This window comes from Hydractinia symbiolongicarpus, chromosome 2 (genome assembly GCF_029227915.1).
Source record: "Hydractinia symbiolongicarpus strain clone_291-10 chromosome 2, HSymV2.1, whole genome shotgun sequence".
NCBI lineage: Eukaryota > Metazoa > Cnidaria > Hydrozoa > Anthoathecata > Hydractiniidae > Hydractinia > Hydractinia symbiolongicarpus.
Window position 1 is genome coordinate 10,516,477 of NC_079876.1, and position 121,896 is coordinate 10,638,372.

Here is a 121,896-nt window from a genome sequence, read left to right on the forward strand (position 1 = left end):
TTAAGTCCCACAGTCAATCGTTTCACTGCTAAAAGCGATGCAACCTAGTAATATCAGATAAATATCGCTAAACAGATGTTGGTACGAATATGTGACCCAACCATTGAAACTTAAACGGACTGACACCGTTAGAAAGTGCATGAAATGTAGTTTTTGAAACTGTCGCTATTTCTTCAGCGCGCGATAACGGCTAGGATTGGTCCCAAAGTAAAAATTGACTTATTTATCTAAATTTTTAAATGAAGCGCTACCACAGCGCCCAGTGTAATCGCTGAGTTTCGGCAATCATGTCAAATTAAGAAGAATGTTATTTCTTGGAGTCCAATTGTCTCATTTATCATATTTATCAGGTCGCAGTCCAAAGTTAGTTCAATTAAGTCCCACAGTTAATCGTTTCATTGTCAAAAGCGATGCAACCTAGCAATCTCAGAAAAATATCGCTAAAACATGTTGGTACGAATAGGTGACCCAACTGTTGTAACTCAAACGGACCGACATCGTTAGAAAGTCAATGAAATGTAGTTTTTGAAACTGTCACTAATTCTTCAGTGCGCGATAACGGCTAGGATTGGTCCCACAGTAAAAAATGACTTATTAATCTAAATTTTTAAATGAAGCACTACCAAAGGGCCCAGTGTAATCGCTGAGTTCCGGCAATCATGTCAAATTAAGTAGAATGTTATTTCTTGGAGTCCAATTTTTTTCATTTATCACATTTATCAGGTCACAGTCCAAAGTTAGTTCCATTAATTCCCACAGTCAATCGTTTCACTGCTGAAAGCGATGCAACCTAGCAATATCAGATAAATATCGCTAAATACATGTTCGTACGAATATGTTACCCAACCGTTGAAACTCAAACGGACTGACACGGTTAGAAAGTCAGTGAAATGTAGTATTTGAAACTGTCTCTATTTCTTCAGCGCGCGCTAACGGCTAGGATTGGTCCCACAGTAAAAAATGACTTTTTATCTTAATTTTTAATTAAAGCGCTACCACAGCGCCCAGTGTAAGCGCCTAGTTTCGGCAATCATGTCAAATTAAGAAGAATGTTATTTCTTGGAGTCCAATTGTCTCACTTATAACATTTATAAGGTCACAGTCCAAATCAGTTCAATTATGTGCCACAGTCATTCGTTTCACTGTTTAAAGCAATGCATCCTAGTAATATGAGAAAATTATCGCTAAATACATGTTGGTACGAATATGTGACCCAACCGTTATAACTCAAACGGACTGACACCGTTAGAAAGTCAATGAAATGTAGTTTTTGAAACTGTCGCTATTTCTTCAGCGTGCGATAACGGCTAGGATTGGTCCCACAGTAAAAATTGACTTATTTATCTAAATTTTTAAATGAAGCGCTACCACAGCGCCCAGTATAATCGCTGAGTTCCGGCAATCACGTCAAATTAAGAAGAATGTTATTTCTTGGAGTCCAATTCTCTCATTTATCATATTTATCAGGTCGCAGTCCAAATTTAGTTCAATTGAGTCCCACAGTCAATCGTTTCACTGCTAAAAGCGATGCAACCTAGTAATATCAGATAAATATCGCTAAACAGATGTTGGTACGAATATGTGACCCAACCATTGAAACTTAAACGGACTGACACCGTTAGAAAGTGCATGAAATGTAGTTTTTGAAACTGTCGCTATTTCTTCAGCGCGCGATAACGGCTAGGATTGGTCCCAAAGTAAAAATTGACTTATTTATCTAAATTTTTAAATGAAGCGCTACCACAGCGCCCAGTGTAATCGCTGAGTTTCGGCAATCATGTCAAATTAAGAAGAATGTTATTTCTTGGAGTCTAATTGTCTCACTTATAACATTTATAAGGTTACAGTCCAAATCAGTTCAATTAAGTCCCACAGTCAATCGTTTCACTGTTAAAAACGATGCAACCTAGTAATATCAGATAAATATCGCTAAATACATGTTGGTACGAATAGGTGACCCAACCGTTGTAACTCAAACGAACTGACACCGCTACAAAGTCAATGAAATGTAGTTTTTGAAACTATCGTTATTTCTTCAGCGCGCAATAACGGCTAGGATTGGTCCCACAGTAAAGAATGACTTATTTATCTAAATTTTTAAATGAAGCGCTACCACAGCGCCCAGTATAATCGCTGAGTTCCGGCAATCACGTCAAATTAAGAAGAATGTTATTTCTTGGAGTCCAATTGTCTCATTTATCATATTTATCAGGTCACAGTCCAAATTTAGTTCAATTAAGTCCCACAGTCAATCGTTTCACTGCTAAAAGCGATGCAACCTAGTAATATCAGATAAATATCGCTAAACAGATAGTGGTACGAATATGTGACCCAACCATTGAAACTTAAACGGACTGACACCGTTAGAACGTCAGTGAAATGTAATATTTGAAACTGTCTCCATTACTTCAGTGCGCGCTAACGGCTAGGATTGGTCCCACAGTAAAAAATGACTTTTTTATCTTAATTTTTAATTGAAGCGCTACCACAGCACCTAGTGTAATCGCTGAGTTTTGGCAGTCATGTCAAATTAAGAAGAATGTTATTTCTTGGAGTCCAATTGTCTCACTTTCACAATTTTAAGGTCACAGTCCATAATCAGTTCAATTAAGTCCCACAGTCAATCGTTTCATTGTTAAAAGCGATGCAACCTAGTAATATCAGAAAAATATCGCTAAATACATGTTGGTACGAATATGTGACCCAACCGTTATAACTCAAACGGACTGAACCGTTAGAAAGTGCATGAAATGTAGTTTTTGAAACTGTCGCTATTTCTTCAGCGCGCGATAACGGCTAGGATTGGTCCCACAGCAAAAATTGACTTATTTATCTAAATTTTTAAATGAAGCGCTACCACAGCGCCCAGTGTAATCGCTGCGTTTCGGCAATCATGTCAAATTAAGGAGAATGTTACTTCTTGGAGTCCAATTGTCTCACTTATAACATTTATAAGGCCACAGTCCAAAATCAGTTCAATTTTGTGCCACAGTCAATCGTTTCACTGTTAAAACCAATGCAACCTAGTAATATGAGAAAAATATCGCTAAATACATGTTGGTACGAATAGGTGACCCAATCGATGTAACTCAAACGGACTGACATCGTTAGAAAGTCAATAAAATGTAGTTTTTGAAACTGTCGCTATTTCTTCAGCACGCGATAACGGCTAGGATTGGTCCCACAGTAAGAAATGACTCATTAGTCTAAATTTTTAAAAGAAGCGCTACCACAGCGCCCAGTGTAATCGCTGAGTTCCGGCAATCATGTCAAATTAAGTAGAATGTTATTTCTTGGAGTCCAATTGTCTCATTTATCATATTTATCAGGTCGCAGTCCAAAGTTAGTTCAATTAAGTCCCACAGTTAATCGTTTCATTGTCAAAAGCGATGCAACCTAGCAATATCAGAAAAATATCGCTAAAACATGTTGGTACGAATAGGTGACCCAACTGTTGTAACTCAAACGGACTGACATCGTTAGAAAGTCAATGAAATGTAGTTTTTGAAACTGTCGCTAATTCTTCAGTGCGCGATAACGGCTAGGATTGGTCCCACAGTAAAAAATGACTTATTAATCTAAATTTTTAAATGAAGCACTACCAAAGGGCCCAGTGTAATCGCTGAGTTCCGGCAATCATGTCAAATTAAGAAGAATGTTATTTCTTGGAGTCCAATTGTCTCACTTATAACATTTATAAGGTCACAGTCCAAATCAGTTCAATTATTTGCCACAGTCAATCGTGTCACTGTTAAAAGCAATGCATCCTAGTAATATGAGAAAATTATCGCTAAATACATGTTGGTACGAATAGGTGACCCAACCGTTGTAACTCAAACGGACTGACACTGTTAGAAAGTCAATGAAATGTAGTTTTTGAGACTGTCGCTATTTCTTCAGCGCGCGATAACGGCTAGGATTGGTCCCACAGTAAAAAATGACTTATTAATCTAAATATTTAAATGAAGCGCTACCACAGCGCACAGTGTAATCGCTGAGTTCCGGCAATCATGTCAAATTAAGAAGAATGTTATTTCTTGGAGTCCAAGTTTTTTCATTTATCACATTTATCAATTCACAGTCCAAAGTTAGTTCAATTAAGTCCCAGAGTTAATCGTTTCATTGTCAAAAGCGATGCAACCTAGTAATATCAGAAAAATATCGCTAAATACATGTTGGTACAAATAGGTGACCCAACTGTTGTAACTCAAACGGACTGACATCGTTAGAAAGTCAATGAAATGTAGTTTTTTAAACTGTCGCTAATTCTTCAGTGCGCGATAACGGCTAGGATTGGTCCCACAGTAAAAAATGACTTATTAATCTAAATTTTTAAATGAAGCACTACCAAAGGGCCCAGTGTAATCGCTGAGTTCCGGCAATCATGTCAAATTAAGTAGAGTGTTATTTCTTGGAGTCCAATTTTTTTCATTTATCACATTTATCAGGTCACAGTCCAAAGTTAGTTCCATTAATTCCCACAGTCAATCGTTTCACTGCTGAAAGCGTTGCAACCTAGCAATATCAGATAAATATCGCTAAATACATGTTCGTACGAATAGGTGACCCAACCGTTGAAACTCAAACGGACTGACACGGTTAGAAAGTCAGTGAAATGTAGTATTTGAAACTGTCTCTATTTCTTCAGCGCGCTAACGGCTAGGATTGGTCCCACAGTAAAAAATGACTTTTTATCTTAATTTTTAAATAAAGCGCTACCACAGCGCCCAGTGTAAGCGCTGAGTTTCGGCAATCATGTCAAATTAAGAAGAATGTTATTTCTTGGAGTCCAATTGTCTCACTTATAACATTTATAAGGTCACAGTCCAAATCAGTTCAATTATGTGCCACAGTCAATCGTTTCACTGTTTAAAGCAATGCATCCTAGTAATATGAGAAAATTATCGCTAAATACATGTTGGTACGAATATGTGACCCAACCGTTATAACTCAAACGGACTGACACCGTTAGAAAGTCAATGAAATGTAGTTTTTGAAACTGTCGCTATTTCTTCAGCACGCGATAACGGCTAGGATTGGTCCCACAGTAAGAAATGACTCATTAGTCTAAATTTTTAAAAGAAGCGCTACCACAGCGCCCAGTGTAATCGCTGAGTTCCGGCAATCATGTCAAATTAAGTAGAATGTTATTTCTTGGAGTCCAATTGTCTCATTTATCATATTTATCAGGTCGCAGTCCAAAGTTAGTTCAATTAAGTCCCACAGTTAATCGTTTCATTGTCAAAAGCGATGCAACCTAGCAATATCAGAAAAATATCGCTAAAACATGTTGGTACGAATAGGTGACCCAACTGTTGTAACTCAAACGGACTGACATCGTTAGAAAGTCAATGAAATGTAGTTTTTGAAACTGTCGCTAATTCTTCAGTGCGCGATAACGGCTAGGATTGGTCCCACAGTAAAAAATGACTTATTAATCTAAATTTTTAAATGAAGCACTACCAAAGGGCCCAGTGTAATCGCTGAGTTCCGGAAATCATGTCAAATTAAGGAGAATGTTATTTCTTGGAGTCCAATTGTCTCACTTATAACATTTATAAGGCCACAGTCCAAAATCAGTTCAATTTTGTACCACAGTCAATCGTTTCACTGTTCAAACCAATGCAACCTAGTAATATCAGATAAATATCGCTAAATACATGTTGGTACAAATAGGTGACCCAACCGTTGTAACTCAAACGAACTGACACCGCTACAAAGTCAATGAAATGTAATTTTTGAAACTATCGTTATTTCTTCAGCGCACAATAACGGGTAGGATTGGTCCCACAGTAAAAAATGACTTATTAAGCTAAGTTTTTAAATGAAGCGCTACCACAGCGCACAGTATAATCGCTGAGTTCCGGCAATCATGTCAAATTAAGAAGAATGTTATTTCTTGGAGTCCAAGTTTTTTCATTTATCACATTTATCAGTTCACAGTCCAAAGTTAGTTCAATTAAGTCTCACAGTCAATCGTTTCACTGTTAAAAGCGAAGCAACCTAGTAATATCAGAAAAATATCGCTAAATACATGTTGGTACAAATAGGTGACCCAACCGTTGTAACTCAAACGGACTGACACCGTTAGAAAGTCAATGAAATGTAGTTTTTGAAACTGTCGCTATTTCTTCAGCATGCGATAACGGCTAGGATTGGTCCCACAGTAAGAAATGACTCATTAGTCTAAATTTTTAAAAGAAGCGCTACCACAGCGCCCAGTGTAATCGCTGAGTTCCGGCAATCATGTCAAATTAAGTAGAATGTTATTTCTAGGAGTCCAATTGTCTCATTTATCATATTTATCAGGTCGCAGTCCAAAGTTAGTTCAATTAAGTCCCACAGTTAATCGTTTCATTGTCAAAAGCGATGCAACCTAGCAATATCAGAAAAATATCGCTAAAACATGTTGGTACGAATAGGTGACCCAACTGTTGTAACTCAAACGGACTGACATCGTTAGAAAGTCAATGAAATGTAGTTTTTGAAACTGTCGCTAATTCTTCAGTGCGCGATAACGGCTAGGATTGGTCCCACAGTAAAAAATGACTTATTAATCTAAATTTTTAAATGAAGCACTACCAAAGGGCCCAGTGTAATCGCTGAGTTCCGGAAATCATGTCAAATTAAGGAGAATGTTATTTCTTGGAGTCCAATTGTCTCACTTATAACATTTATAAGGCCACAGTCCAAAATCAGTTCAATTTTGTGCCACAGTCAATCGTTTCACTGTTAAAACCAATGCAACCTAGTAATATGAGAAAAATATCGCTAAATACATGTTGGTACAAATAGGTGACCCAACCGTTGTAACTCAAACGGACTGACACCGTTAGAAAGTCAATGAAATGTAGTTTTTGAAACTGTCGCTATTTCTTCAGCACGCGATAACGGCTAGGATTGGTCCCACAGTAAGAAATGACTCATTAATCTAAATTTTTAAAAGAAGCGCTACCACAGCGCCCAGTGTAATCGCTGAGTTCCGGCAATCATGTCAAATTAAGTAGAATGTTATTTCTTGGAGTCCAATTGTCTCATTTATCATATTTATCACGTCGCAGTCCAAAGTTAGTTCAATTAAGTCCCACAGTTAATCGTTTCATTGTCAAAAGCGATGCAACCTAGCAATATCAGAAAAATATCGCTAAAACATGTTGGTACGAATAGGTCACCCAACTGTTGTAACTCAAACGGACTGACATCGTTAGAAAGTCAATGAAATGTAGTTTTTGAAACTGTCGCTAATTCTTCAGTGCGCGATAACGGCTAGGATTGGTCCCACAGTAAAAAATGACTTAGTAATCTAAATTTTTAAATGAAGCACTACCAAAGGGCCCAGTGTAATCGCTGAGTTCCGGCAATCATGTCATATTAAGAAGAATGTTATTTCTTGGAGTCCAATTTTTTTCATTTATCACATTTATCAGGTCACAGTCCAAAGTTAGTTCCATTAATTCCCACAGTCAATCGTTTCACTGCTGAAAGCGATGCAACCTAGCAATATCAGATAAATATCGCTAAATACATGTTCGTACGAATATGTGACCCAACCGTTGAAACTCAAACGGACTGACACGGTTAGAAAGTCAGTGAAATGTAGTATTTGAAACTGTCTCTATTTCTTCAGCGCGCGCTAACGGCTAGGATTGGTCCCACAGTAAAAAATGACTTTTTATCTTAATTTTTAATTAAAGCGCTACCACAGCGCCCAGTGTAAGCGCTGAGTTTCGGCAATCATGTCAAATTAAGAAGAATGTTATTTCTTGGAGTCCAATTGTCTCACTTATAAAATTTATAAGGTCACAGTCCAAATCAGTTCAATTATGTGCCACAGTCAATCGTTTCACTGTTTAAAGCAATGCATCCTAGTAATATGAGAAAATTATCGCTAAATACATGTTGGTACGAATATGTGACCCAACCGTTATAACTCAAACGGACTGACACCGTTAGAAAGTCAATGAAATGTAGTTTTTGAAACTGTCGCTATTTCTTCAGCGTGCGATAACGGCTAGGATTGGTCCCACAGTAAAAATTGACTTATTTATCTAAATTTTTAAATAAAGCGCTACCACAGCGCCCAGTGTAAGCGCTGAGTTTCGGCAATCATGTCAAATTAAGAAGAATGTTATTTCTTGGAGTCCAATTTTCTCATTTATCACATTTATCAGGTCACAGTCCAAAGTTAGTTCAGTTAAGCCCACAGTCAATCGTTTCACTGTTAAAAACGATGCAACCTAGTAATATCAGATAAATATCGCTAAATACATGTTGGTACGAATAGGTGACCCAACCGTTGTAACTCAAACGAACTGACACCGCTGCAAAGTCAATGAAATGTAGTTTTTGAAACTATCGTTATTTCTTCAGCGCGCAATAACGGGTAGGATTGGTCCCACAGTAAAAAATGACTTATTTATCTAAATTTTTAAATGAAGCGCTACCACAGCGCCCAGTATAATCGCTGAGTTCCGGCAATCACGTCAAATTAAGAAGAATGTTATTTCTTGGAGTCCAATTCTCTCATTTATCATATTTATCAGGTCGCAGTCCAAATTTAGTTCAATTAAGTTTCCACAGTCAATCGTTTCACTGCTAAAAGCGATGCAACCTAGTAATATCAGATAAATATCGCTAAACAGATGTTGGTACGAATATGTGACCCAACCATTGAAACTTAAACGGACTGACACCGTTAGAAAGTGCATGAAATGTAGTTTTTGAAACTGTCGCTATTTCTTCAGCGCGCGATAACGGCTAGGATTGGTCCCACAGTAAAAATTGACTTATTTATCTAAATTTTTAAATGAAGCGCTACCACAGCGCCCAGTGTAATCGCTGAGTTTCGGCAATCATGTCAAATTAAGAAGAATGTTATTTCTTGGAGTCTAATTGTCTCACTTATAACATTTATAAGGTTACAGTCCAAATCAGTTCAATTAAGTCCCACACCACAGTCAATCGTTTCACTGTTAAAAACGATGCAACCTAGTAATATCAGATAAATATCGCTAAATACATGTTGGTACGAATAGGTGACCCAACCTTTGTAACTCAAACGAACTGACACCGCTACAAAGTCAATGAAATGTAGTTTTTGAAACTATCGTTATTTCTTCAGCGCACAATAACGGGTAGGATTGGTCCCACAGTAAAAAATGACTTATTAAGCTAAGTTTTTAAATGAAGCGCTACCACAGCGCACAGTATAATCGCTGAGTTCCGGCAATCATGTCAAATTAAGAAGAATGTTATTTCTTGGAGTCCAAGTTTTTTCATTTATCACATTTATCAGTTCACAGTCCAAAGTTAGTTCAATTAAGTCTCACAGTCAATCGTTTCACTGTTAAAAGCGAAGCAACTTAGTAATATCAGATAAATATCGCTAAATACATGTTCGTACGAATAGTTGACCCAACCGTTGTAACTCAAACGGACTGACATCGTTAGAAAGTCAATGAAATGTAGTTTTTGAAACTGTCGCTATTTCTTCAGTGCGTGATAACGGCTAGGATTGGTCCCACAGTAAAAAATGACTTATTAATCTAAGTTTTTAAATGAAGCGCTACCACAGCGCACAGTATAATCGCTGAGTTCCGGCAATCATGTCAAATTAAGAAGAATGTTATTTCTTGGAGTCCAAGTTCTTTCATTTATCACATTTATCAGTTCACAGTCCAAAGTTAGTTCAATTAAGTCTCACAGTCAATCGTTTCACTGTTAAAAGCGAAGCAACCTAGTAATATCAGATAAATATCGCTAAATACATGTTCGTACGAATATGTGACCCAACCGTTGAAACTCAAACGGACTGACACCGTTAGAAAGTCAGTGAGATGTAGTATTTGAAACTGTCTCTATTACTTCAACGCGCTAACGGCTAGGATTGGTCCCACAGTAAGAACTGACTCATTAATCTAAATTTTCAAAAGAAGCGCTACCACAGCGCCCATTGTAATCGCTGAGTTTCGGCTTTCATGTCAAATTAAGAAGAATGTTATTTCTTGGAGTCCAATTGTCTCATTTATCACATTTATCAGGTCACAGTCCAAAGTTAGTTCAATTAAGTCCCACAGTTAATCGTTTCATTGTTAAAAGCGATGCAACCTAGTAATATCAGAAAAATATCGCTAAATACATGTTGGTACGAATAGGTGACGCAACCGTTGTAACTCAAACGGACTGACATCGTTAGAAAGTCAATGAAATGTAGTTTTTGAAACTGTCGCTATTTCTTCAGCACGCGATAACGGCTAGGATTGGTCCCACAGTAAGAAATGACTCATTAATCTAAATTTTTAAAAGAAGCGCTACCACAGCGCCCAGTGTAATCGCTGAGTTCCGGCAATCATGTCAAATTAAGTAGAATGTTATTTCTTGGAGTCCAATTTTCTCATTTATCACATTTATCAGGTCACAGTCCAAAGTTAGTTCAGTTAAGCCCACAGTCAATCGTTTCACTGTTAAAAACGATGCAACCTAGTAATATCAGATAAATATCGCTAAATACATGTTGGTACGAATAGGTGACCCAACCGTTGTAACTCAAACGAACTGACACCGCTGCAAAGTCAATGAAATGTAGTTTTTGAAACTATCGTTATTTCTTCAGCGCGCAATAACGGGTAGGATTGGTCCCACAGTAAAAAATGACTTATTTATCTAAATTTTTAAATGAAGCGCTACAACAGCGCCCAGTATAATCGCTGAGTTCCGGCAATCACGTCAAATTAAGAAGAATGTTATTTCTTGGAGTCCAATTCTCTCATTTATCATATTTATCAGGTCGCAGTCCAATATTAGTTCAATTAAGTCCCACAGTCAATCGTTTCACTGCTAAAAGCGATGCAACCTAGTAATATCAGATAAATATCGCTCAACAGATGTTGGTACGAATATGTGACCCAACCATTGAAACTTAAACGGACTGACACCGTTAGAAAGTGCATGAAATGTAGTTTTTGAAACTGTCGCTATTTCTTCAGCGCGCGATAACGGCTAGGATTGGTCCCACAGTAAAAATTGACTTATTTATCTAAATTTTTAAATGAAGCGCTACCACAGCGCCCAGTGTAATCGCTGAGTTTCGGCAATCATGTCAAATTAAGAAGAATGTTATTTCTTGGAGTCTAATTGTCTCACTTATAACATTTATAAGGTTACAGTCCAAATCAGTTCAATTATGTCCCACAGTCAATCGTTTCACTGTTAAAAACGATGCAACCTAGTAATATCAGATAAATATCGCTAAATACATGTTGGTACGAATAGGTGACCCAACCGTTGTAACTCAAACGAACTGACACCGCTACAAAGTCAATGAAATGTAGTTTTTGAAACTATCGTTATTTCTTCAGCGCACAATAACGGGTAGGATTGGTCCCACAGTAAGAAATAACTCATTAATCTAAATTTTCAAAAGAAGCGCTACCACAGCGCCCAGTGTAATCGCTGAGTTTCGGCTTTCATGTCAAATTAAGAAGAATGTTATTTCTTGGAGTCCAATTGTCTTATTTATCACATTTATCAGGTCACAGTCCAAAGTTAGTTCAATTAAGTCCCACAGTTAATCGTTTCATTGTTAAAAGCGATGCAACCTAGTAATATCAGAAAAATATCGCTAAATACATGTTCGTACGAATATGTGACCCAACCGTTGAAACTCAAACGGACTGACACCGTTAGAAAGTCAGTGAGATGTAGTATTTGAAACTGTCTCTATTACTTCAACGCGCTAACGGCTAGGATTGGTCCCACAGTAAGAAATGACTCATTAATCTAAATTTTCAAAAGAAGCGCTACCACAGCGCCCATTGTAATCGCTGAGTTTCGGCTTTCATGTCAAATTAAGAAGAATGTTATTTCTTGGAGTCCAATTGTCTCATTTATCACATTTATCAGGTCACAGTCCAAAGTTAGTTCAATTAAGTCCCACAGTTAATCGTTTCATTGTTAAAAGCGATGCAACCTAGTAATATCAGAAAAATATCGCTAAATACATGTTGGTACGAATAGGTGACGCAACCGTTGTAACTCAAACGGACTGACATCGTTAGAAAGTCAATGAAATGTAGTTTTTGAAACTGTCGCTATTTCTTCAGTGCGCGATAACGGCTAGGATTGGTCCCACAGTAAAAAATGACTTATTAAGCTAAGTTTTTAAATGAAGCGCTACCACAGCGCACAGTATAATCGCTGAGTTCCGGCAATCATGTCAAATTAAGAAGAATGTTATTTCTTGGAGTCCAAGTGTTTTCATTTATCACATTTATCAGTTCACAGTCCAAAGTTAGTTCAATTAAGTCTCACAGTCAATCGTTTCACTGTTAAAAGCGAAGCAACCTAGTAATATCAGATAAATATCGCTAAATACATGTTCGTACGAATATGTGACCCAACCGTTGAAACTCAAACGGACTGACACCGTTAGAAAGTCAGTGAGATGTAGTATTTAAAACTGTCTCTATTACTTCAACGCGCTAACGGCTAGGATTGGTCCCACAGTAAGAAATGACTCATTAATCTAAATTTTCAAAAGAAGCGCTACCACAGCGCCCAGTGTAATCGCTGAGTTTCGGCTTTCATGTCAAATTAAGAAGAATGTTATTTCTTGGAGTCCAATTGTCTTATTTATCACATTTATCAGGTCACAGTCCAAAGTTAGTTCAATTAAGTCCCACAGTTAATCGTTTCATTGTTAAAAGCGATGCAACCTAGTAATATCAGAAAAATATTGCTATATACATGTTGGTACGAATAGGTGACCCAACCGTTGTAACTCAAACGGACTGACATCGTTAGAAAGTCAATGAAATGTAGTTTTTGAAACTGTCGCTATTTCTTCAGTGCGTGATAACGGCTAGGATTGGTCCCACAGTAAAAAATGACTTATTAATCTAAGTTTTTAAATGAAGCGCTACCACAGCGCACAGTATAATCGCTGAGTTCCGGCAATCATGTCAAATTAAGAAGAATGTTATTTCTTGGAGTCCAAGTTCTTTCATTTATCACATTTATCAGTTCACAGTCCAAAGTTAGTTCAATTAAGTCTCACAGTCAATCGTTTCACTGTTAAAAGCGAAGCAACCTAGTAATATCAGATAAATATCGCTAAATACATGTTCGTACGAATATGTGACCCAACCGTTGAAACTCAAACGGACTGACACCGTTAGAAAGTCAGTGAGATGTAGTATTTGAAACTGTCTCTATTACTTCAACGCGCTAACGGCTAGGATTGGTCCCACAGTAAGAACTGACTCATTAATCTAAATTTTCAAAAGAAGCGCTACCACAGCGCCCATTGTAATCGCTGAGTTTCGGCTTTCATGTCAAATTAAGAAGAATGTTATTTCTTGGAGTCCAATTGTCTCATTTATCACATTTATCAGGTCACAGTCCAAAGTTAGTTCAATTAAGTCCCACAGTTAATCGTTTCATTGTTAAAAGCGATGCAACCTAGTAATATCAGAAAAATATCGCTAAATACATGTTGGTACGAATAGGTGACGCAACCGTTGTAACTCAAACGGACTGACATCGTTAGAAAGTCAATGAAATGTAGTTTTTGAAACTGTCGCTATTTCTTCAGCACGCGATAACGGCTAGGATTGGTCCCACAGTAAGAAATGACTCATTAATCTAAATTTTTAAAAGAAGCGCTACCACAGCGCCCAGTGTAATCGCTGAGTTCCGGCAATCATGTCAAATTAAGTAGAATGTTATTTCTTGGAGTCCAATTTTCTCATTTATCACATTTATCAGGTCACAGTCCAAAGTTAGTTCAGTTAAGCCCACAGTCAATCGTTTCACTGTTAAAAACGATGCAACCTAGTAATATCAGATAAATATCGCTAAATACATGTTGGTACGAATAGGTGACCCAACCGTTGTAACTCAAACGAACTGACACCGCTGCAAAGTCAATGAAATGTAGTTTTTGAAACTATCGTTATTTCTTCAGCGCGCAATAACGGGTAGGATTGGTCCCACAGTAAAAAATGACTTATTTATCTAAATTTTTAAATGAAGCGCTACAACAGCGCCCAGTATAATCGCTGAGTTCCGGCAATCACGTCAAATTAAGAAGAATGTTATTTCTTGGAGTCCAATTCTCTCATTTATCATATTTATCAGGTCGCAGTCCAATATTAGTTCAATTAAGTCCCACAGTCAATCGTTTCACTGCTAAAAGCGATGCAACCTAGTAATATCAGATAAATATCGCTCAACAGATGTTGGTACGAATATGTGACCCAACCATTGAAACTTAAACGGACTGACACCGTTAGAAAGTGCATGAAATGTAGTTTTTGAAACTGTCGCTATTTCTTCAGCGCGCGATAACGGCTAGGATTGGTCCCACAGTAAAAATTGACTTATTTATCTAAATTTTTAAATGAAGCGCTACCACAGCGCCCAGTGTAATCGCTGAGTTTCGGCAATCATGTCAAATTAAGAAGAATGTTATTTCTTGGAGTCTAATTGTCTCACTTATAACATTTATAAGGTTACAGTCCAAATCAGTTCAATTATGTCCCACAGTCAATCGTTTCACTGTTAAAAACGATGCAACCTAGTAATATCAGATAAATATCGCTAAATACATGTTGGTACGAATAGGTGACCCAACCGTTGTAACTCAAACGAACTGACACCGCTACAAAGTCAATGAAATGTAGTTTTTGAAACTATCGTTATTTCTTCAGCGCACAATAACGGGTAGGATTGGTCCCACAGTAAGAAATAACTCATTAATCTAAATTTTCAAAAGAAGCGCTACCACAGCGCCCAGTGTAATCGCTGAGTTTCGGCTTTCATGTCAAATTAAGAAGAATGTTATTTCTTGGAGTCCAATTGTCTTATTTATCACATTTATCAGGTCACAGTCCAAAGTTAGTTCAATTAAGTCCCACAGTTAATCGTTTCATTGTTAAAAGCGATGCAACCTAGTAATATCAGAAAAATATCGCTAAATACATGTTCGTACGAATATGTGACCCAACCGTTGAAACTCAAACGGACTGACACCGTTAGAAAGTCAGTGAGATGTAGTATTTGAAACTGTCTCTATTACTTCAACGCGCTAACGGCTAGGATTGGTCCCACAGTAAGAAATGACTCATTAATCTAAATTTTCAAAAGAAGCGCTACCACAGCGCCCATTGTAATCGCTGAGTTTCGGCTTTCATGTCAAATTAAGAAGAATGTTATTTCTTGGAGTCCAATTGTCTCATTTATCACATTTATCAGGTCACAGTCCAAAGTTAGTTCAATTAAGTCCCACAGTTAATCGTTTCATTGTTAAAAGCGATGCAACCTAGTAATATCAGAAAAATATCGCTAAATACATGTTGGTACGAATAGGTGACGCAACCGTTGTAACTCAAACGGACTGACATCGTTAGAAAGTCAATGAAATGTAGTTTTTGAAACTGTCGCTATTTCTTCAGTGCGCGATAACGGCTAGGATTGGTCCCACAGTAAAAAATGACTTATTAAGCTAAGTTTTTAAATGAAGCGCTACCACAGCGCACAGTATAATCGCTGAGTTCCGGCAATCATGTCAAATTAAGAAGAATGTTATTTCTTGGAGTCCAAGTGTTTTCATTTATCACATTTATCAGTTCACAGTCCAAAGTTAGTTCAATTAAGTCTCACAGTCAATCGTTTCACTGTTAAAAGCGAAGCAACCTAGTAATATCAGATAAATATCGCTAAATACATGTTCGTACGAATATGTGACCCAACCGTTGAAACTCAAACGGACTGACACCGTTAGAAAGTCAGTGAGATGTAGTATTTAAAACTGTCTCTATTACTTCAACGCGCTAACGGCTAGGATTGGTCCCACAGTAAGAAATGACTCATTAATCTAAATTTTCAAAAGAAGCGCTACCACAGCGCCCAGTGTAATCGCTGAGTTTCGGCTTTCATGTCAAATTAAGAAGAATGTTATTTCTTGGAGTCCAATTGTCTTATTTATCACATTTATCAGGTCACAGTCCAAAGTTAGTTCAATTAAGTCCCACAGTTAATCGTTTCATTGTTAAAAGCGATGCAACCTAGTAATATCAGAAAAATATTGCTATATACATGTTGGTACGAATAGGTGACCCAACCGTTGTAACTCAAACGGACTGACATCGTTAGAAAGTCAATGAAATGTAGTTTTTGAAACTGTCGCTATTTCTTCAGTGCGTGATAACGGCTAGGATTGGTCCCACAGTAAAAAATGACTTATTAATCTAAGTTTTTAAATGAAGCGCTACCACAGCGCACAGTATAATCGCTGAGTTCCGGCAATCATGTCAAATTAAGAAGAATGTTATTTCTTGGAGTCCAAGTTCTTTCATTTATCACATTTATCAGTTCACAGTCCAAAGTTAGTTCAATTAAGTCTCACAGTCAATCATTTCACTGTTAAAAGCGAAGCAACCTAGTAATATCAGATAAATATCGCTAAATACATGTTCGTACGAATATGTGACCCAACCGTTGAAACTCAAACGGACTGACACCGTTAGAAAGTCAGTGAGATGTAGTATTTGAAACTGTCTCTATTACTTCAACGCGCTAACGGCTAGGATTGGTCCCACAGTAAGAAATGACTCATTAATCTAAATTTTCAAAAGAAGCGCTACCACAGCGCCCATTGTAATCGCTGAGTTTCGGCTTTCATGTCAAATTAAGAAGAATGTTATTTCTTGGAGTCCAATTGTCTTATTTATCACATTTATCAGGTCACAGTCCAAAGTTAGTTCAATTAAGTCCCACAGTTAATCGTTTCATTGTTAAAAGCGATGCAACCTAGTAATATCAGAAAAATATTGCTATATACATGTTGGTACGAATAGGTGACCCAACCGTTGTAACTCAAACGGACTGACATCGTTAGAAAGTCAATGAAATGTAGTTTTTGAAACTGTCGCTATTTCTTCAGTGCGTGATAACGGCTAGGATTGGTCCCACAGTAAAAAATGACTTATTAATCTAAGTTTTTAAATGAAGCGCTACCACAGCGCACAGTATAATCGCTGAGTTCCGGCAATCATGTCAAATTAAGAAGAATGTTATTTCTTGGAGTCCAAGTTCTTTCATTTATCACATTTATCAGTTCACAGTCCAAAGTTAGTTCAATTAAGTCTCACAGTCAATCATTTCACTGTTAAAAGCGAAGCAACCTAGTAATATCAGATAAATATCGCTAAATACATGTTCGTACGAATATGTGACCCAACCGTTGAAACTCAAACGGACTGACACCGTTAGAAAGTCAGTGAGATGTAGTATTTGAAACTGTCTCTATTACTTCAACGCGCTAACGGCTAGGATTGGTCCCACAGTAAGAAATGACTCATTAATCTAAATTTTCAAAAGAAGCGCTACCACAGCGCCCATTGTAATCGCTGAGTTTCGGCTTTCATGTCAAATTAAGAAGAATGTTATTTCTTGGAGTCCAATTGTCTCATTTATCACATTTATCTGGTCACAGTCCAAAGTTAGTTCAATTAAGTCCCACAGTTAATAGTCTCATTGTTAAAAGCGATGCAACCTAGTAATATCAGATAAATATCGCTAAATACATGTTGGTACGAATATGTGACCCAACCGTTGTAACTCAAACAGACTGACATCGTTAGAAAGTGAATGAAATGTAGTTTTTGAAACTGTCGCTATTTCTTCAGTGCGTGATAACGGCTAGGATTGGTCCCACAGTAAAAAATGACTTATTAATCTAAGTTTTTAAATGAAGCGCTACCACAGCGCACAGTATAATCGCGAAGTCCGGCAATCATGTCAAATTAAGAAGAATGTTATTTCTTGGAGTCCAAGTTCTTTCATTTATCACATTTATCAGTTCACAGTCCAAAGTTAGTTCAATTAAGTCTCACAGTCAATCGTTTCACTGTTAAAAGCGAAGCAACCTAGTAATATCAGATAAATATCGCTAAATACATGTTCGTACGAATATGTGACCCAACTGTTGAAACTCAAACGGACTGACACCGTTAGAAAGTCAGTGAGATGTAGTATTTGAAACCGTCTCTATTACTTCAACGCGCTAACGGCTAGGATTGGTCCCACAGTAAGAAATGACTCATTAATCTAAATTTTCAAAAGAAGCGCTACCACAGCGCCCATTGTAATCGCTGAGTTTCGGCTTTCATGTCAAATTAAGAAGAATGTTATTTCTTGGAGTCCAATTGTCTCATTTATCACATTTATCAGGTCACAGTCCAAAGTTAGTTCAATTAAGTCTCACAGTCAATCGTTTCACTGTTAAAAGCGAAGCAACCTAGTAATATCAGATAAATATCGCTAAATACATGTTCGTACGAATATGTGACCCAACCGTTGAAACTCAAACGGACTGACATCGTTAGAAAGTCAATGAAATGTAGTTTTTGAAACTGTCTCTATTACTTCAGCGCGCAATAACGACTAGGATTGGTCCCACAGTAAAAAATGACTTATTTATCTAAATTTTTAAATGAAGCAGTACCACAGGGCCCAGTGTAATCGCTGAGTTTCGGCAATCATGTCCAATTAAAAAGAATGTTATTTCTTGGAGTCCAATTGTCTCACTTATAACATTTATAAGGCCACAGTCCAAAATCAGTTCAATTTTGTGCCACTGTCAATCGTTTCACTGTTAAAACCAATGCAACCTAGTAATATGAGAAAAATATGGCTAAATACACGTTGGTACAAATAGGTGACCCAACCGTTGTAACTCAAACGGACTGACACCGTTAGAAAGTCAATGAAATGTAGTTTTTGAAACTGTCGCTATTTCTTCAGCGCGCGATAACGGCTAGGATTGGTCCCACAGTAAGAAATGACTCATTAATCTAAATTTTCAAAAAAAGCGCTACCACAGCGCCCAGTGTAATCGCTGAGTTTCGGCTTTCATGTCAAATTAAGAAGAATGTTATTTCTTGGAGTCCAATTGTCTCATTTATCATATTTATCAGGTCGCAGTCCAAAGTTAGTTCAATTAAGTCCCACAGTTAATCGTTTCATTGTTAAAAGCGATGCAACCTAGTAATATCAGAAAAATATCGCTAAATACATGTTGGTACGAATAGGTGACCCAACCGTTGTAACTCAAACGGACTGACATCGTTAGAAAGTCAATGAAATGTAGTTTTTGAAACTGTCTCTATTACTTCAGCGCGCGATAAAGGCTAGGATTGGTCCCACAGTAAAAAATGACTTATTTATCTAAATTTTTAAATGAAGCGCTACCACAGCGCCCAGTGTAATCGCTGAGTTTCGGCAATCATGTCCAATTAAGAAGAATGTTATTTCTTGGAGTCCAATTGTCTCACTTATAACAATTATAAGGCCACAGTCCAAAATCAGTTCAATTTTGTGCCACTGTCCATCGTTTCACTGTTAAAACCAATGCAACCTAGTAATATGAGAAAAATATGGCTAAATACACGTTGGTACAAATAGGTGACCCAACCGTTGTAACTCAAACGGACTGACACCGTTAGAAAGTCAATGAAATGTAGTTTTTGAAACTGTCGCTATTTCTTTAGCGCGCGATAACGGCTAGGATTGGTCCCACAGTAAGAAATGACTCATTAATCTAAATTTTTAAAAAGAAGCGCTACCACAGCGCCCAGTGTAATCGCTGAGTTCCGGCAATCATGTCAATTTAAGTAGAATGTTGTTTCTTGGAGTCCAATTTTCTCATTTATCACATTTATCAGGTCACAGTCCAAAGTTAGTTCAGTTAAGTCCCACAGTCAATCGTTTTACTGTTAAAAACGATGCAACCTAGTAATATCAGATAAATATCGCTAAATACATGTTCGTACGAATATGTGACCCAACCGTTGAAACTCAAACGGACTGACATCGTTAGAAAGTCAATGAAATGTAGTTTTTGAAACTGTCTCTATTACTTCAGCGCGCGATAACGGCTAGGATTGGTCCCACAGTAAAAAATGACTTATTTATCTAAATTTTTAAATAAAGCGCTACCACAGCGCCCAGTGTAATCGCTGAGTTTCGGCAATCATGTCCAATTAAGAAGAATGTTATTTCTTGGAGTCCAATTGTCTCACTTATAACATTTATAAGGCCACAGTCCAAAATCAGTTCAATTTTGTGCCACTGTCAATCGTTTCACTGTTAAAACCAATGCAACCTAGTAATATGAGAAAAATATGGCTAAATACACGTTGGTACAAATAGGTGACCCAACCGTTGTAACTCAAACGGACTGACACCGTTAGAAAGTCAATGAAATGTAGTTTTTGAAACTGTCGCTATTTCTTCAGCGCGCGATAACGGCTAGGATTGGTCCCACAGTAAGAAATGACTCATTAATCTAAATTTTCAAAAAAAGCGCTACCACAGCGCCCAGTGTAATCGCTGAGTTTCGGCTTTCATGTCAAATTAAGAAGAATGTTATTTCTTGGAGTCCAATTGTCTCATTTATCATATTTATCAGGTCGCAGTCCAAAGTTAGTTCAATTAAGTCCCACAGTTAATCGTTTCATTGTTAAAAGCGATGCAACGTAGTAATATCAGAAAAATATCGCTAAATACATGTAGGTACGAATAGGTGACCCAACCGTTGTAACTCAAACGGACTGACATCGTTAGAAAGTCAATGAAATGTAGTTTTTGAAACTGTCTCTATTACTTCAGCGCGCGATAACGGCCAGGATTGGTCCCACAGTAAAAAATGACTTATTTATCTAAATTTTTAAATGAAGCGCTACCACAGCGCCCAGTGTAATCGCTGAGTTTCGGCAATCATGTCCAATTAAGAAGAATGTTATTTCTTGGAGTCCAATTGTCTCACTTATAACATTTATAAGGCCACAGTCCAAAATCAGTTCAATTTTGTGCCACTGTCAATCGTTTCACTGTTAAAACCAATGCAACCTAGTAATATGAGAAAAATATGGCTAAATACACGTTGGTACAAATAGGTGACCCAACCGTTGTAACTCAAACGAACTGACACCGTTAGAAAGTCAATGAAATGTAGTTTTTGAAACTGTCGCTATTTCTTCAGCACGCGATAACGGCTAGGATTGGTCCCACAGTAAAAAATGACATATTAATCTAAATTTTTAAATGAAGCGCTACCACAGCCCCAGTGTAATCGCACGCAGTCAAAACAAAGTCGGTAAAAATATATCGCAATTAGTATTGGTGCGCATTTTAAAAATTTCGTGATTCCGTTACGTGACGCGGCTCTTGCGGACACACAGACAAAATACGGCTATTATTATAGAGATTTAAAATTATCACATAAAAACACATATAAAGAAACTTTTTTCATCGTAGTTGTTGTTAAAGCATGGCTTCGTCTTGTTGCTGCAAATGCGCGCAAAACGGCCTGGGTTAAAAATTTAATATGCGTAATTATGCATGTGACGTAGAACAGTGGTGAAAAGCAAACTATGTAGCGAAAGCGTGTAGCGTATTCAATACAAAATATGAACCCCCTAGAAGTTAACTGTCTAGAAATTTATTTTAAAAAACTTTTAATTTTAATTTCTTCTCTACAAATTATGAAATACGATTATTAATATGTCTTCGTCGTACAAAAAACTTACTGTATTAGGTTTTCAGTATGAACCAGAAAGATCAGATTCAGAAATAGCTTTACAGTCTAGGCAGGTTTTTAATGATGCTTTTGATGATCAGGTAGACTTTAATCCGCAGCAAAATTCTAGATTGTGGAAGCATTTTAATGATTAGTGTCGTTGTGGTAAATGTGAGTGGATGCTGACATAGAAAGAGTGTGTTTGCTGTGTTGAAATCGATGCGATAAAATACTTCAGTCTTAATGGTGGCAATTTATTCTTATATATTTTCAAAAATAATGAGGGAGTGTATTATTTATATATTAGCATTTAACGATAGCAATTTTCTTACGATATAACCTTGTGTATATCATTTTAACATTTAATAAAACTTTTTTACACAATTACCACAATTTAGCAAACCTGCACAACTTAGCAAACCTGCCTTCTTTTTGGTTATATTTATTTATCAAATATATCCAATGCTTGGTCGTTTTTTTTCTTGTTTTGTTGTCTATTTTTAATATGTAAAAGTTACGTGTAATAATTTTAAAGATTTCGCATCTTTAAACAATTTTTACAACTTGTTTATTTGCTCTAAATATTAAAAATATTAGGAATAAATGATTCTGAGATAACAAGACAGCAAGCTGTGATGGTGGAACTGGTCTAACGACCCTTGAAGTTAAAATTGTAGAGGTTACACCCTCTAAAGATCAAAACGCAATGCAAGATCTCCCTTTTTGCAAGGATAATCTGTAGATTAAAGGTAATTGAACCAAAAAACCCTCTCTACACAATACAATACGTACAACTAACGGTCGGTACACAAAAACTGACAACATGAAAACAGAAGACAGACATAACGACAACAATACAGCAAAGAATTTACTATAAAAATAAATAAATAATTATAAAACTATAAATATGAGTAGACAACCACCCGAGCGCCAGGACTTGTGAACCTGGCAGTAGCTTTCCACATGTGTTACGGGATCCCAACACTCAGCCTTACACGGGTAGTTGTCGCTTTGGACCAGCCATTTGCTTCGGACCAGCCGTAAGTCAGGACCAGCCAGAAGACAGTGGAGTAATGAACATGGACGTAAAGTCACGGAAACAAGAAAGATAGAAATGAAAACCCCTTATATAGCTTCTTCGTAACATCAGGTATAGCAGGATCGTTAACCCTGTAGACTAAGTGAGCCAACTTAGCCTCCTTACAGAACTGGGGTTATAAGTGGGGTCGTTACACCCAAAGACAAGGCAATTGCCAAGCCCCCTTGCTAAGCTTCTTATAATTGCTTTCTAGGAAAGCGGCGAGTGAGCGAACTCGTGAATACCGGTAACCTGTATGTAAAACACACAGCAGGGGTAATTTCAAACCGCTAGGAAAAAGAGATCCCTCCCCCTTTTGATATAATGTACTCCCGTTTTAGTGCGAATTCACACTATTTAAATTTTGACAAAAAATAACACATACACTGTGGAGTTATCTAGATCAGATGGCTTGACACTAATCACTGCCCTATCATCACATTTTAACCATGTTTTAACACCCTGATCTCTTATGAAAGCCCAGTAGTGACCAGCCGCCAGTGTGCCTGAATGATTATTAGTGGCGGTTAATTTATATTGGTTTGTGAATGATATATCCTCCGCAGGATGGGAATAAACTTTTAGGGTTTCGTGACCTTGGGCGAGGCAAGAAACAAATTTATTATTTTTCACAGATCTTCCTTGGATACAGTTAAACCTTTTCAGTTGGATGATCAGTATATCTCCACACTGGGTGAAGACAGTTTCCCGGGTACTGTCTTGAAGGGAAGAGCACTGTGGGCACATCCATCTGTCATTTCCAGGCATATATTCTGGTTGCAAAAAAGCTTTAATGAAGCCTGTTATTTTGTTTGAAACAGGGAGTGGCAGAATGGACATACTTTCCTCCCTACTGGAAGACAAGAGGCATGAATTACAAGATATTGTTGTAGTTACTTTGTTGGTAATAATATTGTTAGCGATAACTGATGGCCCTGTCGTTTAATACATGAGGTAGAATCTCAGGAACATCCTGCTGTGTGTTAATATTGAATGGGTTGTTCCTAGCATTGGACATCTTACGTTGTAACGTTCGGAGAAAGGCGGAAGGGTCCACAACTGAGGTGGATTTAGACAACAGAGACATAGTCAGCAAGACGGACTTGGCCAGGGGAGAAACAAAAGAGGACTCCGATGCACTTTGTGACCAAAGTGCAGGAGTTACAGATAATGCTTGCAGGATAGAATTAGCATAGCATGTATTCCCTTTATTAATCAGACCAGCATGAGTTGGTTTTGCTGGAGTGCTGTTGGTAGGCGGTTCTGGGTCCGGGTGTGAGTGACTTTTATCCACAATTGGCCTTCGTTGTTGATGCTGTTGTTGTTGCTACGGGCTTGTAACCTTTAGCAGTAGAGGGGTAGGCACAGATGTTGAGCCTGGCACAAGATTGCAGCTGCCTTGGTTCCACGTAATTGAGTTCCTGGCTAGCCAAATGCAGAAGGATGCTTTCATACAAATGTCGCCTAATTTCCGGACGGCTTGGAAAGCTTCTTTGTTTGGGAAACCCAATCTTTTTAAACAAATTGCAACTGACCGAGAGCAATATCCACGTGCACCCAATTCGATCGCGAACAGATTTACGTGCCATCCATTATGCTCGATGATATTTATCAAAGGGATGTATTTAGAGAGCTTTTTGGAGTGCCAGGTTTCCATGTTTTCCTCACAAGGGCATGTAAGTTCAATTAAAATAACACGTTTGCTGTTGTTGGAATACAGGACAAGATCTGGTCTAAGTGATGTTATGGCAATATGACCAGGAAAAATAAGTTCACCATTTAAATCTGAAAGAAATAACCACTCAGTGGCAAGATGCAAAAGGCCTACCGGTTTTGATTTTTTGCTAGATGAGTGACTACCTGCTTTAACAAATTTTACATTATTTAGGTGCTTTACAGGAGAGGAAATAGATTTGGAAAACGTGGTGATCAACTGTGAAAGTTCGCGCAAGACAGAGTCGTGACGGAACGTAAATCTACCCTGTGTTAAAGTCGTTTTGCAGGCCCCTAAAATGTGAGCTGTAGTGCAGACTTGTTTTCCACACAAGAAACAGAAGGATTCGGTACATATACACCAACGCCTTAAATTACTCGGAGAAGGAAGAACATCATAGGTGGAGTTTAAACAGAACAACAACAGGTTTGGTGGCATGGCAAGCAAGGACTTCCAGGAGAGGTCGTTCTTAATGTAGTTGTCCCATCTGGTCCAACTTCCTTGTACCTGTAGTTGCAAAGCTCTGCTTATATCCTTTTCACCATCAATTTCTTTTGCAGTCACCGATACTAATTTCCAGTAAGAATGAGACTGTCTAAGAGAAGTTCCCTTATGTTTAGGACAGAGACCTAAACCGCCCTTACCGAAATGGGGTGAACCCATAATTTCTTTAATCTTTAATTCTGCTTCAGCAATTCTGACTGAATTGGACACGCTCCATCTACCGGCCTTTAATGTTGGTACAGCTGCCGAAACCAATGGATCTTTAGAATTCCTTAGCATCAAGTGTCAACTGATCTTAGCGGACTTGAGTATGGAAAATAGGCTTTTTATCGGTAGAGAGCAAGGTGAGCTGGAAGCATAAATACATAAATAAGTGGTAGAATGGTGAAGATTGAGCCATTTCCTTATAAATACTGACACCTTCCGTTCAAGGGTGCCGACACAAGACATTGAGACTTCGTATATCAGCAGTGGCCACTGAATGCGCGGGATTAATAGATGTTGTAAAATCCACAGATTCTGAGGGCCTTTATAAAACGACTTGTCAATAGTAGAGACCCCTGCAGATAACTTCTCATCAAGTTCGTCAATAGCATTCCTATCGGAGATAGAACCATCCATAATAAGGCCTAGAAAACGCACAGGCATGGAATGGAAAGAAAGAATGTAGGAAGAGAAGTCTGTGGGGTCAGCAGGCTTTTGGAGAGCAAAAGGAGTTGAATTGAGGTACTTACCTTTTATGATCACGATGCTGCGTGATTTGTTGGCACGAAAATCCATGCCAGCCCATTTTAGTGCTGCAGTACACCTGGACAAAAGCGTTTGGGTACCAGACACTGATGAAGAATCGGGTTGATATCGTCCATAAAGGCTCTAATCAAGGGGAGTGACACTTTGCTTGATGTGATAAACCTGGGAGCGGAACCCAGTAATGTATACTTAAGAATCTAATTGCTATATATATATCCGTCGTAAAGATTGATATATACCAAGAACGGATATTGCTTGGGGCGTTTATTAAAGAAACGAATTTTCTAAATAATCTGAACGGGTTTTATCTCTACGGGCGTGGCGTTTTTACTTAAAATTTAGGTTTCATCCTTGCCGTCTTACGATATACATTGTTTACTTTAAAACGTCCTTAAAAGAAACCCTTTCAGCGTTTAAAATTCCCCAAACAGTTTAAAAAATCAACGATTTTATTCTATCAAATAAGCAGTGATCTGTCCTATTATTTACTTTAACAAGTCGATAAGGCCCGTGGAAAAATCTACTTAGGCAAATAGCCAATGAGAAATAGGTTGCTTTAGAAGTTTTGCTGACGTCAGTACTGCATATACAAAAAAATGTTCTTAAAATCTTACACTAAATGTCAAATGTCAAATCACATTAAATCCTCCACACAAATCTTACGCAAAATAAAAAAGAACAGCTTGCAAGGTGTAAAATCTAGTTGATAAAAAGTTACAACAACGACACTCATAACATCGACACTCACAACACCAACAGTCACAACACGGATAATAACAATGTCAGAAATAACGCATCTAAAATATGTACATCTTATAAGTGATTATGTTGAAAACCCCCGGTACTTTATTCTGAAATGTCAAAAAAGAGAGCCTGCAAGAGTTAGCACAAATATAGGTTCTTTAAACATTTTTAATATTGTCTTTCCCAAAAAAGCTTATACAAAAATATGAAAAAGACATGGTTTCGAAAACATAAAATTTAAACTTGGAAAAATCAGTCATTTCGGTTGGATACCATCCTCTCCCACAAAAATTCTCACAAAATGTAAAAATCAACCAGTTAAGAACACAAAAATTTTCCTTTTTAGTTCCGTACTGCCCTTTTTCCAACAATTTTAAATCAATGAGCAAAGAATAAACTTGAATCAACAAAGATCATTATTTTGGAAACATTGTATACGTCTCGTAAATCAGATCGGTTTGTTAGAAACACATCCAAATCAACAAAAACAAGAAACCTTGACGGTTTGAAACACTCGTCGTTTCTGTATATGTGCATGTTCATGAGTATTCTATTACTTATATTTTGATAGATGGGATTGCTTAAGCCATAACCGCTTCCATCGATACCGGTTACCGTCTGTGTTGCTTCTACTGTTCTAGCCAGTCGCGAAGTTCCAGAAGGGAAGTACGAAAGTTGCTTCAACAAACAAGATGACAATTCCTGTTGCATGACGAACCAATTAGATTACTGATTTTTTCGCGGTGAGCGAATTGCATTTATTTCTTCATTTAAAACTCTGGATAAAATGGCAGCATGGCGTATGAATGTTCTCTTTGGTGAAAGTGTGGTGGTGATTAAGCAACGTAGAATGGCGCAATCCAGAAAGCAACCTAGAACCCCAGGTAAAATAGAACAGACTTTACTTTCACCTACGCATACAAAGAAGTGTTTTGTGCTGCTGTTGTATAGATAATAAGGCCTTCATGAGTGTTAAACTTTAGGTAGTTTTTAAGTTAATAAAACGAGTGACTACTACACTACTTCTACCACTACTACTTGCATAGATAGTTACCTAGGTATAGCTAGGTATAATTTTTTGTATGTATGTAGTTAGCTATAATTTTTCCAGGATGATGTATATCTTTTATTTTATTTTTTAGAGAAAGGAACTGGTCAAAATTTGGAAGGATATGTGGTGCAACTGTCTCCAATACAGACAGCCAAAAGTAATTCAAGTACCAAATTTTTCGACATGACGTTCAAAACCGAGGATGAAAAGTTTCGTGCTGTCTGTTTTTCGCCAGAGAAACGACGGAGACTTGAAAAATACTTCGAAAGTGATACCAGCTGCCAGGTCACCAATGTTATGACTGGCAACAACAAGATGAAAGTAAAACTCACAAACTTTTCATCCATCAAACCAAAAACAGTCCCTTTCAAGAATGAAAAAATGGAGTGGCAGTATCACACAATTGATGATATCATCAATTGATTCAGCAACCTATGTCAACATCAAATTCAGAGTCGTATCACGAGGGGAGATAAACAACAAGGGCACCTATAAGTTACGAGAACATGTCATCACAGATGATGGTGTCAATACAATTATCTTGGCAATGTTTGGTGACCTAGTCGATAAACTTGAAGAAAAACACGTTTATTCGCTGGTTAACTGCCAAGTCACGACTTTCATGAATAAAAAAAGGCTGAAAAGTCCATACCTTTCTGTTGCGGAGGAAGTAGAAGGATCAATTCCTGATTCAAGCTCTACCGAGGTGGAAGAAGAGTTAGCTTCAACATTGGATTCCACGACAGGGAGTGCAGAAGTCAAGATACGTTCAATTGATGATGGAAGTTTGTGTTCAGTGTTGTCGTGCAATGAATGTGCTGAACAACTGATAGAGAGTGGGGACAAAAAGTTGCACAAATGTGAATCTTGTGGTGCTGTGCAGTTGGTAAGCATGTGCAAATCAAAGATAATGGTGTCATTCACTTCATCGACAAACGAGAAATTCCAGTGCGAGGGTCCCTTAATTCGAGATACCGAGTGACATTGAAATTGGTGACAATGAGGACTTTTTAATTTTCATGCTTTCGAAAACTTTCGCAATTGAACATATGAATGGAAAAATTACCAACATAAGTGTCAAGTAGTTCAGTTTGAGATTTTATGTTTTTTTTGTATTCATGTTGTGCCCACTTCGCTTTTATGAAGTCTTCTGTTTAGAAACGTTTTTGGCTATAAATATGTTTATATATGGAAAAAGTTATGTTTGTTTGCAGTATGCAAAAAAATCTTTTGTACAAGCCTTTTGGTGTGGTTGAAGGACTTTGATTCTGAAGTAAGCAGGTTGACACTGAGATATTACCTTGCGCAAGAAACTGCTCCTTTGAAAGGGCAATTATCAAGTAATTATGCCTAAGAAGAAAGGCAGAAACAGTACTTTGTAAACGTTTCGGAGTTTCTTGCATATGTAAAAAAATTATAACATTTGTTCGTTTCGAGCGCGCGCTGCTGTGAAGGTTGCCCTTTAAGCCGGGTTTCCACTAGGCGACGTTTTTCGCGCGAAGCGAAAAATAATTTTTTCCCTCCATATTATTCTCTTCAATTTATTGCGCAATATACACGACATTTTTCAGACACAATGGAAGAGAACAATAGAGACTGAAATTTTTCGTTTCGCGCGAAAAAAGTAGTCTAGTAGAAATCCGTTTTTAAGCTATATCTCTATTCAGCGCTTTTATCGCTGAAGCGCAAAAAGCGACGGAAGGTGGTTGCGATTTTGTCGCGCGCTCGCCATTAAATTCAATTTCCATTATGCGCACCAAACTTTCGAAACTTCGAACATGAACGAAACGCGAAAAGATATGCAATGGCTGCTGTGATGCGTGGGGGTAAAAAATAGCCTGTGTCATGGTAAAAAATATGCTGCTTGCGAAACAAAAGTCAATATCTGCTGTTGTTTGAGTACTTAGTGTTGTTAGTGCTGGTGTTGTTTGTGCTGGTTATTGATTCCAAGTAACGATAACCTTCTTTCGCAAGTTGATCGCCCTCTCAAATTTATTATCAACGAAACCTTGACTCACATCCTCATCTTGAACTTCTAGTTCTACTTGCTGGTTTATTTGCTCTTGGCGGTTATAAAAGCTAAAAAATGAAGTCGGTTGGTTTTTCCTATTATTATTCTGAAAACGGAATAAACATAAACATCAAGAAAAATGAAGAATGGAGAATATATATTTGAAAGTGGGGACATTTCTATAAAGGACAATAAGTGCTGTATTATTATCATTCAATGGACAAATTTTGTATTTTGTTCAGTAAACTGTAAAAAAGTTTGTTTATGTGCGAATACCATCCACGAAGAAGTGCTGTGTTCAGCGGTACCGTGAGGGAGTTTCATTTTTAATTGATTCTGATTGGTTGAGAAAAGTAGAGTGCGAAGATCTCGGCGATAAAGTAGGATAAATTCAACTTTTTCTCTTCAGCGCTTTTGTCGCTCTTTCGCATGACACGTCGGTGCCCCAGCGGTAATTCGTCATCATTGTGCATGCTCCGATCAGAAGTCACGGCGCTTTTTGCGAAATAGCGACAAAATCGCAGAATGGACATATAGCTTTACGGCCGTAGTTGAGCGGGCGCGGGTTCAACTACCAAGTGAAAAGTTTTGTTCATCGGACGGACGATCATATATATTGCGCAATATCCTCAGATTGCTCAGAGCGCGCGTTCAACTGGAAACGGGTCTTAAATACCCATGAACCGGCTTCGCAGCTGTGCGGTTCGTTAAGCAAGTCCGCTTTCTCATATATTCTGCAACATCAATTATTGCGGTTTAAGGCTGTGCAAAATTTTGTGCAGTATTTTTAATTAAACTAGCTTTAAATCTTTATATATCAGAACAAACAAAAAACACTTAGAAACACTTAGAAAATTTGAAATGATTGAAATGATTGTGGCTTTACTGATTTTTTGCACCTTTTGAACATGAGGAAACATTAAAATCAGGTGTTCTAACAACTTTAAAAATAATATCTGCGTTTATTTCAGGGCGTTAAACGGTAGTAAAAACTCGATCTTGAAATTGAATTTTAAACTCAATTTTATAAAATGAAAAATATGAGGTAAAAAAATCCTTATTTGATTAAATTTTTAAAGTAAGAAGTCTGTAAAAAAAGAAAAAAAACATTCAGATACGAAAAAGGTTGAATGATGGATAAACAGAATAGGGTTAAGTCAAACTTTAACTATACGTCCGGGTTTAATTCAACTGAAATTCATGAATAGGGTTAAGTCAAGCTTTAACTATTCGTCTGGGTTTAATTCAACTGAAATTCATTAACAAAAAACCCGATTGAAGTTTTCAGGATGCTCTTTTCGTTATGCGAATAAAAGGTTTTTGCCAGAAAAATTGAGCTTAAAAAGCATTTTTACTAATTCAACCAATACTATAACTCACACAAAAACTTTATGTAGAAAAATAGCTGCGTTACATATGCTAATCATGAAATGAAAGCCATGACACATTTTCAAATGAATTCACATTGCTCTTATTTTTACATTATTCTTCCTATTCAGCCATATATGTATTGTCACAACAATTACCACTGAACCATTACTGTCGCAAAATGTACATTTTATTCTTAACATTCTCTTTTAGTCTTATAATAATATAATGGAAATAGTGATGGAGGAAAAATTGTTAAAAACTCCAGAGAAGGATAAATCAGGTATTTGGCATAGCCTTATTTAACCAAACTTAATTTTGTTATCGCCCTTATTTTTATACACATCATTATTATTTAGAGCATAATAACAGCCAGTACAAACATTTCATATACTTACACATCCATGATCACACAAACACAAAGGAAGTATCCATTTTTTATTGTGATTAGTAATAGTTTTTCCTTTTTTTTAAAAGGTGGACAAGTTGAAAACAGACAGGGTATTCTTACTTTTTTACATCTTAATATTTTCTTCGTACAGCATGAGGAAAACATTGTGATTAATAGTTCTTATTGTCGTAAATTTTTGTTTTTTAGAGAGTAGTGGACGAGTTGCAGAAATGCAGGGTATTCTTATATTTTACATTTTAATATTTTCTTAAACTCCAGGCTACAGCATAAGTGAAATAATGGGATTAATATTTTTTATTGTTCTTAAATTTTTTAGAAGGTGAAGTTGAAAGTGTACACGGTATATTTTGTTGTCCTATTTTGTCACCTCCGCCTTCAATTTTTTAATATATTTTTTCCTTCCAGATTATTATAACAGAAATATTTTAGATAACACAGAAAAACAAGTAGAAAAAAAGAAAGAAGGTACGGATATGTTCATAATAAATAGTGTCTATTTTTATTATTTTTATAACATATTCCATTTTGTTTTATCTTTTTTTAGTTTTGACGTATACAGCTTACGTGGCTTATAGAAAGCAAAATCCTGGCCCCCTGTCCAATAAATCATTTAAGTGGTGGAGAGCACATGGGGGTCAGGATTTACCCAATTTTTCGTGGAAAAACAAACACCTAAGACGAAAGCACAAACATCAACACACATACACTGTTCAAACTCAGTACAACAACTGCACCATTACAAACAACAAATGAGTGTATTAAATTTTTAAATTATTAGATTTTATGTTCGTGTATTTGTTTAGTTTTTTTACACTGAGGTATCTAATAATACCACAACGGCAATTAGTTATTCTATTTGGCATTATTATTTATATCTAAGCAATGTTTACAAACACTGACTTTGTAAAAAAATGTTTATTCAATTATTCCATTATTTCACCCTGTACGATAATTATTGATCATTGTATACACTCTACTTTTATCAATTTCATGCATGTGCTATTATTCAGTTTTTTTGTAATCGATACCTCAGAGGTTCGTTTGTTTGTCTGTTGAGTGGTTTATTTTAATGATAATTTATTTTTAATATAGTAATTATAATAGTTATTTATAATAGTTATTTTGATAACAAAAAAAATTAATTCAACCAATGTTTTATGGTACATCTTTTTTTATAAGAACACTCAAAGAAGGCCTTTCAACTTTTCAAATTGTTCTTAAATTGGTCGTAATTTTCCTCTGATTTCGTCATTTTTTGTGTAAGTGTAAAGGAGCATTTCCGTACTTCGTGATATTGTCAAAGACTTAAATGTTCTTAACATGTTCTAAACTTTTGGGCCTCTGAAGCCATATGTTCAAACATTTTGTTCTTATAAAAACTGTTAATGTTATCTATATTATGTAGTCAAACATTGAAATACATATAGTTCACTTCAACATTCACTGGTATTGGGGGCTCACAAGCTACTGGAATTGGTCATATTACCCAAAACTTACCTTATTAACTCTCTTTAGTACAAAATCACACTACGTACTTTTCTTTTTCTTTTTTAGGTTGAAGCGCAAAGCCCCATGACTTGCCTTCCCGTGGCGCGCTTCGTTAAGTGGATTATTTTCTTTTTAAGGAGATAATTCATGAACTAAAAGTCGGGGCATGCCATGTTAAAATTGCATCACATATTTTTGGTATTGAAAAGACTCAAGAAGCATCAACTGCAGGTAACTTACTTATCAATATATTAATATTATACGGTCTGTATGTAACCATTGAATTATCTTTTTACAGGAAACAAAAATAGGAAAGTATTATCATCATAATTTATTATTTTTTAGGTTTATGGAGGTTTATGAAAAACAAAATCCCAAGTTTCCTTTTTCGTAACATTATCGTTTTCGTAAGTTATCCTTATTTTTACTGTTTTTTTGTCATTTTTCCACAGGCCTTTACAACTATCAAAAACGCATTCAATTTTTACGTAGATAAACAGGACACTGCTGACGTCATCAAAATTCCTAAAATCTTCTAATTTTTCATTGTTCTTCTGCCTGAGTGGATTTTTCCACGGGCTTAATCGACTAGTGATTAATAATAAAAAAGACCATAAAACAATAAGGTAATAAAAAGGTCATAAAACAATAAGGCTCATTAAATCTGAACAAGAGAACTAAAAACATTCGATATAGAAAAAAAAAATTTTTTTAAAGCGGGAGAATAGAAGTTTAGAGAAGAAAAGAGAGAAAAATGAAGCGGTTTGTGATCTCAAATGAGGAAGAAAGAAAAACATTAGAAAGTTCGAGTAAATGTAAAAACACGCAAAATTCAACAAAAGGATGGTTCAAAGTATTTTCACAATGGGCTGAGACTCGGGGACTTGAAACAAAGATTAAACTAACTTTCCTAAACAAAACACTAGAACAATTTTATACAGAAGTGCGAAAAGTAATGCTAACAGCTCTCGACCGCCATTTGACAGACAATGGATTTTTAGTTTCCATTATCTCTGGAAGGGTATTTGTTACATCGGAAGGTATTCTCGAAGGAAAAGCAAGATTGTTACGACAAAGTGGAAAAGGAAAGAAACCAAATCGTGCTTAAAGTCTCACGGATCAAAAGGAGATAACATTATGGGATTGTGGTTTTGGGACAGTAATTCTCAGTCTTTGTTAAATGCTAAATGGAGGTGTATTATTCAACAATTTGGGTTGCGAGGTCGAAACAACCATTATAACTTAAAAATTGAGGAGTTTTCAATCAAAATAGACAACAGTGGAAGAAGGTATGTGCAGTTTATCGAAGGTTCCTCAAAAACAAGACAGGGTGGACTTAACTATAAACCAAGAAACATAAACCCACGAATGTATGGAAACGGCGGTGATAGGTGTCCAGTGAGATTATTTGAATTGTACAAGACAAAACGCCGACAGTGGACCTCTCTTCTTAGCCGTTTTTGATAACCCTAAAAGTCCTGATGTTTGGTACAAAAATGCACGTCTTAGTATTAATAAGTGGGCCACAATTATGAAATCGATGATTCAAAATTCACCATAAAAGAATCATCTGGTAAAAAACATATTACAAATCATTCCGCAAGGAAAACGTGCGTTCAAAATCTTAAGTCAGCTGGATTTCAAAAGTGTGATATCAAAAACGTATCAAAAAATGCTTATGATTCAGGGAATGAACATGATTTATTTAAGATGTCGAATGCACTTGTAGAGCAGAAAAACATGGAAATAAAAGCGGATAAAAAGGAAAGTTCACAACAACGTACCTTTTTTTTGGAATTGATTGGGACAAACATTCTTCAAATAAGCAACAAATTCAAGGAAAAATTATATTTAATAACTGCACAAATGTTTCATTGACAACCACTTCCCACGAAACAAAAAAAGAAAGAAAAAAAGACTGATCATTTATTCTTCCTCAGAGGAGGAATGAAGTAAAAATATTTCATAGTTTTAATATTGTGTTGTGATAAGATTATATTTTTACTGTTGTATATGTTTACTTGTCGTTTAAAATAATTACTGTTGCTTTTGGATTCATACCCATAAATATTTATTTCCTCGCGTTTTATGAGAAGTGAAAAAAAATCTTTACAATAAACCGAACTAATTATAAATCGAGTAATAATAAAATCAAAACATTGAAATTGACATCCTGTGCTATTCTTACAAAAATAGTTCATTGTGTGATTAGCTCATAATCGAACGTTTTACTCGTGCAATTGGAAATAATCGAACTTGTATTTTTTTTGCTTTTTAAATTTATCCTCGTCCTAACAGACTCGGAAAATTAAAAGCAAAAAATACTAGTTCAATTATTTCCTAATTGCACTCGTAAACGTGCGGTTACATATACTAATTTAATATGCTATGCTCCACAAGCAATAATTTCTCTTATAGTAACTGGACCTCTCTGAAGCTAATCAATTAGGGTATTATTGAGAATTATATGAATACAAGAAACACAAACAGTCTGTGTAGTTTCTTTTTTTATTTATTTTTTAATTTTTTTTTATGTTATATATCTGTATTTTGCCTACAACTATATTAAAGTTCATTTTCAATAATTTTTAGTTTATGAAGATTTACACCTGAAAGTTTATGTTTATTTAGTAAAAGAAAAAGTTTAGGTTTGCCCATTTACAAGATTTCATTCAGATTATATCCCAATTTCAACATAATATTTATTAGAATATGTCATATAATATTATTCATTTGACATTTGCTATGTAGGTTACTTTGCTTGTTGTCAACATGGCCACTAATTTTTCTAAAGAGAATATATTCAGTGAGAATGGTAACCATATTTAGGAAATAGTGTTTACATATACATGCTTTTAAATTTTTTAAAAGACTATGGTGAAGCAAAGGATAATCAAGATATATCCTCCACAATAAAGTCCATTGCCGATGATGAATTAAGACTATTCTCATCTGAAGAATTGCCATTATCAATTAACACAGAAATTATCTATGCCATTTGCAAAATTTTATTGGAAATAGCTGAAAATAGTTTCTCTAATAGGAAAAGTGCATTAATATATATACTCAAAAATTCAAACTACAAAATAGAAAAAAAAGAAACTCAATTGGATAATGTTGTCCGAGCATTTTATTATTCATAGTATGAACAAAAAAGAGAACGAAGTCAGTGAAAATTGGTTTGTAAATTTTTATTTTGGTGAAAATGGTCAAAAATGGCATATTGTTTAGCTGTATTCAGCAATGAAAAGTTATTGCAGGGTGAAATTAATTAACTATGCGAGTCTGAATTAACAAATAAAATTTTTCTTGAACTTTGCCGCTTAAAGTACAAAACTAAATTACAAGCGTGGAATGAAATATGCTGTTTCATTGCATCTGACCTAAATTTTAATGTACCACTGAGTGAAACAATAATTTCCAAATTTCAACGATTGGACAGCAAAGTTAAATGGCTCATGACTAGAAAGGACAACCTTTCTCGCAAAAAATTACTGAAAGAACAGCTTTCTTTTAAACGTGATTGACAGCAGGAAATCTATAAAGCATCTTCTGAAATAAACATTGACACCTCTAAGGTTGACATGATTGACACATAATTTTACAATAAATCAATTGAACATGAGTTTATTGAACTTGTCAACATTGTTTGATTTGATAGGTTGACTGAGGAGAACCAGAGACACAGTTCAAGTCTTAACCCTATTCGGTCCGGGGTTTTTCGAACATACTATGACCGGGGGGGGGGGGGGATTCCGCCCCCCCCCTCAATAACTTTTCATAGGGTTAATCATATTGAATCAAACTTGGCACACTTATAGTACGACATAAAAGGAACAAAATGGCGCCAAAAAAAATTTGCTTGCGTCAGCACATTTTCTGTGACGTCATCAAAAGCTTAAAAATTATTAAAAATGCCACAATCTGCTTAAAATATAATTACTTTTGCTCTAGAGCGAATTTTTACATTCTGTTTGAAGTTTCTGAAGGCTAAATAAAAGTTATTTAACATATCTTCCGGTTTTTACATGGATCGGATAAAAAATTGCCAAAAATTGCCCGAAAATCCGTTTTTTTCCGATTTTCGGGTAAAATCCGACAAAATCGGGAAATCGGATTAGTCACGTGTTCAAATTATTCAAAATGATTTTTCTTAATGAAATAAAGGTGTGTTGCAAGTTTCAAGTTCTAAGGATAATCCTAACAGGAGTTATTATATTTTCTCCATTATAAGGATTTCATAGAGATTTTTAGGGGTAGTTTCGAGTAATGGCCAATATCAAAACCTCTGAAAGGTATGGGACCTAAAAAATTTACATGCAGGTGTCTAATAGATAAATGTTAAAACTCAGTAAGTATCATAGCCATATAACAAAGCAATTAGGAGTTATTAAAAAAAACCGTCAGGCGTCAGGCGGAATCCGCCCCCCCCCCCCCCGGACCGAATAGGGTTAAGGACAAGAAAAGTACTATTGTACAATTGCAGTCAAAATGAATTGTATCCAAGTTCCAATGTAAAAGGCTTAAAAATCAATTAAAAGAAAAACCATTGAAATTAAATAGTTTTTGTAGTTAGGCATGTCAACAAGGGAGAGAGAGGCGGAAGGAGGAGAAAATTAAAAAAAATAAACAACGAAAACAGGGAACTACTAAATAAGGAAGATGTATTGTTGCTCCGTATGCTTAGACATACGGACTTTAAAATGGCGTTTTGTTTTGCCATAATAAGTGGTGTTGCAGCTTATAACAGTTAGCGAGTCCGGAGCGAAACGATTCGGGCATTCTGTCCTTACAGACGAAGCAGCTACGTAGCTTCCTCTTGGAAAAACATATTAATTTAACATCACACGGTGCCAATTTCTGCTTAAACACACAGTGCAAACGTGTTCTAATTTGCAAAGAAATCTTTCCTAAAAAGGCAAAACAAAGTCTAACTCTTTCTTAGAAGCAAGAGACATTGCTTCCTTTGGTTCTTAATTTCTGCTATTATGCACAAGAAACTTTGCAAGGAGGATTGGACCCACTGGGACAAAGTTTCTTGTACGTAGTTTCATTGATATAATTGTTATTTAACAAAGATCTATAAGAATTCCTTAATCTATTTTCATAAGAATGAAAATTACAAAGTAATGTCCTTACTATCTAAGTATTTCTGCACTTCAGGTAAACATTTGATGTTTTGTAATCGCTCTCCAGCATCGTTTCACGATTTCTCAGTACTTGCGGAAGAGTCCAATGATTTTAAACTTATGGAGAGTTTATTTTATTAATTGAGCGTCACCGTTCTATTTGGAATAACACGGTAAAATGTATGTCTTTAGAGTTATTATAATAGTTCTATTTTCTTCCTATTAAGCCATCAGAAAAAAATTATTTAGTTGCCGTAACCCGACGGATAGGGTGAAAATGATCACCGATCCCGAGTCGATTTTACGTAAATCGACGACTGAATTTTTTTGGCTGTTGTTTTTATGCTTATTATGCTTTATTATCATTCAAAACTACGTAAGCATATTCGGTGGTAAAGCGACAGATTTTTCTGGTAGTCACACACTTTTTTTAAAAACTTTTTTTGCGATGATAAGCGGCAAACGAGTCTGAAAACCGTCAACGGAAAAAAATTCCGGGCACAAGGTTGAAGATTTCATTTTTAGTTTTTTCACCGCCTATTCACCTGTATTAACGATGGTGCAAAATAAACATAATAAATGAATGCGCTTGTACAAGAATGTAGAACCTGTTAAGCACAACGCAGTAAAAATCATGAAGCTTTTTTAAGTGAAATACTGCAATTGTTTGTCTAATTGAAAATTTTATAGCTATTAAAAAACACAAACAAATAAAAGCGCGTGGTGAATTGATGAATCGTGCAACTTTTGTTATTTAATTATTTTCATTGTTGTAGTCTATGGGACAACTTTTCCTTTTGGCAAAATTTAATATTCGAAAAACGAAAGTTTTTATACGCTTTTCGAAAAAAAACACACATAGCAAACTTTGCATAATTTTATTATACACGGTATTAAATCATGACGACTACAATAATGGAGGACTTTTCTGCAACACTCACGATTATTCACGGTTCCAAGAAGACTTTACTGGTAAATAGGAAATTGTGTAAATTAAACATTGATTCTACGTGACGAGAAGTTGCTCCCGACATGGTAATTGAAGATGATGATAACGTTAGTACTAGTAAAGGAATCATGTGATTAACTTGAAGAAACGATCACCATTTCACTGGGTGACACAGTCAGGAAAGCAGTGGACTTCGTACCAAAACTAAAATTTAGCATCAATACAATAATTAAGCAAAAGGATCACATAGATTTTTCAAATTCAACCCAGAGAAGAAAATCAATTAAATATTTTATTAGGTGGCAATAAAAACTGTTTTGCACAAATGAAAAAAGTTGTGACAGGTACAAAGTTTTTAAAATTTATTTTAAATATTTGCTGAGTATCCTCTTCTTATTCAAATATGAAAATGAATTTTGATGAACATTTTTAAAAGCGAATATGTATTGATATTTTTAACGTTTCATGTATTATTCGTGTATGCTAAGGATCGATTATAAAAAGATATCCTTTTCAAGATGAAAAGAAATAATGCTGGGTTTTCGCGTGCGATCGAACCAAACAAATATTATTACAACTGTCTGTGGTATCTTGACGGTAACAGGGGAAAAATAAACACCTAAACGAAAATTACTTCAAAAGTTCATACGATCCCGCAGAGGTATGTTTCATTTATATGTTGACAACCTCGTACCCCGGTGTTTCTGAAAGCGAGGCTGCATTTTATTTTTTCAACCCATGGGTTGATATTATCATAGTATTATATATCTTTAGTTTTGTTCATAAATTCAATAACTATACTAAGTTATTGGATATTAAGGTCCTGAAAGGATCTATTAATTTAAAAATCACACAAAGGAAACTGTGAGGTAATTATTAGCAAAAATATCTACTTAGAGAGAATGAAATCAATACTAATGGATACTGACAAATTTCAAAAGGTTTTTATTACACTAGGAAAAAAATTAAACCGGTAATTAACCAGGAGAAGAAAATTGCTGATACTCTAAAAGTTTTGTTAAAGAAATAAAGAGTCTATTGATAATATAATGTAGAATAGGTTATCACCATCGGGTTCTCGACCTTGTATTTTATATGGATTAGCTAAAGTACATAAGCCTTCTTCTAACGGCGCTCCACCTTTTTGTCCCATTTGGTCAGCGATAGGTACTACTACATATAAATTAGCTAAGATTTTGGTGTTCACGTTATCTCCTCAAAAGTTAATTTTTGAAAAATTTATTACAACAGAAATATCATAAACTGTGTGGGCTTCACTTGATTTACCACATACTATATACCTGTACTAAAGCACTTTAGCTGAATGTGTGGCACAGTTGACAGTTCTTAGTAATCACACCTTCTGTTGTTCAACGCCGGGTAACACAGTTACTTGTTGCTTAATCCAGCGTTTTACGAGAGTGAATCCTGTGTTTTTTAATCAAAAGCTGGAATACAGTTTTTTTAAAAGTGTATTAAGCCTAAACGCATGTGTGATACAGTTTCCTGTACTAAGTGATCAGTCCACTGTCACAATTAATTTTTTAAGGTTTACTGAAACTCATTCCGCAAAATAAAATAATATTAACAAATTGTTTTTGTCATGACGCGATAACAGCAGGTTATAAACTGTGTTTTTATTTCGGCCAAAGTTGCACTAAAGTGTATTTTAAAAAATACATTGCAACGGAAATACTATATTGTTGTGAGATTTACTCGACTTACGACATATTCTGCATACCTGTGCTAGAGCGCTCAATTATGGAGTTTTTTTAGCCAATCAGGGTAACGACTGCATTTATCCTGTGTTTTAACTTAAAGCAAAGTTGCAGTAAAGTTTTTTTGAAAAGGGTTTTATGCGTTCTCGACCAGCTGTCATGATTAAGTTTTGAACTTTTACGGAAACTGCCTGATTCCTTTTGCTATGACGGAGTAACAACAGTTTGTAAAGTTTGTTTTTATTTCAGCTTTTGTTAAGGGAAAGTTATTTTTTTGAAAAATACGTTACAGTCGCAACACTACAATGGTGCAAGCGCATCACTTAATTTCCAACATACTGTATACTTGTACTACAGCGCTCTACCTGACCGGTCTGACCAGATCGCACAGTTTGCGATTCTTACTAAGGGATTCTTAGGGCGTTCAACAACAATTACTTGTGCCTTGACCCGGCGTTTCGACGCCGGATGTCCTGGCTAGTCTATATGATAGTGAGGTGACAAAACAACAAGCTGTAATTATAATACTTGTCTAAAGACAGGTTGTTATGGCTATGTAGAGGTTAATACCCGAATACATCTGTCTGTCACGCAAAATAGTAGCTTAGCTGCGCAATACTGTATAAAAATGATGGGGCAACCGTGAATTTTTCCATCGACTAGTGTAAAAAAAGTAGAATTAGTGTGAACATGCCGACCTGGGTGTTGGCGAAAGCTTACTGGCAAAAGATATATTTGGATATCTCATAGATTTTTTGTTTTCCCAACCATAGAAATACGAAGATAACTACCCAAAAATTTCTTGATAACTTTCATGAAATAATACAAGTTGCCAAAGTTGTAGCTTGAAATGCTTCATCGCATAAATTAAATAACAAAGGCCTTGTTTATTCAATCATTGGCGAGATTATGTACACAAAAGGAGAAGAAGTGTGCACATGCAACAACAATGGTTTAACAAATCACACTCGAATGTGTAAAGTTTCGTTCAGTGGTGGCAGTCGAACATTAAAAATAACAGTTTGGCCACATTTCCTCGACCTAATCAAAGAAAATCAGTTGTTGCACTTTCGCCTGTATTACATTAACATTTTGTTTCTATAATATGTTTAAAGTCAGTTACAAATATTGTGTGTGTGTCACTGAGAACTCTTTTGTTCCATTAACCCTCAAGTGCCTGATGCCCTAATATTTCAGGCAGGCAATAACATTTCAGCGCAATTAATATGCTTTGTAACGTTTCACATCATTTACTTTTACCGACTTTAAACATTAGTTTGCGTAATTTTCTCAACTTTTTTCTATAGCATAGTTAACATATTAGGGTTAGGCTTAAAGAATTGAAGGTTGAAATAATTGAACTTATAAATTCTTTGCGCGAGAGGGATACTTGTGTCATAAATCAAGATAGCTTAGACGATTGGTGTACAGATCAACAAATCACAAGTAGAAGCATGTCATTGACTCAAAAAGGGAAGCCTGATCGTTTTGGTCGTATGATAGTAAGATTTACTAATGGTAAAAACCTAAAAAACGCTAAAAACAGTCGAAATTTCTTTAGGGATAATGTAAAATACCGATAAAGGGAAGATTATCAATTGTTGTGTATAATGGAGCTGTGTTCATTTCGTCTTCTGACTCTAAATAGGACAAAGGAACGAAGATTGATCATTAAAATGACCTCGAAAGAATCCTTCTTTGGTACGATTTTACATCAAAGTTTTAATTAGCTTTATTAACTCTGTAGTGAAATCTCATTCTATACTTTCTATATATTTGATTGCCAACCCAACTCGCTCTTGTGTGTTTATATCTTTTTTGATAATGGTAGACGAGTGGTTACAGCGTTTGTGTTTTTGTATTTTTTGGTGGTTTTTGTGTTACTTTCTTATCGTTTGTCTTCTCAAACATAAAGTACGCGTTATGCCCTCAAGTAGATATTCATGTCCAGTATGCTCAAAGCCACTTAATGATGTCAATTCTATTTTTTGTGATCTGTGTGATCTCTGGACTCACCAGAATATATGCTCAGGTCTTTCTTTAGCTGAATTCTCTGCACTTTCTAACAGTCCGGAAAACTGAAACTGTCCAAAATGCATTTTAAATGCCTTTTATGCCTGAGCCTCAGTTTCGAACCTCAGAGACCTTAAGTTCTAATTCAATTAAACTTACTCAATATCTGAATGTGATTTCAAACTAATGTGATTATGAGATAACAAGCCAGCAAGCTGTGATGATGGAACTCCGGATAACACCTTTGACAATAAGAGAACAGGAGTTACCACATCACAATGCAGATATAACTAGCCTTTTAAGACAGAGATGTTATAATGAAAAAAGGGAGGTTTCTCTCCAAAGAATAAGAAGCCACTGGAGAACTCCTGTATTCTCCCCTTTACAGGGATGACCGTAAAGCTAATGGATTTCGGCTGAACTGAAACAAATACCCATGAATGTGGTAACATGAGGATTGGTAAAATTCACTCATGCTTGGGATCTGATGCTGCCCCTTGAGTAAGCATCCCCTGCCTCCTGCGAGACACCAGCCGCATTCATTGACACCATTCGCCAAAACTAATAACTTTTGTTAAACGTTGGAAACAGAAGAGTCGACAACTACAACTATAAATCATATCGTTGTTGATTTCACTTAATGACACAGCCCAGGGCTAAGAAAAGTAGACCTGAACCCAGCCCTTAGAAAGGTTGTGGCAAAGAATAAAAAGCAGCAAACCTGGAAACAGAAAAGCTTTCTGACCTTAGACATGAACACTTGAAAAATCGTATCGTAATGCTTGGGCCGAACAAGCAAATGTTAAAGCTGCAGATTGTTAATGTTATGAAATTCAAATTTTTTAAAAATTGGTCAAAGACAATGAGCCCTTTTTCTTCTCTTCACTTCATCTTCATATAGCCTCTTTTTCTCTGCATTTTGATGGGGGGGGAGTGAGGGGGGGGCACTATTATATATATATGAAAACCTCATATATGATCCTCGTTCTGACCTTGATTGTATTCTATATTGTCCTTCTCTTCTTGAGTTTATCTTTGTTGAAAATGTACTTCTAAACTCTCCTAACATCATAGGTGGTTCTATTTCAAACACCCTTTACCAACTCTGCATGACTTTAACTCTATCTTTTTTACTCTATATCTGATCTACCTCAATTCCATCTCTTATGCAAACCATCTCCAGTGAAATTAGACCTGAATTTTTTAGGAAAGATTGGAAAAGCTTTGATAAAAAAAATTTCATTCTTGTTTTCTTGAGATAAACTGGGAAGCCGAGTTTTACCATCCCCCAAAGTGGACTAAGCCTTTGAGATCTTTGAATCCAATATCCAGAACTTGCTTAATCTTCATGTACCCTAGTGTTAGTCACTAAACGCCAACTTGAAACAAGTCTTCATTGTGAAATCTATATCTAAGCGTAACTTCTTTTTCAGGAAGTTTTCCAATGCGAAAAACTCGGTCCAAAAGGCCAGAAAATCTGGAAAGGCATCAAAGAAATCATCGTAGATCCGGTCCATCTGTGCGAATTAATGGCTTTCTGACATCTGACCCAACACTTGGTCCAACTTGCTCTCACTACTCACGCTACCTCAAGCAATCCAATCCTATCTTTTTTGATCCTGTCAGTCATTCTGAAGTTCTTAAAGACATTAATTCTCCTTCTCGCAATAAATCTTCAGGTCCACATAGCATTCTTTTCCAAATTCTTGAACTCATCAAACATGACATATCCAGACCTTTACATTGTCTCTTCAATCTTACATTCCTAACAGATCCTTTCTTTCGTTGCTTAAATCTTCCAGGGTTACACCTGTTTGCAAAAATAAAGGGTCTCCTCTTGACGTCTCAAATTACACACCCATCTTGCTTTTTTCCAACATCGAGAAAATCCTTGAAAAACTTATGCACATCCGTGTTAAGAATTTTCTCAACGCTCATGATATTCTCTTTGATTGACGTTCCGCTTTCGTAAAGCTCATTCAACTTTTAATGCCCTTTTTAACATAACAGACAGCATTCCGCAAGCTTTTGATGATGGCAACCTTGCTTGTGCAGTTTTTGCTGACTTCCGATACTGTTGACCACATTATCCTGATTTTAAAATGGAATCAGAGGAGTAACATTAAATTGGCCTAAATCTTATTTATTTGGAAGAACACAATGTGTTACCATCTTTTAAATTAAGTCTCTTGTGAAAGGTATCAAACGCAGTGTACCCTAAGGTTCGGTCCTAGGCCCTCTTCTCTTATTAATTCCATTATAAAATTTACGAAAACATTTCACTTTGCTGATAATACACATCTGCTTCGTTTCAATTCTTCTCTGAAATTTTTATGTAACAAAATCAACCTTGATCTTAGATGTCTTCTTTGATTGTCAACTTAAATACGGCTTTCAACTCAGGGGTCTATCTGATAACACCACAACACATCCAGTCTTCATCTTGCAAAAGAGGGCTGTGTGCCTTATTACTTTCATTGAATTTCAATCTCCTTTATCACCACTCTTTCTGAATCTTAAAGAGTAAACTTACACAGAGTTGTTTCTACCATCTTTGTTTTTTTTAATTCACAGGTTTGCTGACGGATCCGGATCCAACCTTGAAACCCGAGATATGGGAACCTCATATATAAGCAGTGGCCATTGGATTCTAGGAATAAGTAAATTTTGTAGAATCGAGAGTTTCTGAGTACCTTTGAAACAAGAACTAATTATTATTGTAAGCCCAGTTGTTAACTAATTCTCTAGCTCCCTGATTAACTTTGCGTCTGAAAGTGAACCGTCAATAATGCGACCAAGGAAACGAACAGGTGAGGAAGCACTGATGGGATATACGAGGAAAAGTCAGTTGGTGTAGATGAAGGGGTAACAGAAAACGGGGTAGTGTTTACTAACCTACCTTTTATAAGTATTATGCTTCTTGACTTACGGGGACAGAAACTCATCCTGGCCCATTTCAAAGCAAAAGTACATCGGGTTAGGAGTTTTTGAGCTCCCGAAACAGAGGATGACATGAGGTTGATATCGTCCATAAAAGCTCTAATTACTAGTAGGGATACCTTCTTAGAAGTCTGTCTCTTAGACTGGCGTTATACATCCTTGGTTACACATGCTTGGTGAGGACAAACTAAAAGATTTGCTATAAATACCGACGTAATAAGTCTTGCTGAACGATATCCAGCTTGGTAGAACTCCATAATATCTCCAGTGCAAAAAATATTAAATTGTGTGGAATTGAAGGATATGCATTTGCGATATCCAGCCATATTGTGGCCAGGTTTGATTTGTTAACTCGGGCTTCTTTAAGAGCAGCCCAAACCATCGACATGTGTTCCCAGCGACCTGGAACCTTTTCCATACAACCTTTTGGGAGTGACGTATTGATAAATTTGTTGTTATGAATTACGTGGAATTCTAACCGTCTTGATACAAGACTGAATAAAAACTTGCCTTCTACATTTAATAAGGCGATAGACCGACAATCTTTAATATTAGACTTCATAGGATTTTTTGATTTAGGGATATAAATTTCCCTCACACAACGCCATTGAATAGGGACAACACAATTTTTAAAACAAGACTTAAACATATTAAACAATATAGAATTTATTTTAGGACACTTTTTGTACACTTTATAGGGTATATCATTGATGCCTGGGGAAGAAGCATTTCAAGATTTGTAGGAGAAAGAAGCGTGCCATAAGTTGCGCCGCTGTAAAATGAAAATAAACTTTGTTGGCAGAGACAGTAGGTTCTTCCAAGAAAGATCGTATTTAATAAACGAGCACCACTTAGTCCAGTTACCTTGGGCATGCAGCTGAACGCCTCGAGCACAATAGATGTCTTCCTCATTGTCCTGCACAACCTCTGACAAGTTTGCGGTAAGAATGGGTACCAATTGGTGGGACACTCTACGGTTTACCAGTCCCAAGCCTGCTCTGCCAAACTGGTGGAAACCAAGTACTTTCTTGAACTCGAGTTGATTCTCTGTCGATTTCACTGTCTGTTCCACCTTTCAGTGTCCAGCCCTTAAGTCTGGAGGAGAGTCTGAGACTAGAGCATCAGCCGAATCTCGCAGGAGAAGATGACCACTGATCTTAGCAGACTTTAGTACAGAGGATAGACATTTTAAAGGTAGAGGGCATGGCGATGAAGCGGAATACAAACTTATGTTAGAAATAGAATGATGGAGTCTCATCCACTTTCTTATGATAAAAGAAAACTTTTGTTCTAGTGAAACAATACGAGATATCAGAACTTCGTAAATTAAAAAAGGCCATCGTATTCGGGAAATTAGAAGATGATGCAAAAACCACACTTTGTGAATGCCTGTATGGGAAGAATTATCTATGAGTTTGACTTGCTCTACAGCGTTAACAAGAACCTGTTGGACAACAGCTGAATCTGACAATGTTGAATTTATTGTCCGGCCAAGAAACTTAACCGGGTTTGCGTGAATAGATGGGATTGGTTCTTGCAGGACACAAACCTGAGACTGATCTAAAACATTTACATTAGCTATAACAATGCTTCGTGACTTTGAAGGTCTAAAACCCATTCCAGCCAAATGAAGGGCTGTTACACAACGACCCAACAAATTCTGAGTTTGAGAGACACTTGAAGACATTAAAAATATGTTATCCATTAACCGGAGGATGGTCTGAATCGTCAAGCGAAACACAACTTTTTAACTCTTCCTCGGCGCACATATATGCAATGATTACATTCATAGCTGCCAAAAACAGGATGATTGATAATGTACATCCAATAAAAATACCTCTAAAGTGTTGGTGCCAGCTGGATGAGGCTGTAAAAGACAATGACTTGCTCCAGAGGCTGCCATAGTAGGTGTTAATAAGCCTTATCCAAGACTCTGAAACACCATAGCGACGAAGGATACGCATTGGGTACATCAAGCAATATTGCAGATAGTGGATTTTTTCTAGACTTGCCGTTTCTCAGAGCAGCCCAGACAAGAGACATATGCTCCCAGCAACCAGGGACTTTTTCCATGCATCCTTTTTGAATAGGTTTGTTAATAAAGTGGTTCTTCTGAATGATGTGGTTTTCTAGGCGCTTTGACACAAGACTAAAAAAAGTTTTCCTTCCACATTGAGGAGAGCTATTGGCCATAAGTCCTTAATGGATGATGGAGATGGAGGTTTGTTTTTAGGGATATACACTTCTGAAGCGACCCTCCACTGAACAGGAATGAAGGAATTCTTTAAACAAGATTGGAAAAGGTTGAAAAGAAAGGATCCAATTTGAGGACAATTCTTGTAAACAGTGTAAGGCATTTGGTTCAATCCGGGTGACGATGCATTCCGACGAGTATGAAGGATGGTTTGAAAGTCCTTGAAATTAAACTTTGAGGAATCAAATGCAGACGTGACGTTGGGAGCATTAGCAAACCAGGAAGAGTCGAAAGCGGTATCTCATGTAAGGGATCAATTAACACAGAAGCTTTGTGGGCATCGCCAACTTTTACGCGAGCTCATCAGACATGTTTTTCATGCCATCCCACGAATCTACCTATTGACCTCTTACGTGACAGTACTTTCTGTCTATTGCTGAATACTTCACTTATAACTGGTGACTGACAATAGGGAGTCTGATGTTACATGTAACAGAAAAACAACACACATACATACACACACACAAAACAAAATAAGCAAATAAATAAAAATTAAGGGTGTAGTCTTTCCCAGTGTCAATCTGTCCTTCCAGATTGTCATTCGTCATCCTTTCGGAACTATGACTCAAATATACCGCCAGTTATGACTCAATCGGTCGTAAAATATTGCCGCAAATGATCCCGTACTGCTTAATTTGTTCTGTTTTCGTAATAAGAAAATAATTTACAAAGAGGTGGCAAGCCACCGCAATGATGAACTCAACCTGTTAGGTCTTTGGAAACAAGCTAGAGGTTGTACTCCTCTAGAGAATATGCCTCTAAAAGCACAATTCTCCCTTTTTACAAGGAATTAAAAAAATATATATAAAAAATAAATAAAAAGGACACAACACATTTGAAAAGATGAACAGAACTTTAACCAAGGGCAGGTAGGTTTCGACCCATATTTCTGAACCTAAGTACCCTGGATGTCTAGCTGGGTCACCTCGAAGAGGTCCGCGGACGGTCATCAGCAGAAACTAGACATCCCTATCTTCCTAAGATTAACTTTGACCACTTTTTGTTCGACTGTGCTTATCTTTGTTTTTAACTCAGGTAATAAGTTTAGTCGTTACTCTCCAAAGACAAGATCATGTGTGATCAAACCCCCCCCCCCCCCCCCCCCCTGCTAATATTTTTTTTTTTTATTTTTTTTTTTATTTTTAAGTGGGGTAATAAGTGGAGTCGCCACTCTCCAAAGACAAGACCTAGTATGATCAAACCCCCTTGCTAACTTAATTTTTATTTGATTTTGTTTTATTTTTGACTGGGGTAATAAGTGAAGTCGTCACTCTCCAAAGACAAGACTGAGTGTAGTCAAGCCCCCTTGCTGACTCATTCCGGTTAAAATATTCTTATCTCAGCTCTTCTAAAAAGAAAACAAATGACTCGTGACTGTTAATAAGGCGGTCATCACAGAAAATTACTGCTCTATCGTTGCAAAGTATCCACCTGTGTACCATTTGGTTGAAGGCTATGGTTGTGTAGTGACCATTATTTACTTTGCCGCATTGGTTGATAATAGCCCTTAATTGAAAATTTTTACGAAATTTTACTTCTCCATCTACGGTTAAAGGTATGGAAATGGTACCAGGGTAAGCAGTAATACGAAAGGCAATTTTTGACACAAGGCCGTTGGCACTGGCAAAACGTTTTAGCTGTAAAATAAGATGGGAACCGCACGACGCTACCTCTTTTTCAACTAGAGCAGTTTGATGAGCGTTGCAAAGATGGCAGAAGTAGGCATTGGTGTCTGACAACTCCTCGCTTTCGAAGAAATTATCTAAGGAAGATTGTAACGTAGGGTGTAGAGAAAGTTGGATGCATGGTGCTATAACTTCTGGGAAGATGGTAATATGACATGAATTGCAAGTGGGTGATGTCTTGATGCCAATACTAAAAAGACTTCCAAGAAGTGGAAAGTCTAATGACAGACCAGGTAGGAGATATTCAAGAACCTCGGGGACGTCGTGCTGAGCAAAGATATTAAATGCACTTCCCTTCGCAGCTGAGATATGATGTTTCATAGCACGCGAAAAATGGGAGGGATCAACTGGACTTCTAGAAACAGCCAAACTTTGAAGAACACCTACAAATGCTTCGCCTAACTTTGAGGTTGTTTTGCTGACAGAAATGGCTTCTTTAACTTTTGGAAGGTTATAAAAACATTGTAAGATGGAATTTGCATAACATGTGTTTCCCAAGTTTTTTAGACCGCTATTCCTAAGATGGTTAGATGGCAATGCGACTGTTGTTTTGGACGACCTTGTAGCAAGTTTTTTGGGTTTTTTGATTTTACAAGATTTTGTGTGATTTGCGGAAGATTTCTCAGGGGTTTTTGATTTCTTACATTCCATATTTGTAACAGAAGAAACTTCAGAAATGATTGGGGCCTTTTCAGGCTCAACCCAAGTGGTAAAATTTCGAGACATCCATATGTAAAAAGAAGCACTCATGGAGGTAAAAGTTAGGGATTTTAATAGGGAACGTAAAGGCTTGTTAGGGAAACCAAGGTGACGAAAACAGGTCCTTACTGTTTCTGAACAGAAACCCCTTGCACCCACCTCAATGGCAAAGAAATGCACGATCCATCCATTGTTTTTCATGCGCCTGCATTTGGAAATTTTTGCGGAGAGTAGCGGAGCCCATTTCCTCATTAAATAAGCCAAATATAAAAGAAAAGGTAAGCACGGTGGAGAGTATATAGGATTTCTATGCGATTTCCCCCATATACATCAAAAATATCAAAAATCCGTTGTTTTGGGGCCCAGTCTCCCAGCGATTTCATATGGTCATTCTTAGGTACATTATTCTAGTGAGCGAGACAACATGTTTTAGCATGGCGATGGAGTTTTTGTTGTTTTTTAGATATGGTACCAAGCGTAAATGGTGCTGTTTCCAGTTTAGGTTAAATCTGCCTACGCTTTTTAGCCATGTGATACATAAATCACTTTTACTAACATCAGGACTTTTTCTTGGACATATAGCGCCTCAAACTCAAACTTTCGTTAATCTAGGCCATATCGCAACTGACGGAAGGGCTTTTCATGTTCAAGAAAACGAAGAAAGAAAGGGTATGTTAATCTAGCTAGTATATGACTACTTTTTTACATGTAATGAACCCTTTCTTATTCTCACTCACACCTAAAGCTAGCTAGCTTAAAAGTGCAGATTTCGACACAATAATAATAGAAATTAGATAACATTTAGCTAGCTAGCATAAGAAAGAGCAAACAGTACCTTATGATTAGCACAAAACTAGCTACAAGACTAGCATAAAATTAACTACTTAGTTGGGGTAAAACTACCAATGTATCTAGCATAAAATTAGCTATTTTAGCTGGCATAAAATTAGCAAAATACCTTGCTAATAGAAATATTCCTTCAGACAGATTTTCTAGCTATAGCTAGCTAGCTATTATACATATATACTACACAGTGAGTGAGATAATTCTGCTCTGTAAGAATGTCCCATCATATAGCTTGTTCTAGCTACAATCGTCCACAAAATGTGTTGTCTCTGGCAATTTTATACCAAAAACCAAGAGCCAAAAAGTTTAGCAAAGTCAGCAAAATAACATAGCCAGCTAGATATTTTGCAGATAGTATGTTCTGTTCGCACTCGTGATCAATGTTTATATACAAGTACGTCACGTGTAATTGTTTACGTTGCATAGCCACAAAAGGGCAGTTCTTGACATTCAGGGGAAATGGAGAGCCATATTTTCGTGTACGATTGTAGCTAGCTATATATACTGTACGCACATCTAGAAATAAACTTTTTAACCCTGCTAGTAAGCATACACCAGTGCGGCTCAAGTTACAGAAACGAAAATTATTTCAATATATATATATATATCGGGAAACTTTCTCCACATCAACTGATCATGAGGTGACAAAACAGCTAGCTGTAATGATATTTCTTGTCTAATGACAGCTGGTTCTACTATAGTTAGAGGTTGCAACCCTCTAGAGATTTTTCAAAAAAGCAAAATCCCCCTTTTTGCAAGGATTTCCTAAAAACATTGACCGTAAAAGGCAGAAAAATACAACAGCGACAGAACACAACACTAAACAATAAATATTAAAGCAATTCAAAATGAATTGAATAGGTACAAATGAGATAAATAAAACTTATCATAACGTGAATATCCTTAAACGGATAAATTTAAAATTATTCTTTAGAGAATGTGTTTAAGAAGCAAACAACTATCTGCGCGCCAGGACTTGTGACCCTGGCTGTAGCTTTCCACATGTGTTATGGAGCTCCAACACTCAGCCTTACATAGATAATTGTTGCTGTGGACCTGCCTAATGACAGTACCAGCCTGTTATAACTGGGGTAATATGCGTGGGCGTAACACCACGAAGACCAGATAAGAAAATCTAACCCCCTTGCAAAGCTTCTTCTAAAATGACTAAGGGCAGCAGGATTGTCAATCCTGAAAGCAAAGTGAGCAAACTCTGCCTCCCTACTGGACTGGGGTAATAAGCGGGATCGTTAAGCCCAAAGACAAGATATGATATCAAGCCCCCTTGCTGTGCTTCTTACAGTGTCTCTATACAAAGAGAGGAGTGAGCAAACTCCGGTTTCACGGTGCACTGACCAACATAAATCAGCTGGGGTAAATAAAACCGCTAGGGTCATGGATTCCCTTATTACTGAGGCTTTTTAAATTCTGAAAAGCGGTTCTGTGCAATCGTCAACATGTTTTGAAAATGTTCAAATATATTCAATATTTCGTATTTAATTTCCCGATATGTATACAAATAATGTCCCAATAATTTCTGTTTCTGTAACTTGACCTGATCCTTCCACCAATGCGTGATATCATGTTTTAGTCCAGCTCTATCTAGTAGGTACCAAGCTAGTCTAATTAATTTTTATTCTTTTAAAGCTTTTGTTCACTTTGAAATAACAGGTATTTATCCTACTATCAGGGAAACTTGTACAAAATAACATACACTGCTGTTTGATTTTTGGCTGGACGGGGTAACAACAGGCTGTTTCCGCTGTTTTTATTTAAACCCAAGTTGCAATTTTTCACGGGAACTTTATCCATAAAATTTTGCAGGATTCTTTTTGTTATAAAAGCTTTTCCACAAAATAAAATTGCTGAGTGATTGCTTAAGCTGCATAGGGTAACAACTGGCTGTTTCCTGTTTATTTGACCCAAGCTAGAATAGTTTTTTTTTGAAATGGGTATTATGCCACAACGTATGTGCGACACAGTATACATGTACTAATCACTCAGCCCATTGTTTACGGCAAACTGTTAGCTATATGATTCTATTTAACAGAAGTTGCGCTGATGTTTTTTTGAAAGGGTATAAAACCTATAAGGATGTGCAACATTGTTTACTTGTACTAAACGTTCATCCTGGATTAAAATTCATATTTTAAGTTTTGCCGGGAACATTTTGAGAAAATTCGCTATGTTGGGCACAACATGTATACAAACTGTATTCTTGAAGGAAAGTTATTTTTTGAAAAATATATTACACCTAAAACACCTTAATGTTGTGTGTGCTTCACATGATTGACGACATACTGCATACTAGTACTAAAGCGCTCCTCATTTGCACACTTTAAAATTCCTATTAATCGCTACACCAGACGTGTGTAAGTAGTGGTTATATGGCGCCGTAGATTAGTGGTTATAGCTCTCGTACTCTAGTCGTACACTAGGGTATATCCCTCGATATTTGTGAGGCTAGCCATGTAAAATATGCACATCTATCTATCTATCTATATGTAAGATGCACCTGTAAAGTTTTTCATATACCTTACTTGTATTTGGATTGGAGTCGTACTATTTTTCACTCAGTTTTATATTCGCGCGACTTAAATTCGCGCATCCTAAAGTGGAGATATTCGCTCAGTTTTAAATTCGCGCACCCCAAAATGTCTACTCTCGTTAAAAACTCTGCATATTGTTCTAAAACGATGGTCGAAATGTCTTTCAATTGAAATTTATTCGTCAAACTAAAGCAAACGTTGCAAATCAAAGGAGATTTTAAAAGCTATTAATTACAGTACAGTTTGGTAGATCTTTTCTTTTTCTTCAAACAGTTCTTTTCAACAGCATAAAAAATAATACAAAAATTATTCGAAAGGGTCCTCTTTGTGAACTTGCTCTCTAAGTGCATCGATGATTCCCGATCTGCGCCAACCGTTTATTATGATTTCTTTTCTTGTACGAATATGATCATAGTATTTGGTGACCCATTTAGCATGCTGATTTTCAAGTCGACAGAAACATTTTCTGGTGCAATTCCATTAGCGATCTGGGCTTGCACTTCTTCAGCATACCACGTCTGTGTTTGGTCACGTAAAAATGATTTACATGATCGATTGACAGTAAGGTCAAGTGGTTGGAAGTAATTTGTCATATTATGAGGAACTGGAACCATCTTTCCATGATGTTTTTCGACTAGATCTTTGACCTTGTCAGTCCATTGTGCTTTGAATACATCTGCAATTAATAGCCATTTCTTTGATGAACGAAAACCAAGCTCTTTTTTCTTCTTTTGGACGTAAGGTACGAGAACCTTGTTGATGAGCTCAATTGATTTTTCTTCGTTTGACCAATGATTAATGCTATGTGTAATATTGAACTCTTTGGGAAAGTCGAATGTAGGATGGCAGCGGGCTGTTTTACCCTGGTAGATTATTTGCATCGGTAGGAAAACTCCAGAGAGACTGATTGAGAAAGTCCCTGTTACTTGACGATAATCAGCAGAGTTAGCTATCGGTACTAGCTTTTCGTTTTTCTTATCCATTGTATACTTGCTGAGTAAAATAAATGGCAATGGTGTCTGGTCAATGTTTATCACTAGATCGTCAGGTATATCATGAGCATCGACGAGTTCTTTAATAGAACGATGAAAAGAAAATCCCATCTCTTTCAAAAAACCGGGAGACACGGGCTGTTTTGCTGTTGTTGCACGTCGCTTTGTAAAACCAATCTGTCGGAAAATTGATTGACACCAAGAAAAATCCAAGTTTATTTGACCTCCATTTTCTTTCAACAGCGAACGGTCATTTGCCAAGACAATTATTTTCCAATGGCTATAGCAATATTGTAATTCACTGCGCATCCAGCTTTTCTCATGTTTTTGATCATCTTAAGAACTTTTTCATCGATTTCGGCTGGAAAAAGGGGTTTAGCACCACGATGCTTTCTTGGCAGTTCTCTCAATTCCCCTTGATCTGTTTTGGCTTCTTTGTAGCTTTTGACGATACCTCGAACCGTAGATTCAGGGACTCCAAACTTTCTTGCAGCAGGTCGTATGCCATAAACTATAGCCCATTTCCCAATCTCTGCACGCTGCAGCTTGTCATAATCGCCACATTTTTGCCTTTTCTTTTTTGGTTGGGGCTCGCTGATCATCTGCAACTGTTTTTGAACCTCATTTTGTTCAGAATCTCCTAGACCACAAGCTTGTGCACTCTCTGAGACAGTATCTTCAATTTTCTTAAAATACTTAAAGTGCCATGATTACGTTTTCAACGGAGATCTGTTTTAGAAAGACAAAACCATAACACAAACATATCAATGCAATGACATCTTACGTTCGAAAAGAAATTTTCGTTCGATTTTGCAATGCAATTGCATCCTCGGATGAAAACAATCACGTTGCATTTTGACAAGTGATTTTAAAAATGGCTGAGGGAAACTGCGTCGGTTGTCAAGCTATGACAAAATATCTCTGCTTAAAGTGTGGTGACTTTGCCTGTAACAGAAGTTTAAATTGTTCTGTGCCAACATCTGAAAGTTACCCTGGGTGGACAGAATGCAAAGTCACACTGTGCATGAAATGCGAGAAAGAAGAACATGCCTCTTTTTATCAGGATCACCATCTTGAAGATGGAAAAGATTACAATAAAAGCGAGGCTCAAGACCAAAGTGAAGTTGAAGGAGCACAGGAACTCGAAGACTTACATTTGACTTCAGATGATCATGATCTTGTTATTGAATGTGCTTCCAGAGGATTTCACGAGTACCGAAAGATTTGGTTACCAAAGTTAGGACAAAGGTTTACCGTGAAACGGGATAAAGCTAACCTTTTTGACCCATATTCCATAGGACTATACTGTCAAATCAAAGGAAAGATCGAGAAACTTTCAATTGTAGGGCATCTTCCACGAGAAATTTCGCGCTTTTGCAAATTCTACCTTGAATACAACGGTGTGATCAATGCAACAGTACGAATGACAAAGTTCCGCAGAAGTCCTTTACCTCAAGGGGGCTTGGAAATACCAATTAAATTATGTGTTGGAAAAGGAGATTCAAGTAACGAAGTCTTCCGAAAAATGAAAGGGTTCATGCTCGAAAATTACCTTGAGCCAGAGAAAATCCCGCTGGAGATAAAGGTCGAGGAGGAAGACGAAGACGAAGAGGTTTCATTGTAATTTTATTTAAAACAGAAAAGAAGTCACTATACCAGGTGAAAACTATCTCAAATTTTTACTTACAAAAACTGTTACTAAATTACATATCAATTTAGGGTTTCTTAAGCGACTTCCAAGTTTGTGATAGGAAAGCTATTCGCGCGGATTATTTTTCGCTCAGTCTTAATTTCGCGCACCTTAGGTCTGTGCCAATTCTAGTACATCGCGAATTTTAATACAAGTAAGGTATATATAATATTTATGCCCTGTTGGTCTAATGGCTACGACACTCATGTAAAGGAAAGATCCAGGTTCAAATCCTGGACAGGGCGTGAAAAAACCATTATCTTTATCACCCACAACCACCACTTTCATTTATATATCACAAAATTGCCATGTTTAGAAAAGACAGTTATACTTGTTCGTCTTGTCATGTTTCAAGGAATCTTTTCAAAATAAGGGTCACAAAAAATTTTCGCTTTCGAACCTAGGGGACTTAGTCCCACGCTCCGCAACACTTTCTATATTGATTACATACTATACGCATTGCTATAGACGGATTCGCGTGACGTCATTTGTTTATGTTTTTTGGCTACGCAATGCGCATGCGTAAATCATTGGAGTCAAAACAAAGTGGATCGCGGCCATTTTGGTTGCTGTTTTGGCTTGAAAACTGTGCTGGCTGGGCAAGAGAGAAAGAAAATATTTATATTTTTGGAGATTATATCGAAGATGCCTAGTACCTGTTGTGCTGTAGGATGTACGAATAGAAAAACTGAGGAAAGTAGCTTACATTTTTATCGAATTCCTCCACCTTCAAATCCTGAAAGAAGGCAGAAATGGATAGCAGCAGTTGGAAGAAAAGATTGGCACGAACTTCAAATCAACAATGCTAGGTTGTGTAGTGAACACTTTATTTCTGGCAAAAAATCTGAAAATAAACTTGATCCAGATTATATTCCAACACGATTCTTTCATTTGGAATCCAATGAAAGAACATTCCATCAGAAAAAAAAAGATTTGAACGTATCTCTAAACGTCGCGAAGTTAAAGAATCCACTTCTTCTACTAGCAGCACACTCCAGAATGAGAATGAATTTATTGATGCTGTTGAACCTGATTTTGTTGATTTTAAAAATTTATTTGAACTAGAAAAAAGCAAGACCAATGACTTAGCTGCTCAACTGGAAAAGGTACGCAAAGAAATGAAAACAGTTCAAGCAGACGTGGATTCAAAGAAGAAACTCATCATTCAATGCCACAATGACTCAATTAGATTGACCCAAAATAATCGAAATTTGAAAAAGAAACTCAAGAAATTAAAATCTGAATCGTTTGGTTATGAAAGTATAAAGTCCAATCCAAAAAAACACCTCTTTTATACTGGCATTATAAGAGACATATTTCAATTGCTTTTCAAGCATTCGAAGTTACCTATAATTTCAAAAAAGTTGCAATCTGAAGATCACCTCCTACTGGTTTTGATGAAGTTGAGACTTGGTATCAAAAATAAAGATTTGGCATACAGGTTCAAAGTTGCTGAATTTGTGGTATCTAAAATCCTTCGCACATTGTTGCCTGTTTTTTCAAAGTTTATGTTGAACAATTTTTTTTCATGGCCTGAAAAAGAAGCTCTTCGGAAGAATTTACCTGAATGCTTTCGCAAAAAGTATACCAGATGTGTGTGTATTATCGACTGCACTGAGATTTTTACAGAACGTCCTTTGGGATTAAATGCAAGAGCACAAACATGGTCTAACTATAAAAATCACAACACCATAAAATATCTTGTTGCTTGCTCACCAACTGGAGCTGTCACTTTTATGTCTGGAGGATGGGGTGGTCGAGTTTCAGACAAGGAGATAACCGTAAAATGTGGGTTTCTTGATTTGATTGAACATGGGGACCAGGTTTTGGCTGATAGAGGTTTTACTGTTATGGAGGAAGTAGCTACAATGGGTGGTATATTAGAGATTCCTTCATTTACCAAGGGGAAATCACAGTTGTCAGGTGGAGAGGTTGACCACAGTCGTCAAATCGCCAATGTGCGTATTCACATTGAAAGAGTTATAGGAAGAATGAGAAAATTTAATATCTTGAATACGCTCATACCGCTAACTCAAGTTGATTTACTGGATGATATTATGGTTTGTGTAGCTGGATTGGTTAATGTGAGTCCAAAAATAGTGGCATAATAATTTTAGTATCTTCTTTTGTGAAGGTAGTCAAGATTTTCCATAAGCATTTCATTGGTATTTGTTTATTTGATAGTTTTTTTTTTTTAAGTTTCATGTCACACAAGAGATTCAGATTTACTTAGGGAAAAACAAATGTTTCTACATAATAAAGAATAACACAATTTTCTTTTACATGCAACTCGATTAGTGTCCTTATTTCAATATTAAAGAATATTACATATTGATAATACAGCATGGATAATCACAAAAGTCTACTTTTATATTTAATAAAACGTATATACAGTAATTTAAATATGTAAACATGGTCAGAGCTTTTCCTAAGAATATCACCAAAATCTACTCTCCTTCATTTACTTTGTTTATTTTTGGTAATCTTTTTGCCTTTTGGTCCTACACAATCAGGACAAAACCATTGTTTATTTACTTGAGGTGTCCTGAGTACGTTGACACATGCATAGTGAAACCATGTAATTTTACATTCAGCGTTATCACAAGCGATCATTGGCTTAAAACAGGGACGTTTGCAATAACAATACAGCTTTTGAGACTCATCGTTTGCTTGGTCATTTTTACGTGATACTAGCTCTGGAAGTATAATTTTGAAAAACACGCTGTCAATTTTTGCTCTTAGTGATTCACAAAATAATTCATTTTTATCAACACATATTGATATAAAAATTTTTTGGACCAAACAAAAAAGTAGCAATAATTCCTTTCTGTCACCAACATTTGGAGTTGCATTTGAAAGTAATATTCATGGGTTTCCTTCATTTTGTCATAATTTGTTATTGGACAGTTTTTATGGGTCTTATAGTTTTCTAAGCCATGCTGAAAATTGAAGGGACATTTGATTTCTAGTAGCCCTTTTCCATGGCATTTACAAAACGTGAGGCCATCAGGACTTGCTCCAATATGGTGATATTTTTCATTGATATGAAGACCAGTAATATCCACTGTAAAATTTTCATGCTTAGTTTTCATCATTTCATTAAAACTTTTGAAGGCTTTTGGCTCTGATTCTTTACCATATTTCATTGATGGAGTTGAAATATTTTCATTGTATTGCATGATAGATTTTATTGTTGAAATTGCTGGTTTTTGAATATTACATGTATATGCTTTCTTGCAGTTGGATGAAGTGATTCTTCCAGCACGATAAAGCATCCATTTATTTGATTGGCTTTGGTCTTTAGTTATTTTAGTTAAATTATCATATTGTTTTTGATCTGTTTGTCCTTTGTAATTTTTGTAAAGTTTATCACAAACTTGTGAAATCTTTTGTTCACTGTAGTTCACACTACATGGGTCAAAAAAGCTGGTTAACAGTTCAGGCACAGTATTTTCTTCAGTTTCATATGCAGTATCTGTATCTTCACCTGAACTAGGGTCATCACGAAATTTGAGACTGATACATGTTAGAACTGCTGTATAAGGAGTTATTTGCTTTAGTTCTTTTAATATTGTAATTTGGGAGTCATGACAAAATTTAACAGGATCTGCACGACTAAATCCTTCAAGAGTTCCTTTGAATGGGCTGGCAATTTTAGGTAATTTCTCGTTCTTTTTGGGACGTTTAAAATTGATTTTATGTAAGGGTGCAGGATGGGCACGCTTTCTTGCCTTGTTCCATTCACACAGCTTACTAGTACAAGCATCCTCTTTGTTGAGCTCAAGCTGAGTGCATGCTTGCAATTTGAATAGTAATGCCCCAGTGTGACTGCAAGCTGAACCGAGCCTGAAAGTATAAAAATTTTTACTTCTTATTTGTTAGGATATATATGTATGATATAATACCTTACTCTGATTAATTAGTTTTAATTTTTATGTTTTTAAACATTCTATTTAATAGTGAAAGAAATGAGCAATATGAGCAATACAAATCATTTTTTATCTTATGTTTCTTACCCCGACATACAAGTACAATTGGCACTTAATATCCATCCACTTTTGTGTATGCAAACCCAAACTTCATAGAGAACTTCTTTCTGGCCTTGTCGTTGACTGGGTAAAACTTTAGTTTTGACAAAAGAAAAATTTTGGTGTTCAATCTTGTGAATATAAACTTGATGTACGTGTCCCAAAACAAAAAAGTTGTACGATTCAAGGGATTTGTAAGCTTTCATTTTGTCTTTTGTGAATTCACTTGGCGTTTCAATGAGATAGTTCCAAATATCAGGGTAACAAACATCAGGCAGCTGTTTAACATCAGTGGTCCAGTTACCCTCCTCTATGTTGAAAGGGTCTTCTAAAAGAACCTCATTTTCGAGTGTCAATTTTTTTTTATAATGCAAACGATCTTCTAAGATTAGTGTTTTAAAATACGGGGATTCTTCTTTCCATATTTCAACCATCTTCAATCACACTCTAATCCAAAAGGCGGGAATTTTCTTCTTTTTTTTGCTTCTCGAAACATAGTTGTTTTTTTTTTTGAAAAACGTGAGCATTTTTTAGACTCACGTGCACATTCAACTTTGAAGTGGAAAATGATTGGTTCCTAGAAAAAAAAAATCGCAATCATGTTTGACTCGATACCCCACACCTTTTCGTTGCAACCAATCAAAAGATACTATAAAGAGAAAATGATATTGTTATACGTAGCCATAATGATTGTTTTTATATTTTTCTGAAACCTTCGTCTTTACAATCCAGTAGAAAAAAAACAGAATCAAAACATTAGATTTATTATAGAAGATACAAGTCAGAGGGAAAACAAGCTTGTTATTTATTTCAGTATATCTGAGAACAAGGAAGAAGCAATTATTTATGCATTTCACAGCAAATCGCGGTTTGTTTTGACTCCAGTCCGCGTTGAGGCCTGGTAATGACAACAATGTGACGTCACACAGAAATAGGTCTATATACTGCTTTACTCGTATCCTGGATATCTTGAACAGTTGTATACCAATTTGGGCGCACTCTTTAGCGAAATGTAACTGGAGTTGTTTATGTTAAAAGTTTTTTTGCTTACGCACTCTAGGGTTTTCAGGATCCAGGAATAGACATAATCGTGTAGCAAAACTGCTATCGTCAATACTAAAGAAAACGGCGAAGAGGCGAAACAATCTGATGATGAAGTGATAAAAGTAGTAGTAGTAGTAGTAATATATATCGTGATAGATCATATAGATATGAAGTACTACATATGGAAATAACCTAAAAAAGGCTTTCGAGCCATATGTACACTGTATGTAAACTCAACATTCATGATTACAATAATTCATTTTTCCGCACACACACAAAAAAAACTCGTTTAAATATATAACTATGTCTGGTAATAAATATATATAAATATTAGGTGATATGATAATAATATATTAACAGACTGTCTATATATCCGTAGGCGACCACGTGGCTAATGCGAAAAAATGGGTTAAAGGATAGTGTATTGACGGTTGAGTAAATTTGTGCAAAAAAAAAAAAAGAATATCTTGTAAAAAAGTAGAGGGGGAAGGGGGTTAGCGCGGGCAGAAGGGAAAACAATAAGTTAGTAAACAAAAGAAAGTAAAGCTACTAGTACAAAATATAATACAGTATTTACAGGTGTTAAAAATTTAGATAAAAGTTAAGGATGTTTAAATGTCAGCTATTACTGATTTCAACTTTTCCGAGAATGTTGCTTTAGAGTAGTTACAGATTGTAAAACAGTATTCATTCCAATTTTTACTAGCTAATCTTGGTAGAGGAAATAGTTTACTATCAATATGGGGGAGAAACATACCTCTGCTTGCTGCCTGTCTAGTATGATGGTTATGAACAGTGCTAGATTGTTTAAAAAGTTTGTTTATGTTACTTGGTAGCATATTATTTTGAAAGTTATACATCAATTTACATGATTCCGTAATGTAAATATGTTTAAGATTTTGTAGATTTTTAATTTTTATAATTTTATTAATGACTTTATGAACCTTAGCGATTTGGACGTTAAGTTTGTCAAGTTTGGTATATGGAGATCCCCAGGCAAGGTTACAGTATAATAAATGAGATTGCACGAAGCTGGCATATACATTAACGATGCTGGTATTAAATGTTTGACTTTATGCAATATGCCGATACCTTGTGATGTTTTGATTTTTACTTGTGTTTCCTGTTCTTCCCAGTTTAGCTTGTCATCAATGTGTATACCTAGATACTTGACAACCTGTTTTTGTTCGATTTTAGAGCCCATGATTTTAATTAAAGGTGATTCTTCATCTTGTTTGTTCCTGAAATAGAGAAAATTTGATTTTTTAACATTGAGACTAAGAGCATTTGATATCAGCCATTCACTGATGTTGTTGAGTTCGTGATTTATGTCCTTAACAAGAAGATATTTGTTTTTTCGTTTTAGGAATAAGCAAGTATCATCTGCAAACTGGGTGACCTCCAAGACCTTGGATGCATTGCTAATATCATTGATGTATAATACGAAAAGTAGGGGCCCAAGTATGGAACCTTGGGGTACCCCACATTGTATGCTTAGTGGTGGAGATAAACTATTCAGAATGGAGACACTTTGCTTTCTATCTGTCAGATAGGATGCGAACCATTTATTTTGTATACCTCGGATGCCATAATGATGAAGTTTTCTTAGAAGGATGGTGTGATCTACAGTATCAAATGCCTTTGCTAGGTCAAGAAATACACAACTGGAAGGTGTTTTGTTTTTCAAGGCTTGAGAGACTTTATTTATAACTTCAAAAATAGCATGATTTGTAGACTTGTGCTTTTGAAAGCCATATTGAGCGGTGTTAATAATATTAAAACAATCAAGGAATGATACCAGCCTGGTATGCATTAGTCTTTCTATAATTTTGTCAAAGATTGGCAAAATGGAAATAGGCCTGTAATTTTTCGCCTCATATCTGTCACCACTTTTGAAGAGGGGAAGTACCTTTGCCAATTTTAGCTTGTCTGGAAATATACCACTTGAAAAGGACTCATTGACAATTTTACACAGAGGATTAGCTATTATTTCATCAACATCTTTCCAAATTTTTATTGGAAAGTGATAGATGTCAATGGCTTTTTTATCATCAAGTGACATTATGGTGCTAGTCATCTCTTCATGTGTGACTGCATTACAGAAAAAACTGTCACTTACAGGATTTGTCAAAAAATGTGTAAAATGTTCCTTGGATTTTGGAAGTTTTTTTACTAAATTTGGTGCAACATTCACATAGTATTGATTGACAGCTGATGCTATGTCACATGGTTTTGTTAGAGTTTTACCATTTTGAATTATTGTTGTAGGATGGGCACTAGTTTTCTTCTTTCCCAGTATTTGATTTATTCCATCCCAGTGTTTTTTTATGTTATTTTTGTGTTGCTCAAAGAATCTTTTGAAATAATAATACTTAGCGTTCCTTATTGTGTGATTGACTTTGTTCCTCAGGACTTTGTATTGATGTAATATTTCTATGTTTTTGTATTGAATATATTCTTTATAAAGTATTTGTTTTTCTTTAATTAAATCTAATATGTGATTACTTACCCATGGTTTTCTCAGTTGTTTGTGATCCTTTTTCTTGGTTTTCCTGAATGGTGCATGTTTATCTAGTACTTTGTTCAAGGTGTTATGAAAAAAGTCTTACAGGTCATTGACATTGTCAAAATTATTCAGTTTTTTGTTGATGTTTTCTGTCCGAAGATCATCTTTAAAAAGATCCAAATTGAATTTTGAAAAATCTCTTTTAACCATTTTAAGATTATTCCTATCTAATGATTTTAGATATATAATTATGAAATTAGGGAGATGGTCTGTCACAGAATTGAGAATGTTTCCACTAGTGCATATATCAGTGATGTCATTGTAAAATATGTTGTCAATCAAAGTGTATTTACCTTTTTCACTAAGCCTTGTTGGTTGCGTTATATGTGGAAGAAATGAGAAGTTCAACATAAAGTCTAGGAAGGTGTTTGTTTCAGAGTGATTATTGTAGTCAAGAAGGTTTATGTTGAAGTCTCCCATTATAATTTGTTTCTTATTCTCTTTTTTTGTTTTTTCAAAGATTTCTTCAAGATTGTTTTTAAATTTGTCTATGAATTTTCCTGTCGGATGTCTATATGTAATACCTACTAGGATGTTCTCATTGTGAACATTCAGTATCTCTATAAATAAAATTTGGAACTCTTCATTTTCAGTACAAAAAGAGGTAGAAAGATCTTGTCTTACCTTGTAGTTGAGATTTTCTTTTATATACAGCCCACACCCTGAGTTTCTAGTAGTACCACAACAATGTTCGTATACATGATAACCAGGTAGTGATTCAGGTTGTATTGTTGATCCATTCTGTTGCCAAATTTCAGAAAGTCCAATGATGTCAAATTTATGATCTAAAAGGTCAACTAGGTTGCACAAATTATTAATGTTTTTAGCAAAGGATCTTATGTTTGTATGTAGTATTGACAAGTTGTTTGAATTCATGTTGGCCTTCATACTAGGTTTGTGGAATTCATGAGTAGTATAGTATTTGAAGTTGTGGACAAATGGTACAGATGAGTTCCCAGAAATAGGATTATCGATTGTCAAGACTGGTAGGTTTAAAAGGTTGTCAAACTGGTTGGTGTGATAAATATTTAATTTACTTTGACAACGACAGTTTAACAAGGAGTTATAGGTGAAGTTGGTTAGTTCATCGTTAGTTATTTCTTTAAACGAAAGGGAACTACAATCATCACATGACCACAATTTTAAGTTTAACTTTTTTTTATTTTTATATGTTATATTAGCACATCTTTGGTGTATATAATGTTTACCAGGGCTACAGAAAATTAATGGACTTTTAATAACTTTGAGACAGAGACAGGTTTTATTAAGGTTAGGTGGTGGTATGCTGTTATTAGAACTCAGAGTAGAAAGTAAAGAGGTATTTCTTTGTAGTTGAAATGGAAGAAAATTGTTCAGACATGGATTACAGTACCAATTGCTCTCACATTTGGATAAAATTGTGAGAGTTTTCTTTGTGAGTTTTAAACAGGACCTATGGAGCCATGTGTTACACAGATTACAGTATATACAGTCAGTCAGAGCAGTTTTGGGACAATATACGTACTATAGTGTTCATTCATTGATTTGATCATTTTGTTGGTTCTGGTACGAGTCATAATATAGCTTGTTTATTTCCTCTTTAGTTAGCAATGTCACTGTTTTTGAGTTCAAACTGTCATCTTTTTTAGCTTTTACTGATCCATGTTTTGTCCATATGTATTTATATAACTTGGTATTTTTGAGCTTCTTTCTCGCATGACTATAAAGATCTCCGTTTTTAGCTGTCAAACATTCGTTAATATATATGTTTGCTTTTGTGTCATTATATCCCAGATCTGCTGTTGTGATTTTTTTTGAGAACAGTTCATGCCGACAATTGTAGAAACTCTCTCTTTTTCCGGCTGTCAAACTTGACAATGATACTGGCATCTTTATCCTTTGATGTCCGATGGGATATGTCAATATCCCCAATCGACAAGGGAATTTCCATTACGTTTGCTTATCTCAACAACTATTGCATTTGTGTCCTCGTCATTTATTCTTGGGATGCCCTTGATTGTCACCATCGTTCGTCGTCCATATTGTTCCAGGTCATTTGCCTCGTCTTTAAGAGCAGCAATTCTATTTTCGAATTCGCGATTTTTGCTGTCCTGTTTTTTTAGTGTTTCATTTATTGAGGTGTCCTTATTCAGAATGTTGTTGTTTATTTTTTTCATGTTGTCAATTTCCTTTTCATGTTGGCATATTTTTCCGTTTATGCCAGCTATGTCTTCTGTCAAACCAACCAAATTTTTGTTTAGTTGGGAGATATCGTCTTTTATATTGTGAATTTCTGAAAACAGGGTTTCATATTTGCAGAGTTTTGCGATTATGAAGTTCAGCTTTTCATCAGTCGACATTTCAGCAATCTTATCCATATCCATATTGAGTTCAAGAAAAATAATAGTAAATAAGTAGCGATAATAACATCCAGTAACTATATAATTGAGAAGTACTGATTGATTAGATAATGATTGATAATATGTTAGCTTTGAATTTTATTTATCACTCTTTCGTTCACCATTGTCCACGCACACGCTACTACATCCGCCATGTTTTTTTTTTTGTTGTTAAAACAACTGGGTGTTGTGATATAACTTGTCTAATGACGGCTGCTTAATTATTATAGAGGTAGTAACTGTTGAAATATAAACTTTATATATATTTGCAGAGTTGCTTCGACTGCTCCAATAACTTTATGACTCTATGACTCTAAAATTTACAAGACGTTCTCCTATTTATATAATAAAGATAAGATATTCTAGAATGTTCTAGTATATTCCAGATGTTCTATATTTAGCACATTGTTCATTATTCACTAGGTAAGTATATATTGTTCTCTATTTACTATTAGTAGTTTCTAGTATAGTTATCTTATTTCTGGAATATTCTCCAATGTCCCTTATATTTCTAGATAGTACACAAGATTCTAGAATGTTCTTACGGCAAGAGTGCCTATTTTCAACAGTAACCCTCTGAAGATTCTGCATGATAGCAAAACCCTTCCTTTTAACAAGGATTCTTTTATAAAAAAATACATGACTATTAAAGAGGAAGCGTAAAACAGTGGTGTGGCACAACACGCTAATAAAAAAACCATATAAAGACAACAAACAAAACAGGCAATTCAAACTAAATTCAGACGCACACGTTAAAATTAATAAAACTTATTATGACGAAACTATCCTTTTACGGATAAATCTTACAATAATTGCTAACGGAACAAAGGTAAACGATAGCAGAAAACGATCTGTGTGCCAGGACTTGTGAACCTGGCTGTAGCTTTAAGGCGAAAGTCCACTTCGGTCGCATAGCACGACGTACTCGACGCACCGCGCTCATGGCGTGTGTGCGCGCTTCAGTGTCCAAAGTCCACTATGTATTAAATATGTGTGCGGGAAACGATTAAAGGTTACCTACGATGCTTTTAAAAGTTTATTTCAAATAAGTCTTTACTATATGTTATTAAAGAATTCACATCAGAATTTCCACAAAACATTCACAAAAGTCAAAAAACTACTAATGAAAACTTTCATCTCACATCTGTACTAGCGTGCTTGGCGGCCATTAAAAACGGAAAATCTGCCGGTATGCCAAAGATCGAACGAGTTACGTAACAAAATGGTTAGAAATATTTGCAGCACGCTCTTTCTGTACGAATGCTTTAGCAACAATGGTAATCCTGAAGAATTGGTTGAACGATTTCTTTCAGTTATTCATCACTCATGTAATCGACATTCGTTTCCTGGTATCTAAATGTGAGCATGAAAAGTATTTTCTTTTTAATGCACACTCGAAGAAGACATCGAAGAAGAAGCACAAGTGTAAAAACGATGTAGATGAACTTTTAAAAATCAAGGAGAACGTTTTCTTAATTTTAAATTTAATTTCTATTATATGACGCCCAATTGTAAAAGTATCGTAGGTAACCTTTGAATGTCAACAATTATGGCAGCATAGGATAGAAGAAGAATTTTGAAAAGAAGGATGTTACTTGTGATTATCTTACGAAGAAGATTTAGGCAAAGGGAAGGTAAATTGTGAAGACAACGCGGACGTACACGGCTCTGCGTATGATGGATTTTTCTTGAGAGAAAACAAAAAGGAGATTATCACGTATTAGTGAAAGAAACCATGCTTTTTGATCATCAATACTTCTTCAAAATGTTTCGAATGCGTCCAGAGTAATAAAGAAATTCTAAAATTCTACACCGGATGCCCATCTTCAAAAGTTATTCGATTTATTGTTAAGCATTTTCGACCGAAACATTTAAAGCTCCGGTATTACAGACAATTCTGTAAAAACTAAACAGTATAGTCCAGCCAACTTGTTTTGTCAAAGAAAACCCAGTGCAAGCCGTTCTCTAAGGTTAGAAGATGAAATATTAATGACGTTGATGAGGATAAGACTTGATGCCCCTGTTGCTGACTTAGCTTTTAGATTCGGAATATTGACTGGACATATGAGGTGACTCAGCTAGACATTTTGGGTACCTTGGTTCAGGAATATAAGTCGAAACCCTTGTACCCTTTACAGAAGTCCTGTCCTACTCTCTCAGTCTGATTGTTTGTTTAATTTGTGTGCCAATTATCTTCTTGGAAAATTGAAGAATTGTGTTCTTTTATATGAGCATATTCATTAGAGGAGCAAAACCTCTAGAATTTCAATTTTAAGACCTAAGTGGAGATCATTTTTCGTGTCCCGCTAAGTGCTGCTGTTGGTTCAGTATCGAAATTTAAAAAAAAAACATTCTAAACTGCTTACATTTGCAATAGGTTGTTCCTCAGGTAAGAATTTCTTAAAATTTGGAACAGAAATTTCGTTCAGAATTGCCAATAAGATACAGACTAAAGTGGAGGTCATGTCATCTTTTCGTGTCCCGCTAAGTGCTGTTGGTTCAGTATGAGAATTTCAATAACTATATTTCCAATTTGCTTACATTTGCAAAAGGTTGTTCCGCAGCTGAGAATTTCTTAACATTCGGAACAGAATTTTCGTTATTCGAAATTGCCTATAAGGAACAAAGACGAGATAACTAACTATTTTGAGAAAGATAGACTGAAGCTGAGGTCATTTTTTCGTGTCCCGTTATGTGCTGTTGGTTCAGTATGAGAACTTCAATAAATATATTTCCGATTTGATTACATTTGCAAAAGGTTGTTCTGCAGCTGAGAATTTCTTAACATTCGGAACAGCATTTTCGTCTTTTGAAATTGTCTATAAGGAACAAAGATGAGATAACAAAACATATTGAGAGATACAGACTAAGGTGGAGTGTCAGAAGCAGTAATAATAAGAAATAAGTTACATATTGATAGGCAAAATTATTTGTATCTAAATTGCTAAATTAAATTATACAGATGATTGCGTCACTTATAGGCGTGATCATTAAAGTCTCCCGTTATATAGATGTGTTCCTATGTAATTGTTCATTTAAGTGTGCTTTTTATTTCTGATTTTGTTTCCAAATCGCTAAATTTATAATTGATAGATGTTTTATTTCAGGAACTTTCTTTTTTTAATTAAAAATTTGACTTCTTTACCCTTCTTACATACTAATTTACAAAAATTAGTTGTATAAAATTAAGCAACCGTTAAGAAACTTCTGGCCAAAACATTCTCTAAACATAAGCAGCTTAGACCTGTCCAAAATCCTCAATTGCTTTAAAAAAAATCGTGTATTTCACTTAGAACTTTGAGATACAGGATAAAGAAACAAAAATCTGATAAAATAAATCAAAAGACAGTTTTAATTCTAGTACAGTTATGCACTAGGCTTATTTTTTATAAGCAACTCGACATTTGACTAGAGTTACTAAAAGATTGCCTTAAAGGGAGGAAGGAAGTTAGCAGAAAATCGAACAATTATCAAAATCTTATGTCAAAAAATTACTCGTGTTTACCAACAGTTGTTTTATTTTATGTTAAATTTTTCAAAATAAGGAAACAAGGACCTGTTCTATTTAACGAGTTTAAACGATTATCTTAGGGAATGAAAAAAAAGCTGCGCAGTGCCAAAACCAATAAAGTCCAGCAATGTATCTTTTATAAACTAGCTGCTTTAAAAAATATACTTATATGTAGATTAAATATATTTATCTTACCTTTTTTTGTTAGCTCCTTAAAAAACTCGGTAATCTATAAAGAAAATGAAATTTGTTTTAAACAAAACAGTTTCTTCGCGCCTTAACAAATTGCTTTAAGTACACAAAGTACCTGTGATATACTTGGTCTTAACTCTGGAACAGTCTGCCAGGAATCAGTCATGAAATTTACAAGTTGCGAAATATTGTTTGGGTAAAGTTTCTTTAAATCGTCTACATCAGGTCTGTCTCCTTTTTTCAGTGCTTCCAGGATTAAGTAGTCATTAACAATTGCTAATTTGCTGCTCCAAGCAGACGTTTTATCGCTCATTATCTCATACGCAGTTATTGCCCACGAATACACATTAGATTGAAAAGATGCACATTTTACTTTGTTGAAACAGATTTCCTCACCAGTGTACACCAATGTCATACCAACAAGGACGTTATTTACATTTGTAAATGTCGACGTGATTGTGTTTTTAATTTCTGAAATATCATCAAAATCGGCCATTCTCACTAAAGGGTTGTGCTCTGTACCACAAAGCAAAAGATTCGAGGGTTTGAAGTCTTTATGAATGATATGGTGATCATGTAATGCTTGCAATCCACGTGTCGCTTGAATAATTAGGTCAATTCATTCACTAAGGTCAAATTGATCATCTTGGTTCCGAATATTAATGAATTGCGACACGTTGTGTACTGTTTCACCATGTAACATCAATGCGCAGTATTCAAATATCAACAAAACTGGATCCATGCAAAAGCCATCAAAACGAACAACATTTTTATGACTCAATTGCGCCAATTTATTTGCAACTTCGTATATTTTACATCTGCTGATTTTCTGCGTAAATACTTTTGTAGCCACAAAGCTTCCATTTACTTTATATTTATAAATATTAGAAGAAGCCCCCTCTCCTATTTTCTCACCCAAATGTGTTGCCAATTTTATTTCAAGTTTAGTAACATTGTCTGAAGAGGTACGCGCCTAATTTAAACAATATATACAATTATAAATAAGCCTTGTCTAGCCTTTTAAATTCTGACTACAGAAACATAACAATCGTACATTAGTCTGACAGTTTACACTAACAACATGTATGTTAGATAAGATGTTTCTTCCTAAACTTATTCAATGACTAGATAGTATCAGATGTTCCGGTGTCGCGGAAAATAAGTACTCCCCTAAAAAAGTACTCCCCAGTATTTATTTCCGGGAAAAAGGTACTCCCAAGTATATATTTCCCAGGAAATTGATACTCCCGGGAGTACTCTTATCCTAGGAAATAAAGACTCCTTCGGGAAATAAGTACTTCCGGGAGTATAAATTTCCTAGGAAATAAGCACGCTTAAGACATGAAATAGAAATTGAGGGAATTAATTTTCGCTTATTTGCGGGTTTTCTTTGCCAAGATTTGAACCAGCGAAGTATATTATTTCGAAAAGTTCTTGAAAATTCTTCACAAACCCCTAGGAAAATAAAAGAAACTCGTCCCCAATAGGTCAAAACCAGGAAAATTAGCTCACGCAAAATGCAATTTTTCTGATTTTATTTTTTGACCGCGAAAATGGATTCCCCCTCTTAAGTCAGATTTTGTCAGACTTTTAGACCCCCCTCCCCTATGAAGGCTGCCGTCATATGTGAACGATCCCTAAGTACGAGGGTAAACTGAGCCTTGAAGTATAGTTTTGACAATAATTATGAATTGTTATGAAAGCTATCACGTGATGTAAAAATATTTCGAAATTTTTTTGATGACGTCGCGATTTGGGGAATTTTTGGTACTGGGAGAACAATTCGCGATAACTTTTGATCGGATGAACCAATTCGCATGAAATTTTGCACAAAGGATCTTTGTTATGAAAGGTAACACGTGATGTAAAAAAAATTCAAAATTTTTTTGATGACGTCACGATTTGGGGAATTTTTGGTACTGGGAGAACAATTCGCGATAACTTTTGATTGGATGAACCGATTCGCATGAAATTTTGCACAAAGGATCTTTGTAATGAAAGGTAACACGTGATGTAAAAAAAATTCGAAATTTTTTTGATGACGTCACGATTTGGGGAATTTTTGGTACTGGGTGAACAATTTGCGATAACTTTTGATCGAATATGAGCCGTCATTAAATCCACCTCAACTTTTCCAACTTCTAAGATTTCCTTTTCTTTCTTCTCTACTTAAAGTTACTTAAACAAAAGTAAAGGACATGTTACAACACACAAAATAAATGATTTTTCCAATATTTGTATATAGCAAGCAACCTACTTCGTTCGTTCTTCTCCTGAACTTGAAAAAACTTTGTACGTTTGTTTTGATCGTCAGGGGATACTTGGAATTTTGAACAAATAAAATTGCTTTATTTTGATCACGTGATTTTGTTCATCCAATGAATTTTTTTTATTTTGATCACGTGATTTTAAAACAAAACTCGCGGCTTTTCTCGACAAAGAAGACATATTTTTTTCGGTAACATCAGAGATTTTTTTTCGGCGACATCAAAAGAAAATAACGATGTCAACTTTGCCTGTCACAGACACACGGAACTGGCGTATTATTATATAGATACATCTCTATAATCATACCAATTGTAAATGAAGGAATCTTCAGTTGTTTTGAGAGTGAATGGCTTGGTAAAATCTTTACCCTTGAAATCCGTTGAAGTGGGACTTAAACAAGGATTGGTTTTCTGGTACTTCCACATCTCTTTCAAATATATAACTGTTAATCAAATTAATGATATTGTTAAAAGAATAATCAATGAAAGTCCCAATTCTGGCGAAATAATTAATGACTCCCTAGTATGTAGAGGTGTATTCAAAGAGATAGATTGCGACAAGCTATCAAAAGAGTAAACCCAAAGCTTTTGAACATGGATAAAAGACGAATATTTATAAGAAAATACAATGTGCCATGTTCAAATGCCCTTTGGTAAGTATTTATACATATCACTGTGGTTTCTTCTACTTAAGGACGTTTGGAAATTTCTGCAAAAATATAAAAACGTATTAAAATGCTTTTATATTTCCAATTTATCATCATTATGTTTTAGGCATATGATAGATAGATAGTTTATTTTCTACTTTAACTACATTTACAAGAGATAGTTTAAAACAATAAAAAAATAATCGTGAATAACATCAATATACTAAATAAAACGCTGATTAATCTAAATCAACTATATAAAATGCGTGTCGTTTTCTATAGTTTCTTATAAGTATAGTTCTCTAAATTAAAGCTTTCGATATAGTAGAATAATAAGATATTTTTTCTGATTATGTTTTTTAAGATGTTTTAAAAATATGAATCAATTTCGTGTACGGTTTTAATATTTGCACACCTGCCTGTGCACCTCGGTAAATGTCGAAATGCAGGACATTTTAACACTGCCAATGACATCTAAAATCCAATCTTGTGTCAGCAAATTTTTAGAACCGGAAATTCTAACTGATGGAAACAAGTGGTTTTGTCCGCAATGCTTTGCACATAGAGAGAGTACTAGAGAAACGCAAATCAGTAGGAGTAGTGAAATCTTATTCCTGCATCTTAAAAGGTTTTTAAAACATAGTGAACATCTGGTGCAAGACAACAGAGTTGTTGAATGTGTTTCTTTACGTGACTCTCTCCTGCAACTACCTCTCGTCAGTGATACGGACACAATGTTTAATCAGAACTACTCATTGTTAGCAACAATTAATCAGTCCGGTACGTTAACCGCAGGTCATTATTGGGCTTATGTTAAGGATCCTGCCACAAATTCTTGGTACCACTGCAACGATAAAGCGGTTTGCAAATGCTCTCCACCTATTCTCAACAACAATTCATGTTATATTCTTTGTTACGTTCGCTGTTGATCCGCTTTTTCTTTCTTTCTTATACATTTATCATTACGTTTATAAAACCTGGACTTCCAGGGTCATGGGGGAGGAAAATGTAAATCCGAGCGGTTTTATATTACCCCAGCTAGTTCATTCGAACCAGTTTGCCGTCAATACCCAGAGGGTAAAGAGTTCAGCTCACTCTTCTCTGGTAACTTAAAAGAAGCTTAGCATGGGGGTTTGCTTTCAGCTTGTCTTTGGGTGTAACGACCCCACTTTTTACCCCAGTTCAGTAAGGTGCCCAAGTTTACTAACTTGGTCTTCAGACTTGACAACCCTGCTGTCCTTAGTCAAAATATGTACAGACTGGTCCTGTCATGACAACCTCCTGTGTAAGGCTGAGTGTTGGGCCTTGTAACACATGTGGAAAGCTACAGCCAGAGTCACAAGTTCTGGCGCACAGGAGGGTTTTATATAATTCTTTTTTATATTATATACTAGTCGATAAGGCCCGTGGAAAAATCCACTGAGGCAGGTTAAAATTTTTGATGACGTCAGCAACTTATCCATTTAAAATTTAGAATTTTTTTTTCACGTTGCATCTATTGCGTAGAGTTTAAAGCGCTCATCAAGAAAATGTATATGATCATATGCTTTTGATATGAGCGGTTAATGAGATATAAGAAAGGGCTTAAAAATTTTGCTAACATCAGCAATGGCCCCATCAAGACCGAAAATTATTTTTTCGAAATTTGTATACCCGTTGCCTTTATGTTATAGCTCTTGAAACGCTGATCAAGAAAATGTATAGGATCATGTACTTTTGACCAACGGTTGCAGAGATATTAAGGTTTGAAGGCTTTTTGATGACGTCATCAACCCGTCCTTTCCGAAAGGGATTTGGGGACCCAGGTTTAGGAAACTTACTCAAATTGGTCCCAGGTAGTCCCTAGTTACCCCACAGGAGATGACGTCAGTTATTTCCAACCGTTTCCAAGTTATTTAGCCTTAAATTTAAAAGTGCAATGCAATGGCTTCACTAATCTTAATATACTTTCCTTTGACGTCAATATTGCTCTACCGTCAAAGGTTGCTAATTTACAGAACAAATTTCTAGGCGATGTTTTATAGACTTTATCAAAGAAGTTTTATCCACTTTGCTAAAGTCACAGACAGAAGCTCCGTATTATTATAAGAGATTTTTGACATATACATTTTTTCCATTTGTGTTTGTTCTGTAACCAGTCCGTTTATGTTGTTAGCTCTGTCTTGTGTCGTATTGTTTGTGATTGAAGGATTGTTTTTTCTCTTTAAGATTTTCTCATTGAATAGTTATAGGTCCAAGTTGGACAGTACTCATGCTTGTAATAAGCAAGAAAGTGTATTCAGCACCTTCTTCTGGGAGCCTAATCCCAATTTTATTTACATCCACCGTCCCTGTAGACAAGATACTTCAGTGCAGCTTGCTGTATTGTAAACCTTTTTCATCATTTAACTTTACTCTTAAAAACGTTTAAAGAATATATGTCTGTACTTTCTAAAATCAGAGGTGTAATTTTGTTGTGATGCACGATGCTGATGCAAAATTCTTCATACTTTGTTTTTATTATTGGTTCTTTGAGTTGTTTTTATCTTGTATTGTGCTTTCCTGATAACTTTTCTGTATGCAAGTTATGAAATATACGAGGAGACAGGCCTATTTTACATTTAAACAGAAAAAAATGGTTTTAATAAATATTAATTTCCATTAGGGTTTGAATTTTCAATTCTTTAAACAGTGGCTTAAAAGGTGTTAGACGATCTTCAAAAGTAATAACTCGGATTGTATGTTTTTGTTTTTTGTAAAGTTTTAATAGGTTAGTTTTATTGGTACTTGCCCAGGCTATATTACTATATGATAAGTGACTATGGAGGAAGGAAAAGGTATAATTGTTGGTTAAAGCGTAAATGACCTTACTCACCAGAACATATATAATAAGTCCCTGTTTTCTGTAACTGGATAAGATGTGCGAAAAAACCATTAAATGGAAAAACCTGCTTATGTTTACACACAAAAAAATGGACGGAAATTTATTTAAAAAAAAAATGGAAACAAAATGTGTTTGCTGTCAAAATGATAGAAATCTTTTCCTATTCTGAAACAATGCATGAGCGCTCACAGGAGGGATTTTTTCACCTGTTTCATATTTCTGAAGAACGACAAACAATTAAACAGTTTGAAATGACTACATCAAGAATTAAGTAAAAATATTTTATTATTTAAAATTTTTGTCAGTTCATCGACTGACTTCTTCAGTATCGCTTACAATACAGTATTAAGAATTAAAATATCTTATATAGTAATAAAAATAAATTATATACAATTAAATACACAAGGGTTTAAAACTGGTTTCCATCACCATCATCCTACTATCAACTTAACACATGGTTTCTACAACTTGCATTTTTCTGTTCTTTTAGTTCTATTCCAGTCATGAGAACCATTAAGTCCCTGATGTTGTGTGACGAGTGTCCCTATCCAGAATTTTTCTTTATCTAATAGCAAACTATCAATTTGCCTGTTTGTTAAATTCTCTCCATTGTTCACAACATCAACTATAATAAACCCAATATCTTGCACGGAGGCATCAGGGCATTCATTAATAAAATGTTTCACAACTTTGCAAGATGGTATCTTCTTTTAATGTGGGATTTGTAATTCGAAAGTCGAGGCTTCCAAGCAACGGTGGATCCAACACCCTGCTTACCACATAATTTACAAAAAGCAACGTATATAACGTTTTTTAAACTGCAACTGCTTTCGCGACGAATTTTAAATTTCCTGCCAGTTGCTTTTGATACTATAAAAGTGGTTTCAATTACATAATTCTTGCAGGAGTCGCATTTTTTATTTTTACATTTCACATAACCTGCTGCATTGTCGTTTGATAAATCGGACTTGATGTTGTAAGGATCAGCACGTAATATTAAATCCCTTATATTAATCTCTCTGTTATATGCAACCAATATACTGTTTTCTGGAAACAGCCGCAACAAGTCTGGATGATTACTAATAATGGGCATGTGGGTCTGGACAATGGTTTTAATGTCGGGTCCTCTAGGGTTGAACTTTGTGGAGAAGATAACTCTTGTTTCAGAATTATTGCGGGTAATCTTTTTCCTAGCATCACAGCGTGATATTGTTCCTATATGTTGAAATGTTTTCTTAATGACACTTTTATTATAACCTCTTTTTGTTAAATAACCACAGTACTTGTTTGATTTCTCATTATAATCAGTATTGTTACTGCAGATCCGACGAAGACGTAATGCAATACCTTTTGGTATACCTCTGATAGAACTTTTATTGTGGCAGGATGTTGCGTGAAGATATAAATGAGCATCTGTGGGTTTACTGTAAACAGTTGTACTGATTTTGTTATCTTTCAATGACATTTGCAGGTCAAGGAAATAGAGTTTATCACCTCCAAAATCTTGGTTAATAGAATTCATAAAAACAAAGAATTCTTGTAACTTGTCATTGCTACCACACCATAAAGATAGGCAGTCATCTCTATAACGACCAAAATACAATATTTCAGGAGAAGAAGAATGCATTTTTTCAAAAACAGCGTCGTCTATGGAAGATACAGCTATATCTGCATACGAACAAGAATTAGGTGCACCTGTTGCTGTGCCATTCGTTTGTAATAAGTGCTCATTTGCGAAAACAGAATTGTTATTATAAAGACATAAGTCTAACGCATCCATAATACATTCTGTCGATGGTTTCTTAAATATTCTTTTATCCATGATTTTTCGCACGGAATCTAAACCATTTCTATTGTCACTGCTAGGAAACATGTTAACAATATCAAAATATAGCAATTGAGTGTGATCAGGTATGCCTTTTTCGTTAATTGAATCAATAATGTCCAGTAAGTGAGACGTGTTCTTAATTCTACTACGCATATTTTCAGTAAACGGTGCACATATAACTTCAAGAAATCTAGCTAAATTCTCGATAGCAGTGTTACAACCAGAAGTAAGTAATCGTACTGGAGTACCAGCCTTGTGAGTTTTGTAAAGAGTGGAGTTTTTGCCTGGACAGGCATTCTCATTCACTATATATTCTTTCCATTGCTTTGATATTTCACCATTTTTAAACCATTTTTCAGCCCAATCTTTCACCTTTTGGATGTGTTGTAAAGTTGGATCATGTTCTAACGTTACAAAGGAACTCCTTTGTATCTGTTGTTTTGCCTTTTCCTTGTCAGTTATTTTGTCTACAATTACGAAACGGTTTCCTTTGTCCTGTGTCCTAATTATTAAATCACCATCTTTATTATAAAGTTGTTGTTTTCTCCATGTGTTTAAATATATTCTCTGATCCTTAGTCAAATTATCTTTTACTGTTCTCCTAGAAGTATCATTAAAAAGAGATCTTTCAATGTTTGATATGAAAGTCTCGAGTTCCGGCGAATTTGTTTTTGGAGCAATCCATGTAGACGGCTTTGTCGGGGGATTCTTTATCTCTATATTGGATGTATCATTGTTATTTGAATTTTTGTTTCTAAATATATATCGTGCTCTAATACGGTTTTTGAAAGAGTCGAAGTCTTTTAGGAGTTGAAGCCAATCGTAATTCATTGGCGTTGGAACAAATGAGGGCCCCTTAGCGCAAAGTTCTTTCATAGGAGTAGATATCCGTTTAGAGTCAACATTAATAAGGATAGGATGATGATCATTCACAACAGTTTCTAAAGTTACCACCTCAGGTGCAGGACTTAGTTGAATATCTTGGAAACTATTCAGAAGCCGTGATATATTATTTTTAAAAAGAGAGATATTAACTCCATCTCTTACCAACTTTTTTTCTCGTCGCTTTTCTAATATAAATTGAATTCGATCATTTTTCCTTGTAAACAATGTACGGATATATAAATCTCGTTCTGGAAAACTTGTTTTTTGTAAAAGCTTAATGGAACATTCTTTCAATATGCTGAAATACTCACAGCCTTTGATATTAGAATGGAAACGCAACATAAAACCTTTCGGTACACTATTGTATTTAATGTAGGTTGACATGAATACGATGTGATGACGGTATCGTATAATCTTGTTAATTCTTGGAAAGATCCTCAAGCTTGCGGTTACGAGGTATTTACAATACTGAGTTACGACTCTACTTATTTATAATGTCAGCACAAAAGTAATATGGTATCTAATATAGGAGAAAAATGACTTGTATCGAAAGTAGGAAAATAAGTGATTAAAACAATATTTCTACGTAATCAGCTAATATATAATGACAGAAAAAATAAAAATGCTAATTAAATACTTTCGTTATTTTCTTTATCTAATATTCATGACTGATATTAGTTTGTTAATGTCCTTAAAGTTGTCATATAACCCCTTTTAAGGAATAACTGTAGCCTATGGTTTGTAATTCCTGATTTTCTTCCGTAATCTACTTGCAGTAATTTACTTCTCATTATCATCGTTGATGATGGCGTTATATGTCTTAAAGAAGGGAATAGGATGATATAATTTGTCTTTTTCTGGACTTTAATGATATTTTCTACCCGTAAGTCCTTGTCATCCTTTTTTTATATAACAGGACACCAAGGTTGGATATTTATAGCCTACATTTTTAGTTTGCATTTTTAAATTTTTTTCCCATATGACCAAATTTTTTGTTGTAGTTACACTTTTGAGTTCAAACACCACAACCTTTATGGTGGTAGCTCTTTCTACTCCTTATTTTTTTCCTCTTCTTCTCCTTAAACATTTTCGATAAAGAAAATTAATTAACGTCTCAAAATTTTAGTGTTTTCGCGATAAAATTGATTTGAATGTTTTTAAACTCTTGCATTTCTTGCATTTTGTTTTTTTTTAAGCATATGACATGCTTAAAAAAAAACAAAATGCAAGAAATCCGCTATTTCAACTATTTTAAAAACAAAGACCTTTCCATGCTAACCTTCCATTGCTCATTAGAACATTTGAGAATTAAAGAGAGCGAATCTCAATTGAACTTTAAAAGAAATATTTTTAGATACACTAACCGACTTAAAATTTGAAAAGAAAAGTATCGACTGCTACAACCTTTCATGGTCTCTTCACCCTCTTGCACAAGCTTGCGTTAAAGAATATCAGTTGGTAGTAAACCAAATCGGCAAACCTCCGTTAAAAATAACAACGAAAACATCGAATTACCTTATTTACAACAGATTAATACAATCGTACAAAGTAAGAACCATTGTGTAAATCAAACCACAAAAGTGAATGGGTAACAGCAGAAATGCCCTAATCAAAAGGTAATAAATTGTTTCTTTGATTTTTCTGCCAGTTTCGTTGTATACAAGAAAATAACTACACCGTAGTAATTAATATTTTACTATTTTTATGTACAAATTACGATTCATCCAATACGGTTCTCATTTTGTGGAAATCGTTGAAATCATTACGATCATTATTTGCTTGATATTTAAAAAGAAAGTACTCAAAACAACTAAGTGATTATAAACTTAAATATGTTTCCTTGCAGTGAAAACAACACAAATTTCGCCAATGCATTTTTGCAAACCCTATAAATGCTGTCTTTCAAATATGTGTGTAAATTCTGCTAGATTCTGTTTTATTTTTTGATTAATGCTTGCCTTAATTGTGCGCAGTAACTGTGTATCGTTTAACCCTATTCGGTCCGGGATTTTTGGAACATATTGTGACCGGGGTGGCCGAATCCTCAATAACCCTCAATAACTGTTCATGGGTTTGTCCAAATTGAATCAAACTTGGCACAGTTATAATACGTCACAAAAGAAACACAATGGCAGCAATAAATTTTTGCTTCTTGTGTCAACACATTTTCTGTGACGTCATCAAAAGCTTAAAATTTGTGCAAACTGCCACTATCTTCATAAAATTCAGTTACTTTAGTTCTAGAGCAAATTTCTACATTCTGTTTGAAGTTTCTGTAAGATAAATAAGCGTTATTTAGCAAAACTGCCAGAATTTGCCCGGAAATTGGATTAATCACATGTGCAAACCATGCAAAATAATTCTTCTTCATGAAACAAAGTTGTGTTGTGAGTTTCAAGTTCTAAATGACCGAATGACCGAATTGGGTTAACATGAAAGTGTGCAATATTTATAAACTTATGCTACTAATGCCATTGTTTTGCTTTTCTAGCTTCCAAAAAACCTTTATCACTTGAGTATGTAGTTATGATTCGCTTTACACTGTTTTCAAATCGTTTTAAAGTGTTTCCGTCTACAATATAAGAACATTCCACGTAAATATAGATGAACGGTGGGTGGAGGCACAACGTGCATCCTCCTCTGCTGAAAATCTTATTCACCAATTGAGACAATAAATATACTTTACAGTGAAAATGATAAAACATCTCAGTTGCAGTATGGAAAAGTGCTATGAGAAAAATTAAACAATAACGGAAACATAAGTTCTATCCAGAGATCAATTAAACAAAGATGACAGTTAAAAACAAAATGATTAAAAAGAGTAACCAACACATGAAATTTACCCCATGTAGTTAGATGTACAGTCCCTCCTATTCACAAAGGTCTTTGCCATACACTTCCCAAGAATCGCACCAATTATGCGCCTATACGGTAGCGATAGGATTAAAAAATTTCGCCATTTCTTTGATGTGTTTTTGCTAGTTTTTTTAATTCCTATAGGTACATCAGATATTTTAGATTTAATTTGACGCCCTTTATTGTTTCCATTACGTGCCATTGAGCTTGTGATAATATTTTCATCCGAGATCAAACCATCCATGATTACAATTTTTAAATCATTGTTTTAATTTCTCTAGTGTTAATTTTTGTGTTACTGGTTCTTTTTAGACACTTGACAAGGTGGCATGAGGACGAGGGTCTAAAAGCATACCCGGTAAATATGTGGCTCTTTTTCTTGTTGTGTGTTCCGCAATTAGCTGTAAATATAACAAAACACGTTTCTTTAGAAAAGCTGTACTGTTGTTGTGGACAAACAGAAACAAAACCTGAACCAATCTTAATCAATCTTGTCTTAAATCAATTTCAATTTTAATCAACTTTAATTGCAATAAGAAATATTTCTATTGCCTCATAACAAAACGGTAACACATGACACATAAAACTTCAAACAGGTGTGTAAATTTAAATGTGAAGTGAACTGTATTCTTTTTTTACCGCAGAAGCGGTTACAAACGTCAGAATAACTCACCAAATTTTAATTAACAAATCTCTATAATAATAACCGTAATTTGTTTCAAATTGATATATTGTGCTAGAAATGCTTGAAATAGAGATGCCAGGAATATGGAAATATAGTAGATAGAAACAGTAGATTAACCCTATTCGTGCTGGTGGGACTGATTCAGCCCCCTCACTTACACCCTAAAATTTTGTTACTTTTTCAAACTGTTGTCTACCTTTATTTTCCAAAAAAAATTTTTTGAATTATGCCGAAGTGGCAAAAGCTTTATGTGACTTTTTAGTTTATATTGTTATATTATTTTGTGTTTCTATTATTATTGTTACTAAATTCATCATAATAATGCAATCGTTAACAAAATTCAAAGTTAGTGTTTTTTCAAACATAGAGTAGAATCCCATTTAGTCATACCCTTGGGTAACTCGGAGTTCGTTTAGTGGCGAGATTTCATGTCTCCCTTCGATGTGACCACCCCAATAAAGCCACAAGTAACTCTGACCTAGCGTTAAACACCCGGTGGGGCGCTTAATAAAAGCCGCAAACTGTGTCACACGGTTATGTAAGCAGTCTGTCTTAAATTGAGTAAAGCGTCCAAATTATAGTGTTTCAGATGCAATATGTTTTTCAAAAAAACAACTTTACTGGAAGTTTACCGGAAATAAAAAAACACTTTACATCCTGTTGTTACCCCATCATAGCGAAAACAAACACTCGATATTATTTTTGCTGAATAAGTTTAATCGTGACACAGGGCTGAGCAATTAGTCAGAGTAACCCATGTCACACATAGGCATAGTACCCTTTCCAAATAAACCGTATTGAAAAACTCTGTTTAATGAAACCACAGGAAACCTTCCGTCGCTAACAGCATTAGGTAAGAGTACATTAGGTAAACCATGTCGCACTTTATCGCAACTTCGGTTTAAATAAAAACAGGAAATTGCCTGTTGTTACACCACCCAACTAAAAAAAATCACTTCACAATTTCAATTTGTGGAATAAGTTTTCATAACAGTAATAAAAGATGTAGCTACCTAGCTGCATTTAGCATAAGAATTATTAAGACTTTTGTTGTAGCCATACTGAATTTGGCTACTTTAACAATTAAGCCAAAGGTAGTTGAGAAACTGACGATCTAGATAGCCACAAGCCCAACATAAAAATAATAATGTTGGCTAGAATAATAATCTCTTATACAAAACTGAATAGTAAAAATTAAGGCTAGCCTATTTCCTCATTATATAAGCCAAATATAAGGAAAAAGAAGTACGATGGAGAGTATATAGCATTTCTATGCGATTTCGTCCCTATACATCCGAATTATAAAAATTCAAACAAAAATTCACAATAATCCAGCAATTTAATGTGGTCATTCTGTAGTACAGTTTATAGTAAGCGAGACAACGTGTTTATCAAGGAGCAAAGCGATGGAGTGTTTGTTGTTTTTTAAAGATGGTGCCAAGCGGAAAATGGGGACGAACTGATATTTTCAAGAAAACGAAAGAGGGAAGTATGAATAGCTAGCTAGTATATCACTATTTTTTACATGTAATGAACCTCTTCTCACCCACACCTAACTAGCAAATAACTCCCAACATATGTGGCAAAATAAGCTGGTATAACACTACCAAATTGGCTAGCTAGCAGCATAAACTAGGTAGTTAACCAGCACAAAACTGTTTTTCTCACTAGCTACTTATCTGACATAAAACTGGCTACTTGGCCGGCATAAAATTAGCTATGTAGCTAGATTTAAATGATCCTTAAGACATATTTTCTAGTCATACACATACTGCACAATGAGTTAATTATGCTCTGATTAGGAAAGTACCATCAAATATCTACAATTGTCCACAAAATATGTTGGTTCTAACAATTTTAGACAAAAAAACTAAGAACCAAAAGTTTAGCCAAATCAGCAAAAGAACATTGGTATAGACATATATTCTTTTTAGCAGAAGAGCCTGGACTTTTTTTATAAATAAAAGAATAAATGCAACCTCCATAATGTGTTTGTTGCAACCTTGTCCATAGTATTTTTGAAAAATATAGTGAAAATGGAAGGTTATGTAGAGCTATCACTATTTTTCACTTTTAGGTCATTCACACCCCTAAAAAGCTCCCTAACTAAAGCATAAAACATAATTTAGTGGCTCAGATTTTCTAGCTAAATAAAGAGGGTGCCGATAAGCCGCAAACGCCCGCATATATACGGGCGAGTTCGGGCGACTTTTCGAATTAAATTGACGGTTGTCGGCCGAAACCGCCCGCACTTTCCCGAACACGCCCGAACTCGCCCGGAACATTCCCGAAATGCAACACCTTGTAACATAAACATGGCGGACGACAGTTAAAAGAATGCGTTTGAAGAGAAAGGAGTTAATAAAGTTTATATATAAGTTATTTATCAAGTAAATCTTATCACAAATCATAAAAAACAGTTCCTTTAAGAACTTCGCTATCACATAGTTAGTTCATTTTAATTTTTATACTTTTTGCGGAGAGTAGCGAAGTGCGCGCCAGCGCACGGAGCGTAGCAGAGCCTATTTCCTCATTATATAAGCCAAATATAAGGGAAAAGAAGTACGATGGAGAGTATATAGCATTTTTTTTTGTTGGATGAACATCACATTTGTTTACATAATCATACCATTAGCATATTTTTTAACTTAAATTTCCTTCCTTATACGCAGCTAAACATAAGGACAAAGAAATGCCAAACATTAAAGTTAGTAAAAAATATGAATTCAATGTGTCTACATGCTCTTCAACCAACAGCCAGGGCAAAAAAGAGTTCTGCTTTGCAGGAAATGTATTATTTGTGTAAAAATTAATTGATAATTAGAAATCCTACTTACATTAAAAGGCGTTATGCATTTAAATGTGTCAAGATAGAAATGTACAAAATAACTTAATATTCGTTTAAATTTCTTTTTAGTGAAGTAAAAATGACGAATGTTGATAATGCAGACCATCTAAATGTAAGTATTTTTTACCTATTTAATATTAACAATGGTAAAAACATTTCTGTGATGCAAAAATTTGCTATTTTTATGTGCTTTTAATAGCCAGGTGAGATAAGATAAGCGATTGTCAACAACGCAAGAGTTAGCATATAAAGGTATAGAGTATGAAAATAATTTAAGAGAACTTTTTTGTAGGAGTTACAGGATAGAATATCTAATTTAGAGAAAAAAGTGGAAGATTTAGAGAGAATAGTAAAAGTAAGAATACGCCAGAAATAGCCTAAAATGTAGAATGTGTTAAATAGTAACAACAGGTTGATAAATGGTTATAAAATTATATTAAGTTTGCATTTTTATGATAGTTTAGAATATAGCATTTCAATAAGTATTGTTTCATTCATTTAGGAATTAGCGGGTGGAAAGAAGGATTTAACGTGGGACGCCTTTCGGGACTTCTGTGCCAAGAACAAGTCACTGGGAGCTTTTATAAGCTCCCACAACTACAGGTCCTGGAAGGCGTCCGGGGTCAAAGGACCTACACCAGAGAGGATGATGAGCGGGAGCGGGAGAAGAACAAAAGGAGATATGGTAGAGGGAGGGGTGGAAGAGGAGCAATGAGGTTTTAGTTTTTTTTTTGATTTTTTAACTATTTCATTTTGTTCCAATTTCTTTTATTTATCAAGTTATCGAGATTTTATGTGTTTATATCAGAACATTTAGTTTTGTTGCTGATGCAGTTCTATAATTCTGTTTCTTAACACTTGTGTCATTTTATCAGTAACTTTAGAAAGAATTATAAAGAATTCATTTTCTGGATTGTTCTTATTTTATAGTTCAAGTTGTTCTTAGTTTGTAAAGGAAATTGTTGCGCCTTGCAAAATTTATAAACAACAAACTGCATACTTTACGTTTGCGAGTATAGATCTTTTCTTTAGTTAAATTTATTTATTTATTAACTAGTCGATAAGGCCCGTGGAAAAATCCACTTAGGCAGGATAACAGAGAAAAACAACCGTCATTTAAATTTTGACGACGTCAGCAGAGACATGTCAGAACACAAAATGTTTTTTTTAGAAATGTGTATGCCTGTTGCCTTCATCGTATAGATCTTGAAACGCTGAGCAAGAAAATGTATAGGATCATGTACTTTTGGCAAACGGTTGCAGAGATATTAGGGTTTAAAGTTTTTTAATGACGTCATCAACCCGTCTATTCCGAACCGGATTTGGGGACCCAGGTTTGGAAAAATTACCCAAATTGGTCCTAGGTGGTCCCTAGTTACCCATGCGGTGAAAAATCATTGACGTCACCACCTCGTTTCCAAGTTATTTGGCCTAAAAGTTTTAAGTGCACTGTAATGGCTTCACTAATCTTAATTAACTTTCCTTTGACGTCAATACTATTTAAGCGTTAAAGTTTGGTACATTACAGAACAATTTTATAGGCGATGCTTTATAGAATTTGTTAAAGAAAATTGTAAAGAATATATTCCACTTTGCAAAAGTCACAGACAGAAGCTCTGTATTATTATAAGAGACTAGTCGATAAGGCCCGTGGAAAAATCCACTTAGGCAGGATAACAGAGGAAAAAAAAATATGTATACCTGTTGCCTTCATCGTATAGATCTTGAAATGCTGATCAAGAAAATGTATATGATCATGTATCTTTGACAAACGGTTGCAGAGATATCAAGGTTTAAAGGTTTTTTGATGACGTCATCAAACCGTCCATTCCGAAACGGATTCGGGGACCCAGGTTTGGAAAACTTACCCAAATTGGTCCCAGGTTGTCCCTAGTTACCCACGCGGTGAAAAAACATTGACGTCACCACCTCGTTTCCAAGTTATTTGGCCTCAAAGTTTTAAGTGCATTGTAATGGCTTCACTAATCTTAATTAACTTTCCTTTGACGTCAATACTGTTTTATCGATAAAGTTTGGTAAATTACAGAACAATTTTATAGGCGATGTTTTATAGAATTTGTTAAAGAAAATTTTGAAGAATGTAATCCACTTTGCAAAAGTGACAGGCAGACACACGGAATTAGCGTATTATTATAGAGACTAGTCGATAAATCCCGTGGAGTAATCCACTTAGGCAAAAGGACAATGGAAAAACAGGTTGTTTTAGTTTTTTTGCTGACGTCAGCAGTGCAAATACAAAATAAATATATTTTTTTAGAAATTTGTATACCTGTTGCCTTCATCGTATAGATCTTGAAATGCTGATCAAGAAAATGTATATGATCATGTATCTTTGACAAACGGTTGCAGAGATATCAAGGTTTAAAGGTTTTTTGATGACGTCATCAACCCGTCCATTCCGAAACGGATTCGGGGACCCAGGTTTGAAAAACTTACCCAAATTGGTCCCAGGTTGTCCCTAGTTAACCACGCGGTGAAAAAACATTGACGTCACCACCTCGTTTCCAAGTTATTTGGCCTCAAAGTTTTAAGTGCATTGTAATGGCTTCACTAATCTTAATTAACTTTCCGTTGACGTCAATACTATTTTATCGGTAAAGTTTGGTAAATTACAGAACAATTTTATAGGCGATGTTTTATAGAATTTGTTAAAGAAAATTTTGAAGAATGTAATCCACTTTGCAAAAGTGACAGACAGACACACGGAACTGGCGTATTATTATATAGACTAGTCAATAAGGCCCGTGGAAAAATCCACTAAGGCGCTGAAGAACAATGGAAAATTAGGTTGCTTTAGATTTTTTGCTGACGTCAACAGTGCATATACAAAAAGAAAATTGGTGAAATTTAATCATTTGTTGTCTGTAATGTGCAGAGGTTAAAACGCTGATCAAAATAATGTATAGTATCGTATGTTTTTGAAAAGAGCCTAAGGAGATATAGGGTATAAAAATTTTGCTGACGTCAGCAAAGTTCCTACCAAAAGTTCCAAAGAAAAATTTCTTCACAAATTCGTACACCCGTTGCATTCATCATATAGATCTTGAAATGCTGATCAAGAAAATGTATAGGAACATGAACTTTTGACAAACGGTTGCAGAGATATTGGGGTTTGTAGGTTTTGTGATGACGCCATCAACCCGTCCATTCCGAAACGGATTCAAGGACCCAGGTTTGGGAAACTTACCCAAATTGGTCCCAGGTGGTCCCTAGTTACCCACGCGGTGAAAAATCATTGACGTCATCACCTCGTTTCCAAGTTATTTGGCCTCAAAGTTTTAAGTGCACTGTAACGGCTTCAATAATTTAATATAGGATATTGACGTTAAAGTAATATTATTGACGTCGCGCCGTAACGTCAGAAAATTTAACATATTGGATATGCATTTTTCGGCAACATCAAAGGAAAATGACGATATCCACTTTGCCTGTTACAGACACACGGAACTGGCGTATTATTATATAGATGACTAGTCGATAAGGCCCGTGGAGTAATCCACTTAGGCAGAGGGACAATAGAAAATAGGTTTTTTTAGATTTTTTGCTGACGTCAGCAGTGCAGGTACAAAAAAAATTGGCGAAGTTTAGTTTATTCGTTGCCTGTAATGTGTAGAGGTTAAAACGCTGATCAAAATAATGTATAGGATCATATGTTTTCGACAAACGCCTAAGGAGATATAAGGTTTTAAAAATTTTGCTGACGTCAGCAATGAACCGTCAAAACACAAATTTTTTTTAAGAAATTTGTATACCTGTTGCCTTCATCGTATAGATCTTGAAGCACTGATTAAGAAAATGTATAGGATCATGTACTTTTGGTAAACGGTTGCAGAGATATTAGGGTTTGAAGATTTTTGATGACGTAATTAATCCGTCCATTCCGAAACGGATTCGGGGACTCAGGTTTGGGAAAATTACCCAAATTGGTCCTAGGTGGTCCCTAGTTACCCACGCGGTGAAAAATCATTGACGTCAATACCTCGTTTCCAAGTTATTTGCCCTCAAAGTTTTAGATGCACTGTAATGGCTTCATTATTTTAATATAGGATATTGACGTTAAAGTAGTATTATTGACGTCGCGCTGTAACGTCAGAAAATTTGACGTAATAGACATGTATTTTTCGGCAACATCAAAGAAAAATGAACACATCCACTTTGCCTGTCACAGACACACGGAACTGGCGTATTATTATATAGATGATATATACCGTATTAGTCGAAAAAGCGCCTCCCCTAGAATTACCGGCCCTTTTGCCATGATATATTTAAAAATCGCCTGCCTCGAATGAGCGCCCCTCTAAAAGACGCGAGACACGTATTCAAGGAGGCGCTCATTTGAAATAAAATTTGAAAATTGTTAACACAATACTTTAGCAATCTTTTTTGTAAATGAGACATAAAACACTTGTTTAGTTAGATTTATTGCTTTTATTGTTTAGTTGAGGAGAAAAGTTAAAGCTATATTTGTTGTTGATTTTATTTAATATAAAACTCCCTTTAATTAGCACCCCCTTAGAAATTAATGAGAGTCGCAGCAGATACGGTACGTTTGAATTTTATAAATTTGTTAATTTTTTTTAAAAGAATATTAGTCCATAAAATGTTGGCATTGCTTTTTGAAAAGTCGTTCTCTATTTCATTTTTATAGATGTCATTTATATATTTCAAAATCATAGTTCTAACGACGAAAAGAAAATTTAAGAAACTAATGATTTGAGCCTGAATCTGTTCTTATTTTTTGCAAATTTGACGGCTCATCTCTTATGAAATTGTTCTTATAAAAAAGCGTAACTTTTTCTCTAGATATATATGCCTTTTTTACTCACTAAAAACACTCAATAATTTTATGCCCTGTTGGTCTAATGGCTATGGCACTCATGCAAATGAGAGATCCAGGTTCAAATCCTGGACGGGGCTAGGAAAAACAATTATGCATCTAACAACAGCCAGGTAATCCGTGGTCACACATTATCGAGGTGATTTTTTTATCTGAATCCTTATATATGTGAGAAAACGTGCCAATTTTATAAAATCAATTACTTAGTGCATGTGTTACTTTGCACCAAGTTGGCTTTAAATCTCAAAAATATAAAAAAATCCTATTTTTAGCCTTTTTACCGTGTATTTTTGATTATATTCGGCTATATTTTGTATTTTTACTCAAAACTGCCTATCATTTTTCTTTTTCTAAAACTTTGAATGAAACTAACACTTTTTGCCGAAAAATGTCAAACTCCTATAATTCGAAACTTATGTAATTTGAATAATTTTTAAATCCTCTTGGACTTTAAACACATTGTGCAAAAACTAAAATACAGACGTTACAAAAACAAACCAAAAAAAGAAATTCGCAAAATTGTTGCACACAAAACACAAAGTTTTATTTTTCAAAATTATCACCCCCAAAGTAAATTTTTGAAGAACTAAACAACGACCTAACCTTGTTTTTGTATTTCAATCGTTTTTTTAATTGTTACGTTCTAGCGTTTGGTAATAAGAAACATTTTCAAAAAGTAGCTAAACAACTTGTTTTATTTAATGTTATAAAAAATGGCAGTCTCACGCCTAAAGTTTGTACCAAAGCAGTGGCTACTTTGTCTGTTATTAACATTATGCACACACAAAGTCGTTTACTTAAAAAATATTTGATTCCATTCATCATGACACACAAATTGTTAATTGCACCAACTGCGTCTGGTTTCAAAATTTTGCTTTTCAAAAGTAAACAACGTAACATTTGTAACATTTTTAAAAATCAAAGATCTCGAAATCTGAAATTCCCTTTTTTGGAAAAATCAGTGTTTTCTTATATATTGGAAAATCAACCATCTCTCCGTTTCGATATAGTTCCAGTATTGTGTTATATAACTTTCCACCATCTTTAGGAAAGTTTCCGCTCGCAGGATGGTGAAGTAAAGATCGCAAATAATTTTTTACTTCAGAGAGCAATGCTCCACATAAAATTCTCCAATCAGTTTTGGTAGGTACTTTGCTTTCCTTCATATCTAGTAAAATGAAAAACTATTAGCTACAAAAACAGTTTAGGACAAAAAAAGACAAACAGGATGAGATAATTTAAGATAAAAAAGACACGTGGTTTCAGTAGGCTCCTAAAAAGGTCTGAGTGACTTTTGGACAACACTGAACGAAATATCACGGTCATATTAAATAGACATTTTCTAATTTCGAGACACTCGATGTTAAATACGTCATTCACAGTATCTCAAGCGTAAAGAAGTTGTCGGGTGCAAAACTATTAAGATAAATACAAGGAATTATGCTTACTGGCCATTCAATAACTCCTTTTCCTTGTGTTCTAAAAGAGGTATGAAAGAAAAATAATTAACAAAGAAAGCAATACAGTGTTAACTGTAAAGAACAAATTAATGTTAATAGTAATGAATACAAAAAATATAAAAATTCCAAAGTATACATTGTGATTATCAGAAGTAAATAAGTTCCATTTAGTTGCATCTAAACCTTTTAGTATTAAATTTCTGCAAAATTACAGCCATATTTAGGGTGACTGTTCAACTAGAGCCTTGTGAATTTACAATATGTTTATTTGTGTCAATTAGGAGCCTGCTGATGCATAACCATCTTAAAAAGCTTTAAACTGCTCACACAGAATTAAAACAAATAATAAAATATATAAAATTTACAATAACAGGCACACAGCATTCCTAAAATTTTGAATTTTTATCCCGGACGTGAAACGTAGTTCTACGTTAAAATTTACCTTTCTTATTACGTAATTCGTTATAGTACCGTTTTTTAAATATGTTCCTAAAAAAATAATAATGTGTATTTGAATTTCTCACCAGAGCTTTAAGATTTTAACCGCTCTAATTTACATAACGGCCTTAAAGATTGTGTAAGTAGGAGTGGGTTTTACAAATTGTACGTTACGCCACTTGGCAGAACGTCATAATACGCCGGAGAACAAAATGTGTGAATGGTAAATGTGTGCACTCTCTCCCACTCCCAAAACTTACTTCTTATTATTTTTTCTAAGCGATATCTAAATACCCGAGTGGCAAAGCCTGCAATGTTTTTCTTGTTTTTTGCTAAGCGGTCTGCGGATGTATCAGGGGACCTGATTAGTCACTTCTTGGTTTAATTAACGTCTAAATATTTATATTGAAGTGCAGAATGATAACACACTATTCAAATTTCAAATCAAGGGAATGGAGAAACGAGGTTTCATCTCTAACCTTTGGAAGTAACTTCATGTAAGAAAGCTTTACCACACAAAGATTCGTTTAAATATTCAGATTTTTTTTTCTGAATACAAAAGTGAAACGCATCAAACAATTAAATATAATAACAAAAAGCAAAAACTCTATCTCCACTTAGTGACTTAAGTTAATTTTTTAATTGTCTATATCTATATGCAAAACAGATGAGAGGGTTTGCTAACATGAGAGCAATAATAAAAATACTAAAAATACTAAAAATCACAGCGCGTAAAAACCATCTTACCTAGGCGGGTTAACTCGTCTTGGCAAGTTCAACCGAGTTCTAGACATGTTAGTTCAACTCTATGGTAAAATAATCTCGGTTTAGTTTGGACAAAGTTTTAAAAAGTAAGGGATATCTCACAGAATTTCTAAATGATGCTTTTTGGCCTTTTTTTGAGACACACAATAGTAATTTCCACCAGAATCTTGTTCTAAAATGCAGAGTGCTTTGCATAAACTATCCCAGTTAGCTCAGCAGGGATGAAAGAATTTTATGTCGCCAGTCAGAACTGAAATATATAGTGCTTGATTAAAAAACTCAAGGAAACTTACTCATTTTCTACTATGACGGGATAGCTGCCTAGTTGGGTGCTTTTAGTAAGCCTATTTTTTTTGCGCTCTGCCAAAACAACATAAATTTAGAATGGGCATGTTGTATCGCAGTGCGTAAGTAACTATATCATATAATCTAAAGTGGGATGTTTGGAAAGGTTAAACATTTAGGGTGCAAAATTCGATGACAATCCGCCACGGGGCTGGCCTGAAGCAGCGGGGGTGGGGAAACTAAAAAAGCAAGAAAACTTTGCCCCTTCAGTTACATCAACCAGCCATTAGATTTAAGTAAAAACATTGCATCAATAATACATCTACTTAAATTTTCTTTTATATAAACTTTCATCTTGCAGAATTTCATTGTTTCCAAGAAAAAGATTTTGCTTCCTGCAAGTCCACAGGGTAATAATAAGATTATATCCTTTTAAAAAATAACCGTTCTTGTAAACATTCTTTCGAGTATAGGTGTGGATAGCCAACTATATTATCTGTAACGATCATTCTCCCCCATGGAATTGTCACGATAAATTTCCAAATTTTTCCCTATCATTTTCAAGTGACTTAATTAATTATGTGTTCATTACCTGGTATTTATCAATCTCTCCATATTCTGCGTCCGTCGACAAAACGTCAGCACAATCAATTTTTTGATTTCCTAAAAAAATGTACTGAATGCACAAGACATCATATTATCAAAATTACATCATCAGGTCAATACTTTTTCTCAGACCCGTGTTAAAAGCTCACTGAAATCTGAAATAAGGATATCTGTTTTTATTCCTCGTCTTAACCTGATTTATTCTTATTTCGTTAATAATAATACGATTTTGATTGGTTAAATGCCTCTAGATTAATCGAAACGGTTGAGCCTGCATACAATTCTGAGATTGTTAACTCGAATCGAAAATAATTTCTGTTATTAACTTGGTAGAAAAAGGTTAATAAAGCATTTAGAGATAACAATGATTAATGTAAAACGTTAACTCTGTTGACGCGATTTTCTAACGTTCGCAAGAAAGAAAAAATTGTTATTATGTGTTACAACATAAATTATTTAGCTTATAATTGGAGGATCATATATATCATATCATGATTTTAAAACCTTTTGTACATAACTATGTATCACCATCATCAGTATTTTTGTTTGAGCATCTTGTTATTCTGCACATCACATTGTCAAAGTGATGATTATTACAACTTGTTGTTTATCCTACCAAACTATTCTTCTCCAATGGTTTATTCGCCACAGATGATTAGAGTCAGATTGTTTATCTCCGTGTAAATATGACTTTTTTTTGACACGAATTGGGATTGCAAAAAAAGAGGGGAATACTCCATAAATATAAATGATTTTGTGCTGTACTCCCATTGTAGGACAAAAACATTTTCAGGAAAAGAATTTGATTTTAACTTTATTCGTGCTTATTTTCCAAAAAATTTTTTATGGAATTTTGACGAAACAACACTTTTTTATATCGAGTAAAAATTCTTAAAAAAAATTTACTATAAATTGTTTTACATGTTTTTGAAAGCTTTATGTGACTTATTTTGTGACTTTGTGAATCTATGTGACTTATTTTGTGTTTTTATTGTTACTAAATTCACCGCATTCAAAATCGTTAACCAAATTTAAAGCTTGTGCTTTTGTTCTCTATTTAACCAAATTTGATGACGTGATCACCAAAAACGCTGATGTCAACAAATTTTTTTTACACATTGTTTATTTATAGCCGGACAACACTTGTGGTCAGTTTCAAGTCCAACGGACAACGATTGTAGAAATTACACAGGGGGTGTTCTTAATGTTTGAAGAAGCCGAAAGTAATTATATAAAAGATCATGGACAGCATGACGCATTAATCAATAAGATTCACACAAGGCCTATATTATTAGTATAGACAGACTAATAGAATTAACAAGTGATTTAGGCAAACAGAGAGGTTTTGACTCAATAAAATGGAGCAAGTTGTATTAATTTTTCATGCCTTGTAATATTAAACGATTCAATTACCTGATGGAAAACACGGATTAACAAATATCTGAATTTTTTGTGTATTTAGAAAAGTCAATAGTGACATAAACAAATTTTCATCACTTTTCACATTTATTGATCGCATGCGAAGCGGATTTTATATATATATAAAATGTTTGAACACACAGAATTAGTCCACATTCCATGTTGGAGGATAATACTATTTTAAAGAATTTTTTTATTAGGTGAAATAACAAGAATTCATTCATACTACTACACAATCGAAATAACTAGACTGTTAACAGTTACACTGTAATTGTCTCGTACCTATGTACACTTACAGCTGCACATATTTGTGCTGCGTCAGGCAACATAACCTTAATAAGTATATTTAAGACATTGAAATTGTTTTTTTAGTGAATACGACAGCATAAAAATTGACCAAGCAAGAAGGTATAAATGTAAACATTGGAATATAAAGTAGAACGGGGTATTAAGGGTAAATATTTTTATGTCTTACCTTGGTCAACATCTATTGTTAGCACAAACCATGGCAGCGTTTCTGCAATAAATGCGTGGACTGACCCTATTCGTGCAATATCAACTACGTTAGATAATGTTTGAGAATGTGAGTTGACAAACTGTTCTACTGAATACAACATCGTGGCTAAAAAGCATATAATTATTATTATTATTATTAAACAATATTTATACAGGATTTTTTACACTTCAGTAAAATGAACTACTGCTATCATCATGTGTCCTGTCAGTAAAAATATATAAAAGAAAGAAAAATATAAGCAAAAACTATTATCTACTAAATAACCACTCATGAGTTAGCTAAGAAATTAATATAAAACGCATGTACGTACCAAGAAAAGAGAAAAAGAGAAAAAACAAAAATGTGAAACTAGAATGCGCAAAAGTTAGAAACAGAAGCTACCTAAATAATTACTAAAAACATATAAAACATATTTTAAAAGCGAATATTTACATAAAATGTTGATAAACTAATTTTTTGAACTGAAATAAGTTATCACAACAACGTATTTTTAATGGTAAGTCATTGTATAATGCTATTTATTTAATGCAAGATATTTGAAGGATCTTTTTCCGAACTCCAATTTTATACGTGGTAATTTCACTAACATATTTCGATTCCGTGTGTTAATTGAATGCTCGTTGATAACAAAATAATTATTGAAATTTTCGCAGACAGTGCGAGCAAAATAAAAAATCATGCCCAACATGAGACTGTGGATATAAAGTGTTCACATCTGGAACCTTTTTTGATCCAACAAATTATATATGATCGGCTATATGATTTGGCGAGCTAGTTTATTATACGTCTATTATAAGTCTTGTTTTACTTGGAAGAAAAAACAGAATTTGTCAAACATCGCAAATAACATGACCACAAACAATTTGAATAAAGATAATAAATTTAAATGAAAACCTTCATCGGTATATGTTATCAGGGTAAAACAAGAGTAACCGTTTTGCCGTTGAGTAACCGTTTTCGTTGTGTCAATAAGTATACCTTTGCGTTCAATAGTATGGGGACTCAAACGGTTTATAAACAACTAACCTAAGTTTTTATTTATCTTGCTACATTCTTCTAATTGAAGTTCTTGTGTCAACAATGTTTCCACACTGCGCTTTAACTTACTCACAAACACAACCGAATGATAGTAGCCATCCTCAGTAAGGATTTTGACCTCCAACTGGCCGTTCAATGTTTCAATTTTAGTACACGAAGGACTTGTGTCTGCTGACACCTGAACAGTTTCTCCAAATATTTCCTTAAAAAACACATGTTTAGAGCTGATCATATCTTTGAAGGAAGTATTAAGTATTTGTATTTCGCGTTTGTTGAATGAACTACGATCGTTTTTTACCAAGGATAACATGATATGAAGTGAACCAGTATCCCACAACGTAAACCCTAATGTAAGTTCTGTTAGGTTTATATCAGTAATGTTACTAAATTTTTTTTTCAACTCTGCAAACATTGCTTTCTCAAGTTCGGCTTGTAAGATTTTCGATTTTGGATGCGTATCACATTGATAAAACTCAAAAGCATTGGAATCTGGTGAAGTAAACTTAATCTCCGCTTCAAATTGTTCAAACTCCTCTTCACATGCTACTTTTTTCAACCCACATATACGTACATCAAACTTGAAGTCGTTGCTCAGTTGTGCTAACGATTTATTCACCACCTTCTCTATAGTCATCCTCATCCTTGAATTCAATCCTTTTAATTTAGCGTTCTTGAGATATTTCCACCACTGCTAACTTGCTGATGGATAATTGAATTGAAATTCTCAAGGTTGATTTATTCATCTTAGACAATATTTTATCCATCTTTTCTTTAATAGCGAAAACATCTTCTAAAATTCTAACTCTTTCTTTAAATTTTTCTAACAAAAATGTTATTGAATATTTTTCAATCAACCTGATATCTTCTCTTATTTCAAAAAACGCTTCATGGTTTATCCAGGTTTTCTCAAAGTTTCTCCAATTTCCATTTGTGTGCAAGTATTCATATAAAGCAGTTAAGGCCCTAATATTTTCCTGTATGTTAGGGCTGATAGCTGAGAATTGTGATGTGTGTGCTCCTATATTTCTGGTTTTCCTCCCAGTATTCAAGTTCTTTGTAAGAATGTGCGAAAGACAATTTGATAATGTCCTACAAAATCCACAGTTATTGCAGTCTTTTTTTTTTGCGTTCTCTAGCAGGATATTCTTACAATTTGACTCACAAAAGATACAAAAGTTGTGATTCTTCCATGAAGGGAGACCTTGAATCTCTGTTAAACAAGCAAAGGACATGGTAAAGTCAAATTTTGACACATCTAAATTTGGTTTGGGAGTTAAGTCTCTTTTTGATTGTATAAAGAGATTTTCCCTATACTTATCTTCTTTCTTCAGTATGTGCTTTCTTGGCAGATGTGGCAGGATCTTTAATAGAATGTCGCAATTTTCATCTAATACATCCCCAGTTGCTCTAAAATGCAATACCATCAAAAATCTTTTTAACAATTTGCTCATAACTTCTTCGTAAAAATGTTTTTCATAATAAGAAATCGAGCTTGTTCATCCTGAATCACGTAATTTGGTAGATCCATGTTATTTTCTAAATTTAAGATGGAAAGTACTATAGTAAAAATAAATGACTTAGACATATTACACATAAAATATACATATCTTACATATAATAAATACACATAACTTTTAAACAGAATTGATAACTTTTAAACAGAGTTGAGCTAGTCGCTGCAATATACGAATAGTAATATAAACATTTAACTGAGTAAACCATTTTAAAAGAAATATTAAACCAATTCTAAAACCTTTAAGGAGCTTAAGAAAAGCTATAGAACGTGGCAATTTAACTTATAGCTTGTATGTTACTCACAAGTTTAATTCTCGCCAACTGTGAAACTGCTTCACATCATTTTTTTCCCACCAATTGTTCCATATTAACTGACCAAGTAAAGACGGTACTGTATAATAATGCTGCTTAAATAATGTCGTCTTGGTTCAAAAACAACTGAAAACAGCGTTTTCAGAACGTTTGAATTATTTAACTATATTCAGTGACAAGAAGAGGCAACTGATTATGGCGAAACAACTCTTCAATTTACAGTAAGAATGTGCGATTTCTAATGGGTGGTCACATCTAACTAAAAATCCCTTTCACAGCTTTTATTACCCGTCTGCCGTTCGAGATCACCAAAATGAGTTTATGCTCCATCATTCTGTGATTTTACTGCATTATGCAATGAAAGCAATGATTTAAAATTAACATTGAAGGAGAGCTTACTGATTTACTGAAGTAAATCTCATTTCAATAGCATCATTACTTTACTGCCTTTAGAGCTATTCTAGCATGATTTTTTTTTAATTTTGTGTCTAATATTTTTTACTTTTAATACTGAATTTTTGCAACTATATTTTCCGAACGCGAAAGAGGTTAAGTAAAATATGTTTAAATAACCAAACATTCGAATTAATCAGCAGTGAACAGGAACGTTTTATAAAAACAAGTTACTAAGAAAATTTGTTTGACGTATGTATACAGTACACTCATATGTATGAGTAGTTACCGATGATGCAGTCGCAATAATTCCCCCTAGCACAAATAATTTATATCGTTCAAGAAAAAGGCTGAAGTCACTGATTATACAAATTATACAAACTTTAAACTAAAAGAATAAACAAGTATAAGTTTGAAATTTATTATCCCTAACTCTTAAGGTTGCTCAAAAGAAGAAGAGAAGAATCAAACCTTGAAACGCGTCAAGTAATAAAAGCAGCCAAGTTCAGCTCTAATGTGGTTGATCAACAATTTAAACACGATTCTAACCTTCAAAATCATATAGTACATGTTTAAAACAAGTTTTTCCAGTTAAAACATAATGAATAAACACTGTTTTGGAAACAAATAGTGTCTTCCAAACCAACAAGTTTATTGCGTATACCACAAATGTGAATTTTCATGATTTCTTTAATTCTTTAATAAATAGCCATACTTTTTTTATTGCCAAACGTTATAATATGCAGTTTTGTGTTTACTACACAACTATCACTTTCATAAGAAAACGTTTACGTGTGTCATTTCTCCTACTTACGTAACCATGAAAACAACACTCCTTCCCACATGTTTTTTTTGCTAGTTAGGATTATTAATAAAAAAGCTGATGACGATGGATGAAAGCACACATTGTTTTTAAATACACTTACTAACAAATATTTAAAGATTCGAAATTAACAGCATGTAAGTTCTAATGTTTATATAAAAGAGATGTGGTGGAAGACTTGTTGGAATAAAAAGACAAATAATTTTTTAATATAACAAACAATATAATCTATTTAATAACAGCCGCAAGAAGCGAACATACACGACATGCGATATAAAACGGACGGACGAACCAGTGGATTATCCACAAATCACCGACTAGTCTCATAATAATAACCACTCGGTATCTGTTCGTTCGTCAAAATGATACCGGAATAGCGGCAGCGCGTTTGAAAGCGATGATTTAATTACCAAGAAACTGTAATAATTTAATACGGCATTACCGTGTCGTTTAGTCCTTACAAAAATTCAACATAATGTTCAACCCTGGTCAAAATGAGTGTAGCGGTACTTAGTTTAATGCTTTAATTTATACTCTTTTTGATCATTACACCTTTTTATTTATTTTCGTTTTTAATGTTATCATATGTTAAGATTAAGATTACATCACGTTTTTTAGCCATGTATTATATTAATACCAAAAGTTGTCTGTGGCTGAAAATACTGAACTGAAAATTTAACGATATTATGAAAGTTAAAGGCCATGGCAGTGCACTTTTGAGGCCGAATAACTTTGAAACGAGTGGAGATAACTGACGTTATCTCCTGCGGGAACGACCTGGAATTAAAATAAGACTAATTTTCTAAAGCTGGGTCAATCCATCCAGACGGATTAATGACGTCATCAAAAATTTTAATCTCAAAATTGGCTGCTTATGGTTTTGATAGAAAAAGTCTTTACCTTATGAAAAGTTATCTCTCTGGACGTTTTCAAAGAACCAAAATCTGCAGTTCTTTTAGTGAGTGGCTCTCAATTGTTTTCGGCGTTCCACAAGGTTCTATTCTCGGTCCACTTCTGTTTAATATATTTATAAATGACTTATTATTATTTATTGAAAAAACTGATATCTGCAACTTTGCGGATGATAATACAATCTACACTTGTGGATCTCAATTAAATGAAGTCATTGCTGACCTTCAGCATGACTTAAATAACGTATTAGCCTGGTTTGAAAACAACCAATTGGTTGCTAATCCAGCAAAGTTTCAGATGATGTTTTTAGGTTGTCCACACAGTGATACTTTGTCGCTAAGAATAAACAATTACTTCCTAGTCGCATCGAAATCTGTAAAATTATTAGGCATTACTATTGATAGATGTCTCACTTTTAATGAGCACATCTTTAATCTATGTAAAAAAGGAAATAGCAATGTCAGATGTCTTTACAGAATAAGACAATTCATTAGTTTTGAACAATCAAAGTTATTGCTTAATTCTTATATTTTATCAATATTTACCTATTGTCCCATTATATGGATGTATTGCAGTGCTGTGCAGTATAAATTAATCATTTCAACACACAAACGTGCATTGAGAGCTGTAACAAAAGACTATCATTCCAGTTATCAGGACTTGTTGATAAATTGTAACTGTGTGCAAATTCACGAACTGCATTTACGTATAATCTGCATAGAGATTTATAAAACATTAACAGACAAAAATCCGTCATTTATGCAGTCTATTTACGCTATAAGACGTATCAGTTACAATTTGCGCAACAAAAATAGTCTACTTTTACCATCCACAAGTTCAACACGCTTTGGTACTAGATCTTTTTTGTTTCGAAGTTGTTTGTTATGGAACTCTTTGCCTGACAGAGTGAAGAGTTCTCTCTCCATCAAGAGTTTTAAAAAGGAACTTATCTCACTTAATCTTTCAGATCTGCACATGTAGGCTACATGTGTCGGCTATTCTCGTCTCTTATTTTTAATGTTTGGTACATCTTTGTGTTTTTTGTTTATTTATTTTTTACTTTAGTTGGTGTAAATTAGTATTTACCATTTACTATGTAAAACCAACTTTAAATAAATGAAATAATAAAATAAAAAAATAAGTGCAAAGTCCTACGGCTCATCTCCACTTGGTGTACTATTAAGCGGTTAGGGTATTTACTGTTCATTTTTAGCATACAATACAGTAAGAAAATGAACCTAGACTTAAAGGCGCGTAATCACACTTATCGAAAATAATTAACATATACATTTTATTTATTTAATTCAAAGTTCAGACGGAGTTATGGCTTTCCTAAAAATTTGAGGATATAAAACCAACTAGAAATGGAAATAATGGTACTTTAATATCTTGAATTTATTGGGGTTTTTTCCAGCCGCCATATTTAACGATCTTGTTGATCTCTTATTCTTGTCTAATAAGCGGGCCGTCGCAAAATGTTCGTGTGAAAACAAACGGCCTTAACTTTAAATGAGCTAGGCATCGTTCACCATGCTGTTTTTTTGGCTTGTTGTTTCTTTGCAAAATATGGCATCAAATAGTGGAAAGTAATTTTGGTTCTCTTTAAAAAAGCGGCCGCGCGTAAAAAAATCCGTATCACTTTCTCCACTTAGATACAATTTTCTTCTATTCTATTCGTCATTGTTTTTGGAGACCAGAAGAAAACAGAAAGAAGAAATTACAGCATTGCCTTGTGGTTATTAATTATGATAATTAATGCTTATCACGCTCTTTCTTTATTTATTAGCATGGCCGGAATTACTGCATATTATAAGCCAAAAACCTAACGGGGGAGAATGCTCATTGTAATAGTTGAAGATAGTTGAAGCACTATGGAGATAATTAAATTTAGAGCATGAAAGGAGAAATTCTGAAAATTTAGGTATTCTGATTGTCTAGATCTGATACTGTCTCCATAAAGAAACGACTAACTGTTTGAACAAAATCAAAAAGTAAGACAGCTAGCGAAGCGAAGTTGTCTTCAGAAACAACAACAAGAAGAAGTCAGTGTTGCAAAGAAGTCTGATTTCAGTAAGAATAACACAGAAACTTCGATTGATTTATCTGATTTATCATGTTTTGAACTTTGTGGATGCATTTATAAAAGCATTACGATGGAAACACAGCTACGGATACTCTCCCTCATTCATTATTTTTTCTGTAATGGCATGAATCCAGCAACCGTGTGATTGATTTTGCCGTGCGGTTATTATCGCATAATGAAATGCAATGTCGGTTCTGTAGGCGAAGTGAAATTGGGGTGAGTTTGTTATTTCTATAAAACATTTGGACATGTTCTGGTTTTTAGTTTTCAATAAAATTTTCAGGAAAATGTTTTCTTATGTATATCTTTCACTTTTTATAATAAAATAGGCACCTCTAAAAAAAGTTGCCTACAAGGAGATTACGCGCCTTTGAAAGAGTTTTTTCTTATTGACGATAAAATACAAAAAATCTGGCTTATCCGATGTGTAAAAGAAACAAACATCTTAGTTTTTTATAAAACATTTTTTTAATTCGTTACCAATTTAAATAGCCACCATAACTCCTCATATTCGCCCTCTACCAAATTATTCAATTTCAATGTTTTAAGCATATTACGACTTTTCGAAAATATGACGTTGCTCACATTTAGAAAAGTCAGAGTAGCCATGAAATGAAATTCAGTTTGGAACTTTCTAGAATCATACCTAGTTGCTGTTAGCTATCATTTTAAATCAACCAGATCGGATCCACATCTTTCTTGCCTGTTCAGAGTGGCGCAATATGTGGCGCATCATGTGAAAAATATAGCTTGAACAAAAAATATTTTTTTGTTTAACAGGTAAATATCACCATGTTCCCAGCAAGATCTGAAGGAAAAGCCAGTAATTATCACGTAACAGAAAAGTAATGAAATTGTTATGTCTTCGACATCCATTTCCTTTGCAGCCATTTGTCTAGTTCTATAGTATATTTCTCGCCGGTAAAAGACAAGAAACAGCTACAGAAAGTATTATATAACTGTTTAAACTGGTATTCACTGGCTAATTAGCAATTGTATTATTTTATATTAACAAAGAATTATATTTTTTGTAAAGTAAACGAGTTGCCTTCCCGCCTGAAACGCTGTAATAATAAGAGTGTTTACAGACGAGTTTGATTAATTCAAAGCCATTTCAGTTTTCACACAAAAAAACCCTGAGTTTCTTCTAAAAAATAAGAATGTTATTTGGCTGTAGTACATCACCTATTTCATATTTAAGAATTCCGTGGGTAACATAGAATATATGACAACATTACTTTATTACATCAACATAAACTGTATGGGCCAAACGTGGCTTTCCTAGTAACAGGAGTACATAGAACTTTGTATTTCAAAAGCACTGTGCATAATTTCGACAAAGACTTAATGGCAGACATACTACTAATTAAACAAAGTTGTTAAAAGTTTGTTTGGGGTACAGTTCTTTAAAACGCTTTACTCAAGACAGTCGATAGGTATATATTTAATGAAGTTACACAACCATGTTTTCACAACCAATATTTCTTTACCAGTTGGTCACCTGTTTTGCGTTTGGGGAATAATATTTGAAAGAGAATCGCGAATTTAATTAAAAAGTCGCTCGAAGTCGCTCTTACATGTGCGATTTAACGGTACTAGCGCGAAAAGTATTCAAAAGATTAACTAACTAAGTGAGTGTCCAGGCTGGTGTTCACTAGAGTGAAATAAGCAATAGGAAATTAAAAAAACTTTGGAAGATGAAAAAAAATTTGGAAGATGCTATAAACCCCTGCAAACCCGTTTTTCTAAACTAGAATCAAATTTGAAACAGTTGCTGCTATGGTGTAGAAAATCAAAATAGTACCAGTAAATGTTAGCTTTTTTCATCACTTTAGCTTTGAGGTCAATATAAACTTAAAATTTGTCCTAAACCCTTTGAAATCAATTTATGTTAACCCTGTTTGGTTTGGGGGGATTCTCTATTGACGGATTTTCGGGCAATTTTTTGCAACTTTTCATGCGAACTATGTAAAAACTGGAATATACTGGAAATTTTATTTGGTTTTCAGAAAATTTACACAGAATGTAAGAATTCGCTCTAGAACTAAAGTAATTGAATTTTAAGCATATAGAGGTATTTTGAAAATATTTCAAGCTTTTGATGACGTCATCGATAAAGTGCTGATGTAAGCAAGAATTTATTCCTGCCATTTTGTTCCTTTTGTGACGTACTATAAGTGTGGCAATTTTTATTTTTTTTGGGGGGGGGATCTAAGAAAATCGAGAAATCCGGATGTTTACGTTCCACAAGGACAACAACGTAAGTTTTAATTATTCGCACAACGGAAGTTATAATGTTATTAGTCCGATCATAACAATGGTATAAATTTAAAAAATACTTTAGATTCATACACAGAAAACAATTCAAAGAACCTCACGTTACAAAGATTTATTCTCTTTTTAAGAATTGTAACAACACTAGAAGAGACTATACGTAATTACTAGTACCAAATTTTTCTTGTTTTATGCTTTGGTCTCATGTTGACTCCGTACAACTTCCGTCCATTTGTTGCTTGTACTGGCCGATAATTTCCGTACATTGGTAAATTTTCACAATCCAGAACTTTATTAATTGCTCGTAGCTAAAAATAAAGAAAGCGATCAAAACGTTATCTTGTTGCTTAATTTTGTACAGTTTTAAAAGGTTGAGAGTTTACACTTGCAAAAAAAACATGAAGAAAGTTGCTTACATCTCGGAGGTTAATTGTATGCACACGACAGGTAAGTACAACCCAATCAACATTCTCAGTGCATGGTGGTGTGGTCAACGAGCCACGGTAGTTGACATATGGTGTACGTTTCAAGTTAGCACGGCATGGTATAAAATTGGCCAAAGGAAATGCCGGGACCTTTACACTGTTCCCTATGAGCAAAAGTTATGTATTCTAAATTGCTCTTTGTTTTTCCTATTTGGTATGGAAAAGGAGGCCCGAAAATGGCATATTATTGTCCAGAATTTCTCAAACGCTATTGTGACAGGTAATGGTAGTTTTCCCGATTTTAAAATTCTAGTGAGGTTCCCCAAACAATGCTCACGTCAGCAATAAAAGAATTATGTTAAATTATTTTTTTTTGTCTACTTTAACTGTACCTACTTATCTCTCAGGACTTTTGGACAACGGTCACTTTATGCACCGTCCATCCGCTCTTTCAAGGTCCAATAAAGTCCATGGCAAATAGGGTGGAAGTCAAATTATTTTAAAAATGCCAGTACCTTGTTGATTAAGTTCACCCGCATGACCACCTAACTGCGAAAAGATTGAACTCGACCTTCTCCGTACCTGGAATAAATTAATGAAATATTTTATTATGTTTGAACAAATATTTTTCTCATAATTGTCTTACTGTTACGCCTTACTGTTAGTTTCACAAACACTCCTATGACAAGCAGCCCATCACTGTGTTGAGACACTTCTGCCAGCTTGTACTTTGCATTTCGATGAACAAGGTGCATCTAAAGAAAAAAAGTAACATTGTAGCTACATCGCTTAAACACACGTGTTGGTTGGTCTGTTTAAAATTAACGTACCTCGCCTTGAAAAAACTTTCTATTTAACGAATGCTCGGATCCTTTTTTTATAGGTGAGCCAAAGTGGATATGCGCTTGGATTGGCACAAATTTATTTCCACCTTTCTTTAAATAATAGAGAGTGCTTTCTGGAATATCAATAACAAGCGTGTGTCCATTGTTACTAAATGTATAAGTTTCTCCAGTTTTTGGTGGCTTGTTGTAGTTGTGAAATGAAATTATGTTCTTTCTACTTGGTCGAATTGTTCGTGAAAGGTCAATGTTTATCGGCGACTGAAGACTGCCAGCACATTGGGGATTAGTTTTGGACCAGTCTTTTGGTCCTACGTATAATATTGAGGAAGTTGTAAAATAGTTATAAAAAACATTAATGATCTGCCAGATACTGCGATAATCTTACCATTGAGTTTCCCCCCTTTGTAATTCCAGTCAGCAGTGCAAACTTCATCGCCTATAACATTAGAAAAGAACTCACACATTTGTGGCGACTATACAAACATTAATACTTACAATATTAAATATAAGAAAAAATAATGGTAGATAAAAAGGGATGAGACTTTGAAAACTTACACTCTACATATGCAAGATATGCAAACATAAGGATGGTGAGGATTTGATACATTGCGCCTTTTTCTGTGTATCATACGCTGAAATTGCTAGAGGAAAATAACCATTAAGTAGCAAATCTGCTGGACAGGCGCAATAGCTTTTGTAGGAAAATAAAGTGGGAACACATACTTCATGCTTTGATAAAAATTACACAATCTTAAGCCGATTTAAATTATATGATATAAGAACATCTTAACAACGCTACCTTATGGCTTTTGGAAAATCCGCTAGCTATCTAATGACTTACAGCATGTTTAAGCTTGATATCTACTTTGTGATATTATTTAATAGCCTTATACTAGTAACCATTATGCGTAAAACCAACTTCAAAAAAAGAAGAATTTAAGAAGCAGCTTTAGCCAGAAAGCGTTACATTGCTGCTGGACAATATTTTCGATGCTAACTGCATGTTATTAAAACATTAGGCCCTTGGTGTTAGTTATAATTGATTTGACATTAAATTAATGTCTCTTTTTAATAATTGATTTGTCTGTTCTTGTAGCTCTCATTGCTTTTTTCCTACCGCATCTCTAAAAGAAGTCATCCTTTTTTCGTTTTAAAGAGATTTAAGAGACGTTCCCGTAGGTACCAAAACGTCTTAAAGACGTCCTTATTTAGTCTTTTTCAAACGTTATACTGCCAAGGCAGGCCTGCTTCGAATAATTTTAGCCTATGCGTATTAGGATCTTAGTAATTTTAATTCTGTTGGAGGTGTGACAAACCAAAACAATGATGAAGTATTTAATAGAAACTCGATATTTCTATCATTTATATAAATAAACAGTTTAATAAGAATAAAATAATATCACATACAAGCTTTTATATAAGCAACAACAACGAAAATAAATTCATTATATAATTTCGGAAACTTTTCTTAAGATGAATGTTCAATGAGCAACAGATAAGCAAAAATCAAGCATTTAAAACAGAAAGACCTAAGCTGCATTAAGCTAAACTACTGTTTTGCTTATAAAAAAAGCGTGCATTATATAAAATACACAGCGTAGCTAATACTACAAAATTAAAATTGTTGACCATAAAAAATAACAGTTGGTATCTTTGAAGTTGTCATGAACAACAGCGTCATTTTATTTCGCCAATCAGTAACACTGTGGTCTGAGCCCTTGTTGTAAAATATGTCTGTCATATTGTGCACGTTGGATGATGTGTTTATTCTTTGAAGTTATATCCAAACAACCCTTTAATAAAATGCATTTCAGTCATTAGACCAATATATAAAGCACGTCCCGTTTTTTTTTAAGAACAAACTTTATAGGTCTAAAGCTTTAGAGCATGTGTAACGTGCACTTAAAGGAGAAGGGATAGTGAATCCAAAACTAAGCATTGAAAGTATTATTTTCCCAAGTTTTAATGAAAGCTCCCCTTGAAAGACCAAAAATCAGGAATGTTCCTGGCCGAGAAAGTACAAAAAAAAATCTAAGATACTTACTTTTAATCACCAAAATATTTTCTTCATTGCCCATTCATATCTCGGGTAAAAACAGCCTTTTTTGCTTTGCTATTTACTTGTTGTTTTATGGAGCACATTATTCTTTTCACTTCAAAAGTAAACATCAAATGCAACATTTGTTGAAATAGAACGATGTTCTTTACAAGTTTATTCTATGCGGTCATTCGAACGCTGTTTTTATTGTAAAATGTATCCTTTTTTTGACAAATTTAATTCGAATTTTTGGCTACCTCTGTATAAGAAATTCTGAAATATCAAAAACGTTTATTTCTACGCCAATTATTTCGGATCGGCAAACAATTAACGTAGTTATTTGTTTGTTGTGACATTATCTTTAAAACGAAAAGAAATGATGATTCATTTCGAACGAGATTTTACTTGTCTTAAGGCTGAAATACACTATCATTTTTCAATGATCATTTTCCAATTATCATTGAAAAATGACAGTGTATACAGAAGAAAATGTCATTTTTTACACTCTCATTTCCAATGATCCTTAAAAATGAAAAGTTGAAGATGTTCAACTTTTAATTTTTCAATGACATTTTTTTTCTATTGTTTTAAATCGAATCCATTGTTTTCGCACACGTGTTTGTTGCACGCGATATAGTTTTGGCGTAAACATTTTTGAAAACAAAGATTTGAACAAGTAATTCACCCGAGAATGAAGACGCAAGAAGCGATCGAAATTTTTTTTGAGATTTGGAGAAGCCAGCCCAGTTTGTGGGATGTTAAATCCCCGTTTTATAAGGACAGAAACGAGAAGGCAAAAAGTTATGAGATATTCAAAGGCAGACTAGGAATGGAAGGTTTGTGTTATTTCGAATGGTTTGGATGAGAAAAGAAAAACATGTATATTTTTATGATCTGTTTTTCTTTTTAGAGAAATTAGTGAGGAGTAAATTGAATACACTACGAAGTTATTTCAGCGCAGAATTGAAGAAAGTAAACAACAGCAAGAAAAGTGGAGCAGGACGAGATGATGTTTACGAAAGTTAATGGCCATACTTTCAGTCCTTGCTATTCCTACGTGACTCCATCGTCCCAAGAAAAACAACTTCTTCGATGGTGGGTATAAATTTCAGACAAATTTTTCTTGCCATGGAACAGCACCGGTGGAGTTAAAGTACGCACAAAATTTATCCCCGATATCTTTCGCATCATTTCTGTAGTAGTTCAGATGAGATTACTCGCCGTAACCTCTTTCAGAACACCGCCCATTCAATCTCCGATCCCAAGGAACTCTTCAACACATGCCACACAAAATTACCCACCCTTTGTGTCTCCGCCGTTATCGCCTGTTTTACAGAATATGTACCGACACCCAGTGAACATATATCAAAACACTTATTACAGTCGAGAAAGTTTGTCAGATCTCAACCCAGAAGAGGGCTCACAAAGTGCAGGGTAATAATGTGTGACTGCTAGTTTAGTACGTTTGATAAATTACTGAACGAAATATATATTTACCTTGAGGTATTTTTCTTTTAATCGCATGTAAATAGCTTCGTAAACTTCAGCGATGAACTGTGACAAAGTACTTTTGTGAACGCGAAATAAATACTGTAATTCGGTGTAATTTATCCCACATGAGAAAAACTTTAAAGTTGCAGCTACTTTGACTTTAGCAGGAATTGGGTCTCGCAAATGCGTTGTTTTTTTCTCAATGTCAACTTCTATGAGATTTAGGAGCTCCTCAAAAATATTCGGCGGCATTCTTAAAAATCGCGTATACTCTGCAATTTCCTCTACACGCAGTTAATACATGAGAGTATTGTGGATGCCAAGTTCATTTCGCCTATACGGCTTCACCCATACATTTCTTTGCATTTTTTCCTATGTTTAGCTCTCTTTTTTGATAACATATGCACAACAAAAGCAGCTGCTATTTCTTCTTCAGAGTCCATGTTGCAAAGAAAACATTCTCAAGTTTCATGTTTTTAATGATAGTGTATTTGCGCCAAAATTTGTCATTTTTAATGTCATTGGAATGTAGCATTGGAAAATGATCATTGAAAAATGATAGTGTATTTCAGCCTTTACAGTGGCCAAATAAAGACGTCTCTGAGAAGTGTCTTTTGAACGAGATTTTACTGGTCTTACAGAGACCAAATAAAGACGTCTTTGAGACGAACATTTTAAACAAGATTTTATTGGTCTTACAGTGACGAAATAAAGACGTCTTTGAGACGTTTCTTTCGAACGAGATTTTACTGGTCTTACAGAGACCAAATAAAGACGTCTGTGAAACGTTTTTTTAGTCAAAAGACGTCCGGACGAGTTAGAGACGAGAAAAGCCGTCTTTAAGAAGTCTTTGTGTTTACTGGGTAGGTGGGTGGTTGGATTGAGTATGGATGTACTGAATGATGCTGTCAGGTTTGCTGTATGGTGTAAAGGTTCCATTGTCGAGATTTTGCGTGATGTCTACAAAATTCACAATTTTCTTATTGCATTCAATAACAATTTTTAAACCGCATTCTTGGAATAATGCTTGTATTTTCTTTTTGATGCGTTCCATCGCAGGTCCGCTGGTGTCTTTAAATGCGGCAAGACCATCATCACGGTACAATCCCACATTGTTAGGGTGAATTGCGTTTATCTTGTTTAACATGAACAATCCAACTTCGCAAACGTCGGCACCGTTATATGCACCCATCGTCACGTCGAACAATTCTCCTCCCTTCTTCATCCACGTTTGTTTGCTAGTGTCGAATAGAAGCGATTTTTGCGCATGAAAGATGGCTTTTATATCATCTTCTTTTATCTCTAAGTGTTGGGTAGCATAATGAATTGCGTCTGATAATAATGGTTTTGTTATTGAAGGATAAAAGTTAAAATATTTATATATATTTATATATATATATATATATATATATATATATATATATATATATATATATATATATATATATATATATATATATATATATATATATATATATATATATATATATATATATATATATATATATATATATATATATATATATATATATATATATATATATATATATATATATATATATATATATATATATATATATATATATATATATATATATATATATATATATATATATATATATATATATATATATATATATATATATATATATATATATATATATATATATATATATATATATATATATTTATATATATTTATATTTATTTATATATATTTATAAAAGTTAAAATATTTATAAATATATGTATTTGCTTAAACTATATAAGTGTAAAAGTAGGTAAGTTTCTTCACTTTTCTGTTGTTATGTGTAAGAAGTGACTTAAGAGACCATAATCCTGGGACCCTGTAAAAATATTACAAAAATATCGCTTTTATTTATGGGATCATTGGGTAAATGGAATATTTTGATGCGTGTGGTGACACTTTTCATTATTGACCATAAACCAGACCTCTTAATCATAAAGTAATTTGCAAACTTTGGTTCCGGATGATAAGACATTACTATACAAAAGTCAGTTGATGTGCATTCCATTTGTAATTGAGTTTGAATGAAGTAACCAGAACCTTTTCAAATAATCTCTAAAGGACCTCCTGAATTGGTTGCTCTTGTTTTAACTTCCAACATTAAACCAGAACAAAGTTAGTCCATCAGGACTAGCACCATAAATTTTTCTGTAGATGATCCACTGGTAATTGTCTAAGTTACTTTGGTTGTTAAAAGTAGCTCATCTTCATAATGGTGACATCTAAGAAATTTTTTAAGTTTGTATATAATAGATCACTCTCTTGTAAATCTTTCTTTACCAATTTCCAATATGTGTCAAATTTTTTGTTTCCGTATATTCCAAGTAATGCAGGCTAACGACTACCTGTTATTTTATTTTTTCTAAGTGACATTTGTAACCATTGCCATAATTCGAACTTATAGTTGGATGAATTGGCTCTGTACTTGTGATTTAGATCTTAATGTTATTTTTATTTTGTTTTAACTGTTGCTGAGTACTATGTAAAATGTGCTTATAATTTTTAGTTTTAGGAGATTCACTCGTACATTTTGTAAAAGTAATTTTTCTGTTATCAATTGCACAGTTAATACTTTCTTGAATATTTACAATTTTTGTAGTTGGAATTTGGACAACACTGCTATCATAAGTTTTAAGTGCAATAATGGTCAGTTAAACTTACTTCAGAAAGTCTAGTGTATTTAAATTATAGATGTTCTTTGAAAGATAAATTTATGAAAGATGTAAGACTTCACAGCAATGTTGTTCAAATGGCTTCTCAATTTTTTACTTTATTCTATTTTTTATTTAAATTACGTCAAGCTTAAAAGATGAATTTTCAGGATCAGCAGGAATCATTGCAGCATAGCTAATCTTATCTGACCGTGTTCTTGCTGATTTCAGTTTAATCATGTGAAGGCATCACAGGAGTTGATCCTTTTATTGTTTTTGGATGTCACTTTTGTAATTGCTCAGTACATGTTAATGACAGTATTTTTTTCGTTACTTGTATAAAAATATTTTAGATAAAGCAAAAAGCTAGTACGTAACAACGTAAACCGCAAACTCCAACTGGGCAGTCATAATGCCCAGTTGGAAGTAACTACTGGCATCTTAACCATGAGATTTTTTAATTAATGCTTGAAAAAAATATCTCTCTCTGAATGCTTAAGTGTTTTTACTGATACTATTTTTCGGCTGGTAAGCATTTTGTAATCATTTAGCTGTTGCCCTATACTATCGTTTGTTGAAAGCATAATCTGAAAATATTAAGGAAGTCACTTTGGGGTACAAACCTTCACTTGGGTCATATGGAGTTGTTTTTAAGGAATATTAAAAGGTATAAGACTGTTGGAAGACTAATCATTCCTTTCTGTCTTCTTTCTCAATGTCTGAGCTAATGATGGATATAAACTAAACCTGTTAACCGTAATTCGTAGTTCATGGTCAGAGCCAGTTGTGGATAGAACACACTCGACAAGCTAAGTAAAACATTCTCCTTTCTTTTTAAGTGACATTCTTGTATTTATCGATACAGTAAAATAGATACAAACTATTTTATTGAGCCCTGAAAAAAAAAAAATAATAATAACTTAAATATTTTAAAAAGGTAAAAAAGGTTTTGATAAAAACAATTAAAAGCATCATTAATAACTTCCTTCATTTAGTAGAGATACATTTAGTAGTATTAAATATACTATGTGTCAAAATATTTTAAAAATTTCTCAGAAGGTCTCGCATAAGTAATTCGTTAAAATTAATCCTTCATTAAGCATTCAGAGGAAGATATTTTTGTCAAGGCATTAATAAAATTCCTTAAAACATTTGGCACCATGGAAGAAGAAACTTTTCTTTGAAATTTCCAATTTTACTCTAGGTAGACGTATGATGGTGTTTTTATTAATAGTGTTGTTTGACATAGTATCAAAATAATTCTTCAAATGTTCACACACGTCTCTAGTAATACATTTAAACACATGTTGACAAATACTTTTTCGCATCACATAAGCAATCGTTGGAATGGTTTCGTAGCAGGTTTTCCACAAAAAATGATACAGACTGCCCTCTATGAAAGTAAGAAGGTGTGTTACTATGCTAGAGAAAATTTGCGTTTTTATTTTTGCATATTCCGTTTTCTTAGTTTTGTTTTTGGCATTTAATAAGTTAAAGATAAAAAAGGCAAAATAAAAGGACTGTTAACTTTTCTTAATATATAGTTAATCTAAAATATTTTCGGCTTCCTCGTTTCCAAACCTTATTATGGAGCATTTGAAAGAGCTCTGAGGAGGAAAGTAATCATGTTAGTACAGTAATTTTCCGTGGGTTGTTTTTTTCTGATTTTAATGAAGCTTTTTCAAGGAAACCATAGTAAACCAATTATACTTTATTGTTTTTTTGTGAAGATATGTTAATAGAACATAAACGTTTTCGAGAAACAAATCTGCCAAGTTTCGTTTCGGTGACTTACCGTCGCTGATGGTGTTAGTTGATCCTCTACGACTAAGAAACTTTTGATTGACGTAATTAAGAGTGTCAGATTTGCTTGGTGTATGCTTTTGTTTGTTTGTTTATTTATTTTATTATTTACCTATTAAGTTAGTTATTTATGTTTATCGTTTCTCGCATTTGCTTGTTAGTGATCATTTTTTATGCTTATGTTCGCTTACAGAGAATAACAAGGGATTATTACATAGTAAATTGTAAATGGAGAATTTAAAGGCGAATTAGCCGCGAAATGTGTTCTTCATTTTTTTTGATTTCCACGAGAAACAAAAAACATATTCATCACTCATTTTTCCCTAAGAATAACCAATAAAGACTGCGTACTGATTTGTTAAAAGTTCACAGTAAAACATTCCGCCTTAATGTATATAATCTCCCTTAGAAGCAACATGATGTATACGAGTTTGAAATACGACACCATACTTTATTATTATCACTATTTTTTTTAGTAAAAGTACAAAACTGTGGAATGTCGGATTTCGTGCAAGGAATACTTAAACTTCAAACTGGCAGTGTAAACTTTGAGAGCAAATTGCAAGATCACCCACCATGCGTGCATGGAGAGAACTTAATATATATCGTGTCCGCCATTTTGATTAAAGAAGAGAAAATTTTGTTAGTAAGTGAAAACAGACCGGAGTGTTATGGGGCATGGTATTTACCGGCTGGCAAAGTGGAAAAAAACGAAACTTTAGAAAGCGCCTTCGAGAGGGAATTAGTTGAAGAGAGTTTTATTCAAGGTAAGGCTGACCACTTGCTTAGCATTGATCATGATTTATTTGGAAGATGGTTTCGATACAATTTCATTGGTCATTCAGTCGGTGGTCGACTAAAAACATTGGAAGACCAAGATAAGGAGTCGCTTGAAGCAAAATGGTTTCCTATCAGTGATGTCTTAAACGGTGCTCTAGATCTTCGGTGCAGTGATATTTTGCACGTGATAAAAGACGCAGTAAACTGGTTGTCGGCCGACAAATCAATTCAACACATTAAATCGTTGCCGATTCAAGCGCCTTATACGCATCATATACAACGACTTATTATTATTGACGCGCGGCAGAGGGATAACATTCGTCTGGCGTTAGTAAAGACGTTAAATATTCTTCCATGGGAGGGACTGACGCAAAGAGTTGAAGCTTCGCTGAATAGTGTGTTCACGTCGAAAACATTTCGTTTGAAAAGGCTAGGTATGTTGTCAATCGAACACCTTCCAAACAAGAAAAAACCCTCTGATGGAGTGTGTTTTAATATATTGTTTAGAGTGGAGGAGGGAGAGGAAAACGAATCGTTTGACTGGATTGTTTTAGACGAAAATTTAAAAATCATATTTGAACAGATATGTGCCAGTAATTCGTTTATAATTTTTTAAATGTTACAAATCGCATTTTAACTAAAAGTTTTTTTCACCAGTTTTAATATTTCTTAAATTTTATTTTTAGTGAGACTTTGAAAATACGTCAAATATATATATATATATATATATATATATATATATATATATATATATATATATATATATATATATATATATATATATATATATATATATATATATATATATATATATATATATATATATATATATATATATATATATATATATATATATATATATATATATATATATATATATATATATATATATATATATATATATATATATATATATATATATATATATATATATATATATATATATATATATATATATATATATATATATATATAGAGAGAGAGAGAGAGAGAGAGAGAGAGAGAGATATATTCACAGTTACTCTCCTGACCGAAAACAGTACCGAATCCTACTGTTTTAGGTTACGTTTTCTACGTCGGTTACCTTTCCTACGTACGACGGTTACGTTTCCTACCCAGCAGTAGGTTACGCTTAGGTTACGTCGGTTACCCACGACATGGTGGTTACGTTTTCTACGTCAACGCGCATGTGCAAATATTAAAAATAAATCATAAGGGCGGCTTGCGGCGTGAAAGATACTCTCAGTTAAGGATTGTTGTTGTTGTTTTTTAATCATATCAATCAGATATAAGAAACACAAAAGCTTTTTTTCTTTGGTAAGTTTTATTTTGTCATTTAACAGTTTTAAATGTTGTAAATGCTTATGTAAATATATTTTTTGTGGGCAACCAAAGTGCATAGCTAGGTAACGTTTTGTAGCTAGTAACACCCCAAATAGCAATCTGAACTTTTTAGGTTTGTTCAATGAAATAACATTAGTAGAATTAAAGAGCTATAGCTATGGTCATTTAACAATAGCATTATGTTTCTTGGTAGTCTTTTTGTGTAGTTAAGTATATTGCTGTAGTGTGTTTTTATATAGTCCTTATTCTCATGTTGGTATTTTGATATGACCTCTGAGCGTTTGTTTAAAAGCTCATTTTATTTTCACTAAATTTATTCTTACTTATGTTTTTCTTGTTTCTTTAAAGACAATAGCCATGCTTGAAGTTGTTTTTCGAGAGACTCACACCTATTTGTTTTTAAAACATTTTGTTTATTTTTCTCTTGTTTTTTAAAAATAATGACCATGCTTGAAGTTGTTTTTCTGGAGACCCCACACACTTGTTATAAACAACCAGTGTTGTTTATAGATATATTATTCCTAATCAAAATGATATCAAATCATAACAAAAGCTGTTATAAATTATTGTTAAAAAAGTGTGTTGTCTGTTGTACCCATGCTTTCAAAGAACTTATATCACCGGTTTTTATTATGATAATTTAGTTAAGTACACAATTAAGCTTTCTTTTATATCACACTGCAGTTGTGCTTTGCTCAAGTATTTCATATATATTTTACATTGTCAGAATAAAAAAAATCATTTTTCAAGTTGGAATTGTCAAAGCAGGTCACAAGAAAAGTAGGAAGCATATTTTATCATGAGTTTTGGTAATAGTAAGGTAAACAACAGTCTTTTGTGTGTATACACCTATTATATATATACTATTATATACCTTTTTCTTGTTCTTAACAGTATATTATTATTTCTAGGAAGTTTTGTATCGACAATTAGTGAAAATATATACGTGTACAATTTCTGCAAAAGTCAATTTGTGAAAATAAGTCTTTCCTGCAAAAAGGTTTATTTGTTAAAATTAGTCAACATGAATTTTTAGCAAAACAAAAAGATTTCTGAATCTTGTAAGCAGCTTTAATTGAAAGCTATATAAATCCCAAATAATTTATAAGGACCTAAACTAAAATTTCAAACTAATTCACTGCAAAGCAAGTTGAAATTATTCGTTTCAAACATTTATTTCAAAAATAAATTTTTGAAATTTTTTAAAATGACTAATTTGTGAAAATTATTCTTTACGGAAGGTAATTTTTAATATAATTAATATAAACTGGCTAATATAATTAATATATTTAATATAAACTGAATTATATACAGAAATATCATATTCCACATATTATGGAATCACACAATCCATACTCACATCATCATCATCATTCTCGGCTTAACGTCCGTTTTCCATGCTAGCATGGGTTGGACGGGGTATATTAATGACCCTCTTCCAATCTGATCTAGACTGTGTTAGATCTAAACTCAACTTCCTTTGTATCAACTCACCTTTTTAACATATTTTTAAAACTATATGTAGCTGTGTGGATGTCTTTTTAATACAGTTGGCACAAAGTGTGTGAATTTTTTTTTGACAATGGTAAATATATGTGTATACATTTTAATATAGCGAAATCTTCATGAATCATTTGTATTGGGTGGTACCATAACAGTTATTACAAGGAATGGGACTGATGGCCTATCCTATTATCTTGGGAAAAAAATGGTAACAATTGGAAAGTAAGTATGGCACACATTTTTCTAAACACATTGTTACTTATTATAATTTTTTATAACAAAATAAGGAAATTTTCAGCTAGGTTTTTTGTCAAATTTTATAGTGATGTTGATAGTGACATCAGGGTACGAATTAAAAATGTTGAGGCGCTTCATTGCAAATTAAAAGTCATTGGAAAAAACGATGAAAGTCTTTCTTTTATTGTCAGGTCTATAATCAGTTTTTGATATTGTTTGTTTCAGGTTGAAACATCGTCTACGTCAAATAGTTTAGAAAGGTATGTTCATTTCTTTTTTAATATGTACTGAAATTGCTGTATAACCATCTAATTTAAGATTAAATTAAGAATTGAAGTTGCGCATATAAGAAAGAGTCTGCAGCCTTAACTGTTACTAATTTTAGATTCCTTAAATTCTTTTATCCTTGCCTTAGTATGTTGATGAGAGAAAATATCAGGTTGAAGAAGAAAATTTCAGAGCTCGAGAACCAACTTTCAACAGACTCTACAAGCTTACCTATAGAAAAGTATGATTTTTACTGCCATATACTATTTACAACATGTAGATTTTTTGTTTCTCGTATCTCCTTTATTCGAATTATATTATTAATGTATTCAAATTATTATTTGAAAGTAAAAGAGAAAAAAAATTAGCTAAACCAGAAATTCGAACAAAAATATTCTGCAAAAGCTTCATTCTGCCGAAAATCTTAGTTTAAATGTAATATATTCCTGCGAAATTCAACTTGTGCAAGACATATTGCAATTAAAATACTAAGAAGAAATTTCTGTTTCCCACCGTTTTCTTGCAGTCTCAAACTATGTTAATTTAATTGTTTGAATTGTTTCATAGAAACCGCAAAAAATGTCCATTACAGTCATGTGATAGTTGTGTTACAAATTTATCTCGGCACATGATAGAAGTACACTATTGGCCCCAGAGTAAGGCAAAATATTGCGTTGGCATATACGGATTGAGGAAACCAGGTGTTAGGTTTTAGGTTGTCGAAACAAAAGAATGAGTTTGCACCTCCAAGACGTCCACAAACTATCAAAAGGACCTTACTATTATAGTATGTTGAAATTAGCCAGGGTGTGTGACGTTGCATCAAACAACGAAGTACACATATGACATCCATCCCTGCCAAGCATGTCGCCACTGATGATCGCCACTGATCCGAAGTAACAGATTCGGATAGTGACATGGAAGATGACGAAGTGGTTGACTCTGCTGAAATTTTAGAGAGGTTTGTGACATATAAAATTTCAGTTGATGGAGGGAAGAGTTGCCAAAAGAGTGCTATTCAGTCAAAGCAGCAATTGAGAGATATTTGGGCAGCTTTGGATTCCTCATATCCCAGTGATTTAGTCAGAAAATATAAAATTCGCGACACCTTTTTGACAACGTATGCCGAAAAGACAAAGGAATACAAAGCTTTAACCATTAAACGGTATATTTTGTCACTGCCACACTTCTATGACTTTCTCCTTACTGAGGAGATCCATCTACCTGGAATAGCACCAGATATGATTTTAAGGATGAAAGTTAGTGTATCTCGATGGAGCAAATCTAATAATGGAACGGTAGAGATATAGCAGCTTGAGAGACAGATGGAGGAGCAACAAGTGCTTATCACGCCTGAGCAGATCCAACGGTATGAGGAGTCTGCCAGTGCAAAGGAGGCTATCTCGATAATTAAAAATTTTCGTAGCCCTTACCGAGAAAACACCTTGTCTCGTCAAGAATATGCGTGTATACGGGATTTTCTCATAACGGAAATAACTATAATTAATTGTCAGAGGTCTGGCGTACCTAGCAACATGAACATCGATGAGGTGAAGGCTGCTGTATTTCGTGATGGTAAATATATTATTAAAGTAAAACGTCACAAGACATTTAGGAAACACGGTCCTGTTAATCTGTGTACGAGAGAAACCTTCTACCAACAGCTCTTAATTTTTTTCGATTCAATTCGCAGTCAGATACACAGTGACTTTGAAAATGTTTTTGTTTCATATAATGGCAAGATGTTAGAATCTGGAGCAATATCGAAACAAATTAATAGCACTTGGAAAAGGTCCGGTGTTTATGGTGAAAATGATCCGCCAGTGAGGAAAAACATCACTTCAAATATATTTTAAAAGTCTGGATCCACATTCATTGAAGATAAAAATCCAAGTGAAGCTCCATATGTTGCTAACCTGTTGACGCACTCTGAGAGCACCTCAAAAAATACTACCGTTTGATAGAAAAGGAAAAGTATGCCCTTAAGGGTACAGCTGCCTTGGAGGAAACTTTCAACAAACGTGGCAAAACAAATATTTACGAAAAAAAGAAAACGTGGACTGATGCCGAAGTCGGGGAGTTGGAGACTCTATTTAAGCAGTTTTTGACTGCGAAATCTGTCAGAATTGGCGATGTACGTAATCTACGTGAAAAGTTTATCCATCTTATTCATTTGTCTGATAGGCAGATTTTAGATAAATTGAAAAGCTACTGGCGCTATGGAGTCACGGAAGAGGAGAAAGGTAGGTTAAAACTATCACATTTTTCTTCTTATATGTTGTATTGGTGACTTTTATTTGTTTTACGTTAGTATAAATATAAAGATTTTCATGAAAATTGTGCCTGTTTTTTTAATAAATTTAAAAGAATTCATTTCCTATCTTTTAATAGATGGTAATGATGCTGTTGACAACTCAATGCTCCTCTATTGCAACTGAATACAAACAATCTGTGTCAAAAGGAGGTATGTTTGTGTTGTGCTACTTGCTAGCTTAATTGATTTTGAAAAAAGCGCTGAAGCTTTCACAGGCAGAAACTCGCGAAATGCAATTTTTTTGTGAAATTTACAATTCGCGAATATTTCTGTTGCGAAAGTTTATGCACTTAAAGCAGCCCGATCCAATATTTCTTTAGTTAAGGCTTAATAGTGTGTGGTGTGCTCTTGTTGCGAAAACACAATTTTGTTTTTGATATAGTAGATAAGCATCATGGTGAAAACGAAGATGTTGACAAAGAAAGTGAAGATGATGATTATGAAAATACAGTTTCTGGGAAGGAAAAGATTTTCTCGAATGTCGAAAAGTGTGCCGAGATCATTCGTTCTGGACCAATATCCATCAATAGAGTAGCACGTGCACTCGAATCAAGCTCTGTTGGAAAACGTGTACTACAAAACTTTGACATGTCGCAAATACAAACAAGGCTTAAATAAGAGCGCTTGTAGTACAGAAAAAGTTCCAGAAGAAAGTGTCTCTAAACTGTTTTATTTCTACCTTTACTGTACGAAACATTTAACTATAATTTGGTGTAGTTTCGCACACTTTTAATTATTTTTCCCACTATTAAACGCTCCTCATTGTATGTATCGAGAATGTTTTATTTTCTTTGAATTCTTATGGTTCGTTAAAAAAAAGATCTGTAGCGCACGTTTTAATTCTTAACGGTGCTGAGACAAGAGTATGGATTAAAATAAGTACCATTTGTTAAAAATAGTTATATCGTTTTGCAGTATACAAGTTATGTTTTATGTGCATCACTTGACATTTTTATGTATGTTATTTTTCTATATATATATTTAGTTATGCAAAAACAATGAACAAAATTTCCGTAATTTGCTACATTATTCATCATTCACCCTAACATCGTTTGCTTATAACAAAAAACGTGTACCTTGTGAATCCTTATTAGCTACATTGCCTTTATCGTTATGAGTGTTATGAGTCGCCGTTAGGGAGAACTGTCATGTGCCTAGGTGATGCCACGTAACTCGTGAATTTTTTGAATAAGTAACTAAAAACAGTCAATAAATGCACGATTAAGCGCCCTTGATGCTCGTTAAGGGGAAATGGGCGTTTTGAAAAAGGAAGTATAAATGTTCTACTACCGTAGGGGACAAATATTAAATGGGGTTCCTAACCGGAAAAGGTGCCACATCTAGCTAAATTTAGTACTTAATAAGTCGGTTAGAAATCACGAAATTATAACGAAAAGTATCAGCTAAACTCCAGGAACGGTCTATTTAATTTTGCAACAGTATTCTGTAAAGTACCCTGCAGTAAAGAGCGGGAGTGTCCTCATCTGTTTAAAACAAATTGGAATAAAAACAAAACTATCCTTTCAAATAAATACGCAACATACTGTCATGAAAGTGAGGGAAAGTCGAGAATAGTAACAATGGTCATTTATTGCAGCGTGTGCCAAGAAGGTAAAATAATGTCCCGGTTAATGGCGCAGCACTATTGTTAGGTCACGCTACAATATTTTTAACATGTTCGATTCTGTAAATAACGCATCCGTATTATAA

General features: G+C 34.6%; 7 protein-coding genes and 1 long non-coding RNA gene across 10 annotated transcripts; 2 read left to right on the forward strand and 6 right to left on the reverse strand.

The window, feature by feature from the left end:
- Window positions 1-22,671: 22,671 nt before the first annotated feature.
- Window positions 22,672-23,498, reverse strand: LOC130629747 (ubiquitin carboxyl-terminal hydrolase 51-like). Its single transcript, XM_057443086.1, has 3 exons — window positions 23,044-23,498; window positions 22,904-22,910; window positions 22,672-22,788 (listed from the first exon to the last, which is right to left on the reverse strand). Exons 1-3 carry the CDS (start codon window positions 23,496-23,498, stop codon window positions 22,672-22,674), a joined length of 579 nt encoding a protein of 192 aa, XP_057299069.1.
- Window positions 23,499-58,735: 35,237 nt separating this feature from the next.
- Window positions 58,736-61,197, reverse strand: LOC130629359 (uncharacterized). The gene is made up of 2 exons (XM_057442513.1): window positions 60,181-61,197; window positions 58,736-60,010 (listed from the first exon to the last, which is right to left on the reverse strand). Exons 1-2 carry the CDS (start codon window positions 60,624-60,626, stop codon window positions 58,903-58,905), a joined length of 1,554 nt encoding a protein of 517 aa, XP_057298496.1. The 5' UTR covers window positions 60,627-61,197; the 3' UTR covers window positions 58,736-58,902.
- Window positions 61,198-62,152: 955 nt separating this feature from the next.
- On the reverse strand, window positions 62,153-65,318 carry LOC130629748 (uncharacterized). Its single transcript, XM_057443087.1, has 5 exons — window positions 65,307-65,318; window positions 65,188-65,234; window positions 63,846-65,015; window positions 63,746-63,788; window positions 62,153-63,523 (listed from the first exon to the last, which is right to left on the reverse strand). The coding sequence occupies exons 1-5, from the start codon at window positions 65,316-65,318 to the stop codon at window positions 62,153-62,155; spliced, it is 2,643 nt and encodes an 880-aa protein (XP_057299070.1).
- Window positions 65,319-73,240: 7,922 nt separating this feature from the next.
- Window positions 73,241-73,726, forward strand: LOC130629749 (uncharacterized). Its single transcript, XM_057443088.1, has one exon. The coding sequence runs from the start codon at window positions 73,241-73,243 to the stop codon at window positions 73,724-73,726; it is 486 nt and encodes a 161-aa protein (XP_057299071.1).
- Window positions 73,727-90,618: 16,892 nt separating this feature from the next.
- Window positions 90,619-99,149, reverse strand: LOC130629360 (uncharacterized). 3 transcript variants are annotated; one of them, XR_008981947.1, is made up of 6 exons: window positions 98,840-99,149; window positions 96,137-97,684; window positions 95,069-95,215; window positions 92,266-93,231; window positions 91,069-91,099; window positions 90,619-90,788 (listed from the first exon to the last, which is right to left on the reverse strand). XR_008981947.1 is itself a non-coding variant. In XM_057442515.1 (4 exons), the coding sequence occupies exons 2-4, from the start codon at window positions 96,786-96,788 to the stop codon at window positions 93,146-93,148; spliced, it is 885 nt and encodes a 294-aa protein (XP_057298498.1). In that variant the 5' UTR covers window positions 96,789-97,684; window positions 98,840-99,149; the 3' UTR covers window positions 92,219-93,145. The 3 variants fall into 3 exon arrangements, 1 of the variants encoding a protein (XP_057298498.1); XR_008981948.1 differs by having other exon boundaries at window positions 97,967-99,149; XM_057442515.1 differs by lacking the exons at window positions 90,619-90,788; window positions 91,069-91,099 and having other exon boundaries at window positions 92,219-93,231.
- Window positions 99,150-103,805: 4,656 nt separating this feature from the next.
- On the reverse strand, window positions 103,806-106,083 carry LOC130629750 (carbonic anhydrase 6-like). The gene is made up of 9 exons (XM_057443089.1): window positions 106,043-106,083; window positions 105,716-105,995; window positions 105,545-105,640; window positions 105,401-105,467; window positions 104,877-105,049; window positions 104,635-104,768; window positions 104,083-104,230; window positions 103,924-103,936; window positions 103,806-103,840 (listed from the first exon to the last, which is right to left on the reverse strand). The coding sequence occupies exons 1-9, from the start codon at window positions 106,081-106,083 to the stop codon at window positions 103,806-103,808; spliced, it is 987 nt and encodes a 328-aa protein (XP_057299072.1).
- A 31-nt stretch (window positions 106,084-106,114) lies between these two features.
- LOC130629361 (uncharacterized) lies at window positions 106,115-114,100 on the reverse strand. Its single transcript, XR_008981949.1, has 3 exons — window positions 113,734-114,100; window positions 106,286-106,371; window positions 106,115-106,166 (listed from the first exon to the last, which is right to left on the reverse strand). It is a non-coding gene; the product is annotated as an uncharacterized LOC130629361 (long non-coding RNA).
- Window positions 114,101-114,217: 117 nt separating this feature from the next.
- On the forward strand, window positions 114,218-115,223 carry LOC130626590 (8-oxo-dGDP phosphatase NUDT18-like). The gene has a single exon (XM_057441332.1). It carries the CDS (start codon window positions 114,238-114,240, stop codon window positions 115,135-115,137), a length of 900 nt encoding a protein of 299 aa, XP_057297315.1. The 5' UTR covers window positions 114,218-114,237; the 3' UTR covers window positions 115,138-115,223.
- The last annotated feature ends 6,673 nt before the right edge of the window (window positions 115,224-121,896 follow it).

Coding starts and splice junctions, on each gene's coding strand:
- LOC130629747 (XM_057443086.1), bottom strand. CDS start 23,498: ATGTCCATTCTGCCACTCCCTGTTTCAAACAAAATAACAGGCTTCATT.
- LOC130629359 (XM_057442513.1), bottom strand. CDS start 60,626: ATGGTTGAAATATGGAAAGAAGAATCCCCGTATTTTAAAACACTAATC. Junction 60,011..60,180: donor AATTGTACTTGTATGTCGGG/GTAAGAAACATA, acceptor TTATACTTTCAG/GCTCGGTTCAGCTTGCAGTC.
- LOC130629748 (XM_057443087.1), bottom strand. Junction 63,789..63,845: donor TTTGACAATGTCAATGACCT/GTAAGACTTTTT, acceptor TGCACCATTCAG/GAAAACCAAGAAAAAGGATC. Junction 63,524..63,745: donor AACAACTGAGAAAACCATGG/GTAAGTAATCAC, acceptor ATACTGGGAAAG/AAGAAAACTAGTGCCCATCC.
- LOC130629749 (XM_057443088.1), top strand. CDS start 73,241: ATGCAGGACATTTTAACACTGCCAATGACATCTAAAATCCAATCTTGT.
- LOC130629360 (XM_057442515.1), bottom strand. CDS start 96,788: ATGAGGATGACTATAGAGAAGGTGGTGAATAAATCGTTAGCACAACTG. Junction 95,216..96,136: donor CAAGATAAATAAAAACTTAG/GTTAGTTGTTTA, acceptor TATGCTTTTTAG/CCACGATGTTGTATTCAGTA. Junction 93,232..95,068: donor AACAATAGATGTTGACCAAG/GTAAGACATAAA, acceptor ACATTTTTTTAG/GAAATCAAAAAATTGATTGT.
- LOC130629750 (XM_057443089.1), bottom strand. CDS start 106,083: ATGTTTTTTATAACTATTTTACAACTTCCTCAATATTATAC. Junction 105,641..105,715: donor GAAAGTTTTTTCAAGGCGAG/GTACGTTAATTT, acceptor TTTTTTCTTTAG/ATGCACCTTGTTCATCGAAA. Junction 104,769..104,876: donor ATACAATTAACCTCCGAGAT/GTAAGCAACTTT, acceptor CTTTATTTTTAG/CTACGAGCAATTAATAAAGT.
- LOC130626590 (XM_057441332.1), top strand. CDS start 114,238: ATGTCGGATTTCGTGCAAGGAATACTTAAACTTCAAACTGGCAGTGTA.